Raw genomic sequence first — 144,179 nt, forward strand, 5'->3', positions numbered from 1 at the left:
CAGCGCTCCTGCCGAAAGCAGTTTTAACCCTGTGGATGCCGGGGATGTGACAGACATCAGAATGTGAGTATGTACTGTTTTTTTTTTAACTTTTACAATGGTAACCAGGGTAAATATCGGGTTACTAAGCGCAACCCTGCACTTAGTAACCCGATGTTTACCCTGGTTACCCGGGTGCTGCAGGGGGACTTCGGCATCATTGAAGACAGTTTCAACAATGCCGAAGTCGTTCCTCTGATCGTTGGTTGCTGGAGAGAGCTGTCTGTGTGACAGCTCCCCAGCGACCACACAACGACTTACCAACGATCACGGCCAGGTCGTATCGCTGGTCGTGATCGTTGGTAAGTCGTATAGTGTAACGGTACCTTTATGCCTCTGTGTAAACAAATTTTCATTGTGTTATCTGGTTTGCAGGTTTGTTTTAATTAACTGGTCACTTTAATCAGAAAAAGCTTATGTCTCTTCATAAATGAATCTCAGCTGTGGGGCCTTCTTCCCAGCATACCTCCCTGCTTTAACTACACTGCAGGAAGGGTTCTACTTCAATTGAAATGGAGGTGTTAGCTCTCTATCCCTTTTCCCCTGTTATAATTAGTTTTACTTACTTCCCCATATGTTCATAGTGAGGGTAATATGTCCCCTTCTCTGGAGATGTGTGAATAGATTAAAATTTTTCTCTGACACCTGTTCCTTTTTGAGGTGGCATGGGAGACTCAATTACAGATCATCTCCCAAACTCACCTGATGGCACAACCTCCTTGGAGCCCAAAATAGCCTTTGCTTCTTGTACATGGAGATGGGATTCTCGATAAAATCACTCAGAGCCCCAAGTCTGGCATCAATGAGTATTGCATTCTCAAACTCCTGGCTGGAGATAGCCAGTAACAAGTTATGCCTTCAACCTTACAGGAAAACTCTGGCACCTGTTTTGGATCAGTAATTGGTCCTATTATCTCGCTGGATGATGAGGGTCCAAAAAGTAGTGTGTTACCCGCATTCTGGGCACTCATTCTGACTGTGGGTTACAGCGGTTATACAGGCTGTCTCCCTGGGGGATAGCAACACTTTCCCATCAGCCCAAGAAGGTGTGAGTAACCCTTTTCCTTCACTCTGACAGACTGAGTATACTACTTTCCTTCAACCCTGATTTAAAACACGTGCTGGATGTAGCAGTAGATATATGTACACTAAAACAGTGTGGTACATAACATTTCATATATGGTAGGTGATATATATCTGCAAAGAGTATGAATGGCAGACCATTCAGAGAAATTGTAAGGACCAAAAGGAAGAAGCCAAACATGTGGTCAGGGAAGAAAATAGGACCAGTTGTATAAAGATAAAATACCTTTATTGGGACAAGAAATTGGTAAGTGGCAACACCACAAGAAAAAGATGCCCGCACAATTAATAAAAGGATAACATGATTAAAGACAGTAAAATTTGTAAGAGTAAAAACCAAAGAACACCAGGTAAAGAATATACCATATACATATAAGTATATGTGCAGTATTATGTTATTCCACTATATATATATGCCGCGTGAAAAAAGTATATTATGGTATACCACAAAAGAGCTATGATATAGTATAAAGCCAAGGGGCCAAGGCACACTACCCAGGAACAGCAATGGTATTAGTCTCAAATGAGTATTCAGCGTAAGTGTTCCTGGAGGGAGGTGTCTGGTCACAAGACCTAGTAGCTGTGAGAAGGTACTTGGTACAGAGGAGTTAGGTCACAGCAAGATTGTGGGAGAGGTAAAAGATTAGAATGGGATTACCTGGTGGGTGGTAGGTAGATACTGGTGCTGCACACACCCCAATGCGCGTTTTGGATCTTTGTCCTACATCAGAGAGTGTCATCTGCATGAATACAGAGGGTTTAAATAGGGAGGACAGGGAGGCTGGCTGGTGGAGACCAGAGGGGATTTGACTCATACGTGCCAGAAGTATACGGAGGTCACCAGCACCCTCGTCATGTGACCGATGATGCCGGGTCACATGATCACGACTCGGCATCCCGGAGAAACGAAGATGCAGGAGGCAGGGACCGCCCGGAACACAGGCCAAATATGCATGCAGCCCCAGTCAAGACCTGGTGACTTGTGGTATAATGTCTAAGGCTACTTTCACACATTCGTCTGTCACTGTCAGGCATAATCTGGCGGCACGCCGGAGCGATGGTTCCGGCAAAATTTGTGAAAAACTGATGCGATGGATCCGTTTTTCTGCCAGATCCGCTAGTCATATCTGGCAAAAAAACAGATCCGTCACATCAGTTCTGCATTGGTTTTGTCCAGTTTTTTATCCGTTTAACGATGGATTGCAACAGATCCGGTTTTTAAATAAGCCCATGTGAGGCTCCCAAACGTGATTGGCTACTGAAAAACAATGTATACTGTATTCCTACAGCCTATCCTTGACAAGTTGGAGAGTAAGTGGTTGGAGAGCAAGATGGAAGGTGTTATTGCGAACATTCTGAAGATTACAGTGGATTTTACTGTGGAGGCGAATTGTTTGAAAGCGACCGTTCTGGAGACAGCAGCGCATAATGAGTCAGCGGCGATGGCATTTGCGGATCCACCCCTTCACAGCAAAGGAGTCTTTTCAACTTTATACATGGAGCTACGAGGAAACCCAGACAAGTTTTTCAGCTATGTGTGGATAAAAGCGGAGAACTTCGACGTGTTGGTGGAACGGATTATACACCTCATCGCAAGAAATGATACTTATTGCCGCTTATCCATTTCACCGACAGAGCGTCTGATGGTGACTCTTAGGTAAGCCATTTTTATTGTACAGTATCTCCTACTGTTAAACCACACTTATAACTGTAATGTTGTTTCTGGAATTTTTTAAATATTATTTTTATTGTATCTCCAACTGTTTAAGCTGACTTATAACTGTAATATTATTGCTGGTATTTTGTACAAATTTTCCCTTTTTTCACTGATTCCTTGCAATTGGAGAATCCCTTTCATCACTCCATTTTCAGTCCTGACTTGGGATTTCCACCATATCTGGAATTGTCAAGCACACATGCCGTGCATTGTGGGACTGTCTACATGCATAATTTCTACCACATCCCACAACAGAGAATTGGCTGGAGATTGCAGACAAATTCCTACAAATTTGTCAGTTTCCCAATTTCTTGGGAGCTGTGGACGGGAAACATGTACGCATTGTAAAACCAGCTGGATCTGGTTAGGAAAATTTTAGCTACAAGAAATATTTCTCCATCGTGCTCATGGCCATTGCAGGCGCTGATTACAAATTTATCACTGTCGATATTGGGGCCTATGGACGCTCCAATGATTCACAAGTGTTTAAAGTGTCTGCTATGGGGCATAATCTGTATGGAAACACTTTTGTATTTCCACCACCAAGACCGCTTCCTCAAACCTCTGGGCCACCAATGCCTTTTGTATGTGTTGGAGACTAAGCCTTTCAACTATTGGAGCACCTGCTGAAACCATACCCCAGTAGTGGATTGACGCCAAATAAACGCATTTTTAATTACCGCTTAACAAGAGCATGAAGAATGGTGGAGTGAACTTTTTGGGATTTTAACAGCAAAATGGAGAGTTCTCTTGACTGCTATGAACCTGAAGGCTGACACTGTTGACGAGGTGGTAAAAGCTTGTGTGGTCCTGCACAATTTTGCTATTTGCAAGGAACAGATTTCCATTGATGACCACTCTGAAGAAACCATTTTGCATGACTATCAGAACATTACTTTTAGAAGATCTGGGTCATTTTCAAGAATGAGGGACAAATTTGCTGAATACTTCATGTCAACTCAAGGAAGAGTAGACTGGCAGGATGAGAGAGTTGAAAATTGTGCTTTGGACCTTGTTCTCCACAGTATTTCACCTTGTGTTACCCAATGTATTGTACCAGGTTGGGATTTCCCAAAGTGTATTACTTTTTTCAACCAATATCAGCTTGTCTAGTACATTTTTTAAGCATTACCTTTTTAAACCAAAGTATAAAAGTATTGTACCTGTTTTACCCATACTAATAAACCTTATAATGTAATAAATGACACAATTTTTTTAAACCAACAAAAGGGCTTTATTTAAGAATTTTTTAACAAAACTTTTATAAATTTAAAAACTGTGAGTGGAGATAATACTTGGGGGGGCTGTCAGATTGGGACACTTCGACAGTGGGGGTGTGGAGAGAGGATGGTGGTGGAGAAGGATCAGGAGGAAAAACAGAAGGTGAAATGGTGGAGAAAGTAAGAGAATGGGTGGACATGAAACCTGGAGTAGTGGTGGGAATTTGGAAGGTTTAAGGGGTGGGGTGGAGGAATTGGGAGGCAGAAGAAGTGGTGGGTGGAGAAGTGTGTGGGTGTGTGGATGTGTTAGGGGCATGATGGGTGGTGTAGGAGACTGGTGATACTGGGCACAGAGTGCGGGTTGAGCAGGGAGTGTAGAAACAGATGTGGTAGGGAACTGGTATGGGGCAGGATGCTGGTGGTGAGCAGGAAGCTGACACTGGCCAGGATGGTACTGGCCAGGATGCTGGTATTGTAAAGGGGGTGGCTGAGGTACAGTGGCTGGGGGTAGGTGCAGTAGCAACTACCGGGGTGGGTGGAGGTGCTTGGGAGGTAACCTGTCCTAAAGGAAAACGACAGGCTTGCATTACATGCATTGGACAGTTAGGAGATAGCTTGTCTATGCGCTCAAAAACTGCCTGGAAAAATGAGTAGTGTCTGCAACTCAAGAATACTGTTGCTGAGCAAATTAAAGCCTGCAGACATTTGCTCAGACAACAGTTTCAGACAGTTCTGGAAGGATGCATTCAGATGCAAGAACTCGGGCGCATAGCTCTGTACCTGACCCCTCTGGTGCTGCAGCCCAGAGCTCACAAGTGTTCTAGAGGTGGCAGCATCAGACGGGTAGGTAAAAGAAACGCTATATCCTCACCAGCCGCTTCATGTATGGCAGTCTGCCATGATGATCCAGGTCTGGTGGATTGGACCGAGCGATCGCATGTGATGAAAGGCTGTGAAGGTGCAGAGGGGTCGGGTCTGTCGGAGTGTCACTTGGTGGCGGACTCCTGAGGGATCGCTCCAGAAGGGTTCAACTCGGCAGGCTCCTGAGTGCTGCAGATGGTGCTGTGGAAAAAAGAGAAAAAATTGAAATTAATATATTGTTATTGCTTGGCCCTGACTGAAACAAAAAAAAAGTTTGTACATGTAAACATGTTTAAATGGGAGAGTAATATTTACCTTCTGTGACAATCGTTGACCTGAGGAATGACAGGGCTCTCGCATATTTATACTTGCTCCTGCATCCTCCGGATCCACTCGGGGCCTGCATCACTTTGTTGAACTCCTTCTTGAAGTGATCTCTGATTGACCACCACCGCTTGACAATTCTTTCACCTGTAAAGTGAACACAAATTGGTTATTATACAACACATTACATCCAGCAACATAACTGAACTGTGAATACTTACGTGCTTGATTCTGGGCCCTAACATCAAGTTCCTCCCAATGGTCCACAAGCTGTTCGCAGACTTCCTCCCAGAGCCGTAGGGTAACACCAAGATCAGCGTGGCGGCGGTCCCCCATGTTCCACAGCGGCTCCCGCTCTCGAACTAGATCAATGAGGAGGTCGATCTTCAGATCAATCTCCTCACCGTCCAAGTCAGGAACCCACTGTGAAGCCTGTTAAAAAAGAAAAAAAAACAAAGACATTAGACTCAAATAATAAAAAAAATGAAAAAAAAAATACTTACTCGGTGGTGACTGCCACAACGCTCACGCCGACGACCCTGGGAGGCGCTTTGAGGACCCCTGGATCGAGCCCCAGAATAGGAAGACTAAAAGAAAAAAGAAAAGCAAAAAAAAAAAAGTGCTTGGATCTTGGCTTAGTGTGTTCAGTGATGTCTGTAATGATCTATTATGTGTTGTGTGTACTGTGATGTCGGTGATGATGTGCTTCTGTGATGCATTTAGATACTTACTACATGCGAGCCCGCCCCGGGTATCTCTCCACCCTTCTGTCTCCTACTGGAAGCACCTCTGACACTACAGGTTCCTGTTAAGAATTAAAGCATATTGTTAGTTGAACATCACCTAAAAGAAAAAACAAAAAGATATATATTTACCTCAAAGTGCTGACAATGCGTGGAAGGGCTCCCAGAAGAAGACATGGCTGTTGTAGCTGGCTGTGGCTGTAGCTGGCTGGGCTGGCTATGGCTGTAGCCGGCTGTGGCTGTATCTGGCTGTGGCTGTAGCTGGCAGTGGCTGGCTGTAGCTGTAGCTGGCTGTGGCTGGGCCGGCTGTGGCTGGAGCTGGCTGTGGCTGGAGCTGGCTGTGGCTGGAGCTGGTTGGCTGACTTGGCTGCTGCATCTCTGGTGGTGGGTCAAGCTCTGGATCCGGTGGAGGGTTCAGCTATGGTGGCAGATTCAGCTCTGGCTCCATTGGCAGGTTCAGCTCTTGCTCCTGAGGCAGGTCAGGTCTTCTGTTAATAGCAGGTAAATGGATGAGTGAAGACCTACTTGGCTGGCTTTATATATTTCCTACATATGCCGAGATAGGGTCAGAATAATGGTTTTTATAGTTAGTGTAGGTCTGCAACTGTTAAATTCACAACTCCTGAGAAGCCAACAGTCCTTTTGAGAGCTAATTCGTGGGTCCCGATATTGCAGCGCTAGGTAGGCAAGGCACAGCATATCCACATCAGTGCAAGGCCTGCAGGCACTGTATGTGCGTACATTGCTCCCACTGCATCCCTCCCAAAGCTCCATAACTGTCTGCTGCTGCTGCAGCTTCTTTAATATATACCTAGTTGCATTTTTTTCCCAAAAATTCACCTCCCCAAAAAATATACAGTCTTTTGTGTCAGACTGAGGCCTGTTTAAAAATCATAGTTTGTCAAGAATATGTAGCATAGTTGTGTGTGCTAGCCTTGTGGCACTGTTTTTTTTGTGTGTTTCAAATTCACCAAAAAAGGCCTCATATATCTGCTTGCTCCAAGTTTGGGCATTTTAGGCCATTTTGCCACTGTTTTTGCTGTCTGTTACTCTAATTATATACAGCACTATTTTGCATTAAAAAAAAAAACAGGAAACATATTTTGCAGTGTGGTATTTCCATGAAAGGTCTCATATATCTGTGTGCTCCAAGTTTGGGCAATGAAGGCCGGTTTCCCACTTTTTTTCCTGTCTGTTACTCTAATTATATACAGCACTATTTTGCATTTTAAAAAAAACAGGCCACCTATTTGGCAGTGTGGCATTTCTGTGACAGGCCTCCTATATCTACGTGCTCCAAGTTTGAACATTGTAGGCCGGTTTCCCACTTTTTTCCTGTCTATTACTCTAATTATTAACAGCACTATTTTGTCTTTAAAAAATAAAGGCCACATATTTGGCAGTGTGGTATTTCCGTGACAAGCCTCATGTATCTGCGTGCTCCAAGTTTGGGCATTGTTGGCCGGTTTACCACTTTTTTGCTGTTTGATACTGTAATTATATACAGCACTATTTTGAATAAAAAAAAAAAAAGCCACATATTTGGCAGAGTGGTATTTCCGTGACAGGCCTCATATATCTGCATGCCCAAGTTTGGGCATTGTAGGCCAGTTTCCCACTTTTTTTTCCTGTCTGTTACTCAACTGATATACAGCGCTATTTTGCATTAAAATAAAAATACAGGCCACATATTTGGCAGTGTGATATTTCCGTGACAGTCCTATATCTGTGTGCTCAAAGTTTTGGCATTTTAGGCCGTTTTGCCACTGTTTTTGCTGTCTGTTACTCTAATTACACACAGCAATATTTTGCATTTTAAAAAAAACAGGGCACATGTTTGGCAGCGTGGCATTTCCGTAACAGGCCTCATATATCTGCGTGCTCAAAGTTTGGGCATTGTAGGCCAGCTAACCACTTTTCTTCCTATCTGTTACTCAACTTATATACAGCACTACTTTGCATTTTTAAAACAACAGGCCACATATTTGTCAGTGTGGTATTTCCATGACAGGCCTCATATATCTGCGTGCTCCAAGTTTGGGCATTGGGAGACTGCAGCGGAGATGGTTCAAGATTCCCCCTGTGCAGAGGCTGGAACTCAACACCTAACAAACTGCGTATGGTCCTACTGCTGCAGTACATATGGTGGAAAGAATGCTGGTCATGTGAACTGAGGCATACCCAAAGTGTGCTACATGTCAGTGATTAAGCCTGCAACGCTACATTTTAAGCCAGCTGATAAAATGGAGGAGCTTTTGAAGCAGTTGGTCCTCTCTCAGCAGCAGCAAGAGGCTCTGCAGTTGCAGCAATGGCAGCAGCAGGAGGCGCTACAGTTACAGTGGCAACAGTTGGAGCAACAAAATCAGCAACAGCAGCAGACAACCAAATTGTTAATGCAGCAGTTCGCGACTATGCGAGAGGCAGGTTCACCAGGGACAGCATTCTGGTCTGAGGCTCGGTACAATGTCCGGTAAGTGCTGAGGAAAATGGAGCCTGAGGACGACATGGAGGCTTTTCTTACCATCTTTGAACGCACTGCGGAGCGGGAGAGCTTGCCGGTGGCTAGATGGGCTGAGATGGTGTTCAACTTCCTGACAGGAGATGCCCAGAACGACTTCATAGACCTCAATCAGGATGATTCCCTGGACTATGGGAAGCTGAAAGGTGAGATCATTTCCAGACTGGGGATTAATATGTATGTGCGGGCCCAACGGGTGTTCCACTGGTCCTTTTCTGAGACTCGCCCTGCCCCATCTCAGGCACATGACTTGCTGCAACTGGTTAAATAATGACTTCAGCCTGAGACATTAACCCCATTCCAGATGGTAGAGCAGGTGGTGGTCGACCGCCTGGTGAGGGCTCTGCCAGCTGCCATACAGCCTTGGGTGGGACAAGGGGACCCAGGCACTCTAGATGGGGTGTGGGACTGGTAGAGCGGTATACAGCTACTTATGACTTTATATGGGGCACTGCTCCATTTCGGCTGTCACATAAGGTTTCCCAAGCCCAGGAGCTGGGGAAAACTAAAACAGCTCCTGGGTACACTTGGGCCACAGCGATCAGGTGTTGGCATTCCCAAGGGCCCAACCATGTGGCTGCCAAATGCCCGCTGTTGTCTGAACCTATGGCTGCAGGTATGGTTGCTTTATTTCTATGTATGATCAGCCGGTCGGTACCAACACTCCGGACATGCAAACCCTAGCTGTGTCAGGTACTTGTGAACGGGTACCAAACAGAGGTCCTCCTGGACTCGGGGAGCATAATGACCTTGGTTCATGGGTCCCTTGTTGCCAGTGACAACCCCAAAGGAACGAAAGTGGAGGTGATGGGTATCCATGGGGAAATCCCGGAGTACCTTACCGTGGAGGTTAATTTTTCCACACGATATGGGGACATTAAAAATGTGGTGGTGGGAGTGGTGAAGACGCTTCCATATGGGGCGGTGTTGGGAAGAAACTTGCCCCTATTCTGGTCCCTGTGGGAGACCAGAGTTATTACTCTCACAGTAAAGGTTGTGCCTGACATAGAACCCGGAGATTTTGAGATAATTGCCATAGGGGTCACCAACCTAGGGACAGAGTGTAATCCTGATAGGCTCTCCTTAGAGGTGCTGGCAGGGAAGGACAAAGATGTTGTTTCGAGCACAGAACTCAAAGGTGTCAAGAGATATTTGCCACAGGGGTCACCAACTTAGGGACAGCTCAGGTCCAGAGTCCCAGACAGAAACGCAGGTATAAGAAGAGCCAGGAGAGTATGCTCGTGGAGGCAACTGAGGTCGTGTGCAAGAGGAACCCTCTGGCAACAGCTAAGGATGTGGCCAAGGGTCAGGGTAAATTAGATAAAATGCTCGCTAGACCGCAGTGTTGGGAGGCTCAGGTTCGGGTGTGACATAATACAAACATTTACTCAGAGTTGCCGGCGCGATACATGGCGTTTCAGCATGATGTAGTCACTGAGGCATGGGTAAGGGTACAGAGGAAACTACCATGGGACCGAAAGCAGATACTTAGGTGACAAGATGACCCACGGGGTTAGTCTATTCAAAATAAACAAAGTCAAGACTACCCAAAACTGGCCCAAATCTACGGTTAAACAGAAAACAGGGCTTGGTTTCTGCAATGGAGAATGGGGTGGGTGGTCCCGTAATGAAGTGTGGAGGAGAAATGCAAAGAGTAGGGATGCATGCACCGATCGAATGTTCCAGTCCCTACTTTGGATTCTTAGTGTAGTGTCAGGCGGGGATGTCCCAGGGTCATGCAGATGTCCTGCCTCACGCCCATATGGGGTAACAAATGTTCAACCCCACAGGTATGAACAGGGGAGAGGATATGTGACATAATGACCTCTGTTACAGCTAGGGGGCACTGTTTGTACTGTCCAGAATGTGGAGGCGTAGTGAGTAGGGTCGAGCGACTTTCACTTTTTTTGGATCGAGTTGGGTTTAGCGAAACCCGACTTTGTCAAAAGTTGAGTCGAGTGTAATTGTCCGATTATTGCCAAAAGTCGGGGATCGAAACACGAAACCCAATGCAAGTCAATGGGGAAGCATAGTCGGCAGTGAGTGGAGGCCAGGAAAACACCTACAGTGCCCATTGTAATGGTAAAAACATCCATTCTTGTTACTGAAGCTTGTCAATCTTAATTTACTTTATAATAATAGTTAGGCATTGGAAATTGGGGTCATTTGGCTACAGTTGTGGGGGGTAGGGCTGGTTCAAGTTTTTAGTGGGTCCAGGAAACGTGGACTACGTAACGGCGGTGGACCAGTGAAAGGTAAGTATTTCAAGTTTGCAAGTGCTGTGATCCTGAGCAAGCAGGGGGGGCCCACTCGTTCACATTGGCACTGGCACAGGGCCCCTCAAAGTACGGCGGTGTGTTTGCATGGCGGGGGGGCGCCTCCCACCGGCAGCGACACTTTTGCATACTCTGAGGGGCCCTGTGCCTGTGATGTCGCCAATGAGTATGCCCCCCACCTGATGAAGGAACCTGCACTTTCATCTGCACCTTCCTCTTTGTCCCTGTGTAAGGTGGTATAGTATGCGGGAAGGGGAACCTGACTTTCAGCAGGGTCAGATTGTGGCTGTGTAGCGTGCAAGGGGAATGTAGTGGTCTGGGTCAATGTACCACAAGACTCATCTAGCAGTGGCTAGGCAATGGGCAGGATGAGGAGGAAACACAGATATAGGCCCAAATAATAAAGTGGGCTAAATGCAGTTCAAAATTGGTAACAGGACTAACCAGGCGGCATTGCTTTGTTCAGTGGAGTAGAAAACCCAGGAGCGGCAGACACCATTTTAAGGGCCCAACCACACTAGTAGGCCCAATGCAGTTTAATATTACAAATATAGGCTGAAAGCCTGAAGATTGAAGCTCAGGAAAATAACACAGGACAACACCAAGATGCGGCAGACACCGTTACTAGGCCCAACCAAAGTAGTAGGCCAAATGCAGTTTAATATTTAAAATGTAGGCCGAAAGCCTGAACATTGAAGCTCGAGAAAACAAAACAGGAGAAAACCCAGGAGCGGCAGACACCGTTTTAAGGGCCCAACCACACTAGTAGGCCCAATGCAGTTTAATATTACAAATATAGGCTGAAAGCCTGAAGATTGAAGCTCAGGAAAATAACACAGGACAACACCAAGGTGCGGCAGACACCGTTACTAGGCCCAACCAAAGTAGTAGGCCAAATGCAGTGTTCTCTTACCAACTACTTAATGAGAGCCTGAAGATTGAAGCTCAGCTTTGTTCAGTGGAGGACAACACCAGGGAGCGGCAGACACCGTTAGTAGGCCCAATCCAACTAGTATCCCAAATACAGTTTCATATTTCAAATATAGGCTGAAAGCCTGAAGATTGAAGCTCTGGCAAGTAAACCTGGAGAACACCTTGGAGCGGCAGACACCTTTAGTAGGCCCCAACCACACTAGTAGGCCAACTGCACTGTTATATTAACAACAACTACTTAATGAGAGCCTGAAGATTGAAGCTCAGGCAAGTAAACCTGGAGAACACCTTGGAGCGGCAGACACCGTTAGTAGGCCCCAACCAAAATAGTAGGCCAACTGCAGTGTTATATTAACAACAACTACTTAATGAGAGCCTGAAGATTGAAGCTCAAGCAAGTAAACCTGGAGAACACCTTGGAGTGGCAGACACCGTTAGTAGGCCCCAACCAAAATAGTAGGCCAACTGCAGTGTTATATTAACAACAACTACTTAATGAGAGCCTGAAGATTGAAGCTCAGGCAAGTAAACCTGGAGAACACCTTGGAGTGGCAGACACCGTTAGTAGGCCCCAACCAAAATAGTAGGCCAACTGCACTGTTATATTAACAACAACTACTTAATGTGAGCCTGAAGATTGAAGCTCAGGCAAGTGAACCTGGAGAACACCATGGAGTGGCAGACATCGTTAGTAGGCCCCAACCAAAATAGGCCAACTGCAGTGTTATATTAACAACAACTACTTAATGAGAGCCTGAAGATTGAAGCTCAGGCAAGTAAACCTGGAGAACACCTTGGAGCGGCAGACACCGTTAGTAGGCCCCAACCAAAATAGTAGGCCAACTGCACTGTTATGTTAACAACAACTACTTAATGAGAGCCTGAAGATTGAAGCTCAGGCAAGTAAGCCTGGAGAACACCTTGGAGCTGCAGACACCGTTAGTAGGCCCCAACCACACTGGTAGGCCAACTGCAGTGTTATATTAACAACAACTACTTAATGAGAGCCTGAAGATTGAAGCTCAGCTTTATTCAGTGGAGGAGACAAGCGAGGGGCAGCAGACACCGTTACTAGGGCCCAACCAAACGAGTTGGCCAAATGCAGTTTAATATTTAAAATGTAGGCCGAAAGCCTGAAGATTGAAGCTCAGGAAAACCAACACAGGACAACACCAAGGTGCGGCAGACACCGTTAATAGGCCCACCCAAACTAGTAGCTCAAATGCAGTGCAATATTTAAAATGTAGGCCGAATGCCTGAAGATTGAAGCTCAGGAAAACCAAACAGGAGAAAACCCAGGAGCGGCAGACACCATTAGTAGGGCCCAACCAGACAAGTAGGCCAAATGAAGTTTAATATCTGATAATATAGGTCGAAAGCCTGAAGAGTGAAGCTCAGCTTTATTCAGTGGAGGACAACTGTCATGGGAGACAGAAACAATAAGTAGGCCTAAATAAGTAATTAGGCAAAATGCAGTTCAAAATTGGTAAGTGGAGTACACTTACGGCATTACGGCATAGCATGGTTCAGCGGAGGAGGGCATGTGTAATTAGTGGCTGACACACTAAGTAGGCCTAAAATAAAAAGGAAGGCTATATTCAGTTCAAAATTGGTAAAAGGAGTACACAGGTGGCATAGCTGGGTTCAGCGGTGGAGGACAACTGTTGTGAGAGTCTGACACAGTTACTAGGCCCAAATAAGTAAGTTGGCTAAATGATGTTCTAAATTGGTAAGAGGTGTACACAGACCACCTAGCTTTTTACAGCGGGGGACAGTTGTAAGTGTAATGTGTGGTGCAGACAGACAGACAGACAGAGGCCTACAATAAAAAGGTGGCTAAATGCTGTTCAAAACTGCTAGCAGGACAAACCAGGTGGCCTAGCTTGTTTCAGAGGGGGGCAGTTGTAATGTGTGGCACAGACAGACAGACAGACAGAGGCCTACAATAAAGAAAGGTGGCTAAATGCAGTTCAAAACTGCTAGCAGGACTAACCAGGTGACCTAGCTTGTTTCAGCATGGGAGAACAACTGTTATGAGAGGTTTACACAGTTACTATGCACAAATAAGTAAGTAGGATAAATGCAGTTCAAAATTGGTAACAGGAGTACACAGGCGGCATAGCTTTGTTCAGTGGAGGACAACTGTAAGAAATGGACTGGCTGAGACAGACACAGGTAGTAGGCCTACAATAGAAAGTAGCCTCTATGCAGTTTAAAATAGGTTACAGGGGTACACAGGCAGCATTGATGTGGTCAGCGGAGGACGATTGCAAGGAGGGAACGCAGACAGACTTCCTAGGCCTAAAATAAAAAAGCAGGCTCTATGCAGTTTAAATTAGGCTACAGGGGTACACAGGCAGCATTGGTGTGGTCAGCGGAGGACGATTGCAAGGAGGGAATGCAGACAGACTTCCTAGGCCTAAATTAAAAAAATCTGGCTCTATGCAGTTTAAATTAGGCTACAGTGGTACACAGCCAGCATTGGTGTGGTCAGCGGAGGACGATTGCACCGAGGGGCAGACACAGTTAGTAGGGCCAAAAAGGAATAGGCAAAATGCAGTTAAAAATCGGTTACAGGAGTACGCAGGCGGCCTAGCTTTGTTCAGTGGAGAACAACTGTAAGGAGTGTCTGACACAGTTAGTAGGCCAAAATAATAAAGTGAAGTTAATGTCTGGCCAAAAAAAATTTAACAAAAAAACTGGTGGCATACCTACGTACAGGGGTGGGCTCTTCTGCTGACTTGCAGACAGTGGTAGTTGGCGCAAAGTATTAACTGGTGTAAATGTAGGACAGGGCCCCTGAATATTTTAACTAGCATCAATCATGTCAAGAAATTGGTATTGGCAGTGCCATTGAAGGATTTAACAGCACAGACTAAACAGTGGTGGAGCATTGAGAGGTAATTTTGCAAGTGGTAGAGCACTGTTTGAGCTGTGGGGGGAACACTCTCTCGTGGGTGGCGGTACTGGCCCAGGGCCCCTTATGTTACGACGGTGTGTCTGACGTTGGGTGTGTACCACTACCGCCAGAGACACTTCATTGTACTATGAGGGACCCTGTGCCAGTGCCGTCGCCTAAAAGTGGGCACACCAACCTGTTCAGCCAAATGGCACTCGCATGGGTGCTTGCGCCAAGTGGTGCCCACGGCCCCGTGGGGGGAGTCAGCCCATTTAGGGAGGTGTAAAAATTGCCCATGCTGGACATACAGCAGCTGCAAATGGAGAAATTGGAGCAGTCATTAAGACGAGTCCAAAAGCAAGATATTTTTACAGGAAAGCTAGGTGTCAGCAGGGGAAGGTTGGGCAAAATAATTAGAAATCCATGATTGGTTCATTTTAATGAAGGTTAGATCATCAACATTTTGGGTAGCCAGACGAGTCCTTTTTTCTGTCAGTATTGAACCTGCAGCACTGAATAGTCTTTCTGATAGCACACTATCAGCTGGGCAAGCGAGCTCCTGTAATGCATATTCTGACAATTCAGGCCAGGTGTCTATTTTGGATGCCCAGTAATCAAATGGGAATGACGTGTGAGGGAGAACATCGATAAGGGAGGAAAAATAGTTGGTAACCATACTGGACAAATGTTGTCTCCTGTCACTTTGAATTGATGCTGCAGTACCTGTCGTGTCTGCGGTCATTGCGAAATCACTCCACAACCTGGTCATAAAACCCCTCTGTCCAACGCCACTTATGATTTGTGCCCCTCTAACACCTCTTGCATGTTGCCCCCTGCAGCTCGTGTGAGAACCATCACCGCCACCGTGTGCTGGGAATGCCTGAACCAAACGGTCTACAAGAGTTGCATGTTTGGTAGCCAATATTTGCTCAAGGTTCTCATGTGGCATGATATTTTGCAATCTCCCTTTATAGCGTGGATCCAGGAGGCAGGCCAACCAGTAATCATCATCGGTCATCATTTTGATAATGTGGGGGTCCCTTTTTAGGATACGCAAGGCATAATCCGCCATGTAGGCCAATGTTCCAGGTGTCAAATCAATGCTTGTGCTGGGTTGAGGAGCACTTTCTGGCAAATCCCCATCACTTGTCTCCCACAAAAAACCTGTACCTGACCTTGCACCACCAACATTTTCTATTCCACCCTGAGAAGCTTCCTCCTCCCATACATAATCATCCCCATCTTCCTCCTCCTCCTCTTCGTCCGCAAACTCGTCCCGAGACTTCCCTGAGCAGACAATGGCTGACTGTTATCAAGGCTTCCCTCCTCCTCGGCTGCAGACGCCTGCTCCTTAATGTGCGTCAAACTTTGCATCAGCAAACGCATTAGTGGAATGCTCATGCTTATGATGGCGACGTCCACACTGACCAGCCGTGTGCATTCCTCAAAACACTGAAGGACTTGACAGAGGTCTTGGAGCTTCGACCATTGCACAGCAGACAACTCCATGTCTGCCATCCAACTGCCTGCCCGTGTATGTGTATCCTCCCACAAATACATGACAGCACGCCTCTGTTCGCACAGCCTCTGAAGCATGTGCAGTGTAGAGTTCCACCTTGTTGCAAGGTTGATTATTAGGCGGTGCTGGGGAAGCCTCAATGATCGCTGATGGTTCTGCATACAGCTGGAGTGTACGGGCGACCAGCGGATGTGCGAGCAAAGTCTTCGCACCTTCAGGAGCAGGTCTGGTAACCCCAGATAACTTTTCAGGAACCACTGCACCACCATGTTCAAAGTGTGAGCCAAGCAAGAAATGTGTTTCAGTTCTGAAAGGGCTATGGCAGCCATAAAATTACTTCCGTTATCACTGACTACCTTGCCTGCCTCAAGATGTACACTGCCCAGCCATGACTGAGTTTCTTGCTGCAAAAACTTGGAAAGAACTTCCGCGGTGTGTCTGTTGTCGCCCAAACACTTAATTTCCAACACAGTCTGCTTATGCTTACCACTAGCTTTTCCATAATGGGACACCTTGTGTGCAACACTGGCAGCTGCGGATGGAGCGGTAGGGCAACTGCGCTCTGTGGTCGAGGTTTTGCTTCTGGAGGAGGAGGAGGAGGAGGGGTGTCGAGCGCCTACTGCCAACTGTTTCCTAGACCGTGGGCTAGGCAGAACTGTCCCACTATTGCTGTCCCCTGTGGACCCTGCATCCACCACATTAACCCAGTGTGCCGTGATGGACACATAACGTCCCTGACCATGCCTACTGGTCCATGCATCAGTTGTGAGGTGCACCTTTCTACTGACTGATTGCCTCAGTGCATGGAGAATGCGGTCTTTGACATGCTGGTGGAGGGCTGGGATGGCTTTTCTTGAAAAGAAGTGTCGACTGGGTAGCTCATAGCGTGGTACTGCGTAGGCCATCAAGGCTTTGAAAGCTTCACTTTCAACCAAGTTGTAGGGCATCATCTCTAACGATATAAGTCTAGCAATGTGGGCTTTCAAACCCTGTGTATGCGGATGAGAGGGTGAGTACTTTCTTTTCCTAATGAGAGTCTCTTGGAGGGTGAGCTGGACTGGCGAGGTGCATATGGCGGGACTTGTGGTGGTGGTGGTGGTGGACATGGCGGATTGAGATAGGGGTGGTGATGGTATTCTCGATGTAGGCCTACATGCTGTGTTTCCTACCAATAAACTTGCAATTCCCTGACTGCTGTTCCCTAGCGACGACACCTCCACATTTGCTGCTGTTGTTGTTCTAACCGGTGGGATTACAGTGAGGGAAGGAATGTAGCGTTGCTGACTAGCTTCATTGTGAGTGGGTGCAACAACGTTATGGGACGTTTGGCAGCTAGTCCAGGCTTGCAAGTGCATGGTGGTTAAATGTCGATGCATGCAAGTTGTATTTAAACTTTTGACATTCTGACCTCTGCTAAATGTCCTTGAGCATTTCTTACAGATCACTTTGCACTGATCATTCGGATCTTGGTAAAAAAATTGCCAGACTGCACTCTTCCTACTATTGAATACCTTTTCAGGCATTGCACACTGTGCTACTTTAACTGGATGGCCACGCTGTCCGAAAAATGGTTTTGGTCTTACCAAACTTTTTTGGCCAGAGACGGGCCTGCCAGATGAATGCATATGTGATGTAGATGGCTGCTGCCGATCCTCCTCCTCCGCTTTCTTAGCTACTGCCAGCGGCACCCTCTTCCTCCAATGGCTGCCAATCTGGGTCAACAACTGGGTCATCTATCACCTCCTCTTCAATCTCATGTTCAGCTATCTCTGTGTCACCGTGTAAGGTGCTATAACGTTCGGGAATGGGCACCATCGTCTCATCAGGGTCAGTTTCTGGCTCAGTAAACTGGGAGGGCAATGTAGTGATGTGAGTCAATGGAATAGCATGACAATCTAGCTGTGGCTGTGCATCAGTGCACTCCATGTCCGAATCATCTTCTAGTGGGCTGTTAACTATTTCCCTTTCTAACCCAGTCACGGTATGTGTAAAGAGCTCAATGGAGTAAACTGTTGTGTCACCTGACGCATCCTTCACTGTTGTTTTGAGGGAAGGACACAAGGAATCAATTTGTTCCTGACCGGGAGCATCCTCTGACGACTGGCTACTTTTCAATTTTGAACTATCCGAAGAGGAGGCGAAAGAGCTAGAGGCAGAGTCAGCAAGGAAAGCCAAAACTTTTTCCTGCTGCTCTGGCTTTAACAGTGGTTTTCCAACTCCCAGAAAAGATTCGAGGCCTTGTGTAGCCGGACGATGACACTGGCTCAACAACTTGAGACTTAGGTGCTATTTTTATTTTCCCTCTACCACCCGCCACCACCATCAGCATTACCACATGGCAATGACCGCCCACGGCCACGACCTCTTCCACCAGCCTTCCTCATTCTTGGGAAAATGTAACCAAACTAACAACCGTTATATGGTACAGAAAAACAAGGTAGAAGGTGTATGTTAACTTGATGTGCATATAAATCTACCTTTTCATGTGTGGGTGAGTGCTGAATAAATCAGGCCCACTGTATGACAGTATAGTTTCTGTGGCTGAAAATGACTGACAGAGATACCACAGGCAGGACTGATGCAGATGCACAGATTTGGCAATATTATTCTCCCTTTATTTTTATTTTTTTATATGGGAGACTAGTGATTAAATCAGGCCCACTAGATCACAGTATAGTTTCTGTGGCACAAAATAACTGACAGAGAAACCACAGACACGACTGGCACAGATGCACAGATTTGGCAATGTTATTCTCCCTTTATTTTTATTTTTTTATATGGGAGACTAGTGATTAAATCAGGTCCACTAGATCACAGTATAGTTTCTGTGGCACAAAATGACTGACAGAGAAACCACAGACACGACTGGCACAAATGCACAGATTTGGCAATATTATTCTCCCTTTATTTTTATTTTTTTATATTGGAGACTAGTGATTAAATCAGGCCCACTAGATCACAGTATAGTTTCTGTGGCACAAAATGACTGACAGAGAAACCACAGACACGACTGGCACAGATGCACAGATTTGGCAATATTATTCTCCCTTTATTTTTATTTTTTTATATGGGAGACTAGTGATTAAATCAGGCCCACTAGATCACAGTATATTTTCTGTGGCACAAAATGACTGACAGAGAAACCACAGACACGATTGGCACAGATGCACAGATTTGGCAATGTTATTCTCCCTTTATTTTTATTTTTTTATATGGGAGACTAGTGACTAAATCAGGCCCACTAGATCACAGTACAGTTTCTGTGGCACAAAATGACTGACAGAGAAACCACGGACACGACTGGCACAGATGCACAGATTTGGCAATATTATTCTCCCTTTATTTTTAGTTTTTTATATGGGAGACTAGTGATTAAATCAGGCCCACTAGATCACAGTATAGTTTCTGTGGCACAAAATGACTGACAGAGAAACCACAGACATGACTGGCATAGATGCGCAGATTTGGCAATATTGTTCTCCCTTTATTTTTATCTTTTTATATGGGAGACTAGTGATTAAATCAGGCCCACTAGATCACAGTATAGTTTCTGTGGCACAAAATGACTGACAGAGAAACCACAGACACGACTGGCACAGATGCACAGATTTGGCAATATTATTCTCCCTTTATTTTTATTTTTTTTATATGGGAGACTAGTGATTAAATCAGGCCCACTAGATCACAGTATAGTTTCTGTGGCACAAAATGACTGAAAGAGAAACCACAGACACGACTGGCACAGATGCACAGATTTGGCAATTTTATTCTCCCTTTATTTTTATTTTTTTATATGGGAGACTAGTGATTAAATCAGGCCCACTAGATCACAGTATAGTTTCTGTTGCACAAAATGACTGACAGAGAAACCACAGACATGACTGGCACAGATGCACAGATTTGGCAATATTATTCTCCCTTTATTTTTATTTTTTTTATATGGAGACTAGTGATTAAATCAGGCCCACTATATCACAGTATAGTTTCTGTGGCACAAAATGACTGACAGAGATACCACAGACACGACTGGCACAGATGCACAGATTTGGCAATATTATTCTCCCTTTATTTTAATTATTTTTTGGGAGGAGACTAGTGAATAAATGAGGCCCACTATATTACAGTATAGTTTCTGTGGCACAAAATGACTGACAGAGATACCACAGACAGCGCAGATGCACTGATTGGCAAAATAAATCTCCCTTTTCAGGTGTGGGGCAGTGCAGAAAAATACAGGCCCACTGTTTTACACTACACAGTTTCAGGGGCAGAAAGTGGCTTGAAGATATATATATATATATATATATATATATATATATATATATATATATAAAAAAAAATACTACAATTACTATCTCCCAACAATAATCTCAGAAAAGTATGGCAGGCAGCAATAAAAGTGACTGCTGCACACAAAAAGTGTGGACAAACAAACAAGATAGCTGTGCAGAAAGGAAGGAGCAGCAGGATTTGTGCTTTGAAAAAAGCAGTTGGTTTGCACAGCGGCGTACACACAGTAACGCAGCTATCAGGGAGCCTTCTAGGGCAGCCCTATAAGCTACAGAGCTGATGAAGAAAATTCTAGCCTCCACTGTCCCTGCAAAGAAAAGGTGGTGTTGGACAGTGGAAATCGCTACAGCACAAGCGGTTTTGGGGGTTAATTTACCCTGCCTAACGCTATCCCTGCTTCTGACGAAGCGGCAGCAACCTCTCCCTATGCTCAGATTGCAGCAGTAAGATGGCGGTTGGCGGGAACGCCCCTTTATAGCCCCTGTGACGCCGCAGAAAGCAAGTCAATCACTGCCATGCTCTTCTCTAAGATGGTGGGGACTGAGACCTATGTCATCACGCTGCCCACACTCTGCGGCCACCTTCATTGGCTGAGAAAATGTGCTGAAAGCGTCGTATGAAACGCGACTTTGGCGCGAAGGTCACCGACCGCGTGACCGATCCCACGCTGGGATCGGGTCTGGTTTCACGAAACCCGACTTTACCAAAAGTCTGCGACTTTTGAAATTGTTCGATCCGTTTCGCTCAACCCTAGTAGTGAGGCCATGAGGGCATATGGCAGTCACAGGTTTGGCTGTGATTAGAATGGTGAAGCAGTGACTAATTAAAAGCCCTGTAGTAGAGGGGGAGGTGTGTCAGTGTTGAGCTTGGAAGCAGACAGACCAGTTGTCTGCAGAGCTCTTTCTGTGTGGAGCAACACAGGGGAAAAAGTAACCAAAGGGACTGAGCCTTGGGCTGTCTTATGATTACCTGGCTGCAATCCAGAGGATAAAGAGTGCAGTGCACAGCGTGAGTACAGAGACTTGGTACCGGCATGCGGTCGCCCAGGGAAACTGGACAGAGGAAAGTCTAACCTGTTTATTGACTGCAAAATAAAGCCATGTATTTCCAATGGACTGTATGAAGAAGCCGTGTATTGTATGGACTGTGCGAAGTAACACAATAAAGAAACGTTTTGTTTGAACTTGCTTGGGGTCACTGCCATTTCACTGCGTATGGTCCTACCTCTGCATTACAATATATATATATATATTTATATATATATATATATATATATATATATATATATATATATATATATACTGTATATATATATATATTTCAGAGTTAAAACAAAGAGGAAGAGATTCAAAATAGTGCTCAAGCGCTTAATAACCTTTCTATATTGAGTGAAGAGCATAACAAAAGCTTGAATTTGAAGGACTAGGAAGAAAAACAGGTACCTGATTTGTTACATGTCATCATTAAGCATCCTTCTTACTACTGGCAAGAATGTAAAAAATAAAAAAAAAGTCAACTGGCAAGTAAGATCATGCAAATAGAAGGCATCCATTCTGAAAAAAAATTGTGGTTTGATAATTTGGAACAAAGGCACCTTTAAATTAATGAAAGTTAAAAGTACAGTATAAATGTCTCTTGGATCAATACAAAAAATAGTTTAATAGGCTGCTGTGATGTTGTACTGCACAGGTAACAAGATGTCATCCAGAAGAAAATCATTTACTACTCAATACAGCATTGCATTAAGATCCCATTGTAATGATGACCTGGCACTGTTAGTACATTAAGGATCGCTAAATCTAACCCAAGAATAGATAACTAGGATGTCTGCAGTACTTTATCAAAATGCATAAAGAAAAACTCCTTAATAAATTGGGTGATCCATTAGAAATATTTATTAGGAAATACTTCAGATGTCCTGACATATACTAGGCTGTGCCTAGATTTGTAATTGATAGACATTAACAATAGGTAGGCAATGAGCCAAGTAACCTTTGTACTACACTCTGTATAAGTGCTGATGTTGAAATTTTAATCATAATTCAACATTATGTCCTTTTCTATAATTTCTCATTAAACAATAGGTGCTACCCACTGGAGGAGTTGGTTTTAATAAATGTTTACAATTCACCAGTTATTTGCACTGGATGAATCCAAGAATTTTAAATGAGCATAAAATAAAATAACTTTTCAAAAAGTTGGAATTAAAACAAATTATACAAACGCTCCAGAGCAGACCTAAAGACCCAGCCTTTAGGATAACAGACAAAAGCTGTGACGTTGGATTCTGCAGTCTTACTCTATCTCTAGTTTTCTTTTTGCTAAGCTATTAAACAACAATTTGAATGCCCAATCATGCCTCCAAGACTTTTACCATTTCATCCTCTATTGATTAGACTGTTATAAAAGTAAACAGATGCTTTGAAATTTGATTACTCTGACTTTGTAGAATTTTCTCCCAAATATTTTATTTGCAGCAGGGAGATTAGCATGGCCACGCAAAATGATAATAAACTGTTTTCTCATGCTTTAGCAGTGTGGTCAGTGATGCCAGGCAAGGTTTTTTTAATATTACTCAAAGTGAACTCAAACTTTATTCTCCATTGATTAGTCCGCTCATCTCTAGACAAGAAATATGGAAAGTTGGAAAAAATTAATTTGCATGTCCAATTCTATTTGACACAAAAATTGTCTGTGATCATATAAAAATGGGTGACTTATTGATTAATTCCTGGCATTTCGACTTATTGATTACTTCATGGCATTTGTGGTTCTTCTTTTGATTAGCCAGCATTTTGTGACATCAGTATTGTGGTGTAAAGCACATGTAATATCATGCCAGCAAATTAAATGAAGAGCTGTGGCTGATGACAGGTAAAAGGTAGGACTGTTTTAGTAGGATCTATTTTAAGAGATCTTGGGGTGATTACATTCAATACACTGATATTTATCAGCTTTCTTGCCCCTGAGAAGCAAAATACCTGGAGAGCTATATTCAGGAGGTTACACAAAACCTGAAGATATAAATACTTCCACAGAAATTGGACTTTTAAATTATGGCCTCCTCACTGCTTTGAGGCCATTACGCAAATTTGAAGGTGCAGCTGAAGCTTCCATCTAAGGCTGAAGAAGGCACTTTTGGAAAAGAAGTAGGGATGAGCAAACATTCTTGGTGATACTCAGGTATGAGTATTTGGTTGCTTGGATATGCTCGGCACTCAACATGCATTGGCTGGTGCTTAGATTTAAAACTTGAATCCCCACCCTGCAGGTTTGGCTCCTGCTGAACAGCCAATAAGCATTAATGGTAATTAAAATTTACACACAGATATTTATGATTAATACCTCTCCATAAATAGAAGAAACATTAATTTGTGGTGTTTCTCTTAACAACGTGTTGTGAACTCTGTGTTCAGGCTCCCTCTTGTGGTCACTGGTGGTATGGTGTGACTTTTGCTTTGGGCTCCCCCTGGTGGCTTTGCCTGTTATCCTGCTGGTCTCTGGCTATCAGCTGGTTCGTTATCCTCTGGGAGGTTCCTATATAGCTCTGTTTTACTTCCACTTGTTGCCGGCTGTCGATGTAATCAGTGCTACTCAGATTCCTTCTGACTACCTTGCTCCCAGTCCATCCAGGATAAGCTAAGTTTTGTTTGCTCATTTTTTGATCAGCAGTGTTTATCATGTTTTCTGTTCCAGCTTGCTAAAATGTAATTCCTTTGCTTGCTGGTTGCTCTAGTGGGCTGAGTTCCTCCCCACACACCGTTAGTTGGTGTGTGGGTTCTTGAAATCTCAGGATGGATATTTTGGAAGGGTTTTTTATTGATCGCATAGACCCCTGCTCTATTTTCTGCTTTCTAGTACTAGTGGGCCTCTTTTGCTGAATCTGATTTCATCCCTATGTATGTGCCTTCTTCTTACTTCACCGTTAATATTTGTTGGGGGCTTCTATATCTTTGGGGATTATTTCTCTGGAGGCAAGCGAGGTCTTTCTTTCTCTTTAGGGGTAGCTAGTTCCTCAGGCTGGCTCGAGACGTCTAGGAATTTTTTAGGCACGTTCACCGGCTACCTCTAGTTGTTTTGGATAGGTTCAGATTTGCGATCAGTCCAGTTACCATCTCCCTAGAGCTCGTCCTTAGTTTAATCACTTGCTGATCTATTTGTGATCCTCAGCCACTAGGGATCATAACACAACGCAAATCAAGTGTTTGTGCTATATATCTTACACATAGAGAATAAATAACTCACTAATATCTTTCTATTAAACAGTGTCAGTTTATAATGCTGCAAATATTTACCATGGTCGGCCATCTTGTGGTGAGTGCTTGGGTTCGGATGTATTGGTGCGAGGGCCTAAAAAGTGTGATGCTGGAGGGGTCTTCTGAATGTCACAGCTCCTGAGTATTAATGCTGCAGAGAGAGCTGCACACAGCAGCCACGGAGCTGAGCCAAATGCCGGGTACTTACCTGGTCTCCCACAGGACTTTAGACATGTGATAGAGTGACCAGTAATCACTGAGATGCTAAAAAATAAGTTTGAGAAGTGGTCCCAACTTCCACTTTCTGTAGCGGGAAGAATTATTCTTCTTAAAATGAAAAATATTTAGACGTGAGAGTCTTCGTGGTTGATACCTTTTAATGGCTAACTGAAAAGATGGTAAAAAATTGCAAGCTTTCGAAACTACGCAAGTCTTTTCATCAGGCAAAGACTAATGCAAAATCTGAAGAATCACATACTAATACACAACACAGCACAGAGAGAAAGAAGGCAACAAATAAGTCAAGTGACGTGAAGCAGAGTTATCATGTGAGAGGGATAGACATAGATATTGGAATAGTTCATAGATAAGCAAGTCTTAATGTTTTATGGTGCTCTGAATGGGTCTGGTTCTGTGTTCTGATGACCCCAGGAGGTCTGAAGAGCAAATTCCTTAATAAATCCATATTGACACATTCATTCCTGCACTGAGTGTGTCAAAAGTAGTCATGACTTTATACTCACAGACTCATCTGTCTTCCTGAGATTTGAAACTACCTTTTAAAACAAGTAATTTCATGTCCATGATGCCATGAGCGGGAAAAAAAATGTCTTATTGTGTGGCGATGAGAATTCTTCCTCGTTCTAAGTTTTTGCAGTGTCTTCCCTACATACAGACCCCCAGATGAACATTTAATACAAATAATTAGGTACAGAACATTAGATGTGATGCAGCTGAAAGTACCTGGTATCTTGTAGTCCTGATGTAGTCCTGATGTGAATTGGGGATCTTTATTTTGTTCATGGTCATTATAAATGGACAGGTTTTCCATGTTTTCTTGCTGCAGGACCATAAAACATTAAGACTTCCTTATCTATGAACTGTTCCAATATCTATGTCTATCCCTCTCACATGATAATTCTGCTTCACGTCACCTGTCTTATCTATTGCCTTCTTTCTCTCTGTGCTGTGTTGTGTATTAGTATGTGATTCTTCAGATTTTGCATCGAATCACGTCTCGAATGCTTGCAATTTGTTACCAATTTTTCAGTTAGCCAGTAAAAGGTATCAACCTATGAGGACTCTCAAGTCTAAATATTTTTCTATCTACTGGCTAACACGGTACAAAGATAAATATATATTTTCTCTTCTTAAAGTGGCTATTCTTACCTGTCCCTATATATTGAAACACTCCTCAAATAGGATCCCCAATATATTCTAAAAGAGAATACATGGTTTGATGGTGGCCTTCACATGGGGCTCATTAAGGCCCAAAATTAGCATTGTTACCCTGCAGAGGTCTAATTGCCAGGGAAGCTATGCAGTAAATGACATATTTTTATATTTTCTGGCCAGTTGTGCTATTTATAAAGTTGGTTGAGAGAGACAAACCTCAGTACTGGAGGGGTCCTGTAAACCACCATAGGGCTTTTTATTTGTGCATTAATCAGCTATGCAGATTTGGAAGGAACGTAAGCATATTTTGAAATTCACTGATCAAGTGGGTAAGACCCAGTTATGAAACAACCCAGAGTTTCCACACCATAAGAAATTAAAAGATCCAATATTCTGGCAACAATATGGAATAACAGCACTGGATAGGGTCTTTGAAACTGAAGTTTTCAACAAAATACTTGCAAAATATGGTGTTCCTCACAGGGAATTTTATAGATACCTGCAAATAAGACATGCCATCATGCACCAGTTCCTACATCCTAGGATGAAGATATCGAGATATCCGCTAACAGGTATACTTACTACCAAAGGTTCCACAGTATACGGTAATTTCCACACTATATCCTGTTCTGCTTAACTGCAAAATTGCATTTACTCAACTTCCTGTGGAGGACAAATGGTGAGAATTGATGACTTCAATAACTGAAGAGCAATGGAGTGATGCTTTAGAAGCCCACACAATAGTATCACCAGCTGCAAATAATAAATTAATAAAATTATATATTTTGCATCAATCTTACCTAACCCCATCCAAACTATATAGGTTCGGTAGATTAAACTCTGATGGTTATTATAGATGTAGGGAGTTGGGGATAGATTCTTGGCATCTAATCTGGAATTGTGCAGTGGTGAGGAGGTACAGGAGTGAAATGGTCTTTACATTATCAAGAATAATAGGGGTACTGTTTGTGTGCCGTAACTGTGTGTTCTGGGAAATATGGATGAGGAGATTTGGTCACACCACAATAGAATTCTTCTCTGTGAGTCTCTGTTCCTTGCCAGTAAAGTGATAGCATTAAGGTGGATGGGGGAAAGGGCACCAATGGTCAATCAATGGAATAGGCTAGTGAATAATATACAGTGGGTACGGAAAGTGATCAGACCCTTTTACATTTTTCACAATTTGCTTCATTGCAGCCATTTGGTAAATTCAAAAAAGTTCCTTTTTTCTCAATAATGTACACTCTGCACCGCATCGTGACTGAAAAAAAAACAGAAATGTAGTCATTTTTGCTAATTTATTAAAAAAGAAAAACTGAAATATCACATGGTCATAAGTAGGGTTGAGCGAAACAGATCGGCCAATTTCAAAAGTCGCTGACTTTTGAGAAAGTCGGGTTTCGTGAAACCCGACCCGATCTCACTGTGGGATCGGGTCGGCCATCGGCGATCTTCGCTCCAATATATATATATATATCATTGAGACATATATATATATATATTTATATTTATATTTACTTCAGCGCGATATATGTGAAAAGCCGGTAATTCAATTGCTGGCTTTTAATTTTCCTGCCTAAACCCGACATGATATGAGACATGGTTTACATACAGTAAACCATGTCATATCCCCCTTTTTTTGCATATTCCACACTACTAATGTTAGTAGTGTGTATGTACAAAATTTCGGCGCTGTAGCTATTAAATTTAAGGGTTAAATCGTGGAAAAAATTGGCGTGGGCTCCCGTGCAATTTTCTCCGCCAGAGTGGTAAAGCCAGTGACTGAGGGCAGATATTAATAGCCTAGAGAGGGTCCATGGTTATTGCCCCCCCCCGGCTACAAACATCTGCCCCCAGCCACCTCAGAAAAGGCACATCTGGAAAATGCGCCAATTCTGGCACTTGGCCACTCTCTTCCCATTCCCGTGTAGCGGTGGGATATGGGGTAATGAAGGGTTAATGCCACCTTGCTATTGTAAGGTGACATTAAGCCAGATTAATAATGGAGAGGCGTCAATTATGACACCTATCCATTATTAATCCAATTGTATGAAAGGGTTAAAAAAAACACACACACATTACTAAAAATTATTTTAATGAAATAAACACACCGGTTGTTTTAATATTTTATTGCTATCTCAATCCACCTGAAGACCCTCGCTTTGCAAAATAATAAACCAACAATATACATACCTTCAGATGATCTGTCACGTCCCACGAGGTAAATCCATCTGAAGGGGTTAAAATATTTTACAGGCAGGAGCTCTGCTAATGCAGCTGTGCTCGTGCCTGTAAACCCCGGGGAATGAAGGTAATGTAGGTCAATGACCTATAGTTACCTTCAGTCGCGGTGATGCGCCCTCTGCTGGATGTCCTCATGGACTGCAGCCTGGGGACTTTTTCCCATGCTCGATGTCATATGAGGACATCCAGCAGAGGGCGCATCACCGCGACTGAAGGCAACTATAGGTCATTGACCTACATTACCTTCATTCCTGGGGTTTACAGGCACGAGCACAGCTGCATTAGCAGAGCTCCTGACTGTAAAATATTTTAACCCCTTCAGATGGATTTACCTCGTGGAACGTTACAGATCTACGGATGGTATGTATATTGTTGGTTTATTATGTTTCCTTTGTTACAGAGCGAGGGTCTTCAGGTGGATTGAGAGAACAATAAAATATTACAACAACCGGTGTGTTTATTTCATTAAAATACTTTGCAATATTCTGTGTGTGTTTTTTTTAACCATTTCATACAATTGGATTAATAATGAATAGGTGTCATAATTGACACCTCTCCATTATTAATCTGGCTTAATGTCACCTTACAATAGCAAGGTGGCATTAACCCTTCATTACCCCATATCCCACCGCTACACGGGAGTGGGAAGAGAGTGGCCAAGTGCCAGAATAGGCGCATCTTCCAGATGTGCCTTTTCTGGGGTGGCTGGGGGCAGATGTTTGTAGCCAGGGGGGGCCAATAACCATGGACCCTCTCTAGGCTATTAATATCTGCCCTCAGTCACTGGCTTTACCACTCTGGTGGAGAAAATTGCACGGGAGCCCACACCAATTTTTTCCGCGATTTAACCCTTAAATTTAATAGCTACAGCGCCGAAATTTTGCACATACACACTACTAACATTAGTAGTGTGGAATATGCAAAAAAAAGGGGGATATGACATGGTTTACTGTATGTAAACCATGTCTCATATCATGTCGGGTTTAGGCAGGAGAAATGAAAAGCCGGCAATTGAATTACCGGCTTTTCACATATATCGCGCTGAAGTAAATATAAAAATATATAGATTTTCCATTACCTTGCATTGGGTTTCATGTTTCGGCCGATCCCCGACCCCGACTTTTCAAGAAGATCGGCCGATTTCACTCGACTCGACTTTTGAGAAAGTCGGGTTTCGTGAAACCCGACTCGACCTCAAAAAAGGAAAAGTCGCTCAACCCTAGTCATAAGTATTCAGACTCTTTGCTCAGACATTCATATTTAAGTCACATGCTTTCCATTTCTTTGTGAACCTCCTTGACATTGTTCTACTCCTTCAATGGAGTCCAGCTGTGTTTAATTAAACTGATAGGACTTTATTTGGAAAGGCACACACCTGTCTATAAAAGACCTCACATCTCACAGTGCATGTCAGACCAAATGAGAATCATGAGGTCAAAGGAACTGGCCCAGGAGCTCAGAGACAGAATTTTGGCAAGGTACAGATCTGGCCAAGGTTACAACAGAATTTCTGCATTACTCAAGGTTCCTACGAGCACAGTGGCCACCGTAATCCTTAAATTTGCAAAAATATCTACATTTCTGTTTTTTTCACTCAAGATGGAGTGCAGAGTGTACATTAATGTCAATCAAGAAGATATATAGAGTTTTTCTCGATAAATAGGGTTAACAGGTGATTTGAGCTGCAATAGAATGAAAGCAGCCTTACAGTGACCAACTACTTTCTCAAAATATCAAACAAAGTTTTTGTTAACATATATGTTTGGCGCTGGGATTCTTCCTCTGCACAGGATGGATCCCAAGCTTTGTCTTCTCCTGCGGTCCACAATTCAGTTTCGACTGCAGTGAATGCTGCTGAGCAAAGACATCGGTCTCAGCATCTTGCTCAGACTCGGACTGTGCTCTGGGTTACAGCTGCTTCTCCAGGTTCAGCTATAGTAACTGGCAAAAATCAGCGGCGAGCAGTCACTCCTGAGACTAAGTCCAGGTTTTGCTCTACTGAGCACGCTCATGGGTCGAATTCTTGTTGGTGGTCGTCCGTCACACGCTCAGGTCCTGGTCCGGCTCTGAATTGGCCAGTGAGCAAGACCCTGTCAGAGTGACAAAAACTATAAAAGGATCATTGGCACGCCCATCGGTGCACTAAGATCATTTATGTTTTGCGTGTGTGAGAAATCTAATGGTACTGTGGACTCGGCTGAATGTGCTCAGGGTAGGCCTAGCGTCTTTAGAATTCTGGCACCTCCAGAGAGGAGATTGTGTGTATGGGTAAAGGGCAGGCATTGAGCCTTTAGAATTCCAGCTTCTCCGAAGAGGAGTTTTGTGTATGCTCGCACTGTGTTGGAGTCCACTACCGATTCCCTTGCCCCAGTGGGGCTTGCATACACCTGTGTCACTAGCAGGGTACTCATTTAGCACCTTATTCACTCTGTGGCTGTATGCCAATAAACACAGTCCTGTTACAGAGTTTCTTTTCTGTCACTGTGTGCCATTTGCACAGCCATGTGCTTCTCCACTGAGTGACAATAACTCAGTGCGAGTCACTTTTGCTCGCTGCTAGTCTCGCCATTGTACTCTAGCTGCAGGTTGCCTTCTCTGCATGGTGTACCCCGGGTGGTGAACGCACTCTACTGTCATATTTTATTTAGTGCATTCTGCCAACCCTAACAGTATCTTAGTGCCAGGGTCTGGTTAGCAATGACGAATGAGCAGCGTTTACCGTGGTACATCCAGCAGCTGGAGGGCAAGTTGTCTGTTCTTGAGTGCATGACCGCAGCTGTGGATGTTACCGTGGGAGCGGCTCAGGCAGCCTCAGAAGCTGCGACTCCTGTGTCCGCAGCCACATCTGTTCCGTTTCTCTTGTCTCCCTCTGCCCAATAAGTTTTCAGGTGACAGTAAAACATATAGGGGATTTGTGAACCAGTGTGCTATTCATATGGAGCTCCTGGCATCACATTTCCCATCTGAACATGCTAAGGTGGGATTTGTGATCTCTCTGTTGACGGACAGAGTGCTGGAGTGGGCTACAACACTGTGGGAGTTCAATGATCTGGTGATGCAGAGTGTCTTGCATTTTTTGAGCTCTTTGAAGCAGGTCAATTTAGAACCTTGCATCACCCATGATACCATGCTCCAATTTTTGGCTTTAGCTCAGGGCTCCTTCATGGTAAGACATTTTGCCATCCGTTTCTGGACTTTAGCTTCTGAGATGGAGTGGCCAGATAAAGTCATTTTGGAAAGGACTGGCTGGCTATGTAAAGGATGCTCTTTGACCACTAGGGAGATTTCGGCCACAATGGAGAGATTGATATCGGTATCCACTCGCATTGACCTTCAGCATTCAGAGCGTGGGTTGGAGTGAGTCCAGTGTTGGCAGAGGTTTCGGCTGGCTACAAATTTTGGCCAAGCCTCAGGAATTTCTGGCCCAGGTTTCTGAACCTCAGAATGCCAATGGAGGTTTCTCGAGCAGGATCTAAGTCTTGGTCCGCTCGTACACTCCGATCTACCATGTTTGTAGGCTGGTCATTTTGCCAACTAGTGTGCCCAACGGCAGGGAAACAATCAAGTCTAATGGCTGTAGGAGGAGGCTCGCTAGACACAGCGGAATTTTCCTCTAAGTTAACCTTCAGGGTGACACTTTCTTTTGGCTTGACCACCTGTTCGGCAGAGATTTGTGTGGACTACGGGGCTGAGGGCAATTTTATGTCCTCTGCCTTGGCTGATTGGCACACAATACCCCTGGTAATGCTCTCCAAACCAGTTACCATCCGGGTGGTAAATGGGTCGGCATTGCCATCACAAATTACACATCAGACCATTCCATTCTCTCTGGTCATGTCTCCAGAACATCAGGAGATAATTTTGTTGTTGGTCATTCCCAAGGGTATTGATGAGGTAATATTAGGGATACCCTGGTTGCGCTATCACTCTCCTCATATTGACTGTTCTACTGGGAGCATATTTGCTTGGAGTGGGTCATGTAAGGGAAGATGTTTGAGGGCTCAGGATCAGGTTGCTACGTCAGAGGTCACCGCAGATCTAACCCCTCTCCCAAAACATTATTGGCAGTACGCAGACGTGTTCTCCAAAAAGGCAGCAGAGACTTTTCCACCTCACCGCCCCTATGAATATCCTATAGATCTCTTGCCAGGTGCTGAGCCTCCCCGGGGACGTGTTTATCCTCTATCCCTTCCAGAAACCGAGGCAATGCCCCAATATATTAAAGAGAATCTGCCGAGAGGGTTTATCAGGAAGTCAATGTCTCATGCCAGGGCTGGGTTCTTCTTTGTTCAGAAGAAGAATGGAGAACTATGTCTGTGCATAGATTACAGGGGTCTGAAAGCCGTTACTATCAAGAATAAATACCCTATAGCACTCATCTCGGAGCTTTTTCATAGGCTACTAGGAGCGAGGTTATTTACTTAGTTACATCTGAGTGGCGCATATAATTTGGTACGGATTTGTGAGGGAGATGAATGGAACACTGCACTTAACACATAGGACAGTCACTACGAGAATCTGGTGATGCCATTCGGCTTGTGTAGCGCTACTGCCATCTTACAAGTCTTTGTTAATGACATCTTTCTAGAGATGTTATCCACCTCTTAAAGCCGGCATCACACTAGAAAGAACTAAGGATGAGGGAGAAGTGCAAAAACAAAACATTGCACACGGATCAATGTATCTCTATGGGGCAGCTTCCATCAGCTGTATATTTCTCGGCCATATTTTATAGGCTGAGAAAATCTCAGCATGCTGCAACTGTCAGCATATTCAACAAAAAATATGCCAATGAAAGTCTATGGGAGCGAGAAAAATACGGATTACACAAGGACCATATGTGTGACTTACGAGAAATACGCAAGACTTTTTCAGGTGAGAGGAAGTGGGCTAAGCCATTATCAGGAAGCTTAGACATGCTAATTAGCTCAAAAATGCTTCAGATATCCCGGAAGAATGCCTCCATGGAGTCCTGCAGCATGTCTTCCTTAATCAATGTGGAGATGCTTCTTGTTCTGGTCCAAGAAAGGCCAGAGCTATGGGATCAAAGGGATGCACACTACTCAAACTGGGCCAGAAAAGAGGTGGCATGGAGGAGGATATGTGGGCTACTTTTTCCTGATTTTGCAGACTGTTCACGTGAGGGACAGCAACAAATAAGTAAGTTCACTCATGTTTTAAAAATATCATGAAATGCACAAAATAACAGGTTTTCACACAATCCCCTTAAATCCTAGTATGATGTTTTTTATCATATTATTATTAATTAACATTATGTTTTAAAAATACAGCTTACTAGGCCACATGACTATGTAAAATCTCAATAAGCTTGTTGATCCACTGTGTGCAATGTCCTTATACATTATTTTATTGTCTGTCATTGCAGTGGAAGATGTTATGAGACGCTGGTGCAGCATCCGCTATCAATATAGGCGGGAACGTCAGCAGCGGGTCAGGAGGGGTGCTTCCGCACCAACAAAGCGGAAGTACATTTATTATGATTGCCTTGCTTTTCTGCATCCCAGTATGGATCTCGTACCGTAAGCTCATACATCACATCACACTACACATATGTATTTTATGGTCATATGTCTTATAATTTTTTTTTTTTAAACTTTCTTAACAGAACTCAGTCCAACCTCAATGAGAGGGACAAAGGGTCGAATTCTGAGGCCATTATCGATCCGATAAGGGAAGATGAAGAGATAGCTGGCCCATCTTCTCAGCCTGGAAGATCCAGGAAATAGCAGCAGCCCTACTGTTCCTCTGGAGGCCTCCCCACAGCCTGGTGTGGGTGACGAAGGAGAGAACCCTGCCTCAGATACCAGGAGGCATGTTGATACAGGCGTTCTGAATTATCTGGCCAGGGCTGCCCAGGATGAGGGTGAGGAGGCATACTCCCGCAGTCTGACCCGGTACCTTTGTCCCCTACCCCATGAGGTGAGGCTACGTGTGAGAGGGTGCAATCAGATACTTATTGATGCACGCACACCACCCAATACTCCATATAAGGTCTTTGAATTCTTGGAAAGGTGGAAGCTGTCACCCCGTAACCTGATGAGACTTCAAACAAACCCACAAGTGCATGGTCAACAGGGATCTGATGCACCTCCTCCACGGGTGCCTACATCTCAACCCATTCCCCCCCAAAACCAACCATGGCCACAACAGGCATAAATGGCATCCTATAACCAACCTGCCCAATATGGCCACTTGTACAGACCCAGTGTTGGAGGCTGGTCCCAATTTGGGTTTGGAAGACATGGCCATATTGGGGAGTATGAGTCACGTGGGTTCCACAATCCCCAGGAGTCTCATCTCCAATTTCAATATGGTCAATTTGCTACTCACAATCTGACCATGGCCAAAACATACAGCAAGGCCAAGATTATGCAAACACACAGGGTGAAGGACAGTTTGGCCAAAAAAGCCAGCCGGAGAGATAGTCTGGTCTGCCGCCATCACCTCCACTAAGTTATCAAAATCTTTAATTTTGTTTTTCTATTGGATTTTGCTGTTGCAAAATAAGATGTTTTTCTGCTTGTTATGTTTAAGTACATTTTAAAAATGGGTATATATGGCCACAAAAGTCATATAAGTTTAATATGGTTTGGCTTTCTAAAAATTCTGTTTTGGCGTTATAAAAAAAGTTAAGAAGCCAATTTTTGTCTCTTCTTACAATAATTAATACAACATACCAAATTTAATTAAAAAAATCTATTAAATAAATAAAATGAACACACACAACAATATAACTGAAAAAAGGATATTTATATACACAGCAAATTGAAACTTATAACATAGAGACAGCATGCTCTTGCCAGGGAGTAGCATCATGAGGTGTCACAAAATAATTAGTCAAGATATCACGTACTTTCAGTCCTGAAAGCGGACAACACTGAGGGATGACATGTGGTCTAAGCCTACGCACATTGCCAAACACACCTTCAGCACCATCAGATGAGGAGCATTCATGAAGTCGGGTGAAGTTATGTAGGAACACACAAGCTTTGGTGACCTCATTTTTGTTGCCTTCACTCAGCTGAATGGCTGACAGGAGAACCCGCCATTTGGCACAAAGAATGCGAAAGGCGCAATCCACCAGTCACCATGCGCGTGAGAGACGCAAGTTAAATATCCTATGCCGTGGTCCAGGTTTTGACAGGGATATGTCCTCATTACATGCCCGGTTAACTAAAAAGCCTGCAACAAGGACATACTGCACAGATTCTTGATTGGAGCCTGGAAGCTGATGTGGTGGTGGTAGGTCCAACTGGTTATTGCACCGCTGCCGACCCATAATGGAAGAATTGAAGACTCTAGAGTCTCCAGTTCTCCCAAAGGCCCCAATGTCTACAATTATAAACCTGTAGTGACTGTCAACCACAGCTAACAACACTACCAAAAAATATTGTTTATAATTATAGAATTGGGACCCTGAGTTTTGTGTCTTACGCACACGGGTGTGTTTGCTATCAAGGGCTCCAATACAATTTGGAAATTTGCAATGCTCCTCAAAACCACAGGCAATCCTCAACCAATCTTCCATTTTGGGCACAGGCATGACCAGTTGATGTAGTCTGCACCAGATTTCAGAACAGGTAGACTGGACTATACCTGAGATTGTAAACCTCCCAATCAAAAATTCAAGATGCAGTGCAGCATGTGAAAGTCCAGTTGTCAGGAAGCTGAAAGCAGAAAAAAACTAAAATTAAAATGTTTGAATGATTTAGAACATTCCTATAGACTACAAGTACTGTGTGGAACTAACAAGCCAGGCTAGCGGTACCTTGAAAAATTAACACTGACTATGTGAATTTAACATTAATAACATATTCTTAGTACTAATTAGTAGAGTTTTGACACATATTAATAATAAATTAACCTCAGCTGCTAAGCATAAATAAATAACACATTTATTAGAGACACATCATCAATAAAGAGTATGTGAGTAGGAGGAATACATACCACAAAGTAAGGAGAAGATGCTCCTCTGCATATATTTCCGCATCCTGGTGTCCTGAAAGATTATCCCAGGGCACACTGTCTCCAACAAAATATCAAAGGTGGCAAGGCTCATGCGACAATATTGGAAAAACGTGTCGGGATGTGTCTGCAGAGATGCATAGAGCTGGTGGAAATGGCTTTTAGTGACACGTTTCCTCAAAAGCGGATGGACCCACATTCATCTCCTCCTCCTCGGATCCACTATCACTGGGTATGGCTGGCCAAAGCGGCGTGACAAAACCCAGTTGTATAAGACACGCTCAGCTGAAGTAAAATGAAGTAGGTCTGACATGTTGCCAGCAAACCACCAATACACCAACACAAGCACAGCAACAAAATGGCCAGATTGGAGGCTGCCACCTGTTGTAGAGGCAATAAATAGGGTTGATGATTGAAATTAATTTCAGGCCTCAAAACAGTTAAATGTCCATTTTGCAAGGTTGCGAGAAAAAAATGCTCTTCGGATGCCATACGGATGACATACGGAGGTTTACATGCGCAAAATACGCAGCTACACAGTGCCTACGGATGACTTACGTATCACTGTTCAAGAAACATTTCTGCATATTTGGTCCATAACAAATGTCCCCGTATTTTTATATATTAAGTCTGACCCCGGCCTAAGTCATCTATCTGGATGACATACTTATTTATTCTCCAGATATCGATTCCCATCGAAAGGATGTCTGTAAAGTATTTGAGCTCCTTTGCACCAAGTCCCTGTTCTCTAAGTTAGAGAAGTGTGTGTTTGAGCAGGAGTCTTTGCCATTCCTTTGCTATATCATCTCGGCCAAGGGATTGGCCATGGATCCTGCCAAACTAGAGTCTGTAATGATCTGGCAGGAGCCACACTCTCTGAAAGTGGTGCAGTGCTTCATGGGGTTCATTAATTACTATGGCCAGTTCATCCAGCACGTCTCTACTCTAGTAGCTCCGCTGGTAGCCCTCACCAAAAAAGGAGCTAACCCCAAGTTGTGGTCGGAGGAGGTCTCCAAGGCCTTTAGCTCTGTAAAGTCTCATTTCGCTAGGGCTCCCATGTTATACCATATTGATGAATATAAACCTTTCTTATTGGAGGTGGATGCCCCTTCTATTGGTGCTGGGGCAGTCCTGTACCAGAAGGATGCTCAAGGTCGTAAACATCTGTGTTTTTTTCTTTTCCAAGACCTTCACACCAGCAGAGAGAAATTATTTCAGAGGGGATAGGGAGTTACTAGCCATGAAACTGGCTTTCTCAGAGTGGAGACACCTCTTAAAAGGGGCACATTTCCTCTTCCAAGTCTTCACCGACCACAAAAATCTACTGTACTTTAAGACTGCACAGCAGTTGAATTCTTGCCAGGCCAGATGGTCCTTATTCTTCTCCAGTTTTAATTTCACGCTTCATTTTCTGTCTGGGGAGAAGAATGTAAGCACCAATGCTCTATCCCATTCTGTTGTCTCTTCTGAGGAGGAGGACGAGCCTCAGCTTATTGTCCCATCTGAGAGTCTGCGAATGGTAGCCCTGGTTTTACTTGTGTCGGTGCCTCCGGGCAAGACTCTGGTACCTCCAAATCTGCTGCCGGAGGTTCACTTGTCTAGGTTGGGTGGATACTTTGGGACCAAAAGGATATCTGAGCTCTTGGCGAGGTCATATTGGTGGCTGCCAATGGCACATGACATTAGGGACTATGTCCTGGCATGCTTCTCCTGTGCCAAGAATCTGCCATCCCGGCAGAGGCTCGCATGCTTGTTACATCCCTTGCTGGTGGCAGATAGGCCCTGGAAGATAGTCAGGAGGGACTTTGTTGTGGGTTTGCCCAAATCTCGTAACAATACTGTCATCTGGGTAGTCATTGACCATTTCTCCAAGATGGTACACTTAGTTCCTCTTCCGTGAGTTCTGTCAGCACGCGCCTTGGCTGCGCTTTTTGTGAAGCATGTCTTTCATCTTCATGGCATACATGACAAGATAGTCAGTGACTGGGGTCCCCAGTTTGTTTCTCGGATCTGGAGAGAGCTCTGTTGTCTCCTCAGTATTGAGCTTAATCTCTCTTCAGCATACCATCCCGAGAGGAATGAGTTGGTGGGGAGGACCAATCAGACTCTGGTCACATACCTACGGCACTTTGTCTCTTCCAGGCATGATGATTAAGCATCTTTGCTGCCTTGGCAGAGTTTGCTCTTAACAATATGGTCGCCGATTCAACAGGGCAGACTCCTTTTCTCCTTAATTACGGTCAGCATCCGCGTGTTCCCGTTCCCATGCCCATCTCATCTTCCGACTCTAGGGTGGTAGACTGGGCTATGGAGGCTCATGACATCTGGGACCACACACAGGATGCCATCAGGGCCTTTAAGGAGAGAATGAGAGTCTCTGCTGATGCAGATCGCCACCACACTCCTGTCTTCACTCCCGGCGACTTGGTGTGGCTCTCAGCTCATAATATCAATCTGTGCATAGAGTCCACTAAGTTTGTTCCCAGTTATCTAGGTCCTTTTAAAGTCCAGGAGCAGGTTAATCCAGTGGTGAATCACCTGTCCCTTCCACTAACCTGAATATCACCATGACCTCTCACGTGTCCCTCTTGAAACCCGTTCACATGTCCTAGTTTACTGAGTCATCTGATGAGATGTCGAGTTCATCCTCGATGACTTGAAGTGAATGTGATTGTCGGCTCCAAGGTGGAAAACATTCGCCAATCTCAAATTTGGCATGAATGTAACACATTTAGCATTTTTCCTCAAAGTCGACAAAATTCAGTCACAGTTCGGTAAATGATCTTGTTTCCATTAATTGCTTTTGATAGGACTTTGAATAGGATAGTGGTTCTGTATAAAGAGCAGGAGGGGGGTGGTGTGTTTTATGAAGGGAGGGGGTATGTATAGGTCAGAGTGTAATGTTTTTTAATGAACATTCCAGCAGCCAATTAGGGAGCAGAAACCATCGACACAATCATGACACAAGGGCTTTGGTGATTGGCTGCTGTAATCACATGTCCCTCTCCATATAAAAATCAGACTTATTGTTGTGCTGGCGCCATTTTATCAGTGTAACAGCATAGAGATTCTGCTCCTGCTGCTGCAAGTTGTCATATTAATTATATAGGATCCTGTCTTGTGAGAAATCGACCTTCCAGTATCTAACTAGTTTGTGCTAATAATGTTGTGCAGGCAGGAGTCCACATTTCCTTCTCAAAATCATTTGAGCTAATACTGTGCTGCTCCAGGGACTCATTTGCTAATCAAAATATTTAGGACTAATATTGGGGTGCAGCCAGGAGGACCCATTTGCTAATCAAAATCATTAGGGCTAATAATTAGTGATGAGCGGATATACTCGTTACTCGAGATTTCCCTAGCACGCTCGGTTGATCTCCGAGTATTCATGACTGCTCAGAGATTAAGTTTTCCTTGCCTCAGCTGAATGATTTACAGCTATTAGCCAGCTTGATTACATGTGGGGATTCCCTAGCAACCAGGCTAACAGATGTAAATCATTCAGCTGCGGCGATGAAAACTAAATCTCCGAGCACTAAAAAATACTTTGAGTTCACCTGAGCGTGCTCGGGAAATCTCGAGTAACAAGTATATTCGCTCATCACTACTAATAATGTGTGCAGACAGGAGGCCTCATTTGCTAATCAAAATACTTTGAGTTCACCCGAGCGTGCTCGGGAAATCTCGAGTAACAAGTATATTCGCTCATCACTACTAATAATGTGTGCAGACAGGAGGCCTCATTTGCTAATCAAAATTGTTAGAACTAATATTGATGTGCGAGACCATTAAGTCTTCTGGGTAATTTCGCATTGCATCTCTGGGAACGGAAGATGGCGGGAGCCGCGCGTGCCTCGGCGGACTACGGAGGGAGAGAATAGCAAGTTTTTTGTTTTTCAATTATTTTTAACATTACATCTTTTCACTATTGATGCTGCATAAGCAGCATCAATAGTAAAAAGTTGGGGACACACAGGGTTAATAGCAGCGATAACGGAGTGCGTTACTCGCGGCATAACGCGGTTAATTACCTCTGGCATTAACCCTGTGTTAGCGGTGACCGGAGGGGAGTGTGCGGGCACCGGGCACAGACTGCAGGGGATTAGGGAGGGACTAATTGGACTGTACCCGTCGCTGATTGGTCGCAGCAGCCATGACAGACAGCTGGGGAGACCAATCAGCGACGCGGGATTTCCGTTACGGAAGTTGAGGACAGAAAGACGGAAGTACCCCTTGGACAATTATATATATAGATCACCTGATGAATTAATAATGATCTCATATGTAATAAACAGCTGATTCGCGCACAAACATAATGTATACGCCTACTCAAAAGTGTATAAAACTGACTGCACATAACCAGTAAACTTTATGGCGTCTGAAACAGATCACCTCTGTCTCTGTCCCATCATTGCTCAACCATCCTCATATCTGGCAACCATCCAATATCCCTGAGGGTCTGACTTGCAGACCACCCCAACAATACAGACTATAATGGCAGGAGATACAAAATCTGTGGGCCAACCAAAAGTTGGGAGACAGTGAGTACTGCCTGGTGCCGGGCAGTGGGATTATCGGCACTGAGGAAGGGATCTTGTGGACTGAGATCATTGTATTTTTGCCATCTACCTAGATTTGCTGTACAACCATGGATAAATGAAATTATTATTATTATTATTATTATTATAGCACCATTTATTCCATTGCACTTTACATGATAAAAGGGGTATACATAAAAGAAACAAGTACAGTCATCTTAAACAATACAAATCATGACTGGTACAAAAAGAGCAATGACCCTGCCTGCGAGGGCTCACAATGTACAAGGGATGGGTGAGGACACAATAGGCAAGGGCAGAGCTGGGTAATAGCGGGGGACAGGTGGATTAGTCAGGCAGTACAGTTTAGTATAGAGTGGAGGGGAGCGAGAGTGTTAGAATAAAAAATAGTTGCATCGTTGACTTGCCTAGGTGATTATTACAACCCACAACCTCAGATCTTCACAGCTTCCAATGACACTTGGTCACTAGTGTTTATTAATGTGACAGAAGTCAAAAGTAGTAGGATAAATTCTGAAGTGTACAGGACAATGCTTTCGACTCAGACTCAACCAAGGCTGATTGGATGACATTTCACAGTACAGATAGATAAAGATGAGCAAACCTTTCAAGTATTGGTACGCTGAACGTACTGAACGTCAATAGATTAAATGGGAGGCCAAACGTATACACAACACATTAAGGGGTGTCAAAAAGCTACCCAAACATCTAACATAAGGGGCAGACACCATGAAGGGTGGCATCTATTGACCCACAGTAGAAATTTGCAAATGGCACAGCAGAAGTCAGCCATGGGCCATGCATGAGGTGACAGGGTCTCGGCTAGCATCAAGTTGGGAGACCTGATACCTCATACAACAACTCCAATTTTATTTTCTGTATTCCAGCTACACTCAGATGGCACAAACATCAGTTATATGCAGTACTATTGGTAGAAAAATGTAATTAAAGTAACACAGGTAGTTGACAGAAAGTAAGTACAGGCCTGCCTGTCTGGGAACCATAATTACAGAGGCAACCCACCAGATGGAGACCCAACTTGGAGTCTCCACATTTAAAAAAATAATTTTCAGACCCTACTAAAGTGGCAATGATTTCCACAGAATAAAAACAGTATAATAGACCTCTGACACACCTTCTGCTATAGTTAACTCACCAGATGGAGACCCAACTTGTAGTATCCACATTTCAAAAAATAATTGGCATACACCACTAAAGTGACATCAATTTCAACAGAGTAGAAACAGTATAATAAGCCACTGACACACCTTCCACCACAACCAACCAGATGTAGAACCAACTTGGAATCTCTACATTTAAAAAATAATTATCACATGCCACTAAAGTAGCATCAATTTCCACAGGGTAGAAGTAGTATAATAGGCCTGTGACACACCTTCCATCTCAGGCAATCCACCAGATGTAGACCCAACTTGAATTTTCCACATTTCAAGAAATTGTTTGTAACACCAGCAGCAGTATCAACAGTAGGTACAGAAACAACTGGGAGAAAAAGAAAAGTGCGTACAACGTGGCGAGGATCACAAGTATGAACAAAATAAGATTAATTTATTGAAATATAAATATACAAGCAAGGCAAAACACATTAAAAACAATCAAAAAATCCAAAAAGGCTAAAGTGAATAACTGGAGGACCATGTAAGGACCAACTGCTGTCCGTACCAGGTGTGTGCTAGGAATAATGCACACTCAAGCTATCCTGGAAAATAAACCGTTCAAACAGTTTCTCATTTCAACAGCAGGCACAGAAGACACCCGAACTATGGCACAGACTGCAATGACACAAGATCGATGCTTGATGCTAAACTTTTAAACATTTAGGGGAAAGTCAGATGTGCTTATTAGGGTTGAGGGACTTTTATTTTTATAGGATCGGGTCGGGTTTCACGAAACCCGACATTCTCAAAAGTCGGGTCGAGTGAAATCGGCCGATCCTATAAAAAAGTCGGGGTCGGGGTCGGCCGAAACACGAAACCCAATGCAGTGCAATGGGATTCTATGGTTCCCAGGGTCTGAAGGAGAGGAAACTCTCCTTCAGGCCCTGGGATCCATATTTAAGTGTAAAATAAAGAATTAAAATAAAAAATATTGATATACTCACCTCTCCGACGCAGCCTGGACATCGCCGCTGGTAACCGGCATCTTCCGTTCCTAAGAATGGCGCTTGAAAGACCTTTCGATGACGTCACGGCTTGTGATTGGTCGCGGCGGCCCACGTGACCGCTCAGCGACCAATCACAAAGCCGTGACGTAATTTTCAGGTCCTAAATTCCTCATTCTAGGAATTTAGGACATGAGAATTACGTCACGGCTTTTGATTGGTCGCTGAGCGGTCACGTGGGCCGCCGCGACCAATCACAAGTTGTGACGTCATCGAAAGGTCCTTCACGCACTCATTCTTAAGAAGGAATGCTGCCAGAAAGAAGCCGAGGGTGAGTATATTCCTATTAGGTATATACTCACCCTCGGACGCGCCCTGCTTCTTTCCGGCAGCCTTCCTTCTTAAGAATGAGTGCGTGAAGGACCTTTTGATGACGTCATGGCTTGTGATTGGTCGCGGCGGCCCACGTGACCGCTCAGCGACCAATCAAAAGCCGTGACGTAATTCTCATGTCCTAAATTCCTAGAATGAGGAATTTAGGACCTGAAAATTACGTCACGGCTTTGTGATTGGTCGCTGAGCGGTCACGTGGGCGGCCGCGACCAATCACAAGCCGTGATGTCATCGAAAGGTCTTTCAAGCGCCATTCTTAGGAACGGAAGATGCCGGTTACCAACGGCGATGTCCAGGCTGCGTCGGAGAGGTGAGTATATCAATATTTTTTATTTTAATTCTTTATTTTACACTTAAATGTGGATTCCGATACCGATTTCCGATATCGCAAACATATCGGAACTCGGTATCGGAATTCCGATACCAGATTCAGAAGATCGCCGACCTCATGGCCGACCCCACACAGGGGTCGGGTCGGGTTTCATGAAACCCGACTTTGCCAAAAGTCGGCGACTTCTGAAAATGGCCGACCCGTTTCACTCAACCCTAGTGCTTATCTGTCAGGACACCATCAGCAGTGCTGAAGACAAGTTCTGAGAGCGCTGGCTGCTGGGCATGACAAATCCTCCAAGGCATGACACGCGAGCTCAGCCACTTTTACATTTTTGAAGACAAAAATGCTAAAGGGTCCAAACCCCCATGATGGCATTGATACTGAGCTCCAGATACTCCTGCACCATCCTCTCCAGTCATTCACAACATGTCAGTCTTGTATTGTGGTCTGCTGGTTAACGGGCTGGTCTAAAAAATGTGTGAAACGACACACAGAAATTGCTTATGCCACTTTCACTGCTGCTGCTGCTAATGTTTTTGCGATGATGCCTTGTTTCCATGGTTGGATTTCTAGAACTGGGATGCACACTGTGTGCCTTACTGCTGTATTTGTGAAAACCACTCTTAAAATTGTCTACAAACATGTTTTGATACTCCAGCATGTGCAAATCCCTTTCCAGGGGTGGAAGCATCTGGCTAAATTTACTCTTATACCGTGGATCGGAATGAGTGGCAACCCAGTAGTCAGCACTATTTCCATACCCCCACCTGTGAGATGACAGTCTCTAAATTTGAGATATTGTTATTCCTTCTGCACCTACCTCTGCTTCCACCTTCTCCTCTGAGACCTCCACCTCCTCACGCAGACTGTGAGCACCACGTAGATGACCGGAATAATGATACTGATGATGGCATTTTCAGCGCTATCATACAAGCTATTTCAAAACTATGCAGAAGGATGCAGAGGTCCTTCATTTGTGCCCACTCTGCAACTGTGATTTGCACCAAGTCTGAAAAGCATTGGCCTAGGCTATGCAAAATAACATACTGCACCAGGACTCATCACTGCTGCAACATGTGCAGATAGGAATTAAACAGTGTCAGAACATCACAAGTCAACCAGTATGCGAAATACATCTGTAGTGATGCAAGTCAATGACCTGTGGGGTGCGATTGTCGAAAGTGAGCACACAGCAACCATGCTTTCTGCATCAGGTCATCCAGGCCAGGATAGTGGCAGATAAATTGCTGTACTACCATGTTAAGGATGAGAGCAATGCAAGGCACGTGTATGAGGTTGCCCCAGCGCAAAGCCACCACGAGGTTTGAACAGTTATCGCACACGGACTTCCCTGGCTACAAGCTTAGTGGAGACAGCCATTGCTCCAACTCAGCCTCGATAACCATCCACAATTCTTGAGCTGTATGACTGCAATTACTAAGGCATATTGACTTGAACACTGGCTGATTGTGGTGAGCCATGAATGCGCAGTACGTAGGTGGGGGAATTCTATCTGCACTGTTGGACAGTGTATATTATTGAGGGAGAGGTTGAGGGCATAGTTGAAGGCCCTAGAGGAGGTGGAGGAGCCAGAAGCAGTGGAAGAAGTATAAGATACAAAGGATTGTCCCGCAAGACTTGGGGATTCAAAGAATTGTGGATAAGCCCCTTGACCACCTGCCCCTACAGCCACCAGCGCTTTTCCTCCTGCGAATCCAGTCACCATCCATGTGTGATGACATGCTCAGGAACTCACACGGCATCCAGGCTTTTTGAACACCCTGTTGGAACCAATATTGACAGGATATATGCATATAACATCATTTCAGTATATTGTTCTGATGAAGATCTGGATAGGACCGAAAAGATTCAACTCTTTGCTTTATGGATGCACATGTAATAAATATCATTTCACACCAAGGTTCATTTTGAGTGCCAAGTTTTCTTCTGATTACAGCCACCAGAGTCACCCAGTACCAAATAAGTGAGATGTAACGTCCATGCCCATGTTTGCACAATCCAGTTGTCAGTGATGAAATACACTCTGGCAGACATTGATTTTTTCAGGAAATGGGTGATGTAGTTCGCGACATGCGGGTGTAGCACAGGCAAAATTTTCTTAGAGAAGTAATGGCAATTGGGCAACTGGTACTGAGGGACTGTGATGGCCATAAACCTTGTGGAATCCGTCTTTATTCACAAGGCAAAAAGGCAGCATTTTCATGGCCCACAGAAGCATTCTTTTACTTGACCGCAACTGCAGAACTGAGGGCTGGCTGCTCTGTTTAGAGCGGGTGCAGTATGGAGAGAAGGACAAACTGATGGACTGTGAGTAAGGTGCAGTCGGAAATGTTATGATGGAATGAGAAATATATGTTGTGCAAGGTGTCACAAAAGCTGCAATTATGTCTACTTCCATAACATCTGATGGGCTCTCACTCACCCTGACCTTAGGGGATAAACGAGTAGTTTTTACTACCGGAGACTTGTATGAGAAGATTTGGCATGGTGATGGAGGAGGTATAAGCAGCAGATAGGTTTGAATGAATGGATGGTAGTTAGCGAGGCCCGTTAGTCCATATTTTAGCTCAGTGAGATTCTCACACTATGGCATATTGATCACGCATATGCCGGCTCATGCATGTAGTTGTGAACCTATTGCAATTTTTCCATGTAATGAGTTTTTTTTGTAAATTTGACAGATAACTTGGGGTGGATCATACTATGTGGTCTCAAAAAAGGGCCCGGCAACCCTTGCCTCCGTGCGAACTACACACTCACGACCAGTGCTGGCAACAGCCAGAATTAGGGCTGAGGATGCAGTTGCATCACTCCGTGTCTGTGTGGGAAGCTGAAACATAACTTCCTCATTTTTTTCCTCCTTCTACTCCTCTGCTGAGCTACTCAGCTGCTTACCCCTGGATTCACACCATGTGGGATCTACAACCTCATTGTCATCCTCAATGTTCTCAAGCTCCTCACCCTGAGAGTCACCCTCTTCCTCTTCCTGCCCTGACACCACAGTACAGTCCGCGTGAGCCGCTGGTATCTGAGTCTAAACAGGATCATCTCCACCCCTGGTGGCTAACATCTGGTGATGATGGTCTGGATTCTGCTTGGACCTTACTTTGTCCGGCCACAAATTCAACAAGAAAAGTTTGGGTCATGTCTGCAGATGCTTTCCTTCTCTGGATTCAGTGATTCTTTGGAGCAGACCTCTGATGCCCATGGAATGCAATGTGTGAACAGCTCTGCAGAAGGGACCATTTGTGGTTCCCCACAGACAGTTGAGTTGTGTGTTTGGAAATTTTTAATGCCGGGGGTTAAAACAAGGTTGATTGGGGTGCCACCTCTGAGTATTGTACTGTGTGTGATGTTAAGGTAGAGGTAGAGGATGAGGGGCCACTTGATGCAGCGCTTGCCATCCACTGGAGCACATGCTCTTTCTGAGCCTCATCTACAAGGTGCACTGATGTCAAGCAAATGGGCCAGCAGCAGATGTTGTCAGTGGTCTTTGGACAGACAATGATTGTTCAGTTGAGCTTTCAATCACATTAACACCTGGCTCACGTACACATCAAATACCAAGCCAATTCCCCCTTCCACCACAATCTTGATTATTCCCACTCGTGTTGTAAGTAGCCTTCCCCTCTTGTAACCTGCTGTTTCACAACCTTAGGTCAATATCTGTCAGTCACCTGTCACTAAATGAACAATCACTATTTATTTTCTTAGATAGGAATAGCAGTGTGTTGTTCAGGCACACTAACGATTTTTAAGTGGATATCTGGCCATCTGATTTACCACTGAAACACATTTTTATCACAAACAATTTGGAGTATCTAGTTGACCCTCCAGGCTGCACCCCAATATAAGGCATAACAAATTTAAGTGGAAATCTGACCTTCTGATTTGCCACTGAAACACAGTTTTATCTCAAGCGATTTGTAGTAGCAAATGGGACTGACTGAGACTGCCACATAGTTTTTGCACATCTAGTTTGATGCTGGAAGATAGATTTCACACAAAACAGGATCCTATCTACTTAACTGACAAGTTCAATTTCAGCAGCAGCACTAGCGCAGGAGCGACGTCTCTGCACTGTGATACTGAAACAATAGCACCAGCAAAACAAGATGTCCACTTTTTATATGGCCAGAGACATGTGACTTTGGTGGCTAATCACAGAACACCTTGTGTCATGACTTTGTGGATGGTTTCTGAGCCCTGATTAGCTGCCAGAATCAACACACTCAAAGTTAAGGAGAAAGAAAAGAAAAAAAAAAGAACGTGCTGTTCCTCTAACCTCTCCACAGCCCATTCCCTTATCAAGCACATCCCCTTGTCTCTCCGCTCATCATACAGCACCACTATCCTAGCAAAAGTATTAACAAAATCATTAGTGGAAACACAATGATTTACCGAACTGTGACCGAATTTTGACAACTTTGAATAAAAATGTTTGTGAAAGCGAATACAAACCCGAATTTGCTGCATTCGTGCCGAATTTCAAATTGGCCACCATTTTACAAACAAGTTCTCTCATCTCTACAGATAGACAATGACACCTACTAAGAAAGTAACTCAGGTGTTTCGTTTTTAAGGAAAATAAGTAGAATATTCTGAAATGGCTGAGTGGGTCATCCATCAGATCTCAACCCCATCAAACATGTATTTCACATGCTTAAGATAAAGCTCAAAATGCCTGGCAAAGCATCATAAAGGAGGTAACGCAGCTACAAAACTTCAGACAGTCATCACCTGCAAAGAAGTCTCTAGAAAATAGTACAAATGAACATTTTAATTATGGTAAAGCTAATTTATACAATTACTTTTAAGCCCCTGAAATGAGGAGTGTTTGTAGAAAAACGGTTACAATTCCTAAACATTTAACAGAATATTTTTGTTTAGTCTCTTTAATTAAACCTGAAAGTCTAAACTTTAATTGCATCTCAGTTGTTTCACTGTAAATAAAAATTGTGGCATGCAGATACCAAATCACGAATACTCGGTCTGTGTACAAATATTTCTGGACCTAACTTTATGTATGAGATTGCTTGTGTGATTGTGTTTGGTGAGCTCTCAGGAGTCAGGAGCTCAGCTCCTTTCATACTCTGAAGATACAGTACCTACTACATAACCAGCATCTGTCTTTATCAACTGCAGCCGGAGCTATTCTCCCACTATAGCTGTTAAGTCTTTTGGTTTAAACAGTGGTGTTTAAATGGAGCGGTTGTCAATGTTAGTGCATACCAGCTTCCATCAAAACCCTGTGACAGGATTGTGGGAAACTGATGGTTTACTGCAACTGCCAGGGGCTTGGTCATCCTTTGAAAATGAGCTATACGATAAAATGATTTATACTATATACTGGAATAACCCTGTGCTTTAGTAAAAATAATTATACAATTGCGGGTTCAAGTATTCTGAGGAAGATAAAAAATAAAGTAAAAATCGTTAAAGAAAAAAAAAATTATAAAAATTGAATTGCCAATATTGTGGTTTTTAAATCCAAAAAGTTTGCATTTCCTATAAACTGTTTTTGAAATTCCTATATTATACAGAGTCATTACAAACAAACTGATCTATTTCAAGTTTTTATTTCTGTTAATGTTGATGATTATGGCTTACAGTCAGTGAAAATCCAAAAGCCATTATCTCAATAAATTAGAATACTTTATAACATCAGCTTGAAAAAATGATTTTAAAATGTGAAATGTTGTCCTACTGAAATGTATGTTCAGTAAATGCACTCAATACTTGGTCGGGGTGCCTTTGGCATCAGTTACTGCATCAAAGCTGCGTGCCAAGGAGGCTATCAGCCTGTGGCAATGCTAAGGTGTTTTAGAAGCCCAGGTTGCTTTCATAGCAGCCTTCAGCTCGTCTGCATTGTTGGGTCTGGTGTCTCTCATCTTCCTCTTGACATTACCCCATAGATTCTCTATGGGGTTAAGGTCAGGTGAATTTGGTGGCCAATCAAGCACAGTAATACTGTTGTTTTTAAACGAGGTTTTGGTACTTTTGGCAGTGTGGACAGGTGCCTAGTCCAGCTGGAGAATGACATTTCGCAACATTAACAGAAACAAACACTTGAAGTACGTCACTCTGTTTGTAATGAGTCTATCTAATATATGAGTTTCACTTTTTGTATTGAAGAAGTGAAATAAATTAACTTTTTGTTGATATTCTAATTTTGTGACATGCACCTGTACCTGTCAATATATTACTTATCACACCAAGCTGTACAGATGGAAAAAAAATGCATTGGCTATGATGACAATAAAGTAAAACAGTTATGGCTCTTGGAATAAGGGTAGGAAAAACCAAAAGCACAAAAGCAAAAATTGGCTATGGAGAGAAGTGGATAAAGATACACAAGACAGCTGCAAATTGAAGTAAACATGAGTTAACACGTAATGACGAAAAATAAAATGAGCCAGCAAAGTTTACATTTACTTGAAATTATGCAAACTCTTCATGAATAGAAAGGAATTAACTAGGACTGGCAACAGGAATGTTTTATTTCAAGCATTTGATTTAATTTGCAGTATTTGTGCATAGATGTTTCCTCATTATGAGGCTGCAAAGAAACATTAAAATAATCCATCATTCAAGGGCTTCCTCCAGTGTTATAACGGTCTGTAACTGATTAGTAATAGACTATTAATGCATAGAATTCACAGCTGCAACACTACAAGAAAATCACTTGCATAGAATTTGAAATAATATTTACAGAGTGGATGTATGTTGTTCATAAATATTTGCTTTAATTTCTTTTTGCATAAAAGATCCATGTTGGACATTCCACTAAATCCACAGTGAGGAAGAGAAAATAGTATGGATGCAAAATAGGGCTTATTTACTAAAATAACAGTGATAGCCACAATTATTTTCACAGCAAGAAATAAACCGTATGAAAGAGTGCAGAAATGGACAACCAGTTACTTCAGTGTCATTTTGTAGCTCATTTTTTTAATTTTAGAGAATATATCCCAATTTGTGACAGTAAGGTTTCTAAAAAATATTTGTAATTATCAATATGCCTTTCCTTAAGGCCTCATTCAGACGCCAGTGCTCCACGTATGTGTTGTATCCGTTTTTTTCACAGATCCAAGATGTATTACCATTAATACTTCTTTAAACATGTACTTGTGAATGAGGTCTATGTAGAATACTGCAAAACAGTTAATGCCACACCTATAGCATAACACAGCTGAAAAAAAAACACATTGTGTGTGGTACCATCTTTACGGTATGTGCACACAATGCCTTTTCTGAAGCCTTTTTTTGTTTTGCATTTTGCAAAAACTTTGTCACTGGAATTTTTTTAATTTTTTAACTCCATAAATAACATAATGGCTCCTCCCAATTGGAAGCCACCAGAAGAATGGTTCAGTTACTTCTTTTATTTACTTCATTGCTTTTGAGTCTAGGGTGTCATAACAAAATCTCTGAAATACAGTATATGCATAGCAAGTCATTTTAATGTTTCTGTGATTATGTTCATTCTTCTTAAAATTTTTCAGGCAAGTTCCAAGACTCTGCTTCAAAAATACATTATGTGTATATACTGTATAAGGGTTTAAGGATTTCCAGAATACCACACATGTGGCCAGAAACCTCTGTTTGAAAAAATGTCAGGGCTCGGAAGGCAAGGAGCTCAATTTAAACTTTGGAACACAAATTTGACTGAAATACATTGCTGGTGACCTGTTGAATTTGCACATCCCTTTGGGTACCCAAACAGGAGTAAACCTCACAGGTGACCCCAATTTGGAAACAAGACCCCTCAAGTATTTTATTTAGGTGTATAGTGAGCATTTTGAATTCACATGTACTATACAGAATTTTATAACATTAGGTCATTGTATTGAAAATTTTGATTTTTTTCTACAAAAATGTTACTTTAGCTCAAACTATTTCGCTTTTGAAAGAGGTAACATGAAAAAGTTGACAGCAAGGTTTGTTACCCACTTTATTCTGAGTGTGGTGATACCACAAATACAGTCAAAAGGTTCTGTTTCAACACATGGAAGAGCTCAGAAGGGAAGGAATATCAATTGAATTTTGAAACACAAATTTGGCTTAAAAAGATTGCAGACTCCATGTTGCATTTGCACTGCCCCAAATAGCAGAAAACCCTCACAAGTTATCACATTGTGGAAACTACACCTCTCAAGGATTGTATCCATTGGTACAGAGAGAACTTTTAGCTTACATGTAGTACACAGAATTCTATAACAGTAGGTTGTCATCTTGAAAATTGTGTAACATACTTTCGTCTAAATGTGGCGATGTCCCATGTGTAGTCAAAAGGTTCTGTGTGGACACATGGCAGGACTTGGAAGGGAAGAAGTGACATTTGATATTTAGAATGTAAATTTGGCTGGAGCAGATTGCAGACTGCATGTCTCATTTGCAGATTGGCTTAGGTGACATAACAGCAGAATCTCCCACAGATGACCCCATTTTGTTAACTAAACCCATGAAGGAATTTATCTAGAGTGGTGTTGAGTTTGTGAACCCTGGTTGCTTTACAGAACATTTTAAAATGTGGATGTAAACAAGAAAATTATGTTTTTTTCTACTAAAATGTTGTTTTAGCCCCAAAATTGTAATTTTCAAAATGCATAATAAGAAACAATGGACCCCATGATTTCTTATGTGATTTCTTCGAAACGTGATAACTAAAGATGAGCAAACCTTTCAAGATTCTGTTAGATTCACCAAACGTTTAGATCAGTATTTCCCAAACTCCAGTCCTCACGGACCCCACTGGTCATGTTTTCAGGATTTCCATAGTGTTGCACAGGTGAGACAATTCCTAATGCCTTCATGATGCTTCCACTACCTCCACAATACTAAGGAAATCCTGAAAACATTACATTGTGGGGTCCATGAGGACTGGAGTTTAGGAAACACTGGTTTAGATGTTCGCCAAACGTATTCGAACCCCTTAAAATTAAATGGGAGGCCAAACCAGATGCATACACAACACCTTAAGGGGTGGCAAAATCTTCCCAAACAGCTAAAATTAGGAGCAGACACCAAGAAAAGTGACATCAGCCATGGGCCAAGAATCAGGGTTTTTCCCAGCATTTACAGCTTGGAAATTACCGTATTTTCCGGCGTATAAGACGACTGGGCGTATAAGACGACCCCCCAACTTTACCAGTTAAAAAATAAAATCTTCTTAAAAGTTGGGGGTCTTCTTATACACCGTATGTCGTCTTATAGGGCCGGTGAATATGTGCCTTTTGGGGGGGGGGGGAGTGATCCTGATGAGGACGAGGGGGCGTCTCACAGGAAAGTGAGTATCCCCCATTACCTTATCATAGCGCTGCAGCGTGGGGTCTCTGTGCTGGGAGCGGCGGCTGCTGTGCTGTGGCGGCTCCTCTTCTGCAGTGTGGGGCCTCTGGTGCTGTGGGGCAGTGGCGGCGGCGTATCTTCATGCAGTCGGGGCTCCTCCGGCATCTCAGCCTGGAAGCCCCGCCGGCAACTCCATCGGTACAATGCGGTCAGGTGGCCTCCGGGAAAATGGCCGCTGCTCAGATTCAGATCTCGTCCCGAGATCTCGGGAGACGAGATCTGAATCTGAGCAGCGGCCATTTTCCCGGAGGCAGCTCAATAGGTGCGATGCGGTGGCCCGGCCGCTGGGGGCTGTGCATGCTCAGATTCAGATCTCGTCCCGAAATCTCGGGACACGAGATCTGAATCTAAGCAGCGGCCATTTTCCCGGAGGCCAGCGCATTACACCGATGGAGTTGCCGGCGGGGCTTCTAGGCTTTGAGATGCCGGAGGAGCCCCGACTGCATGAAGATACGCCACCGCCGCCACCGCCCCACAGCACCAGAGGCCCCACACTGCAGAAGAGGAGCCGCCACAGCACAGCACAGCAGCCGCCGCTCCCAGCACAGAGACCCCACGCTGCAGCGCTATGATAAGGTAATGGGGGATACTCACTTTCCTGTGAGACGCCCCCTCGTCGTCATCAGGATCACTCCCCCCCCCACCCACCATATACACCCGGCGTACAAGGCGATTCCCGGCGTACAAGACGACCCCCGACTTTTAAGAAGATTTTCAGGGGTTAAAAAGTCGTCTTGTACGCCGGAAAATACGGTAAGTTTCAATGAGGACCTTGTGGTTAAGTAAAAAGTGTAATCCTTCTTAGATTGGAAACCTGATACCTCATGCAACACCTCCAATTTTTTTTTCATTCTAGCAACACTCAGATGGCATAAAAATCAGTTTCATTCAGTAACACTGGAAGAAAAATGTAAGGAAAGCAATACCGGTAGTTAACTGAAAGTAAGCGCAGGCCTGCCTGTCCGGGAGCACTACTTACACAGGCAACCCACTAGATGGAGACCATACTTCGAGTCTCCAAATTTAAAAAACTAAATATCAGACACAACTAAATTGGCATCAATTTTCACAAAGAAGAAACAACATAATAGGCCTCTGACACACCTTCTACTACAGGCAACCCACCAGATGAAGACCAACTTGGAGACTCCATATTTCAAATAATTGTCACAAACCACTAAAGTGGCATCAATTTCTATAGAGTAGAAACCATATAATAGGTCTCTGACTAGTGTTGAGCCACCCCCCCTAGTGTTCCAATTCGGTTCGGTTCGTCGAATTGGGGCATGTTCAACGAATGTTCATCGAACGTTCGACGAACACCGTCGAACCCCATTAAAACCAATGGCAGGCAAACACAAACACATACAAACACATAGAAAACACCTTAAAAGGTGTCCAAAAGCAGACAAACTGCTCAGAAGACACAACAAACACATAGAAAAGTCACAAGAACATATAGTCATGCGGAAAAAGAGGTGGAGGAGTAAAAGGAGGAGGAGGCACAGATATAGGCATGTCATGCCCTTCTAAAATCACAAAAGGCTGGAGTAAAAATCTAAAATCAGCCTACCAACACCCAGACGTCGTGACAAAAAATTTTAAAGAAATATCTTTAGGTAGAATGGCAGGTCCATTCAGAACACTTTCCTTATAAGACATAGTGGTATCCCCGCTGGGAGTCGTGCCAAAAAAGGAACCCAATACATTCAGACTAATCCACCATTTGTCATATCCAAGGGTCAGGTCAGTAAATGACAACATCGATGCGGAACCAAGTACAGTCAAGAAGTTGGGAAGGGGCACCCTAATGGCCAAAACAGACATTGAGGGGGCGTTCCGGTTACTACCTGTGCCTCCGAATAGTTTCTGCCTATTGGGCTGCTTCTGTGAAGGAGCATACTACTTAGATCGCTGTTTGCCCATGGGGTGCTCCATATCCTGGTCACTATTTGAGGCATTTAGTTGCTTCCCCGAATGAGTCGTCATGGACGTTTCTAAGGGGGCACATATTATCCATTACCTCGACGACTTCTTATGCCTGGGCCCAAAAGATTTGCCACAGTGTGAATACACGCGGTAGTCCACCTGTAAGAAGGAGAGAGCTGGAGGGAGAGCGGACACTCCAGAGCTGAGGAGTTAGAATGAGAAAGGAAGAAGGTGGTGTAGCTTGCTTCATGGGTGGGGTACTCTGCTGAGTAGCAGACACTGCTACTAGGCCCAAAGTATTGCCTGGGCTAGATGCAGTTAAAAATTAGTATTTAGATAAACAGGCGGTGTAGCTTGCTTCATGGGTGGGCTACTCTGCTGATGCTGACTTTCAGACACTGAAGCTTTGAAGCAGACCTCTGAATCCCAGGCCATAGTATGTGTAAACAGCTCTGCAGACTCAACCATCTGTATTACCCCAAGCCATAGTGTATGTAGTTTCTAAAGGTTAAAAGGGGGGGAGTGACCCCACCCACCTGGATTTGACGATGCCAATGTCATGTAAACACAGCAGGGGTAGGGTTGAGCGAAACGGGTTGGCCATTTTCAGAAGTCGCCGACTTTTGGCAAAGTCGGGTTTCATGAAACCCGACCCGACCCCTGTGTGGGGTCGGCCATGAGGTCGGCTATCTTCTGAATCTGGTATCGGAATTCCGATACCGAGTTCCGATATGTTTGCGATATCGGGAATCGGTATCAGAATCCATATTTAAGTGTAAAATAAAGAATCAAAATAAAAAATATTGATATACTCACCCTCGGACGCGCCCTGGTACTAATCTGCAGGCTTTGTTTCTAAGAATGAGCACGTGAATGACCTGCGGTGACGTCGCGGCTTGTGGTTGGTCGTGAGCGGTCACATGAACAAGCCGCGACGTCATCTAAGGTCCTTCACGCGCTCATTCTTAGGAAGGAAGCCTGCCGGAAAGAAGCAGGGCGCGTCCGAGGGTGAGTATATACCTAATAGGAATATACTCACCCTCGGACGCGCCCTGCTTCTTTCCGGCAGCCTTCCTTCCTAAGAATGAGCGCGTGAAGGACCTTAGATGACGTCGCGGCTGGTCCATGTGACCGCTCGTGACCAATCACAAGCCGCGACATCACCGCAGGTCATTCACGCGCTCATTCTTAGGAAGGAAGCCTGCCGATTAGTACCAGGGCGCGTCCGAGGGTGAGTATATCAATATTTTTTATTTTGATTCTTTATTTTACACATTAATATGGATCCCAGGGCCTCAAGGAGAGTTTCCTCTCCTTCAGACCCTGGGAACCATAGTATCCCATTGCACTGCATTGGGTCTCCTGTTTCGGCCGACCCCGACCCCGACTTTTTTATAGGATCGGCCGATTTCACTTGACCCGACTTTTGAGAAAGTCGGGTTTCGTGAAACCCGACCCGATCCTATAAAAATAAAAGTCGCTCAACCCTAAGCAGGGGGACTCCAAAAAGAGTCTCCATTTTTTCCAAAAATTGGGCCACAGACACCACTTAAGTGGCATCAATTTCCCCAGAGTTTCTTAAAATGGTTGGTGAGGTGATTTAAAAAAATCATCAAGCTTTTAGTCTCCTCAGGATGACACAGGGGTAGAAAAGTCTTTGCGTATCCAGGATTTGTTCATCTTGATGAACATTAGTCTGCCTGCTTTCTCACTGACAGCCGCGTGCGCTTATCTGTCAGCAGACCACGAGCAGCGCTGAACACACGTTCAGAGAGAACGCTGGCTGTGGGGCACAACAAGATCTCCAAGGTGTGAGTGGCGAGCTCAGGCAATTTTCCACATTGGAAGCCCCAAATTAAGCAAGGGTCCAGTTCCACAGTCATGGCATCGATGTTAACTTGGAGATACTCCTGTACCATCCTCTCTAGTGTTGGCTATGCATAAGACTTCTTGTCTCCTGTGGCCTTGCAAAGGATGGCCTAAAAAAATTCTTGAAATGATTGGAAAAAATTGCTGTTACCACCAGATACGATGTTACTGTTACGGTTTGAGTGATGACTCGACAGTCCCACGGTTGGCAAGTTAGAACCACGTGCACCACTGGTGTTTTGTGGAAAAGCAGATGTAAGATTCAATAACAGTCTCTGCTGATGCGTCAATCCCTTTCTGTGGCAGGAATTATTTTGCCAAATTTACTTTTGTACAAGGGATCTAAGAGTGTGGCAACCCAGTAGTCGGCATTACTTCGGATTCTGACAATCCGAGGGTCATGTTGCAGGTAGTGCAGCAAGAAGGCACTCATGTGTCTTGCGCATCCAGGAGGAACAAGTCCTTGTTGTCTTGGTGGTGGCGAGGTGAGAATCATGCTTCCTTCCTCTGCCCTCTCCCCCAGCTCGCACAACAGAAATTTGATCAAGGTCTCCGTCATCTGATGAGTCTTCCATGACCAGCGCCAGTTCATCCTCCAATTCTTCCTCAGCTCCTGCACCTTCCTCAACAGTTTGGCTGCTACCATGCGCCCTCGGTAATCCCTCTCTCCCACCATCCAATGCCAGCTGCCTTGGTGCTGCCGACCATCTGGACCTTGGACATATTATCCCTTCTGCTTACGACTCCTCCTGTTCCTCTTCCTCCTCCTCTTGTCCCACCACCTGACTCCGAATACTGCTTAAGGTGTGCTCCAGCATGAAAATGACCGGAATAGTCTTGCTGATCATGGCATCGTCAGCACTAAACATCTTTGTCGCTATTTCAAAACTGTGCAGAAGGGTGCATAGGTCCCTGATCTGAGACCACTCCTGCAGCGTGTTTTGCCCCACCTCTGGATCTCGTTGGCCCAGGCTATACATCATAATGTATGCTGCTGCAGTCGCTGCAACATGTGCAGAGTTGAATTCCACCGTGTAGGCACATCGCATTTCAGCCGGTGAGCTGGCAGGCCCAACTACTTCTGTAGAGATGTAAGTTGTTGAGCTGTGGGATGTGAATGGCAGAAGTGAGCACACAGTGACAGTGCCCTCTGCAGAAGCCCATCTAGTCCGGGATAGTGGGATAAAAATTTCTGGACAAATCAGGTTCAAAATGTGAGCCATACAAGGTACGTGTGTGACATTGCCCCAGCGAAGGGCCACACCCAGGTTTGCAGCATTGTCACACATGGCCTTCCCTGGCTGCAGATTCAGTGGAGACAGCCATTGATGGAACTTGGTCTCCAGAGCTGACCACAACTCCTCAGCTGTGTGACTCACATTTCCCAGACATTTCAAGGTAATCACCACCTGATGCCGTTGAGTCCTGGTGACAGCATAGTAAGGAGGTGTGCAGGATTCCTTCTGCGCAGTTAGAACGCTGGTGGCATTACCAAACAGGCTTTGGGTGCAGGTGGAGGACCGAGAGGAGGTTGAGAAGGCAAAAGCAGTGGAGGACCTCATAGATACAGAGGATCGACTTGAAACTCTTGGGGATGGCAAGACTTGGACAGCAGCCCCTTCTCCTGCTGTCACCATTGTTACCCAGTGCCCAGTCACCGACATGTAACACCCCTGTCCGTGTCTACTCGTCCAAGTGTCTGTGGTGAAATCCACCCTGTCACACACAGAGTTTCTCAAGGAAGCGGTGATGATGTGTGTGACATGCTGGTGTAGCCCAGGCACTGCTTTCTTTGAGAAGTAGTGGCGACTGGGCATCTTGCACTGGGGCACTGCGACGGGTATAAGGTCTTCAAAATCCTCTGTGTCCATCAGGCAGAAAGGCAGCATTTCTGTAGCCAACAGCTTGCAGATGGTGAAATTCAACTTCTTAGCTTTGTCATGGCTGGGAGGAAATTATCTTTTACTTGTCCACATCTGAGGGACCCAGGCATGGCTGCCATGCTTAGACGGGTTGAGTAGGGTGTCCCCGGCAAACTGCTGGTCTGTGAGGAAGGTGCAGGTGGAGATATTATGTTGCCTAGATCAAAATGTGGTGGTCTCGATGTCGGAGGGCGCTCAACACCAGGTGCTTCCACTTGCAAATGTACTGATGACCTGCCAATCACACTGGCAGCTGCGGGTAAAGAGGTGGAAGGTCTGCATCCAAAACCATGTGCGACTGTTGTCCCCACAGTCACAGAGGATGAAGAGGCCACGGATGCACTTGATGGGGCAGACGGTAGTTGGCCCGGCACACTAGGCCGCATTGTAGCACAGTGAGCTTCCCACTGCAACTTATGCCTCATATACATGTGACGGTTCATGCATGAAGTACTCAAACTATTCATTTTTTGGCCTCTACTGAGATTTTGGTGACAAATCTTACAGACAACATGAGTTGGGTCATCCTTTGCAATCTCAAAAAATGCCCAGGCTATGCAAGGCTTAGAGCCCATGTGACCTGAAGAGCCACAACGACTTGTGCTCAGAGGCACAGTTGCGGTTGAGGATGCAGTTGTTGATGTGCTTCCAGTAGTCCGTCTCTGTCCAGGATGGCACAACCTAACCTCGTCGTCACTAGCATCCTCCTCCACCTCCTCTGAGGACCTCATGGACTGGCAGACTGTGGGTTGACAGTAAGTTGGGTCTCCAACCTCGTCATCAGCATCCTGTGTGTTCTCACAACCGTCGTCCTCAGAGCCAACCTCTTCTTGCACTGACTGAAAAGTCAAGTTTTTGTTCCAATCAGGTATCTCAGTCTCATCATCATCTTCCTCATTGTCTCCGCCAACAGGAATTACAGTTTCATAACGAGGGTCTACATTATGCTCAGAAACTTCTTCATCTGGGCCTGGATCCGACTCAAAAAGATTCTGGGCATCAGTGCAAATCATTTCCTCATCTGGATTCACAGAAGCTCTGGAGCAGACCTCTGATTCCCAGCCTATAGTATGAGTAAACAGCTCTGCAGACTCAACCATCTGTGTTACCCAATACTCAGATGGGCAGCTGGAGACTTGGGAGCTGTGAGGAAGCAAGTGTGATTGAGGTGACACCTCTGAGGACTGGAGTATTTGTGATGTTGAAGTTGAGGTGGAGGAGAGCCCACTTGAAGGAGCACTTGATATCCGTTCAAGCACCTGCTCTTTTTGTGCCTCATCTGGAATTTGTAGCGATACTCGTAGCGATGGTCGTAAGAAAGGGATCATATCAGATTGTCCACGAAAAGAAGTAGACATCTTACTTTGACTGGAAGATGGTCTTTCTTCTGCATATGTTACTGTTGCTTTACCACCTACCCCACGGACACAACCTTTTTTTCCCTTTCCAACACCCCTATTCCCCTTTCCACCAGCAGCAGGCCTTTTGCCACTCATTTTGGTGCTTAACTAATTGGCAACTCTGTAGTTGTTGGCACAAAAAACAATGGATGGAAAATGAGCAGAGCTGAGTGGCCAAACTTTGGTACCAGCCCAAAATGATTTACTGGATTAGATGCAGTAAAAAATTATTAGATACACAGGAGGTGTAGCTAGCTTCACAGGCAGGCTACTCCGCTGACGTGCAGACACTGATACTAAGCCCAAAAAAATTTACTGGGTTAGATGCAGTAAAAAATTACTAGATACACAGGCAGTGTAGCTAGCTTCACAGGCGGGCTACTCCGCTGACGTGCAGACACTGCTACTAAGCCCAAAGCGATTTACTGGGTTAGATGCAGTAAAAAATTACTAGATACACAGGCGGTGTAGCTTGCTTCACTGGCGGGCTACTCAGATGACTACCAGATAATGCTACTAGCCCAAAAGGATGGGCTGAGATAGATTACACCAAATGCTGTGACAAACACTTGCACAGCACTGGCACAGACCTGCCTGGCAAAAAGTGCTATGAACTGCTGTAACCTACCCTGAAAAGGGCTGATATTACAACTAGTCCCCACTCCCTATCTCTCTCTATCTAACTGCAAATTTGCTCACAATTCACACTCTTATACTGTATAGCGTCCACAGCAGCAGCGGTGCCGTCTAACACTAAGCTGCAGCAGTGAGGAAATGGTGGTGATGGGGAAAATGGCTGGTTCTTATAGGGCAAGGACATGTGACATACACAGCCAATGAAACATGCCCTTGCTTGTATGCATTGATAAACAGTTTTAATGTGAAAATCAAGTTAGGCTTTTGGTGAACGAACAGTTATTGAACAGAAACTCGAACAGCCGGATTTTAAGCAAATTGTTCGAGTTCATCGAACGACTCGAACACCGCCCAAAACGGCTCGAATTTGAAGTTGACGAACAGTTTGACTCGAACACCTCTGACACACCTACTACGGGCAAACCTCCTGATGAAAACCCAACATGGAGTCTCCACATGTCAAGAAATAAATGTCACACTCCACTAAAGTGTCATCAATTTCCACAGAGTAGAAATAATAAAATAGGCCTCTGACACACCTTCCACTACAGGCAAACCACCAGATGAAGACTCAACTTGGTGTCTCCACATTTCAAAAAATAAATGTCACACATAAATAATATGGCATCAATTTCCACAGAGAAGAAATAATATAATTGGCCTCTGACACACCTTCCACTAGAGGCAACCCACCAGATGGAGACCCACCTTGAGGCCTCCACTTTTCAAAAAATAATTGTCACACCCCGCTAAAGTGGTATTAATTTCCACAGAGTAGAAACAAAATAATAAGTCTCTGACACACCTTCCACTAGAAGCAACCCACCAGATGGAGACCCAACTTAGAGTCTCCACTTTAAAAAAAATAATTGTCACACACCGCTAAAGAGGTATTAATTTCCACAGAGTAGAAACAAAATAATAAGCCTCTGACACACCTTCTACTAAAGCCAACCCACCAGATGGGGACCCAACTTGGAGTCTCCACATTTAGAGATGGGCGAACCCGAACTGTAAAATTTGGTGTCCGTACCGAACACCTACTTTTTGGGCATGGACACCAAGCACGGACTTCATCAGGAAGTCCGTGTTACTATTCTGGTTCGGCTTCCTGAACACTGGGTGTTTGCATGACAGCACAGCAAACACCACTTCTGATCGGCGGTGAAATCATCCAGCCAGTCAGACAGTGTCAGCTTGCAGATGTGATCAGAGGTATAAAGTTCACCTCCCGTCACTGATGTCAGATGATGGGACTACCGTTCTCATCAGCCGATGCCTGCTGCCGCTAATAAGAGTGAGAACAGGAGCGGCTGATGGGAGTATTCATCAGCTGACTTTTGGCCTGTAAAAAAAATATATATATATATATTGTATATACTCGAGTATAATCCGACCCGAGTATAAGCCGACCCCCCTAATTTTGCCACAAAAAACTGGGAAAACTTATTGACTCGAGTATAAGCCTAGGGTGGAAAATGCAGCAGCTACCGGTGAATTTCAAAATTAAAAATAGATGCTCCATACCGTTCATTATGGCCCCATAGATGCTTGACATAAAGCTGTGCCACATATAATGCTCTGCACCGTTCATTATGGCCCCATAGATGCTCCACATAAAGCTGTGCCATATATAATGCTCTGCACAGTTCACTATGGCCCCATAGATGCTCCATAGAAAGCTGTGCCATATACAATGCTCTGCACCTTTGATTATGGCCCCATAGATAGCTGTGCCATATACAATGCTCTGCACCTTTGATTATGGCCCCATAGATAGCTGTGCCATATATAATGCTCTGCACCTTTGATTATGGCCCCATAGATAGCTGTGCCATATATAATGCTCTGCACCTTTGATTATGGCCCCATAGATGCTCCACATAAAGCTGTGCCTTATATATAGTGCTCTGCACCGTTGCCCCATAGATGCTCCACATAAAGCTGTGCCTTATATATAGTGCTCTGCACCGTTGCCCCATAGATACTCCACATAAATCTGTGCCATTGCTGCTGCTGCTGCAATTAAAAAAAAACACATACTCACCTCTCTTGCTTGCAGCTCCTCAGCGTCCCGTCCTGGCGTCTCTCCGCACTGACTGATCAGGCAGAGGGCGGCGCGCACACTATATGCGTCATCGCGCCCTCTGACCTGCACAGTCAGAACAAGAGGATGCGAAGACTGAGCGGCGCCCGGCGGGTGGAACGAGGGAAGGTAAATATGCGATACTTACCTGCTCCCGGCGTCCCGCTCCTTCCCCTGGACAGCTGGTCTTCGGTGCCGCAGCCTCTTCCTCTGTCAGCGGTCACCGGCACCGCTGATTAGAGAAATGAATTATGCGGCTCCGCCCCTATGGGAGGTGGAGCAGCCTATTCATTTCTCTAATGAGCGGTCCCATGTGACCGCTGAACAGGGGAAGAGCTGCGGCACCGAAGACCGTGGGACGGGCAGGGGGAGCGCCAGGAGCCCCGGAAGCAGGTAAGTATGCCTCAGCGCCCTCTCCCCCTCACCCGCCGACCGTGACTCGAGTATAAGCCGAGGGGGCACTTTCAGCCCAAAAATTTGGGCTGAAAATCTCGGCTTATACTCGAGTATATACGGTATATAAAAAAAGGCGTGGGTTTGGGTTTATCCCATATTTTTTATAACCAGCAAGCAAAACTTACAGCTGGGGGCTATAACCCTCAGCTGTCAGCTTCAGGAGAGCTGGTTATCAAGAATAGAGAGGTCCCCATGCCGTATTTTTTAATTATTCAAGTGGGGTTAAGAGTGGGGTCCCCTCCATTTTGACAACTAGCCTTTCCAAAGCAGACAGCTTGTGGCTGGTATTCTCAGGCTGGTAAGGGGCCATGGATATAGTCCCAACTAGCCTAATAATAGCAGCCTGCAGCCACCCAGAAAAGGCGCATCTAATAGATATCAAGCCCACGGATTAATAATGGAGAGGCGTCTATAAGACACCTTTCCATTCATAATCCAATAGTTGTATGGTAAATAAAGATGCACCCAGAATAAAGTCTTTTATTTGGAATTAAACAAAACACACTTTTTCTTTTTTTTAGTTAAAAATGACACAGTTATACTTATCTAACGCCTAATTCCATTGAATCCCTCATTTTCTGTAATAAAACAAAATAAAAACAAAAATAAAAAAATAACAATATTATTCACCTGTCCGTTGTTTTGTTCCACATCGTATCCATGTTTGGGAGATAAATAGTTTTCAACTTGGATGGTGCCAAGATGCAACCGCCCAGGCTGAGAAGCACTGGTGACTGAACTGCTGCGAGTGCAGACTCAGTGACAAGCGGTGACGTCATTGACTGAGGATGAATTCCCAGTCAGGCTGAACTGCATTGACCTCGGTGAGATTCCTGCTAGCACCGTGAGACTTTTTGCCATGCAACACTAAAGTGGCATCAATTTCCACAGGGAAGAAACAATTTGAAAGGCTTCTGACACACCTCCCACTAGGGGCAACCCACCAGATGGAGACCCAACTTGAAGTCTCCACATTTCAAAAAATAAATGTCACATATCGCTAAAAAAGCATACATTTCCACAGATTAGAAACAGTATAATAGGCCTCTGACACACCTTCCACTACAGGCAACCCATCTTGGAGTCTCCAAATTCCCCAAAAATTGTTTGTAACATCAGAAGCAGTAGCTACCATAGAAGACACCACAAAAATCACACAAACTGCAAAAACGCAAGATTAATGCATGACACTAAAACAACACCTTCGCCTAGTCTGCCCAATCTTCAACCGGGGTGCAAAAGTCATTGGAGAGTCATGACGTGTTCATTTTGTTAGGAAGTCTACACATTCACGAGACAATTGGAGGAGCTTATCATCATAACAACACCAGCAGAGCTGAATGCATGGTCTGAGGGAAAGCTGGCTGCCAGACATGACAAAACCTCTAAGGCGTGACAGGCGAGCTCCCGATAGCATTGATATTGTGCTTAAGATACTCCTGCACCATCCTCTCCAGTCGTTCTCAATGTGTCAGACTTGTACTGTGTTCTGCTTTTGCATGAGATTGTATAAAAAATGTGTGAGATGACTCACAGAAATTGCTTATGCCAGTAACACTGCTGCTGCTCCTTCAGGATTGTGAAGGAGAAATTGCTGTACAACCAAGTTGAGGACGTGAGCCATGCAAGGAACATGTCTTAGGTTGCATCGGTATATGGCTAACACAAGGTTTTCACCGTTATCATACATGGACTTTCCTGACTCCAGGTTCAGTGTAAACAATAGAGAACCTTTGCACTCAAAAAGAACTTTAGCGTTGATAGGTATTTATTCAATGTGCATCCATAGAGACAAAAGTTGAACATTTTCGGTCTACATCTGGACCTTCATCAGAACAATTATACTGGTATACTGGGAAATACGTATATCCTGTCAATACTGGTTCCAAAAGAGTTTTCAAAATAGTCTGGATGCAAAGAGGAATCCTGAGTGTGTCTGCGCACATGAAGGGCGACAAGAGTCACGTGGTGAGGTTCGGATGTGGACCGAAAACATTCAACTTTTGTCTCTATGGATGCACATTGAATAAATATCTATCCACTCTAAAGTTCTTTTGGAGTGCCCAGTTTCTCTATTGTTTGGATTGCTTTGGGCTTGATGCCCTACTTGAGCAACTAACTTGCATGATAGTACGAGTGCCGTGTCGTACCGCTCCAGGTTCAGTGTATACAGCCATTTGCTAAAACTCGGTCTGAATAGCTGACCACAACTCTTGACCTGTGTGACTGCAATCTCCAAGGTATATTCACTTGAACACTGGGATAGTGGTGAGACATGGCTGCGCAGTACGGAGGTGGGAGAATCTATCTATCTGCACTGTTGGAATACATGTCTAATTAAAAGAGAGGTTGAGGGCACAGGTGGAGGCCCTAAAGGAGGTTAAGGAGTCTGAAGCAGTGGAGGAAATGTTAAATACAGAGGTTTGTCCTGCAATCCTTGGGGATTAAAAGACTTTTGAAGCAGCCCCTTGACCGTCTGCCCACACAGCCATCAGAGTCACATAGTGCCCAGGCAGTGAGATGTTATGCCCCTGCCCATGTTTGGTTGTCCAGGTTTCATTGCTGAAATGCTCCCTGGCAGACATAGATTTTTTTAGGGAAAGGGTGATGTTGTGTGTGACATGCTGGTGTAGCGCAGGCACAGCTTTCTTAGAGATGTAACGGCAACTGGGCAACTTGTACTGGGGGACTGCAATGGCCATTAACATTGTGAAACTGTTTGTATCCACCAGGAGATGGTGGAACTCAAGCTCTTAGCTTTGGCATGTGTAGGAAGAAACATTATTTTACGTGACCACAACTGCGGGACTGAGGGTGGGCTGCTGCACTGTTAAAGGATGGAGTATGGAAAACAGGACAAACGGCTGGACTGTGAGTGAGATGTAGGCAGAGATGTTATGGTGGATTGAGAAAGATATGTTGTGCTACTTGACACAAAAGCAGCAGCCATGTCTATTTTCCTAACAGCTGACAGGCTCTCACTCACCCCAACTGTAGGGGGTAAATAGGAGTTTCAGAGGCCAGAAACCTGTGTGAGAAGACATGGCATGGTGAAGAAGGAGGAAGAAGCAGCAGATGGAGTTGATATGCATGACCCATGGTTGGTGAGGCCCACTAGTCCACATTTTAGCACAGTCAGTTTCCAACACTAAATATAAATGAAAAACGTGTGCACTGCTCAATAGGATGGTGCCCAGGTAGGTTCCAAAACCATAGTGATACATACAGTGGGGCAAAAAAGTATTTTGTCGGTCAGCAATAGTGCAAGTTCCACCACTTAAAAAGATGAGAGGCGTCTGTAATTTACATCATAGGTAGACCTCAACTATGGGAGACAAACTGAGAAAAAAAAATCCAGAAAATCACATTGTCTGTTTTTTTATCATTTTATTTGCATATTATGGTGGAAAATAAGTATTTGGCCAGAAACAAACAATCAAGATTTCTGGCTCTCACAGACCTGTAACTTCTTCTTTAAGAGTCTCCTCTTTCCTCCACTCATTACCTGTAGTAATGGCACCTGTTTAAACTTGTTATCAGTATAAAAAGACACCTGTGCACACCCTCAAACAGTCTGACTCCAAACTCCACTATGGTGAAGACCAAAGAGCTGTCAAAGGACACCAGAAAAAAAATTGTAGCCCTGCACCAGGCTGGGAAGACTGAATCTGCAATAGCCAACCAGCTTGGAGTGAAGAAATCAACAGTGGGAGCAATAATTAGAAAATGGAAGACATTCAAGACCACTGATAATCTCCCTCGATCTGGGGCTCCACGAAAAATCCCACCCCTTGGGGTCAGAATGATCACAAGAACGGTGAGCAAAAATCCCAGAACCACACGGGGGGACCTAGTGAATGAACTGCAGAGAGCTGGGACCAATGTAACAAGGCCTACCATAAGTAACACACTACGCCACCATGGACTCAGATCCTGCAGTGCCAGACGTGTCCCACTGCTTAAGCCAGTACATGTCCGGGCCCGTCTGAAGTTTGCTAGAGAGCATTTGGATGATCCAGAGGAGTTTTGGGAGAATGTCCTATGGTCTGATGAAACCAAACTGGAACTGTTTGGTAGAAACACAACTTGTCGTGTTTGGAGGAAAAAGAATACTGAGTTGCATCCATCAAACACCATACCTACTGTAAAGCATGGTGGTGGAAACATCATGCTTTGGGGCTGTTTCTCTGCAAAGGGGCCAGGACGACTGATCCGGGTACATAAAAGAATGAATGGGGCCATGTATCATGAGATTTTGAGTGCAAACCTCCTTCCATCAGCAAGGGCATTGAAGATGAAACGTGGCTGGGTCTTTCAACATGACAATGATCCAAAGCACACCGCCAGGGCAACGAAGAAGTGGCTTTGTAAGAAGAATTTCAAGGTCCTGGAGTGGCCTAGCCAGTCTCCAGATCTCAACCCTATAGAAAACTTTTGGAGGGAGTTGAAAGTCTGTGTTGCCAAGCGAAAAGCCAAAAACATCACTGCTCTAGAGGAGATCTGCATGGAGGAATGGGCCAACATATCAACAACAGTGTGTGGCAACCTTGTGAACACTTACAGAAAACGTTTGACCTCTGTCATTGCCAACAAAGGATATATTACAAAGTATTGAGATGAAATTTTGTTTCTGACCAAATACTTATTTTCCACCATAATATGCAAATAAAATGCTAAAAAAACAGACAATGTGATTTTCTGGATTTTTTTTTCTCAGTTTGTCTCCCATAGTTGAGGTCTACCTATGATGTAAATTACAGACGCCTCTCATCTTTTTAAGTGGTGGAACTTGCACTATTGCTGACTGACTAAATACTTTTTTGCCCCACTGTATAAGAAAAATAGTTCCAAGTTACAAGATACAGTTTGTACAGTTGTATCTCCGCTTGGAACTATTAAAAAGCATCTTCATGCAAGTTGAGTGCCAGGTTTTTCTTATAAGTTTCCAACACTAAGGCATGTTGATTTTGCATTTTTTGGTTCATGCAGGCAGTAGTCAAATTATTGCAACTTTTGCCTTTGAGCTTTTTTGCAAATTTGGCAGATAACGTGTGTTGGTTCATTCTTTGCAGTCTCAAAAAAGGCCCAGGCTAAACAACCCTTGCCTCCTCTGTGAACCGCACACTCGCAACCAATGCGGGCAATAGCCAGCGTTAGGGCTGAGAATGCAGTGCTTGTCATTGTTGCATCACTTTGTGTCTGTGTGTAAAGCTGCAGCATAACCTCCTCGTCTTCCTCCTCCATCTTGTCTGCTGGGATCTACAACCTCATCATTCATTATAATCATCTCTGTTCTTGCACTCCTCAACTTGAGCGTCACCATCCTCCTCTTCCTGCCTTAACATCACAGTACATTCTGTGTTTGCCTCTGGTATCTGAGTCATCAGGATCACCTCCACCATTGATGGTTAGCGTCTCGTGGCGAGGGTCTGGATTCTGCTTGGACCCTACTTTGCCAGGCCCCCGATCCAACATGAAAACATTTTGGGCATCGCTACAGACGCTTTCCTGCTCTGGATTCCGTGTTTCTTGGCAGCAGACCTCTGATACCCATGGAATAGAATCTGTGAACAGCTCTTCAGAATGGACCAACTGTGACTCCCCACAGTCAGTTGGGCATTTGGAAATGTTTGACCCAGGAGGAAACATGGGTGATTGGAGTGCCACCTCTAAGGATTTTACTGTGTGTGATGTTAAGGTGGAGGAAGAGGCCATTTGATGCAGCGCTTGACATCCACTAGACCACATACTCTTTTTGAGCCATATCTACCACTGTGCAGCTTCCAAAGAAAGGGAGGCGAGTAGCCTGTCCAGTTACAGATGTTGTCAGTGGTCTTTGGATAGGACGAGATGGTGTTTGTTTAATTAATTTTTCATTAACACCTAACCCACGTACATGTCGAACACCAAACCTCTTCCCACTTCCACCATGACCTTGCTTTTTCACACTCATGTTGCTTTCACTTGCTTTCACACACTCACTCATGGACCCTTCACTTCTTTTAGCCTGCTGCTTCACAACCCTAGGCCCAGAGCTCTCAGTTACATGTGACTAAATTATTAATCAGTATTTATCAGTATTTAGCACAAAAGATTTTGATTATGAAATGAGGTCTGATGCCTGCACCAGACTATGATCCCAAACTATTTAGATTACGAAATGAGGTCTGGTGCCTGCACCAGACTATTATCCCACATAATTTTGATTATGAAATGAGGCCTGGTGCCTGCACCAGACTATTATACCAAACGTTTTGGATTATGAAATAAGGTCTGGTGCCTGCACCTGACAATTATCCCAAATGATTTGGATTATGAAATGAGGCTTGGTGTCTGCACCAGACTATTATACCAAACAATTTTGTTTATGAAATGAGGTATGCTGCCTGCACAAGACTACTATCCCTAAATAATTGGATTATGAAATGAGGTATGGTGCCTGCACCAGACTACTATCCCCAAATATTTGGAATATGAAATGAGGTCTGGTGCCTGCACCAGACTAGTTTTCCAAAAGAAATGGATTATGAAATGAGGTATGGTGCCTGCTCCAGACTATTATGCCAAATTATTTGGATTATGAAATGAGGCTTGGTGTCTGCACTAGACTAGAATGCAAAATGATTTTGATTATGAAATTAGGTCTTGTGTCTGCACTAGACTAGTACCAAAAAAAAATAAATTACAAATTATGTCTGGTTCCTGCATTAGACTAGTATCCCAAAATATTTGAATTATGAAATTAGTCCTGGTGACTGCACCAGACTCATATCCCAAATGATTTGGATTATGAAATGAGGCCTGGTGCCTGCAGCACATAATTAGTACAAATGATTTATATTATGAAATGTGGGCTGGTGATGGAAACACAGAATTAGCACAAAAGATTTTGATTATGAAATGAGGTCTGGTGTCTGCACTAGGCAAGCATCTCAAATGATTTGATTATAAAATGAGATGTGGTGCCTGCACCAGACTATTATCCCACATAATTTTGATTATGAAATGAGGCCTGGTGCCTGCACCAGACTATTATATCAAACGTTTTGGATTATGAAATAAGGTCTGGTGCCTGCACCTGACAATTATCCCAAATGATTTGGATTATCATATGAGTTCTTGTGCCTGCACCATAGTATTAGCCCAAACGATTTTGATTAGGTAATGTGGCCTTTTTATTCCTCACTGCTACACAGTTTTATCACAAACAATTTAGATTAGTTAATTAGGCCTCGTGACTGCACTCCAATATTAGGCCTAACAATTTTTAAGTGGAAATCTGGCCTTCTGATTTCTCTCTGAAACAAAGTTTTATCACAAACAATATGAATTAGCTAATTGGGCCTCATAGCTGCACCCAAATATTAGGCCTGTCAATTTAAAGTGAAATCTTACATAGTTACATAGTTATTAAGGTTGAAGGAAGACTTTAAGTCCATCTAGTTCAACCCATAGCCTAACCTAACATGCCCTAACATGTTGATCCAGGGGAAGGCAAAAAAAACCCATGTGGTAAGAGTAAGCTCCACCATGGGGACAAAAATTCCTTCCCGACCCCACATACGGCAATCAGACTAGTTCCCTGGATCAACGCCTTATCAAGGAATCTAGTGTATATACCCTGTAACATTATACTTTTCCAGAAAGGCATCCAGTCCCCTCTTAAATTTAAGTAATGAATCACTCATTACTAGGGTTGAGCGACTTTTATTTTTATAGGATCGGGTCGAGTTTCACGAAACCCGACTTTCTCAAAAGTCGGGTTGAGTGAAATCGGACGATCCTATAAAAAAGTCGGGGTCGGGGTCAGCCGAAACACGAGACCCAATGCAGTGCAATGGGATACTATGGTTCCCAGGGTCTGAAGGAGAGGAAACTCTCCTTCAAGCCCTGGGATCCATATTTAAGTGTAAAATAAAGAATTAGAATAAAAATATTGATATACTCACCTCTCCGATGCAGCCTGGACATCGTCGCTGGTAACCGGCATCTTCCGTTCCTAAGAATGGCGCTTGAAAGACCTTTCGATGACGTCACGGCTTGTGATTGGTCGCGGCGGCCCACGTGACCGCTCAGCGACCAATCACAAAGCCGTGACGTAATTTTCAGGTCCTAAATTCCTCATTCTAGGAATTTAGGACATGAGAAGTACGTCACGGCTTTTGATTGGTCGCTGAGCGGTCATGTGGGCGGCCGCGACCAATCACAAGCCGTGACGTCATCGAAAGGTCCTTCATGCACTCATTCTTAAGAAGGAAGGCTGCCGGAAAGAAGCCGAGGGTGAGTATATTCCTATTAGGTATATACTCACCCTCGGACGCGCCCTGCTTTTTTCCGGCAGCCTTCCTTCTTAAGAATGAGCGCATGAAGGACCTTTCGATGACGTCACGGCTTGTGATTGGTCGCGGCGGCCCACGTGACCGCTCAGCGACCAATCAAAAGCCGTGACGTAATTCTCATGTCCTAAATTCCTAGAATGAGGAATTTAGGACCTGAAAATTACGTCACGGCTTTGTGATTGGTCGCTGAGCGGTCACGTGGGAGGCCGCGACCAATCACAAGCCGTGACGTCATCGAAAGGTCTTTCAAGCACCATTCTTAAGAACGGAAGATGCCGGTTACCAGCGGCGATGTCCAGGCTGCGTCGGAGAGGTGAGTATATCAATATTTTTTATTTTAATTCTTTATTTTACACTTATATGTGGATTCCGATACCGATTTCCGATATCACAAACATATCGGAACTTGGTATCGGAATTCCGATACCAGATTCAGAAGATCGCCGACCTCATGGCCGACCCCACACAGGGGTCGGGTCGGGTTTCATGAAACCCGACTTTGCCAAAAGTCGGCGACTTCTGAAAATGGCCGACCCGTTTCGCTCAACCCTACTCATTACAACATCATACGGCAGAGAGTTCCATAGTCTCACTGCTCTTACAGTAAAGAATCTGCGTCTGTTATTATGCTTAAACCTTTTTTCCTCCAGACTTAGAGGATGCCCCCTTGTCCCTGTCACCGGTCTATGATTAAAAAGATCATCAGAAAGGTCTTTGTACTGTCCCCTCATATATTTATACATTAACATAAGATCACCCCTTAGCCTTCGTTTTTCCAAACTAAATAGCCCCAAGTGTAATAACCTATCTTGGTATTGCAGACCCCCCAGTCCTCTAATAACCTTGGTCGCTCTTCTCTGCACCCGCTCTAGTTCAGCTATGTCTTTCTTGTACACCGGAGACCAGAACTGTGCACAGTATTCTAAGTGTGGTCGCACTAGTGACTTGTATAGAGGTAAAATTATGTTCTCCTCATGAGCATCTATGCCTCTTTTAATGCATCCCATTATTTTATTTGCCTTTGTAGCAGCTGCCTGACACTGGCCACTGAATATGAGTTTGTCATCCACCCATACATCCAGGTCCTTTTCATTGACAGTTTTACCCAGAGTTTTAGAATTAAGCACATAGTTATACATCTTATTACTTCTACCCAATTGCATGACCTTACATTTATCCCCATTAAAACTCATTTGCCATTTATCAGCCCAAGCTTCTAGTTTACATAAATCATCCTGCAATATAAAATTGTCCTCCTCTGTATTGATTACCCTGCAGAGTTTAGTGTCATCTGCAAATATTGAAATTCTACTCTGAAAGCCCCCTACAAGGTTATTAATAAATATGTTAAAAAGAAGAGGGCCCAATACTGACCCCTGTGGTACCCCACTACTAACCGCGACCCAGTCCGAGTGTGCTCCATTAATAACCACCCTTTGTTTCCTATCCCTGAGCCAGCTCTCAACCCACTTGCACATATTTTCCCCTATCCCCATTATTCTCATTTTATGTATCAACCTTTTGTGTGGCACCGTATCAAAAGCTTTTGAAATGTCCATATACACTACATCCACTGGGCTCCCTTGGTCCAGTCCGGAACTTACCTCTTCATAGAAGCTGATCAAATTAGTCTGACATGAACGGTCCCTTGTAAACCCATGCTGATACTGGGTCATGAGGTTATTCCTCTTCTGATACTCCAGTATAGCATCCCTTAGAATGCCCTCCAGGATTTTACCCACAGTAGAGGTTAAGCTTACTGGCTTATAATTTCCGAGTTCAGTTTTTGTCCCCTTTTTAAATATTGGCACCACATTTGCTATACGCCAGTCCTGTGGTACAGACCCTGTTATTATGGACTCTTTAAAGATTAAAAATAACGGTCTATCAATGACTGTACTTAGTTCCTGCAGTACTCGGGGGTGTATCCCATCCGGGCCCGGAGATTTGTCAATTTTTGTGATTTTTAGACGCCGCTGTACTTCCTGCTGGGTTAAGCAGGTAACATTTAATTGGGAATTTTTATCACTAGTCATATTGGCTGCCATGGGATTTTCTTTTGTAAATACTGATGAAAAAAAGTCATTTAGCATATTGGCTTTTTCCTCATCCTCATCCACCATTTCACCCAGACTATTTTTAAGGGGGCCAACACTATCATTTTTTAGTTTCTTACTATTTATGTAGTTAAAGAATATTTTGGGGTTATTTTTGCTCTCTCTGGCAATGAGTCTCTCTGTCTCAATCTTTGCTACCTTGATTTGCTTTTTACAGAATTTATTTAATTTTCTATATTTATTTAATGCCTCATCACTACCTACTTCCTTTAATTCTCTAAATGCTTTCTTTTTGTCACTTATTGCGCCCCTTACAGCTCTATTTAGCCATATTGGTTTCCTCCTATTTCTAGTATGTTTATTCCCATACGGTATATACTGTGCACAGGTCCTATCCAGGATGCTAATAAACGTCTCCCATTTTCTTTGTGTACTTTTATGTCTCAGGATATAGTTCCAGTTAATTGCACCAAGATCCTCTCTCATCCGTTGGAAATTTGCCCTCCTGAAGTTTAGTGTCCTTGTCACCCCTCTACTACACATCTTATTAAAGGAGACCTGAAAACTTATTATTTTGTGATCACTATTCCCCAAGTGAACCCCAACCCTTATATTTGATATGCGGTCTGGCCTGTTGGTTAATCTGGCCTTCTGATTTGTCAATGAAACACAGTTTTATGAGAAACAATTTGAATTAGCTAATTTGCGAAAGGATGCACTCCAATATTAGGCCTGACCATTTTTAAGTGGAAATCTGGCCTTCTGATTTCACACTGAAACACAGTTTTATCACAAACGATTTGCATTATTTAGCTGAGCCTCGTGGCTGCACCCCATTATTAGGTCTAACAATTTTTAAGTGGAATTCTGGCCTTCTGATTTGTCTCTGAAACACAGTTTTATGACAAGCAATGATAAGCTTATGATAAGCAATTTGAAGTAGGAAATGGAGCCTCTGGTACTGCCAATCTAGTTAGATGCTAGAAGGATGCTATCTAGCTAACTGACAAGTTTACTTACAGCAATATCAGGAGCAGCTTCTCAGCACTGTAACACTGAGAAAATGGCACCAGCAAAATAAAATGTCCGCTTTTTATATGGCCAGGGACATGTGACTTCGGCAGCCAATCACAGAAGACCTTGTGTCATGATGTTGTGGGTTATTTCTGAGCCCTGATTGCCTGTCGGAATCAACACACATAAAGTTAAGGGAAAAAAGATCCCCTCCTCCCCTTACTAAACATGTCACCTTGTCCCCTTGCACATCATACAGCACCACTATCCTAGCCAAAGTAATAACAAAAGTACTAGTGGAAATGTGATAATTTACTGAACTGTGACCAAATTTTGCCAACTTTTGGGTAAAAATGCTAGGAAAATCGAACGTGAATATGAATGTGCTACATTCGTGCCAAATGTGAAGTTGGCTAACATTTTCTGAAAAAGTTCCCTTATTTCTAGTGATGATACATGATATGTGGTAAAAACTGCTGTTTGGGCAGAAGCAGGGCAAGGAAAGGAAAGAGTAATATTTGATTTTTGGAGCATAAATTTATCTGGAATAGATTGTGAGTGCCATGTTGCATTTGCAGAGCCACTGACATGCCAAAGTAGCAGAAATCCCCCACACATGACCCATTTTGAACACTAGATCCCTCAAGGAATTCATATAAGGGTATACTTAGATGTGAAAGCCAAAAACTAAACATTTTTCTACTAAAATATGGTTGTAGCACCAAATTTTTAATTTCCAATTTTGGTAATAGGAGAAAATGGACCCCATAATTCGTTATGCAATTTTACTGAACGTGGTAGTACCAGATATGCGGCTGAACACTATTGTTTGAACATGCGACAGAAGCCCCCCCCCTTCCACAGTTGAAATCATATTGGAAACTTCACTGTTAAATATGTCATCTGAGTGTGTAATTATTTATTAATTAGTGTTTTGAACCCACTTTTGCATCAAAGAATTTTACAACATTGGAACGTGGCAATTTAAGATTTTAGCATGTTATTTTTGTATTTTCTTCAAATTTGTCAGCTACACAAGGGTTAATAGATAAAACTGTATCTTATAATTTATTGTCCAATCTCTACTGAACACAGTCATGCCCCATATGACATCAGAAACTACTGTTAGGCCACACATAGGGGCTTTTGGAGCTTAGATTTATCTTGAATAGTTTTTGGGTGACATTTGCTGTGCCCCTGAAGTGCCAGAACAGTAGAAATAACCTAAAATTGACCCCAGTCTAGAAATTGAACCTCACAAAATTGTCACTGCAGCTGTAGGTGAATTCAGTGAAAAATTCACGCCATGCTTTAGTCTGAAAAATTTCAAATATGAAAGTTTAATGCCCGTATATTGTTCCCCCAAACAGTTAGGGCTCAATATATTGTAGCATCCCCATACATTGTGCCTGACCTGTTCTTCTGGCTATACATACCCACATTGGCAATTGGCTTCTCCCTGATACAATAATGACAAACGTGGCCACTTAACTGCATGTTAGGCAAAGTGGGGCTGAGAAGGAGGGTGCATTTGAATTTTGGAGCTCAGATTTCACTTTTATTTTATTTAGATTTTATGTGAGAGGGAGGGAGCCATTTCACTTTTCCAGAGTCTTTCTTCTATTAGTAACATGGGTGCCCCTATATTTCCAGTGACATCTAGTGGATCTAAGTAGGGGATGGTTTTGTGTAGCACAAATTAAGGTTTTTATTGGTAACATTTTGGGGTACATAACTAGAGATGAGTGAATATTTCAATGTTCAGTTTGATTATGATAGCCGAATTTACAATATTCACCGATAGTGTTGAGCGATACTTTCCGATATCGGAAAGTATCGCTATCGGAAAGTATCGGCCGATACCGTCACAGTATCGGAATCCAATCCGATACCGATACCCGATCCCAATGCAAGTCAATGGGATGAAAATATCGGAATTAAAATAAACCCTTTCTTTCCTTGTAGGTTAATTCTACATGAAGGAAAACAACTAAGAATAATGTAGGATGTATTGGGGGAGGTGGCGGAGACATTAAAGGCACAGGGGTTTATCCCAATCAAATAGAATAGCAGTATTTTTAATTTTTTTATGACGTTCGGCGTTAGAAAGAATTTGACTATGTTAATTTTTTATTTATTTTGTCAGATATTGATGTTTCACTACTTCCACGCCCTTCACCCTATTTTTTACTTCTCCCACACTTTCTTCTTCATTATCCTCATCATCAGCTTCTGTGACATCAACTTCTTCACCTTATTCATCTTCTTCTTTTCTACGTATATATATATTTTTTTTTTTACATTGTTCATATTCTTTTTATTTAACTATTATCTTTTTTATATTCAACTTCTTCATCATATTCTTATTTGTGACAGGCATTCCCGTAGTTGTTATCTATAAAAGTTTGAAGATTACACCTTCCGTTCTGCCTGTCACAAAACAGTTACATTTGTCCGCGTTCAGTTTGGCCTGCAGCATCAGGCTTTATCCAGGGGCACCACGAGGAGGAACGGACTCACCCCCATACACTGCTTAGTCTTCTTCTGCTTATAATTTAGATAATATCTTTTGCTCTGATATTTAGTCTTATGCTTAATGTTCTTCTGCTCTTTGTTCTGCAGCCTCTTGTTCTTCTGCTTCTCGGTCTTCCAGGTTGTCGTCGTCATCTCCAGGGTCGTCATCTCCAGGGTCGTCGTCATCGGGGTCGTCGTCATCGGGGTCGTCGTCATCGGGGTCGTCTTCAGGGTCATCGTCTCCAGGGTCGTCGTCATCTCGGTGGTTGTCGTCTCTGGTGTCGTCATCATCTTAGGGGTGGTCTTCCGGGTCATCGTCTTTCGGGTCTTGAACTTGGAAATGTAGCAGAAGGTACAAGAATGCTGAGAAAATGCCGAGAAACAGCTGATGGAACTGGAACTCGGATGGCTACCCGAAGGTCCAAGAGCCAATGGAACTACCGAGGACCAGCTGACGTTACTGGAACCCGGTTACTAAGCAGGAGGTACCCGTGCCTGAAAGCACTACCAAGGACCACCTGACGTTGGTGGAACTCGGATACCCAGAGGGAGGCACCTAAGCCAAAGGCTCTGCCCGGAACCAGCTGACGGTACTGGAACCAGGATGGGGAGCAGAAGGTACAAGAGCAAAAGACACTGCCGAGAACCAGCTGACGGTACTGGAACCCGGATGGGTAGCCGAAGGTCCAAGAGCCAATGGAACTACCGAGGACCAGCTGACGTTACTGGAACCCGGTTACTAAGCAGGAGGTACCCGTGCCTGAAAGCACTACCAAGGACCACCTGACGTTGGTGGAACTCGGATACCCAGAGGGAGGCACCTAAGCCAAAGGCTCTGCCCGGAACCAGCTGACGGTACTGGAACCAGGATGGGGAGCAGAAGGTACAAGAGCAAAAGACACTGCCGAGAACCAGCTGACGGTACTGGAACCCGGATGGGGACCTATTCAAGCTTGTCTTCCTAGGGCCCCAACTGGCGGTGTGTTAGAGCCCAGGGACAGCAGGAGGAGGAGCAGGAGGAGGAGGAGCAGGGGGAGGGGAGTGTAGGCCGAAGCCTGCACAGGCGGCAGCTTTGGGTGTGTTGTGTCTGCGTGGCTTTTGCAGGACACGTTGCCGGCTACACAGCAGGGGAACAGCTGGCGGTGCTGGACCCCACTGACACATTGGCGAGGTGTTTGGCTCTGTGCAGCCAGCACTTCCGGACAGCAACTAGCGTTGTTGGAGCCCGGGCTCTGCAGGTGGAGCAGAGTGTAGGCCGAAGCCTAATTGAACCGATTTCAAAAGTCACCTTTAACCCCCCCTCAGGGGTTACAAAGTAGAAGAGCCACAGCTTATGCAGCAGCAGTGCTGCACAAGTCAAAGGTTGCTCTTGTAATTTTTCTCCTTGCACACGCTGAATGGAACACGTATAACATTTAGCCCTTTATACAGTCAAACTGTGTAATGGAGGCGAGAGTTCCCTTTGTAATGAGACGCAGCACAGGTGTCAAGAATCCCACCTTGGTGCTGGGTGCAGCCTCCCGAGCGTTGTTATTTGCTGTACAGGAGTCTGCGCTGTCGTGTTATCCCCTGGCCTAGCGCCGTTAGCGCTGCCCATCTCCTGGCATCATGTAATGTCGGCCGGTGCGGTTCGCGATGCCCATGAATCCCAGCCCCGCAGTGTCTTAACATTGTTAAAACACTGCGGGGCTGGGATTCAGGGCCTGGCGCAGCACATATGTTCGCCTCTCACACTCGGGTCCTTACACCCGCTTCAGACTGTGCGGCGTCATCTGATCCCTTATCGCATGCCACGGCCATGAAGCCGCACAGTCCGAAGAAGGCGGAAGGAGAGGAGGGACAGGCGAACTGATGCACTGATCCTGCCCATCAATCACACCCTCGCAGTCCCATTAAATAAGACAACGAGGGCTGTTGTGTGGGTCAGGGCGGCCGCAGAGGCGCAGCCAGCCAAACAATGATGCCAGAAGACGGGCAGCGTTACCAAGGAGCTTGTTGCGTGTGTCAATACAAAGTCAAATCACACCTGAGGGACGTTTTAATGGTCACAGAGGACACATTTTAGACGTGTTCACTTCAACATGGGCAAGGAGAATAAGTTTCTGAGCCACCTTGAACACATGCAGCATTGCTGCTGTTCAAGGTAGCTGTAAAACATAGAAACACCTGGGGGAGGGGGGACAGGTTCCCTTCAATTTCAGTTCTTGTGTCTGCGTGGCGGTCGCAGGACACGTTGCCGGCTACACAGCAGGGGAACAGCTGGCGGTGCTGAACCCCACTGACACATTGGCTGGTGTTTTTCTCTGTGCAGCTAGCACATCTGGGCAAAAACTGGCGGTGTTAGAGCCCAGGGTCAGCAGGAGGAGCAGGGGGAGCGGAGTGTAGGCCGAAGCCTGCACTCGAGCAAGTTGAAAGGAAACCTTTAACCCCCCCCCCCCCCAGGCGTTTGTAGCTGAAAGAGCCATTGTGTACAGCACTAATGCTGGAAAAGGTAAACTTAGCTTTTTTAATTATGGTCCTTGTACATGCGGAACCTAACATTTATGAAATGTGTCTCCTCACAGCGTTAAACCGTCCGGTAGGTGGAACTTTCCTTTGTCGTGTGACGCAGCACAGCCATCATTTTTACCCCCTTGGCGCCGTGTGCCGCCTCCTCAGCGTTGTTTGAATCTGTCCCGGAGCCTGCGCTGTTAGGTTAGCCCTTGGCCATGCACACATGTTGCGCTGCCCGTCTTCTGACCTCATTTGGTGTCAGGCTGGCTGCGCCTGTGCGGGTGCGCTGGCCGAGATCCCGCCTCGCAGTGTCGTCTAATGTAATCCCACCGCGGGCCTGTGATCCGTGCCCGTGCACAGTGCATATCCTCTCCTCTCACTCCCCTCCCTACGGCTTTTTCAGACTGTGCGGTGTCACGGCCGTGGCATGCTATTAGGGACCAGCTGACATCGCACAGTCTGAAGAAGCCGTAGGGAGGGGAGTGAGAGGAGAGGATATGCACTGCGCACGGGCACGGATCACAGGCCCGCGGTGGGATTACATTAGACGACACTGCGAGGCGGGATCTCGGCCAGCGCACCCGCACAGGCGCAGCCAGCCTGACACCAAATGAGGTCAGAAGACGGGCAGCGCAACATGTGTGCATTGGCCAAGGGGTAACCTAACAGCGCAGGCTCCGGGACAGATTCAAACAACGCTGAGGAGGGGGCGCACGGCGCCAAGGGGGTAAAAATGATGGCTGTGCTGCGTCACACGACAAAGGAAAGTTCCACCTACCGGACGGTTTAACGCTGTGTGGGGACACATTTCATAAGTGTTTGGTTCAGCATGTGCAAGGAGCATCACGAAAAGAGGCACTTTTTCCCTTTGCATCATTACTGCTGCACAAGGTGGCTCCTTCAGTAACAAACACCTGGGGGGGGGGGGGTCAGGTTCCCTTACATTTAACTTGTTGTGCCTGCGTGGCGGTCGCAGTACACGTTGCCGTATACACAGCAGGGGAACAGCTGGCGGTGCTGAACCCCACTAACACATTGGCGAGGTGTTTGGCTCTGTGCGTACAGCACTTCTGGACGGCAACTAGCGGTGTTGGAGCCCAGGGACAGGTGGAGGAGGAGGAGGTTGGAGGAGGTTGGAGGGATTGCCACACACACAGCAGGGGAACAGCTGACGTTACTGAACCCCAATAACAGAGGAGGGACTGTTGACTGTGCGTACAGCACTTCTGGACGGCAACTGGCGGTGTTGGAGCCCAGGGACAGGTGGAGGAGGAGGAGGTTGGAGGAGGTAGGAGGGATTGCCACACACACAGCAGGGGAACAGCTGACGTTACTGAACCCCAATAACAGAGGAGGGACTGTTGACTGTGCGTACAGCACTTCTGGACGGCAACTGGCGGTGTTGGAGCCCAGGGACAGGTGGAGGAGGAGGAGGTTGGAGGAGGTTGGAGGAGGTAGGAGGGATTGCCACACACACAGCAGGGGAACAGCTGACGTTACTGAACCCCAATAACAGAGGAGGGACTGTTGACTGTGCGTACAGCACTTCTGGACGGCAACTGGCGGTGTTGGAGCCCAGGGACAGGTGGAGGAGGAGGAGGTTGGAGGAGGTAGGAGGGATTGCCACACACACAGCAGGGGAACAGCTGACGTTACTGAACCCCAATAACAGAGGAGGGACTGTTGACTGTGCGTACAGCACTTCTGGACGGCAACTGGCGGTGTTGGAGCCCAGGGACAGGTGGAGGAGGAGGAGGTTGGAGGAGGTTGGAGGAGGTAGGAGGGATTGCCACACACACAGCAGGGGAACAGCTGACGTTACTGAACCCCAATAACAGAGGAGGGACTGTTGACTGTGCGTACAGCACTTCTGGACGGCAACTGGCGGTGTTGGAGCCCAGGGACAGGTGGAGGAGGAGGAGGTTGGAGGAGGTAGGAGGGATTGCCACACACACAGCAGGGGAACAGCTGACGTTACTGAACCCCAATAACAGAGGAGGGACTGTTGACTGTGCGTACAGCACTTCTGGACGGCAACTGGCGGTGTTGGAGCCCAGGGACAGGTGGAGGAGGAGGAGGTTGGAGGAGGTTGGAGGAGGTAGGAGGGATTGCCACACACACAGCAGGGGAACAGCTGACGTTACTGAACCCCAATAACAGAGGAGGGACTGTTGACTGTGCGTACAGCACTTCTGGACGGCAACTGGCGGTGTTGGAGCCCAGGGACAGGTGGAGGAGGAGGAGGTTGGAGGAGGTTGGAGGAGGTAGGAGGGATTGCCACACACACAGCAGGGGAACAGCTGACGTTACTGAACCCCAATAACAGAGGAGGGACTGTTGACTGTGCGTACAGCACTTCTGGACGGCAACTGGCGGTGTTGGAGCCCAGGGACAGGTGGAGGAGGAGGAGGTTGGAGGAGGTAGGAGGGATTGCCACACACACAGCAGGGGAACAGCTGACGTTACTGAACCCCAATAACAGAGGAGGGACTGTTGACTGTGCGTACAGCACTTCTGGACGGCAACTGGCGGTGTTGGAGCCCAGGGACAGGTGGAGGAGGAGGAGGTTGGAGGAGGTTGGAGGAGGTAGGAGGGATTGCCACACACACAGCAGGGGAACAGCTGACGTTACTGAACCCCAATAATAGAGGAGGGACTGTTGACTGTGCGTACAGCACTTCTGGACGGCAACTGGCGGTGTTGGAGCCCAGGGACAGGTGGAGGAGGAGGAGGTTGGAGGAGGTTTGAGGAGGTAGGAGGGATTGCCACACACACAGCAGGGGAACAGCTGACGTTACTGAACCCCAATAACAGAGGAGGGACTGTTGACTGTGCGTACAGCACTTCTGGACGGCAACTGGCGGTGTTGGAGCCCAGGGACAGGTGGAGGAGGAGGAGGTTGGAGGAGGTTGGAGGAGGTAGGAGGGATTGCCACACACACAGCAGGGGAACAGCTGACGTTACTGAACCCCAATAACAGAGGAGGGACTGTTGACTGTGCGTACAGCACTTCTGGACGGCAACTGGCGGTGTTGGAGCCCAGGGACAGGTGGAGGAGGAGGAGGTTGGAGGAGGTTGGAGGAGGTAGGAGGGATTGCCACACACACAGCAGGGGAACAGCTGACGTTACTGAACCCCAATAACAGAGGAGGGACTGTTGACTGTGCGTACAGCACTTCTGGACGGCAACTGGCGGTGTTGGAGCCCAGGGACAGGTGGAGGAGGAGGAGGTTGGAGGAGGTTGGAGGAGGTAGGAGGGATTGCCACACACACAGCAGGGGAACAGCTGATGTTACTGAACCCCAATAACAGAGGAGGGACTGTTGACTGTGCGTACAGCACTTCTGGACGGCAACTGGCGGTGTTGGAGCCCAGGGACAGGTGGAGGAGGAGGAGGTTGGAGGAGGTTGGAGGAGGTAGGAGGGATTGCCACACACACAGCAGGGGAACAGCTGACGTTACTGAACCCCAATAACAGAGGAGGGACTGTTGACTGTGCGTACAGCACTTCTGGACGGCAACTGGCGGTGTTGGAGCCCAGGGACAGGTGGAGGAGGAGGAGGTTGGAGGAGGTTGGAGGAGGTAGGAGGGATTGCCACACACACAGCAGGGGAACAGCTGACGTTACTGAACCCCAATAACAGAGGAGGGACTGTTGACTGTGCGTACAGCACTTCTGGACGGCAACTGGCGGTGTTGGAGCCCAGGGACAGGTGGAGGAGGAGGAGGTTGGAGGAGGTTGGAGGAGGTAGGAGGGATTGCCACACACACAGCAGGGGAACAGCTGACGTTACTGAACCCCAATAACAGAGGAGGGACTGTTGACTGTGCGTACAGCACTTCTGGACGGCAACTGGCGGTGTTGGAGCCCAGGGACAGGTGGAGGAGGAGGAGGTTGGAGGAGGTTGGAGGAGGTAGGAGGGATTGCCACACACACAGCAGGGGAACAGCTGACGTTACTGAACCCCAATAACAGAGGAGCGACTGTTGACTGTGCGTACAGCACTTCTGGACGGCAACTAGCGGTGTTGGAGCCCAGGGGCAGGTGGAAAAGCAGAGGAACACAATGTAGGCCGAAGCCTGAGAAAGTCGAAAGGGAACCTTTAACCCCCCCCCAAGGCGTTTGTAGCTGAAAGAGCCAGCTTGTGCAGCACAAAAGATGCAAAAGGAAAAGGTGGCTCTTTTCATCATGCTCCTTGCAAACACAGAACTAAACACTTTTAAAATGTGTCCCCTGAAGCCGTGAAACCGTCCCGGAGGTGGGACTTTCCTTCGTAATATGACGCAGCACAGCCGTCATTCCTACCCCCCCGGCGCCGCGCCCCGGCTCCTCAGCGTTGTTTGATTCCGTCCCGGAGCCTGCGCTGTTATGTTATCCCGTGGCCAGGCACACTTAGCGCTGCCCATCTTCTGACATCATTTGGTGTCAGGCTGGCTGCGCCTGTGCGGCCGCGCTGGCCGAGAGCCCGCCTTGCAGTGTCTTCTGATGTAATCCCACTGGGGGCCTGGGATCCATGGCCATGCGCAGTGCATATCCTCGCCTCTCACTCCCCTCCCTACGGCTTCTTTTTCAGACTGTGCGGTGTCACGGCCGTGGCATGCTATTAGGGACCAGCTGACACCGAACAGTCTGAAGAAGCCATAGGGAGATGAGTGAGAGGTGGAGGTTCAGATATGCACTGCGCATGTCCATAGATCCCAGGCCCCCAGTGGGATTAAATCAGAAGACACTGCGAGGCGGGCTCTCGGCCAGCGTGGCCGCACAGGCGCAGCCAGCCTGACACCAAATGATGCCAGAAGACGGGCAGCGCTAAGTGTGCCTGGCCACGGGATAACATAACAGCGCAGGCTCCGGGACGGAATCAAACAACGCTGAGGAGCCGGGGCGCGGCGCCGGGGGGGTAGGAATGACGGCTGTGCTGCGTCATATTACGAAGGAAAGTCCCACCTCCGGGACGGTTTTACGGTATCAGTGGACACATTTTATAAGTGTTAAGTTTTGCGTGTGCAAGGAGCAAAACCAAAATAGCTACCTTTTTCCTTGTGCAGCATTACTGCTGCACAAGGTGGCTCTTTCAGTAACAAACGCCTTGGGGGGGGGGGGACAGATTCCCTTACATTTCAGTTGTTGTGTCAGCGTGGCGGTCGCATGACACATTGCCGGCTACACAGCTGGGGATCAGCTGACGTTACTGAAACCCAATAACACTGGGTCGTATGTTTTGACTGTGCAGACGGCACATCTGAGCCTCAACTGGCGGTGTTGGAGCCCAGGAATTTAAGTTCAGGTGGTAGAAAGATGAACACAACAGGAGACCTGGATAACGTATACAGTGACCTAATTATTTAATCAGGAGGAGGAGTGGCAAATTCCTGCGAGATCCAGGCCTTGTTCATTTTCAGGAAAGTAAGCCGGTCAACGTTATCGGAGGATAGTCGCATGCGACGGTCAGTTAGTACACCACCTGCAGCACTAAAGACACGTTCCGATAATACACTGGCCGCAGGGCAAGACAGCACCTCCAATGCATACTGGCTTAGCTCTGGCCATGTATCCAGCTTTGAGACCCAAAACTTGAAAGGGGAAGAGCCGTCTGGGAGTACAGCAAGAGGGCAAGACATGTAGTCTGTCACCATCTGACGGAACCGTTGCCTCCTGCTGACTGGAGCCGTCTGTGATGGTGTAGACTTTTGTGGTGGGCACAGAAAACTGTGCCACAGTTCGGCCATACTGGTCTTGCCTTGGGCAGAGGCACTGCTTCTGCTCCCTCTTTGTGCAGAGCCTCCACCACTGCCTGGACGCACTGAGCTGCTTTGGAATGCACTAGCAGCACTTCTCTCAGTTGGAATGGAGAAGATGATGGAACTGACCAGTGTGTCTTGGTACTCCCGCATTTTTCGCTCCCGGTTCAACGGTGTGATGAGGCTTTCTACGTTGTCCCGGTAGCGAGGATCGAGGAGGGTGAACTGTTGTGAATTTGGATTCTGGGCTCCCCCGGTGGCTACTGGTGGAATTGAACTTGTGACATCATCTTCCCTGTTCACCTGTTCTGATTAGATCTGGGTGTCGCTATATAACCTGGCTTCTCTGTTAGATGCTTGCCGGTCAACAATGTTATCAGAAGCCTCTCTGTGCTTGTTCCTGCTCCCAGACATCTACTAGATAAGTTGGACATTCGTCCATGTTTTGTTTTTGTATTTTGGTTCCAGTTCACAGCTGCAGTTTCGTTACTGTGTCTGGAAAGCTCTTGTTGATCAGGAATTGCCACTCTGGTATTATGAGTTAATGCCAGAGTCCTAAAGTAATTTCTGGATGTGTTTTGTTAGGGTTTTCTACTGACCATGAAAGTATGCTTTCTGTCTTCTGCTATCTAGAAAGCGGACCTCAAATTTGCTAAAACTATTTTCCTGCTGCGTTTGTTGTTTCATCTCATATCACCGCCAATATATGTGGGGGGCTTCTGTCTCCTTTTTGGGCATTTCTCTAGAGGTGAGTCAGGTCTTATATTTCCCTCTGCTAGCATTATTTAGTTCTCCGGCCGGCGCTGGGCATATAGGGATAAAAAGTAGGACATGCTACCTGGCTACTTCTAGATGATGCGGTAGGTTTAGTTCATGGTCAGTACAGTTACATCTTCCAAGAGCTTGTTCCTATTGAGGCTTATGCTAGTTCTCTGGCCATGGAGATCATGACAGTTTGACCGGCCCCCTAAAGGGTTAAAATCCTTGGCTGAGAAAGGAGAGAAATAAGAAGTCTGCTGAAAATTTTTTTTTTTTTTTTTTTTTTTTTTCTCTAGTAGTTAGTGTGCTCTTAATTGGATCACTTGCCAGTCTGTCTATGCTGCAGTCTTTCTTTTTTTTCTCTCTCCTTCTAATCTTTGAATGGCTCTATGTTCACCTGTCTATAATGGATCTACAGAGTGTAACTGCAGGTTTGAATAATCTCGCCACGAAAGTACAAAGTTTGCAAGATTTTGTTGTTCATGCTCCGGTATCAGAGCCGAGAATTCCTTTGCCGGAATTCTTCTCAGGGAATAGATCTAGCTTTCAGAATTTTAGAAATAATTGTAAGTTATTTTTGTCCCTGAAATCTCGTTCTGCTGGAGACCCTGCACAGCAGGTTGGGATTGTGATTTCCTTGCTCCGCGGCGACCCTCAGGATTGGGCTTTTGCATTGGCACCAGGGGATCCTGCGTTGCGCAATGTGGATGCGTTTTTTCTGGCCTTGGGCTTGCTTTATGAGGAACCTCATTTGGAACTTCAGGCAGAAAAAACTTTGATGTCCCTATCGCAGGGGCAAGATGAAGCTGAAATTTACTGCCAAAGATTCCGTAAATGGTCTGTGCTTACTCAGTGGAATAAGTGTGCCTTGGCGGCTACTTTCAGAGAGGGTCTTTCTGATGCCATTAAGGATGTTATGGTGGGGTTCCCTGTGCCTGCAAGTCTGAATGAGTCCATGACAATGGCCATTCAGATCGATAGGCGTCTGCGGGAGCGCAAACCAGTGCACCATCTGGCGGTGTCCACTGAGAAGACGCCAGAAAACATGCAGTGTGATAGAATTCTGTCCAGAAGCGAGCGGCAGAATTTTAGACGGAAAAATGGGTTGTGTTTCTATTGTGGGGATTCTACTCATGTTATATCAGCATGCTCTAAGCGTACTAAAAAGCTTGATAAATCCGTTCCCATTGGCACTTTACAGTCTAAATTTATTTTGTCTGTGACCCTGATTTGCTCTTTGTCATCTATTACTACGGACGCCTATATCGACTCTGGCGCCGCTTTGAGTCTTATGGATTGGTCCTTTGCCAATCGTTGTGGGTATGATTTAGAGCCTTTGGAGACTCTTATTCCTCTGAAGGGGATTGACTCCACCCCATTGGCTAATAATAAACCACAATACTGGACACAAGTGACTATGTGTATTAATCCGGATCACCAGGAGACTATTCGTTTTCTGGTGCTGTATAATCTACATGATGATTTGGTGCTAGGATTGCCATGGCTGCAGTCTCACAACCCAGTCCTTGACTGGAGAGCTATATCTGTGTTGAGCTGGGGATGTAAGGGGACTCATGGGGACGTACCTTTGGTGTCCATTTCATCATCTATTCCCTCTGAAATCCCTGAGTTCCTGTCTGATTATCGTGACGTCTTTGAAGAACCCAAGCTGGGTTCGCTACCTCCGCACCGTGAGTGCGATTGTGCTATAGATTTAATTCCGGGTAGTAAATACCCAAAGGGTCGTTTATTCATACTGCTATGCGAGAATATATAAAGGAGTCCTTGGAAAAGGGACATATTCGTCCATCGTCATCTCCCTTAGGAGCCGGTTTTTTCTTTGTGTCAAAAAAAGACGGCTCTTTGAGACCATGTATTGATTATCGGCTTTTGAATAAAATCACGGTTAAATATCAATACCCATTGCCGTTGCTGACTGATTTGTTTGCTCGCATAAAGGGGGCCAAGTGGTTCTCTAAGATTGATCTCCGTGGGGCGTATAATTTGGTGCGGATCAGGCAGGGGGATGAGTGGAAAACCGCATTTAATACGCCCGAGGGCCACTTTGAGTATTTGGTGATGCCTTTTGGTCTTTCTAATGCCCCTTCAGTCTTCCAGTCCTTTATGCATGATATTTTCCGCGATTTTTTGGATAAATTTATGATAGTGTATCTGGATGATATTCTGATTTTTTCGGATGATTGGGACTCTCATGTCCGGCAAGTTAAGAGGGTTTTTCAGGTTTTGCGGTCTAATTCTCTGTGTGTCAAGGGTTCTAAGTGCGTTTTTGGGGTTCAGAGAATTTCCTTTTTGGGATATATTTTTTCTCCCTCTTCCATTGAGATGGATCCTGTCAAGGTTCAAGCTATTTGTGATTGGACGCAGCCCTCTTCTCTTAAAAGTCTTCAGAAATTTTTGGGCTTTGCCAACTTTTATCGTCGATTTATTTCTGGTTTTTCGGATGTCGTTAAGCCATTGACCGATTTGACTAGACAGGGTGCTGATGTTGCTAATTGGTCCCCTGATGCTGTGGAGGCCTTTCAGGAGCTTAAGCGCCGTTTTTCTTCTGCCCCTGTGTTGCGTCAGCCTGATGTGACTCTTCCTTTTCAGGTTGAGGTCGACGCTTCTGAGATCGGGGCTGGGGCAGTGTTGTCGCAGAAAAGTTCTGACTGCGCCGTGATGAGGCCTTGTGCCTTCTTTTCCCGTAAATTTTCGCCCGCTGAGCGGAATTATGATGTTGGGAATCGGGAGCTTTTGGCCATGAAGTGGGCGTTTGAGGAGTGGCGCCATTGGCTCGAGGGGGCCAGACATCAGGTGGTGGTATTGACTGACCACAAAAATTTGATCTATCTTGAGACCGCCAGGCGCCTGAATCCTAGACAGGCGCGCTGGTCATTATTTTTCTCTCGGTTTAATTTTGTGGTATCGTACCTACCGGGTTCTAAGAATGTTAAGGCGGATGCCCTTTCTAGGAGTTTTGAGCCTGATTCACCCGGCAACTCTGACCCCACAGGTATTCTTAAGGAGGGAGTTATCTTGTCAGCCGTTTCTCCAGACCTGCGGCGGGCCTTGCAGGAGTTTCAGGCGGATAGACCGGATCGTTGTCCGCCTGATAGGTTGTTTGTTCCTGATGATTGGACCAGTAGAGTCATCTCTGAGGTACATTCTTCTGCATTGGCAGGTCATCCTGGAATTTTTGGTACCAGGGATTTGGTGGCAAGATCCTTCTGGTGGCCTTCCCTGTCACGAGATGTGCGAGGCTTTGTGCAGTCTTGTGACGTTTGTGCTCGGGCCAAGCCTTGTTGTTCTCGGGCTAGTGGATTATTGTTGCCCTTGCCTATTCCTAAGAGGCCTTGGACACACATCTCGATGGATTTTATTTCAGATCTGCCTGTTTCTCAGAAGATGTCTGTCATCTGGGTGGTGTGTGACCGTTTTTCTAAGATGGTCCATTTGGTTCCCCTGCCCAAATTGCCTTCTTCTTCCGAGTTGGTGCCCCTGTTTTTTCAAAATGTTGTTCGTTTGCATGGTATTCCTGAGAATATCGTTTCTGACAGAGGAACCCAATTTGTGTCTAGATTTTGGCGGGCATTCTGTGCTAGGATGGGCATAGATTTGTCTTTTTCGTCTGCTTTTCACCCTCAGACTAATGGCCAGACCGAGCGGACTAATCAGACCCTGGAGACATATCTGAGGTGTTTTGTGTCTGCTGACCAGGATGATTGGGTTGCTTTTTTGCCATTGGCGGAGTTCGCCCTCAATAATCGGGCCAGCTCTGCCACTTTGGTGTCCCCGTTTTTCTGTAATTCGGGGTTCCACCCTCGATTTTCCTCCGGTCAGATGGAATCCTCGGATTGTCCTGGAGTGGATGCGGTGGTGGAGAGATTGCATCATATCTGGGGGCAGGTGATGGACAATTTAAAGTTGTCCCAGGAGAAGACTCAGCTTTTTGCCAACCGTCACCGTCGTGTTGGTCCTCGGCTTTGTGTTGGAGATTTGGTGTGGTTGTCTTCTCGTTTTGTCCCTATGAGGGTCTCATCTCCTAAGTTTAAGCCTCGGTTCATCGGTCCGTATAAAATATTGGAGATTCTTAACCCTGTTTCCTTCCGTTTGGACCTCCCTGCATCCTTTTCTATTCATAACGTTTTTCATCGGTCGTTATTGCGCAGGTATGAGGCACCGGTTGTGCCTTCCGTTGAGCCTCCTGCTCCGGTGTTGGTTGAGGGTGAGTTGGAGTACGTTGTGGAAAAAATCCTAGACTCCCGTGTTTCCAGACGGAGACTCCAGTATCTGGTCAAGTGGAAGGGATACGGCCAGGAGGATAATTCTTGGGTCACTGCATCTGATGTTCATGCCTCTGATCTGGTTCGTGCCTTTCATAGGGCCCATCCTGATCGCCCTGGTGGTTCTGGTGAGGGTTCGGTGCCCCCTCCTTGAGGGGGGGGTACTGTTGTGAATTTGGATTCTGGGCTCCCCCGGTGGCTACTGGTGGAATTGAACTTGTGACATCATCTTCCCTGTTCACCTGTTCTGATTAGATCTGGGTGTCGCTATATAACCTGGCTTCTCTGTTAGATGCTTGCCGGTCAACAATGTTATCAGAAGCCTCTCTGTGCTTGTTCCTGCTCCCAGACATCTACTAGATAAGTTGGACATTCGTCCATGTTTTGTTTTTGTATTTTGGTTCCAGTTCACAGCTGCAGTTTCGTTACTGTGTCTGGAAAGCTCTTGTTGATCAGGAATTGCCACTCTGGTATTATGAGTTAATGCCAGAGTCCTAAAGTAATTTCTGGATGTGTTTTGTTAGGGTTTTCTACTGACCATGAAAGTATGCTTTCTGTCTTCTGCTATCTAGAAAGCGGACCTCAAATTTGCTAAAACTATTTTCCTGCTGCGTTTGTTGTTTCATCTCATATCACCGCCAATATATGTGGGGGGCTTCTGTCTCCTTTTTGGGCATTTCTCTAGAGGTGAGTCAGGTCTTATATTTCCCTCTGCTAGCATTATTTAGTTCTCCGGCCGGCGCTGGGCATATAGGGATAAAAAGTAGGACATGCTACCTGGCTACTTCTAGATGATGCGGTAGGTTTAGTTCATGGTCAGTACAGTTACATCTTCCAAGAGCTTGTTCCTATTGAGGCTTATGCTAGTTCTCTGGCCATGGAGATCATGACAGTGAACACCCAATAATCAGACATGTTGAGAATGTGGTCGATGCGGCGGTCGTTTCTCAGGCACTGCAGCATGTAATCCACCATGTGCTGCAGACTGCCAACTGCCCAAGAAACGCTGTCCCCAGCTGGAGGCGTGATCTCTGCCCGCTCGTCATCACCCCACCCTCGCTGTACACACTGAGTACTGGACAATTCGGGAACTCCCTCCTCTGGACGGATGTCTTCCTCCTCCATTGACTCCTCCTCATCCTCCTCACAAACTGTCCCCTGCCTACGCGTTTGTGAGGAACCACGTGGCGCTGACTGTCCAGAAGATGATGGAAGTGGTGAATCCTCATCCTCCACCTCTTCCACAACATCATCCCTTAGCGCTTGCAGTGATTTTTCAAGCAGGCAGATAAGGGGGACAGTCATGCTGACTAGTGCATCATCTGCACTCGCCATCCGCGTGGAATAATCAAAGGGACGCAAAACCTGGCAGACATCCTTCATAGTGGCCCACTCTGTGGTTGTGAAGTCTGTACGGCGCTGACTGCGACTTTTTTGCGCCTGATACAGCTGGTACTCCATTACAGCTTGCTGCTGCTCACACAACCGCTCCAACATATGTAACGTGGAATTCCACCTGGTAGGTAGGTCACATATGATGCGATGTTCCGGCAGGCGGTGTCGGCGCTGCAGAGCCGCAATGCGCGCTTTTGCCGTGCTGGAACGCTGCAAGTGAGCACACTCTAGGCGGACCTTGTGCAGCAGTGCATCAAGATCCGGATAGTCCCTCAAAAAACTCTGCACGACCAAATTGAGCACATGTGCCAGACATGGGATGTGAGTGAGGTTGCCGAGGCCCAGGGCTGCCACCAGATTTCTGCCATTATCACACACTACCATGCCTGGCTGGAGATTCGCTGGCTCAAACCACACATCGCTCTCCTGCTTGATGGCATTCCAGAGCTCCTGCGCTGTGTGGCTACGATTCCCCAAAAAAATTAATTTCAAGACGGCCTGTTGACGTTTGGCCACGGCTGTGCTCATGTCGGTCGTAACAGGTACACGTTCATCACGGGTCCATGTGGAGGTGGACTGTGACGGCTCCTGCAGCGATGATTCTGAGGAACTGGTGTAAGAGGAGGAGTCAATGTGTACAGAATGGATTCCTGCAATCCTTGGAGTGGGCAGGACACGTCCTGCGCCACTCGCACGGTCTGTACCCGGCTCAACGACATTAACCCAATGGGCAGTGAGGGAAAGGTATCGCCCCTGTCCATGTTGACTGGTCCACGCATCGGTGGTGAGGTGGACCTTGCTACTGACGGCGTTCAGTAGCGCGTGTTTTATGTGTCCCTCCACATGCTTGTGCAGGGCAGGGACGGCTTGCCTGCTGAAGTAAAAGCGGCTGGGCACACTGTACTGTGGGACTGCCAATGACATCAAGTCACGGAAGCTGTCAGTCTCCACCAGCCTGAATGACAGCATTTCCAGTGACAGAAGTTTGGCAATGCCTGCAGTCAGAGCCTGTGCTCGTGGGTGGTTTGACGAGAAAGGCCGCCTTTTCTCCCATGCCTGTACTACCGATGGCTGTAGACTGGGCTGGGAGTGTGTGGTTGACTGGGAAAGTGGTGCTGCGGGTGGAATGACAGCGGGTCTCTGGACAACAGGGCCAGAGGTTCTTCCACGGCGATCCTGGGAGGAAGCCGAACCAGCTGCGTGTGAGCTAGAGGAAGAGGCAACACGAGCTGAAGAGGTGGTAGCTGCCGCTGTTGGTTGGCCTAGCTCTTCAGTGTGTTTGTCTAACTCCGCCGGGTGCCTGTTGCGCACATGTTTCCACATGTTGGAGGTATTGAGGTTGGCGACTTTTTGACCTCTTTTGATTTTTTGATGACACACCTTGCATCTGACATAGCAAATGTCATCTGCAACTGTGTCAAAAAAGGACCAGGCACTGCAAGTCTTGGGAGCCCCCCTTTTGACTTTTGGAAGAGACATGCTCCTTACGGGTGCCAAAGCGGAGGCTGCAGGATCCGCAGTCTTCCCCCTCCCTCTCCCTCTTTGGGCCGTACGGGGAATCTCTTCCTCAGAGCTGCTCCCACCACCTTCCTGTCCCTGACGCCAAGATGGGTCAAGGACCTCATCATCTACACTACCCTCTGCCCCCAACTGCTCCTCCTGGGTAGTCTCAGCAGCAGAGCACGCACCAGTAAGTGGCACCTGAGTGTCATCATCAGCTGATGCGGCCTGCGAGGTGGTGACCGGAGCCACTGGCCCACCCGCCTCTTCAGAGGAAGACAGAAAAAGCTGTTGGGCATCACTGCACCCTGCCTCTTCTTCCATTTCTCCAATGCTGCTTGGCTGGCCCCCTGTTTCCAAGCCAAGAGATGATTCAGAGAACAGAAGTAGAGACTGCTCCTGTCCTGGGATCTCTGTCTGCCTGGGCAATTTTGCAGGTGGTGAAGAGACAGATGGCTGCTCTCCAGTGCTCTGTGTCTGAGAGGATGTGGCACTAATGGAAGTTGATGCATTAGCTGCCATCCATCCCACAACGGCTTCAATTTGGTCTTCACGCAGCAGCGGTGTACGGCGCTCGGCGACAAAGCTGCGCATGAACGACTGTTCCCTTGTGAAAGTGGGTGCTGATGACTCACCGGTGCCCGCAGCAGGCACAGAATCCCCACGTCCCCTCCCTGCTCCGCGCCCACGCCCACGCCCACGTGCCTTACTCACTGCCTTCTTCATCTTGGTTGACTGATAAAGATAAGCAGAAAAGTACTAACGGCTTTGTGTGCTTATTCCTGAGCAACTCCTCCTAACAGGTATAAGACACACTAATTTTCTAAAGTGTGGACTAGACTTGAATATGAGCTAATGTGGCCTACACAAATGTAAAGTGGTGTAACTGGTGTGTTTGGTGAACTTTATTATTTATTTATTTTTTTGGGGCTGAACTGACAACGGATAGAGCTGCAATCACACGGAGACCGTGCAGACAGCCGTAAACGGCGCTGCAAGGCCCAAAAACCCTCCTCTACTTTATCCTATGTAGTGTTTTTCCACAAATTAGCTGGAGACGGGTGGAAAGACACTAATAGGATTTTTTTAAATAAATTAGCAGCAGACTACACTACTTTGAAAAAAAAGAAAATTGATTTGGCGGTATGACGCAGTGAAAAACCCTGAGCTGCAGACAACCAGGCTACGGCTGCTCACAGACTACAGGGCGAGCTGCAGTCACACGGAGACCGTGCAGACAGCCGTAAACGGCGCTGCAAGGCCCAAAAACCCTCCTCTACGTTATCCTATGTAGTGTTTTTCCACAAGTTAGCTGGAGACGGGTGGAAAGACACTAATAGGATTTTTTAAAATAAATTAGCAGCAGACTACACTACTTTGAAAAAAAAGAAAATTGATTTGGCGGTATGACGCAGTGAAAAACCCTGAGCTGGAGACAACCAGGCTATAGCTGCTCACAGATTACAGGGCGAGCTGCAGTCACACGGAGACCGTGCAGACAGCCGTAAACGGCGCTGCAAGGCCCAAAAACCCTCCTCTACTTTATCCTATGTAGTGTTTTTCCACAAATTAGCTGGAGACGGGTGGAAAGACACTAATAGGAATTTTTGGAAAAAATGTGCAGCAGCCTGCACTACTTCAAAAAAAAAAAAAAAAAGGACAGTATGAGGCAATGAACCACCCTCCCTGAACTGAATACAACCAGCTATGGATGGCCTATGTGGCTGCACTCAGACTAGAGAGTGGGCTGCACTCACACACACACACAGAGAGACCTTGCAGATCGCTGTGAAAACAGCGCTACAAGGCAAAAGGAAGGTGAATAGTAGGTGAACACAGCGGTTGCTAAATTAGCCTTTGGAAAGCACAAAGAAGCAAATCGCTATCTCTAAACTGTCCCTCAGTCAGCAAACAGCGTCCTGTCACTAACTGAATTCACAGCAGAGTGATCGCAAAATGGCGCCAGCGACTTTTAAACTGCATCATGACATCATTTCAGCAGCCAATCACAGCCTTGCCAGTAGTTTCATGCCCTCCATGCTAAACAGGATGTGCCCACACTTGGAATCTTTCTCATTGGCTGAATTTCTGAATTTTGAATCATTGAACTTCCGATTCCGGTATCCGATACGCGCCAAGTATCGGAATCCCGGTATCGGAATTCCGATACCGCTAGTATCGGCCGATACCCGATACTTGCGGTATCGGAATGCTCAACACTATTCACCGACTTATTCATTGAACACTCGCTGAACACAGCCGAACACCATTCAAGTCAATGAGAGGCAAAAACAAACACATGCACAACACCTTCTAATGGACTCCAAAGCTACCAAAACACTTCAAATGAGGGACAGACACCAGGAAAGTGGCCTCAATTCACCCACAGCTCACCTTGTAGCATGGCCCTGCAGCAATCAGCCATGCATAAATAATCAATCTCTTGGCCAGCATTTACAGCTTTCAATTGAACGTCAAAGTAAGATGAGGTGGGTGAGGGATTGGTGTAGGCCTGTTGTGCTGGGAGCCCTGATACCACATGCAACAGTTTAACCTGCTTTCATGCTCAGTCACACTCAGGTGGAACAAATATTTGTTTCCTAGGCTGCTATTATCAGAAAAATATAAGGATAGTAACTCAGGTAGTTGACTCCAAGGATGTGGAGGCCTGACAGTCTCAGAAGCGTACTGCAACAGGCAACACACATAAAGGAGACTGAACCAGGAGTCTACACATTTATAAAATTAGTGGCAGACACCAACAAAGTGGCATCAACTGCAATAGACTAAAACTAGTATAGCGGGGAACAACATCTTTTCTTCTGCAGCCAATCAAGCAGATGTAGACTGTAATAGGCAAGATGGTGGAACCACCTTGCTGTACCCCTCTGAAAGCCTGGAGAGGTGTAACTAGGTGACCTACCAAATTCCAAGTGGCAGAAGGTGAAAACTGGGAAACAAGGACAGACAAAGAGTTGGCACAAGGTGCTACTCCATGACTGAGCTACAGAGGGTGGCAGCTGACCCTCTACAGCAGGCAGGCTGCTACGTTTCAAAGGAAGGTTGCAGGCAGGCACTGTAGGGTTTATGGAACCATGCGTAAAGATGGGACTGGCTGAGGAACAGAAAAGCAGTGGCAGGTGTGATCTGGACCGGCTGATGGACAGAAGAGCAAAGACAAGTGCAAACAGACGGGCACAGACAGGTAAGAGCAGGTGGGTACAAGGTAGACAAGCAGATGGGTGGACCTGGGGAACCTGACAACTAGCAAGCATGTAAGGCAAACTAACAGCACTGCTCAGGCATCGCCATATTGGAGGAGAAACCGTACATAGAAGGTGCTGCTTAGCTGTAGACTGGGAATACCTTACTTTGATGTGGGTGGTCCCTTACAGAGGGAGGCAGTGTGCACAGGCACCCTCTAAGCATAGTTCCTGGTCCTACAACTGAACGTTGGTGGACACCGACACATAGGGGGCGAGATGAGGAGGAGGTGTGTGAGTGGGAGACACTGAACGTCCTGTCTGTTAGGCACAAGGGATCCAACAAAGGGCCAAGCCTGCAATGTCAACAGATCAGAAAGTCTGTAGTAAGAGGGAATGTGTTATGGACCTGGTGGTTAGGAGCACCCAAAATGACCTGATGGTTAAAACAGAAAACCTGGGACAAGCTCTGAGGAGGTGGTAACTCTACTGACCGCAATCCCTAATCCTATCACACACACTAGAAATAGCCGTGGAGCGTACCTAACTCTCCCTAGACGCCTCTTCACAGCTTAAGAGCTAACTACCCCTAAAGATAGAAATAGCAGCCTACCTTGCCTCAGAGAAATTCCCCAAAGTAAAGGTAGCCCCCCACAAATATTAACTGTGAGTTAAGAGGGAAGTGACAAACACAGGAATGAAACAGATTTTTGCAAAGGAGGCCGAATCTTCTCTAGATAGACAGAGGATAGGAAAGCGAACTATGCGGTCAGTATTAAAAACTACAAAAACCAAGCAGAGTGTGCAAAAAGACCTCCACACCAACTCACGGTGTGGAGGTGCAGCTCTGCACCCCCAGAGCTTCCAGCTAGCAAGGAAATATCATAATAGCAAGCTGGACTAGAAACATAGCATGTACTGAAAAATATATTCAAAAACCGATGAACAGCAAATGAATAGCAAGGACTTAGCTTCTGCTGGAGTAGACAGGTCATCTGAGAAATCCAAGAGAGATCTGAACCAGTACTGAAACATTGACAGCTGGCATGGACTAACGACCTGGGCAGAGTTAAATAGGGAAGCCAGCAGAAGCAATAAACGAGGGCAGCTGAGAAAGCCAACCTCAAAGATCAGCAGTTCCACTCAAAGCCACCAGAAGGTGTCCAAGGACAGAACTCACCAAAGTACCATTCACGACCACAGGAGGGAGCCCGAGAATGGAATTCACAACAGGAATGGTCCACTGTGCAAAGTGCAGATGCCAGGTCCAGGAGAAGGAGAAGTACAAACTCAATTTGCTTTCATTTGTCAGTTAGTAGGTCATTGTTAGAGCAGTCTCAGTGAAATGGTGTGATCTGAAGCCAGATTGTAAGCATTCAAAGAGGGAGCAAGAGGAGAGGTGGGAGGACAGTTCAAAATGGACGTGTTGTTCTAGTACTTTGGAGGCATAGGGGAGAAATGATAGGAGCAGATAGCTAAACACAGAGGTTGGGTCAAGAATGGGGTCAAGGGTTTTGAGAATCGGTGTGATCGAGGTATGTTTCAATCTGGAGGGAAGGCACCAGTTCTTAGTGACAGGTTGAAGACTGTGGTAAGAATTGGAATGTGGTGGGATGCTATTGTGTCTAGTTCACAGGTGATGAGGCAAAGTCTTTAGCTGACATGAGAGGAAAGAGAGGGGGAGCTGATGGATGCTGGAGACAATTGAAAGTACTGAATAGCTGATTAAGGTTGTGAGACAGGTATGATATGAGGAAGGAGAAGTCAGTTTGTTTTGCTGCAGTCAGCAATTGCACAGCATTTTTACAACTTCTGCTACTGGACGGGCTACTCCACTCCCTCTCTTTGGCAGCCATACAGCAGCACGCCTTGTAGATGAAGGCCAGAAAGAATATGCACTCCAGTAGATGGCAAGCGCTGCATCATGTGGCCTCCGCTCCTCTTCCTCCACCTTAATATCACACACAGTACAGTCCTCAGTGGTGGCACCCCAATTACCCTTGTTTTCCCCCACATCACAACTCTCAAACCGACCAACTGACTGATGGGATCCACAGATTGCACAGTCTGCAGATCTCTTCACACATTGTGTGCCATGGGCATCAGAAGTGTACTCCAAAGATTCACAGACTCAAGAGATGGAAATCATCCGCACAAATAGCCAAATGTTTTCTCAGTTTGATCCATGGCCAGACGAAGTTGGGTCTGAGCATAATCCAAACCCTCATTAAACAGATGTTAACCCAGTTGGGTGAAAGTGATCCATTCGTTGCGAGACTCAGATACTTGAGGCTCCTGCAGACTGTACTGTGCTGTCAGGGCAGGAAGAGGAGGAGGGTGACTTCCAGGGTAAGGAGTGGTAGAAAAGAGAGGATAACATTGAGGTAATTGATCACACTTGGTGTAAACCCAGAGGCATGCATCTGAGTAGCTCAGCAGAGGAGAAGGAGAAAGGCAAGGAGGCTATGTAGACACAGAGTTATGCAATAACTACAACCAATGCATCCTGAACCCCAACTCTGACAGTGGACAGAAACGTGCATAGTTCTAAAGTTACCTAGCTTGGTTCTTTTTTCCGACCAGAAAAAAATCTAAAAAAATCACATTATCTGTCAACTTTTTAAAAAACGACATAGTAGAGTAAAAAAAAAAAAATAAGTTCAGAACTACATGCATGAACTGGCACATGCTCAATCAACATGCGTTAATCTGGGAATGTCACTGTGTTAAAATGCCCCCCTTCAAGCGCATCTTGTGATTTTTCCTCCTCTCTCACTGTGGCAAGTGTTGTCACACAGGTCTCTGGCGCAGAACCTCCACTTGTTTACCCCTACAGTTGGGATGACTGAGAGGCTGTCAGCTGATAAGTAGTGTTGAGCGATACCGTCCGATACTTGAAAGTATCGGTATCGGAAAGTATCGGCCGATACCGGCAAAGTATCGGATCCAATCCGATACCGATACCCGATACCAATACAAGTCAATGGGACTCAAGTATCGGACGGTATTCCTGATGGTTCCCAGGGTCTGAAGGAGAGGAAACTCTCCTTCAGGCCCTGGGATCCATATAAATGTGTAAAAGAAAGAATTAAAATAAAAAATATCGCTATACTCACCTCTCCGACGCAGCCTGGACCTCAGCGAGGGAACCGGCAGCGTTGTTTGTTTAAAATTTGCGCTTTTACTTGGTTACGTGAAGTCCCGGCTTATGATTGGTCACGGCGCCATGTTGCCGGGACGCGGACCAATCACAGCAAGCCGTGACGAAATTACGTCACGGCTTGCTGTGATTGGTCCGCGTCCCGGCAACATGGCCGCCATTAACCAATCACAAGCCGTGACGTCACGGGAGGCTGGACACGCGCGCTTTTTAAAATGGGCGCGTGTCCAGCCTCCCGTGACATCCCGGCTTGTGATTGGTTGCGCCGCGATCAACCAATCACAAGCCGGGAGGCTGGACACGTGCGCATTTTAAAATTTTAAAATGGGCGCGTGTCCAGCCTCCCGTGACGTCCCGGCTTGTGATTGGTTGCGCCGCGGTCAACCAATCACAAGCCGGGAGGCTGGACACGCGCGCATTTTAAAATTTTAAAATGCGCGCGTGTCCAGCCTCCCGGCTTGTGATTGGTTGATCGCGGCGCAACCAATCACAAGCCGGGACGTCACGGGAGGCTGGACACGCGCCCATTTTAAAATGCGCGCGTGTCCAGCCTCCCGTGACGTCACGGCTTGTGATTGGTTGCGTCTCCCATGTGACTGCGACGCAACCAATCACAAAGCCGGGACGTAATTTTAAAATCCTTAAGGACCTGAAATTACGTCACGGCTTGCTGTGATTGGTTGCGTCTCCCATGTGACTGCGACGCAACCAATCACAACGCCGGAACGTAATTTTAAAATCCTGAAGGACCTGAAATTACGTCACGGCTTGCTGTGATTGGTTGCGTCCCGGTCACATGGGCGGCACGCAACCAATCACAAGCCGGGACTCACGTAAAGGAAAGAAAAGCGCAAATTTTAAACAAAGAACGCTGCCGCTTCCCTCGGTAAGGTGCAGGCTGCGTCGGAGAGGTGAGTATAGCAATATTTTTTATTTTAATTCTCTCTTTTACACATTTTTACATTAATGTTGTTTCGATACCGATACCCGATATCACAAAAATATCGGATCTCGGTATCGGAATTCCGATACAGCAAGTATCGGCCGATACCCGATACTTGCAGTATCGGAATGCTCAACACTACTGATAAGTAGTGTTGAGCATTCCGATACTGCAAGAATCGGGTATCGGCCGATATTTGCTGTATCGGAATTCCAATACCGAGTTCCGATATTTTTGTGAAATCGGAATCGGAAGTGTGCGGTGCGTATGGTTCCCAGGGTCTGGAGGAGAGGAGACTCTCCTTCAGGCCCTGGGATCCATATTCATGTAAAAAATAAATAATAAAAATAAAAAATATTGATATACTCACCCCTCCGGCGACCCTGGCTCTTAGCGGTGCCTCCGTTCCTAAGAATGCAGGGAGTGAATGACCTTCGATGACGTCACGGCTTGTGATTGGTCGCGTGAGCGGTCACATGAGCGGTCACGCGACCCATCACAAGCCGCGACATCATCGAAGGTCCTTCACTCTGCATTCTTAGGGAACGGAGGCAGACGCTTGGACCGGTGAGAGCCGGGGCCGTCAGAGGGGTGAGTATATCAATATTTTTTTATTTTTATTCTTTATTTTATACATGAATATGGATTCCATGGCCTGAAGGAGAATTTCCTCTCCTTCAGACCCTGGGAACCATTCCGATATTTTGTGTCCCATTGATATGCATTGGTATCGGGTATCGGTATCGGCGATATCCGATATTTTTGGGGTATCGGCCGATCCAATCCGATACCGATACCTTTGCATATCGGAAGGAATTGCTCAACACTACTGATAAGGAATTGGCCTGCTGTTTTTGACTGATCTTACATACCAAGCACACCCATATTTCTCAATCCACCATAACATCTCCACCTGCACCTCTCAGTCCAGCAGCTTGTCATGTTCATGCTACTCCACCCTGGGTCAGCACAGTAGCGAGTCTTCGTTTGTGCAATTGTGCTCACGTAAAGGATTCTTTCATCCTACATATGGCAAAGCTAACAGGTTGAACTTGAACACCATCTTCAATCTACTAATTATATTAACCTTTTTATGTATCTCAGACATATTCACCATAACGTTACAAGTCAGCAGTTCATATAAAACAGTCAGAAGTTACCAAGTTTAAGATAGTCAAACAATTAAAGTAAAAATAATGATGACCCTGCTCTTCAGAGCTTACAATTTACAATGAGGTTTGGGTGACACAAATTATAGTTGCTTATTTACAATGATGGTATAACCATCTTGAGGAAAAAGGCTGGATGAGCCTTTTGGGTATGGTTGAGATTGATGGTGAATTATGTTCAGAGAAGTTGAAAATAGGCTATATATGTATATATATATATATATATATACACTCACCGGCCACTTTATTAGGTACACCATGCTAGTAACGGGTTGGACCCCCTTTTGCCTTCAGAACTGCCTCAATTCTTCGTGGCATAGATTCAACAAGGTGCTGGAAGCATTCCTCAGAGATTTTGGTCCATATTGACATGATGGCATCACACAGTTGCCGCAGATTTGTCGGCTGCACATCCCAAAGATGCTTCATACAAGGCAGGATGGATCCATGCTTTCATGTTGTTTATGCCAAATTCTGACCCTACCATCCGAATGTCGCAGCAGAAATCGAGACTCATCAGACCAAGCAACGTTTTTCCAATCTTCTACTGTCCAATTTCGATGAGCTTGTACAAATTGTAGCCTCAGTTTCCTGTTCTTAGCTGAAAGGAGTGGTACCCGGTGTGGTCTTCTGCTGCTGTAGCCCATCTGCCTCAAAGTTCGACGCACTGTGCGTTCAGAGATGCTCTTAGGCCTACCTTGGTTGTAACGGGTGGCGATTTGAGTCACTGTTGCCTTTCTATCAGCTCGAACCAGTCTGCCCATTCTCCTCTGACCTCTGGCATCAACAAGGCATTTCCGCCCACAGAACTGCCGCTCACTGGATTTTTTTTCTTTTTCGGACCATTCTCTGTAAACCCTAGAGATGGTTGTGCGTGAAAATCCCAGTAGATCAGCAGTTTCTGAAATACTCAGACCAGCCCTTCTGGCACCAACAACCATGCCACGTTCAAAGGCACTCAAATCACCTTTCTTCCCCATACTGATGCTCGGTTTGAACTGCAGGAGATTGTCTTGACCATGTCTACATGCCTAAATGCACTGAGTTGCCGCCATGTGATTGGCTGATTAGAAATTAAGTGTTAACAAGAAGTTGGACAGGTGTACCTAATAAAGTGGCCGGTGAGTGTATATATATATATATATATATATATATATATATATATATATATATATATATATATATATATATATATAAATGACTTTGATTAGGGAACGTGATAGGTCACCCTAAAGAGATGTGTTTTTAGGGAGCACCTAAAAATGTCTAAGTTGTGGTTGAGGTACATTATCTAGGTAGGAGATTGTACTGAGCTGGACAATGTCCAGATCAGGGGTGTTACTGTTTTTGTGTGTCTCAGAGTTTGAAAGTTGTGATAGGCCATGAGAAGTGGCTAGAGATCGAAGCTGGGATGCAGTTGGGGAGGTGGGCTGTTGAAGTCTCGCAGGATAAGGGTTAGCAATTCTGAGGACATGAAGTTTGGCAGCAACACATAATAGAGGGTGGATGAGCCTTGGGGTCGGTATATGACTGCTACTCTGAGGGAGAGGGGATGGAACACCCTGGTGGTGTGAACATCAAAAGAAGAATGGCAACCAATTTGCCTGTATTTATTTATTTGATTAAAAACAGAATTGTTGCTGGCAACAAGGAGTGTAGGGTTATTGTGGAGTTTGCAGTGATCATATGGCAAAAATCACTTCACTTGTTTCTGCATGACTCACGGCCTGTGATCTCTGTGATTATTGCATGGCCTCTCCAATCTGTTTGTCACAGAAATGTAGCCTTTCCCCTTGTAAATACAGACAGTTTGTGAAAGCTGATAGCTGTCACAGTGCCACAATACCAGTTGCCCAGTCACGATTACTTCTCCAAGAAAGATGTGCCTGTGCTGCAGCAGCAAGTCGCAGACAACATCACCCGTTCCCTGAAATATTCTATGTCTGCCAAAATGCATTTAATCACTGACACCTGGACGAGCAAACATGGACAGGGGCATTACACCTCACTGACTGGGTACTGGGTGACTCTGGTGGCTATAGGGGCAGGTGGTTAAGGCTGTTCCACAAGGCTTGCTGGGCGCTTGGGGATGGAGAAATAAACCACTACACACTGTAAAATGGCTAACTAAACCCCTAGACAACAGGGGTTGGAGAACTAAACTACTAAAAAGCTAGGGTTGTAGAACTAAACCACTACACACCATAAGATGGATAATTAAACTACTAGACAACAAGGCTTGGAGACCTAAGCTACAAAACAGCTATAATTGCATAACGAAACAAATTAATACCAGAACCTGGAGAAATAAACTAATAGACAATAGGGTTTGGAGAGCTAAACTGCTAAACAGCAATTATTGAAAACATACTGGAACCAATATGACACAACAAAATACATATTTTAAATCAGGGTACCTCTTAAATATCATTGAAAACTCATAAGAACAATAGAGAGTTTTTAATATCCTAATTAGTAGTATGGATTTACCAAAAAAGCACATTCAATGGTAGGTTCAACAAAGACAGACTATATATAATTTACAAAGTGTCTTTATTGATGCAAGATACTAAACAATCACATTACATATACAAAAATTAAATCCATACTGAATGATCAATTCATATGGAAAAGAACAGGCGGGCAGCAATTTAACCATGAAAGCAATGGAGGGCATGCTATATGGACTATGGGAAACAGGAAAAACACCCAGGTATGAATAAATTCATTTCCTTAATAAAGTGCATAGTGCATAATATACAGTATATTGCCTGGATGCATGCAAAGGGATTACTCCATAAGTCATAAGGGCAGAGGATGGTAATTATATGGTAATTGGCAGGTGCTTAATTGATTTAATAATACAATCTAAAGAAACAAAAATAACCACAGCTACCTCAGATAAAAAGTAGTTGCCACCAATACATAAAAAACAGTAACATCAAAGCCTTTTACCCATATTGATGCCCGAACCAATGCACATGGGCCCCGACACGCGTTTTGCAGTTGCTTCCTCGGGGGGCGGTGCATTTATGTCAAAAACGCAGTCATAAATATCCCCCTATAATCCACCATAGCCAATCAATGTCATAAAGAGAGATATATCCGGTCACATTATGTGAAGATGTGGAGGCAGAGCCAATGAATTCAAGGGGGATGATGATGCATCTTGTCGTGTCATGTGAGCATGTGAGGGTGGAGCCTACCACAGCATCAATACGTCACATTTGGCATCACGGGGTTGTGAGTAAGGAACAAGTGTTCCATTTAATGTCAGTGAAACGCACAGCCTTGTTTAGATGCCATCTGAGACATTGAGGGAAGTCATGTCGGCACACATTACTCATGACTGGGTGAAAGTCATACTATTTAAGGGCAACCCAAGGGGCAAAAGAGTATTGCTCAAAAACATAATATAAATCTCCCAATTCATTGTAATTCACAATAAAATCATGATACTTACAGACAACAAATAGTTTTTAATAAAAATAAATCAGAGCACAGAGACATGTATCATATGTATCATATGTATCATAGTACACCAGTTAGTCGCTACTACACAAGATGTATTCCTTAATCCCAAAAACCTGTTTTCCATCAGACGAGGAAAAGTTATTGGCCTGTTCCACATTCCAACACTCCAGACAGGATCTACATGGGAAACAACCCTGATGTGGTTTTTCAGTATAAAAAGGTAGAGATGATTTGGCCACATAGTCGCTCTTGACTAAAAGATCTCTCAAATTATTACTGCTTCTGGCCGTCATCAGTGGTCTCTCGGGGAGTGATTTACCCAAAACAGGTTCAGTTGTCAAAATTGACCAATGTTTATTAAGAATGTTACATATTGTATTCCACCTGTTATATGTGGAAATAAATCTAATTTAATGGGGCTCATCCAAAACCCTTTTAGAGCCGAACAGAAGCCGAACACGGCTGCATGCCCTAGCCCTCTGATAACCTTGCTTAAATCAGCATTTACTGTATCCTCATGTAAGAAATCTGTCCCGAAGGTCCAGAGCCTGCACCTCAAACCGCTCGTCGGTGGAATATAAGTGTCTGAGCCACATGAACTGACCAATCGGGACAGCCTGCACGGTGGAAGGAGTGTGGGCCGATGAGGTGTGCAACAGGGCATTCACCGTCATCTCCTTCCTGAAAATGTCAGTTTGAACCCTGTCATCATCACCAACAAGAATCTGGATGTCCAAAAAATCAATTTGTTGTTTATGAAATTTGTACGTAAGTTTGATGTTATAATCATTCATGCTAAGCTGAGAAACAAAAAACACAAAATCATCACTAGAACCTTGCCAAATAATCAATAAATCATCAATATAGCGCTACCAGCCTTGTACCGGGGTAGCGGCGCATGCGCTGTTTGCCGAAAACCTCCCTCCCCAAAATCCAAGAAAGAGGTTAGCGTATAATGCGCACACGCCACGCTCATCGCGGTACTGCGCTTCTTGTTGTGAATTCTGCTCTTGGGTTCCCTCCGGTGGTTGTTGGTAGTAATGCAGTTGTCCCTGGGTTGCAATCCTGGGCAGGTGTCCCTGCTGATTGCAGCTCTGACTGGGAAATTTAGGTGTGCAGGATTCATTAGCCCTTGCCAGTTGTCCATTGTTCTTGGAGGTTTTGCATCTCTGTCTGGTTCCTCCAGCCCTGCTGCCAAATCAGCAAAGATAAGTGTCTGGTTTTGTTTCTACAGCACACATGCTGTGTGCTTTACAATTCAGTACTATTCAATGTTTTTTCTTGTCCAGCTTAGACTGTGTTTGGATATTTCAGTCTAGTTGGATTCTCAGGAGATGCAGATTTACATTCCATGTCTTTAGTTAGATGGTGGAATTTTTGTATTATCTGCTGTGGATATTTTTAGGGTTTTAATACTGACCGCTTAGTATTCTGTCCTATCCTTTCTTATTTAGCTAGCGTGGCCTCTTTTGCTAAATCCTGATTTCTGCCTGCGTGTGTCTCTCCTCTAATACTCACAGTCAATATTTGTGGGGGGCTGCCTATCCTTTGGGGTTCTGCTCTGAGGCAAGATAGACTTCCCATTTCCATCTATAGGGGTATCTAGTCCTCCGGCTGTGTCGAGGTGTCTAGGATGTGTTAGTTACACCCCACGGCTACTTCTAGTTGTGGTGACAGTTTAGGGTTTGCGGTCAGTACAGGTTCCACCTACTCCTGAGAAAGTCTCATGCGGCTCCAAGGTCACCGGATCATAACAGTACAACTGGCCAACAATGAGTTAAATGCATCTCGGAAGAAGGGAAGAAAGAGACATTTTTTTTCTGTAGCCTGCTTTGTCTTTTCTTCCCTCTTTTTCTCTGGGTGGCTGAGGAGTCTTGTGCTAGCATGGATGTTCAGGAATTAGCTTCTCGTGTAGAACAGCTTGCTGCTAGGGTACAGGGTATTTCTGATTATATTGTTCAGACTCCAGTTTTAGAGCATAAGATTCCTACTCCTGATTTGTTTTTTGGGGACAGGTCCAAATTTTTGAGTTTTAAAAACAACTGTAAACTGTTTTTTGCTCTGAGACCTCGATCCTCTGGTGATTCCATTCAGCAGGTTAAAATTGTCATCTCCCTGCTGCATGGTGATCCTCAGGATTGGGCATTTTCCCTGGAATCTGGGAATCCGGCCTTGCTTAATGTAGACGCCTTTTTTCAGGCTTTAGGATTATTATATGGTGAACCAAATTCTGTGGATCAAGCGGAGAAGACCTTGTTGGTCCTGTCTCAGGGTCATGAAGCGGCAGAATTGTATTGTCAGAAATTTAGAAAATGGTCTGTGTTGACTAAATGGAATGATGATGCTTTGGCGGCAATTTTCAGAAAGGGTCTTTCTGAATCCGTTAAAGATGTTATGGTGGGGTTTCCCACGCCTTTCGGTCTGAGTGATTCTATGTCTCTTGCCATTCAGATTGATCGGCGTTTGCGGGAGCGCAGAACTGTGCGCGCTGTGGCGTTGTCCTCAGGGCAGATGCAGTGTGATAGTATTCTGTCTAGAACGGAACAACAGGGATTCAGATGTCAGAATAGAATGTGTTTTTATTGTGGCGATGCTTCTCATGTCATTTCAGTCTGCCCCAGGCGTACAAAGAGGATCGCTAGTTGATTTACCATCAGTACTGTACAACCTAAATTTTTATTATCTGTGTCCTTGATCTGCTCATTATCATCATTTTCTGTCATGGTGTTTGTGGATTCAGGTGCCGCCTTGAACTTAATGGACTTTGAGTTTGCCAGGCGTTGTGGTTTTCCCTTGCAGTCTTTGCAGAACCCTATTCCTTTAAGGGGCATTGATGCTACACCTTTGGCTAAAAATAAGCCCCAGTTCTGGACACAGGTGACCATGTGCATGGCGCCAGCCCATCAGGAAGATTGTCGATTTCTGGTGTTGCATAATTTGCATGATGCTATCGTGCTGGGTTTTCCGTGGTTGCAGGCACATAATCCTGTGTTGGATTGGAAGTCTATGTCTGTGACTAGTTGGGGATGTCAGGGGGTTCATAATGATGTTCCTTTGATGTCAATCTCCTCTTCTTCCACTTCTGAAATTCCAGAGTTTTTGTCTGATTTTCAGGATGTATTCGATGAGCCCAAGTCCAGTTCCCTTCCACCTCATAGGGACTGTGATTGTGCAATTGACTTGATTCCAGGCTGTAAGTTTCCTAAGGGCCGACTTTTCAACCTGTCTGTGCCTGAACATACCGCCATGCGGAGTTATGTTAAGGAGTCTTTGGAGAAAGGACATATTCGGCTATCTTCTTCACCGTTGGGAGCAGGATTTTTTTTGTTGCTAAGAAGGATGGCTCCTTGAGACCCTGTATTGATTATCGCCTCTTGAATAAGATCACGGTCAAGTTTCAATACCCTTTACCTCTGCTTTACGATTTGTTTGCTAGGATTAAGGGGGCTAGTTGGTTTACTAAGATTGACCTTCGGGAGGCATATAATCTTGTTCGTATTAAGCAGGGTGATGAATGGAAAACTGCGTTTAATACGCCCGAAGGCTATTTTGAATACCTTTTGATGCCATTCGGGCTCTATAATGCTCCATCTGTTTTTCAGTCCTTCATGCACGATATCTTCCGGACTTATCTTGATAAATTCATGATTGTATATTTGGATGACATTTTAATTTTTTCTGATGATTGGGAGTCTCATGTGAAACAGGTCAGGATGATATTTCAGATCCTAGGTGATAATGTTTTGTTTGTGAAGGGGTCTAAATGTCTCTTTGGAGGGCAGAAGGTTTCTTTTTTGGGCTTTATTTTTTCTCCCTCATCTATAGAGATGGATCCGGTTAAGGTTCAGGCCATTCATGATTGGATTCAACCCACATCTGTGAAGAGCCTTCAGAAATTTTTGGGCTTTGCTAATTTTTATCGCTGTTTCATTGCTAACTTCTCCAGTGTGGTTAAACCCTTGACCGATTTGACGAAGAAAGGCGCTGATGTGATGAATTGGTCCTCTGCGGCTGTCTCTGCCTTTCAGGAGCTTAAACGCTGATTTACTTCTGCCCCAGTGTTGCATCAACCAGATGTTTCTCATCCATTTCAGGTTGAGGTTGACGCTTCTGAGATTGGGGCAGGGGCCGTTTTTTCTCAGAGGGATCCTGTTGGTTCCTTGATGAAACCGTGTGCCTTCTTTTCCCGTAAGTTTTCGCCCGCTGAACGCAATTATGATGTCGGCAATCGGGAGTTGTTGGCTATGAAGTGGGCGTTTGAGGAGTGGCGACATTGGCTCGAGGGAGCTAAGCACCGTATTGTGGTCTTGACCGATCATAAAAATCTAATTTACCTCGAGTCTGCCAGGCGGCTGAATCCTAGACAGGCTCGATGGTCCTTGTTTTTTTCCCGTTTTGATTTTGTGGTCTCGTATCTTCCGGGTTCTAAGAATATTAAGGCTGATGCCCTCTCTAGGAGTTTTTTGCCTGATTCTCCTGAGGTCCTTGAACCGGTCGGCATTCTGAAAGAAGGGGTGGTCCTTTCTGCCATTTCCCCTGATTTACGACGGGTTCTTCAGGAATTTCAGGCTGACAAACCTGACCGCTGTCCAGTGGGGAAACTGTTTGTTCCTGATAGATGGACTAGTAGAGTGATTTCAGAGGTTCATTGTTCTGTGTTGGCTGGCCATCCTGGTATTTTTGGTACCAGAGATTTGGTTGGTAGGTCCTTTTGGTGGCCTCCTTTGTCACGTGATGTGCGTTCTTTTGTGCAGTCCTGTGGGACTTGTGCGCGGGCCAAGCCTTGTTGTTCCCATGCTAGTGGGTTGCTTTTGCCTTTGCCGGTCCCTGAGAGGCCCTGGACGCATATTTCTATGGATTTTATTTCTGATCTTCCGGTTTCCCAGAAGATGTCTGTCATCTGAGTTGTTTGTGACCGGTTCTCTAAGATGGTCCATTTGGTGCCTTTGCCTAAATTGCCTTCCTCTTCTGATTTGGTTCCGTTGTTTTTTCAGCATGTGGTTCGTTTGCATGGTATTCCGGAGAATATTGTGTCCGACAGAGGGTCCCAGTTTGTTTCTCGGTTTTGGCGGGTCTTTTGTGCTAAGCTGGGCATTGATTTGTCTTTTTCTTCCGCATTTCATCCTCAGACAAATGGCCAGACCGAGCGAACTAATCTGACTTTAGAAACTTATCTGAGATGCTTTGTGTCTGCTGATCAGGATGATTGGGTGGCTTTCTTGCCATTGGCCGAGTTTGCCCTTAATAATCGGGCTAGTTTGGCTACTTTGGTTTCGCCCTTCTTTTGTAATTTTGGTTTTCATCCTCGTTTTTCTTCGGGGCAGGTTGAGCCTTCTGACTGTCCTGGTGTGGATTCTGTGGTTGGCAGGTTGCAGCAGATTTGTGCTCATGTGGTGGACAATTTGGTATTGTCTCAGGAGGAGGCTCAACGTTTTGCTAACCTTCGTCGGTGTGTTGGTTCCCGGCTTTGGGTTGGGGATCTGGTCTGATTGTCTTCCCGTCATGTTCCTATGAAGGTTTCTTCCCCTAAGTTTAAGTCTCGCTTTATTGGTCCTTTTAGGATTTCTGAGTTTATTAATCCGGTGTCTTTTCGATTGGCCCTTCCGGCTTCTTTTGCTATCCATAATGTCTTCCATAGATCTTTATTGCGGAAATATGTGGTGCCCGTTGTTCCCTCTGTTGATCCTCCGGCCCCTGTGTTGGTTGATGGGGAGTTGGAGTATGTGGTTGAGAAGATTTTGGATTCTCGCTTTTTGAGGCGGAGGCTTCAGTACCTTGTTAAATGGAAGGGTTATGGCCAGGAGGATAATTCTTGGGTTTTTGCCTCTGATGTCCATGCTGCTGATTTGGTCCGTGCCTTTCATCTGGCTTGTCCTGATTGGCCTTGGGGCTCTGGTGAGGGTTCGGTGACCCCTCTTCAAGGGGGGGTACTGTTGTGAATTCTGCTCTTGGGTTCCCTCCGGTGGTTGTTGGTAGTAATGCAGTTGTCCCTGGGTTGCAATCCTGGGCAGGTGTCCCTGCTGATTGCAGCTCTGACTGGGATATTTAGGTGTGCAGGATTCATTAGCCCTTGCCAGTTGCCATTGTTCTTGGAGGTTTTGCATCTCTGTCTGGTTCCTCCAGCCCTGCTGCCAAATCAGCAAAGATAAGTGTCTGGTTTTGTTTCTACAGCACACATGCTGTGTGCTTTACAATTCAGTACTATTCAATGTTTTTTCTTGTCCAGCTTAGACTGTGTTTGGATATTTCAGTCTAGTTAGATTCTCAGGAGATGCAGATTTACATTCCATGTCTTTAGTTAGATGGTGGAATTTTTGTATTATCTGCTGTGGATATTTTTAGGGTTTTAATACTGACCACTTAGTATTCTGTCCTATCCTTTCCTATTTAGCTAGCGTGGCCTCCTTTGCTAAATCCTGATTTCTGCCTGCATGTGTCTCTCCTCTAATACTCACAGTCAGTATTTATGGGGGGCTGCCTATCCTTTGCTATCTGCTCTGAGGCAAGATAGAATTCCCATTTTCATCTATAGGGGTATTTAGTCCTCCGGCTGTGTCGAGGTGTCTAGGATGTGTTAGATACACCACACGGCTACTTCTAGTTGTGGTGACAGTTTAGGGTTTGTGGTCAGTACAGGTTCCACCTACTCCTGAGAAAGTCTCATGCGGCTCCAAGGTCACCAGATCATAACAGCTTCTGTAGAAAAAAATGATCTTTAAAAGTTAAAAAATTGTGAGTCAAAATAAAATTAAGTAATTCAAGAACCAAAGATTGAAGTGTGATATCCAGATCATTTGTACCTAAATAAAACTCAGCAGCCCTCAGACCATCCTGATGTGCAATACAAGTGAAAAAAGATTTGACATCCGCCGTGACCAGCCACATGTCCTGCTCCAGAACATTACCGTAAAGTCTCTGAAGGATGTCAGTAGTGTCTCTGATGTAGGAGGGGAGCGTCTCAACCAAGGGATGCAAATAATGTTCAATGAGCTTTCAAACTGGATTGCATTAGGGTACCGTCTCACATAACGATTTACCAACGATCACGACCAGCGATACGACCTGGCCGTGATCGTTGGTAACTGGTTGTGTGGTCGCTGGGGAGCTGTCACACAGACCGCTCTTGTTGTGAATTAGACTTTTTGGCTCCCAATTGTGGTTACTAGTTATATGACTCTGGGATTGTCTTTCCTCAGTTTGGCACCCACCTGGGTCATTAGTCCAGGGGTGTCGCTATATAAACTTCCTGGATCCTTAGTCCAGTGCCTGGCATCGTTGTAATCAGATCCTTTCTGTTTGCTCCTGTCTGCTGGTCCTGGTTCGTGCAAAATTAAGCTAAGTCTTGCTTCTTTGTTTCTTGGTTATTTGCTTTGCTCTTTTTTTGTCCAGCTTGTACTAAATGTGATCCCTGACTTTGCTGGAAGCTCTAGGGGGCTGGTGTTCTCCCCCCGGGCCGTTAGACGGTTCGGGGGTTCTTGAATATCCAGCGTGGATATTTTGATAGGGTTTTTGCTGACCATATAAGTCATCTTACTATATTCTGCTATTAGCTAGTGGGCCTCTCTTTGCTAAATACCTAGCTCATTCTTACGTTTGTCTTTTCCTCTTACCTCACCGTTATTATTTGTTGGGGGCTTGTATCCAACTTTTGGGGGTCTTTTCTCTGGAGGCAAGAAAGATCTTTCTTTTCCCTTCTAGGGTTAGTTAGTTCTCCGGCTGGCGCGAGACTTCTAGAACCAACGTAGGCACGTTCCCCGGCTGCTGCTATTTGTGGTGCTAGGATTAGATATATGGTCAGCTCAGTTACCACTGCCCTATGAGCTGGTTTTTTGTGTTTGCAGACTTAGTAATTATTTCTGAGACCCTCTGCCATTGGGGTCATAACAGCTCTCCAGCGACCAACGATGCCGAAGTCCCCGGGTAACCAGGGTAAACATCGGGTTACTAAGCGCAGGGCCGCTCTTAGTAACCCGATGTTTACCGTGGTTACCAGCGTAAAAGTAAAAAAAAACAAACAGTACATACTTACATTCCGGTGTCTGTCCCCCGGCGTTCTACTTCTCTCCACTGTGTCTGTGCCAGCCGGAAAGCACAGCGGTGACGTCACCGCTGTGCTCGCTTTCCTGCTGGCCAGCGCTCACAGTGCAGAGAAGCAGAACACCGGGGGACAGACACCGGAAAGTAAGTATGTACTGTTTGTTTTTTTTTACTTTTACGCTGGTAACCACGGTAAACATCGGGTTACTAAGCGCGGCCCTGCGCTTAGTAACCCGATGTTTACCCTGGTTACAAGCGAACGCATCGCTGGATCGCTGTCACACACAACGATCCAGCGATGACAGCGGGAGATCCAGCGACGAAAGAAAGTTCCAAACGATCTGCTACGACGTACGATTCTCAGCAGGGTCCCTTATCGCTGCTTCGTGTCATATATAGTATGGATATCGCTGGAACGTCATGGATCGTACCGTCGTAGCGACAAAAGTGCCACTGTGAGATGGTACCCTTACCCTCCCACGCCAGAGACAATCAAACGCCCAGGGGGGACCATCAGATCCTTGTGAATCTTAGGTAATAAATAAAGGGTAGGTATTACTTGCTGGAAACTGGATGAGTAAACCCTCAAATACCTTTTTAGTAATCACTCCCTGAGAGAGTGCCACGTCAAGAATTTGAAACAATTCCCTCTGAAAGAAAGAAACAGGATTGTGGGTAAGTATTGAATATGCTTCCTTATTTTTGAGTTGATTGAAGGCCTCACGTTCATACATTTTGGTAGGCCAAACCACCACGCTCCCCCCTTTATCAGCAGGTCCAAAAACCACATCAGTTAATGATCTGAGTTCAGATAAAGCCTTTCTCTGGGTCCCACTTAAATTATCATATACTCTGCTAGCTTGGAATAGTTTTTAGATCTTGCATTACTAATTTACAGAATATCTCAACTTGGGGACACAGATAAAGGGGGGGACTGTGGTGGACCTAGGGAGGATTGACATAGGGAAATTACCTGCAGAGGTCTCAGAATTTTCTCTCACTAATTCCTCAACAATATGCAATGCTTCTTGTTCCGCCCTGCTATGAAAATCCACTATATAAAATAATGACAAAGAAAAAGCTTACAAGGTAGCAGGGAAATAAATGTGATGTACACTAAATAATTATGGATAAAAGTAATAACCCTGAAACCGAGAAGCCGGACAAAAGTGATGACAAAAGGACAATCGGAATAAAGAAGCAAGAAAAAATCGCAGAATAACTGCAAAAGAAACCGATCATAAAGCCCAATGAATTATAGTATAAAATCACAATGGTTTATTAAATAACTCAGGTATAACAATGGAAAATATATAAAACAATGTGTTACAATAATTAAAAACAACAAGCTCGCACCCAGGAAAAATACTGAAAAAAATTGCTGCAGATATATGCATAAAATATACAAAAGTTATATGAAGAATAGAAATATGAATGCAATATATAATGGAAAAAATACAATGACAGAGGGAGCTCTGAATCATAAAATATGTGTATATGTCAGTGCATAATGTATGTATAAACAATTACAAAATGTGCCCATTATGTACGTATGTGAAAGATAATCATGTGCAAAGTACGGCACAGTGTGTAATATACATAGCTGCACAACAATGTAGTGATACAGTAAAGAATGCAGAAATCAAAAGTGCATACAATTATAAAATAACTTACACAAGTAGTGAGACTCCCAGGTACCTGGGATGCGCATTGGGGAGGACGCTATACAGGTACCTGGGCATCTCCCTACTTGTGTAAGTTATTTTATAATTGTATGCACTTTTCTGCATACTTTACTGTATGACTACATTGTTGTGCAGCTATGGATATTGCACACTGTGCCACACTTTGCACATGATTATCTTTCACATACATAATGGGCACGCTTTGTAATTGTTTATACATACATTATGCACTGACATATACATATTTGTTTTCAATTATTGTAACACATTGTTTATATATTTTCCATTGTTATACCTGATTTATTTAATAAGCTACTGTGATTTTATACTATAATTCATTGACTTTATGATAGGATTATTTTGCAGTTATTCTGCGATTTTTTCTTGCTATGAAAATCCAGTGTAGAATCATTCTTAGAATGAAATTTTTTAGAATTAAATTTCTTGAAAAAAGAAAGAGATGCTTCACTGTAGTAAAAAAAAATCTAAATTGTTATTAAGGACAAATGTCAAACCCAGCTGTAGAACCTCACATTGAGATTCCGATAAATTGTGCGAGGATAAGTTTATTGCTTCAAGATTATTTTTACTCTTCTTCTCTATGGACTGTAGTAGCGTGATCTTACGTTTATTATTGAATTTTCAAAAACCTTTTCTCCATCAGACGAGGAAAAGTTATTGGCCCATTCCACATTCCAACATGACAGACAGGATGAGCCCCATCACATTAGATTTACAGTATTTCCACATATAATAACAGACATTGGTCAATTTTGACAACTAAACCGGTTTTGGGTAAATCACTCCTAGAGAGACCACTGATGATGGCCAGAAGGAGTAATAATTTGAGAGATTTTTTAGTTAAGAGCCACTATGTGGCAAAACCACCTTCCCTTTTTATACTGGAAAACCACATCAGGGTTGTTTCCCATGTGTATCCTGTCTAGTGTGTTGGAATGTGGAACAGGCCAATAACTTTTCCTCGTCTGATGGAAAACAGGTTTTTGGGATTAAGGAATACATTTTGTGTAGTAGCGACTACGTGGTGTACTATGCTACATGTCCCTGTGCTCTGATCTATGTCAGATTAACATCTAGAGAATTACGGGTCAGAGCCAGGGAACATGTTAGAGATATTAAAGCAACACAAACTAGTAGTGATGTGGTGACTTTAAAGACTATTCCTTGCCATTTCAGGATGCACCATGCTTGCAACCCGGATCTATTAAAAATACATGGTATTGATCGAGTACATGGTAGTACCAGAGGGGGAAACTTGAGACGCAGGCTGGCACAACTTGAGTGCCGATGGATTATTAAATTGGGGATGATGACCCCTTTGGGTCTTAATGAAAAATTTACTTTAACATCTTTTTTGTAATCTAGATGGACTTCCTGTTATTTAGTGCCATGTGGTGATGTTTATCTAATTAATGCCCTTGGAATATTTTTAATGTTTTATCTGTGTTTTTGTGTTTTATTCTTTCTCATTAGCGGATGTAATCTCAGCATCTAAACTTGCTGTCACGGTACACACTGTGCTGCCAACACTATCTCACGGATCCCAGCAGTATTTCAGGGATCAAAGGGAGGATATCTTTATTGTTCCCATCGCTCACACCAATTTGTAATGAGCCGGGGTTTTTTTGGTTGCCCCTGGTTCCTTCTGAAAGGGATATATCTAAATCCCTCTTCCCAGTTCCGGTTTGGAACTTGCAGCTCTCTGGCACCCCCTTACCCTTAGGTCTGACTAGGTACCGCACCTAGGGTAATTAGTCATCGAAAGGCTGACTGCTGTGTACTGGCTATTGGGCACACTGCAGCGAGGGCAATATAACTACTCCCACACAGGCAGGAACAATAATTATCAATGCCACCGTCGCTGCAAAGAATCCCAATCACACAGACAAAGTATGCTGCCACCAGCTCCGATTAACGGGTCCGGAGCCAACCCAAATCAGTAGCGCAATTCACTTCAGAGGATGCACAGTCGTATAGAGCAGAAGGACAAGCTAGCAATTAAATATTTTACTCCATGGAAAATTAGGCAGTGTTTACAAAGTATAAAAAGATATTAGAAAGGAGACAATTCGTATATACATTACAGATTACAAAATAAAATAGGATTAACGTTGAAAAGAGCACACTTACAGGTTATATCATGGTATCATCTTGGCTGGCCTGTGGCTTAGGAAGATAAATACATCCAGATGCATGGAACAGCTTTGCCAAGTTGGTGTTAGATCACTTCCCAGGCCAAGACTGAAGGCTGGGCTAAGAGTATAGTGACTTATATATCTGAGCTTGTGACATCACTAAAGGGCTGGTTAATGATATGCACTGATCTGATAGTTATTTACGTTTTTCCAAAGTATCAGACAAAGGCATTCCTGAGTGAGAGGGGAGGGACAATGGGTGGCTTTGAAGGACTGGTCACCTGTAGTTTAAAGCCACACCCTGCTCACACACTAGTTTCAAGTTACCCAGTGTTGCTGCTCTAGGCTTTGGCTTTGGGTGGAGAAATGCAGAGGGGGGAGAAAGAGGGGTCGCAGCTGCATTGTGTGTGTTTAGAAAGCCATGTCCTTCTGAAACTAAACTCACAATATAATATGGAATTTTTGGCATTATCGTGACACTTGCACTTTGGTTTCTTGTATTCCACTGAATATCCCTTGTGATGATACCTATCAGGCAGTTAAGGATATAACGAGTGATTCCACATGTAATTTTAACATCAATTGGACACGGTATGCAGATAGTGATGTCTCATGTACTAATCCTTTGACTTATTCTTCACTTGTTAATGCCATTTTTATTAACAACTATTTGTTGTCTATAAGCATCATGATTTTATTGTGATTCGCAATGAATTGGGAGATTTATATTATGTTTTTGAGCGATACTTTATTGCCATGATTAAGGGAGCTTAGTCTCCAGAAACGCGTTGAGATTCTTACCCATATGGTTCGTGCTGAAATCTGTATCCTCTATGTTTAAAGCTTGTGAATAAAGAAAACTCTTATTTATGGATTCGGTGAAGCTGGACATTCTCTTCTTTTTTGATACTCTATTGCCCCTTGTGTTATCCTTCAGTAGTGTGACTTTCACCCAGTAGTGAGTAGTGTGTGCCAATATGACTTCCCTCAGCTTGCTTCTCAGATGGCATCTAAATGAGGCTGTGCGTTTCACTGACGTGAAATGGAACACTTGTTCCTTACTCACCACCCCGTGATGCCGGATGTGATGTATTGATGCTGTGGTAGGCTCCGCCTCCACATCTTCACATAATGTGACCATATGTATCTCTGTTTACGGCATTCATTGGCTATGGTGGATTATAGTGGGATATTTAATACTGTGTTTTGGACAGAAATGCACTGCCCTCTGAGGAAGCAACTGTGAAACGCGCGTCGGGGTTCCTGTGCATTGATTTGGGCATCAGTATGGGTAAGAGGCTTTGATGTTACTGTTTTTAATGTATTGGTGGCAACTACTGGTTATCTGAGGTAGCTAGGGTTATTTTTGTTACTTTATATTGTATTGTTAAATCTATTAAGCACCTGCCAATTACTATATTATTACCGTTCTCTGCCCTTATGACTATGGAGTAATCCCTTTGTATGCATCCAAGCAATATATATTATGCACTATGCACTTTATTAAGGAAATGAATTTATGCGTGCCTGGGTGTTTTTCCTGTTTTCCATAGTCTCATAGAGCATGCCCTCCATTGCTTTCATGGTTAAATTGCTTCCCGTCTGTTCTTTTCCATATGAATTGATCATTCAGTATAGATTTAATATTTGTATATGTAATGTGGTTGTTTAGTATCTTGCATGAATAAAGACACTTTGTAATTTATATAGTCTGTCTTTGGTGGTATGACATTTTTCAAATCCTGGCACAATGCAGTATGGACGTGGTGCAATTCCCACTTGTGCAGTGGACACAGATGAAGGACCTTTGCACCCTTCTGCATGTTTTCCTAATGGCTACTGCAATGATTAGTGGTGACCATGTCATCATCAGCATCACTATTACTGTCATCTAAATGCTGAAGCACACTTTAAATAGTCTGAGTGAGGAGGTGGCGGTCTTGGAATAGAAGAAAGCAGAGGAGGATTCTTTTAGGGTTAACAGTATCTATAAGTTCAGGTCTCTCTTCTCACAGGCGGTTGCCATGAGAGGAAGAAATGGAGAAAGACCATGAAAAAGAATGAGAAGGAAGATGTGATTGACGCGCACCGGTTAGGAGATGAATACAATAATGATTCCCTCTATGTTGTCCTTGGTGGTCAGGAGGGGTTGGAGGAAGAAAGCTTGAGTGTTGACCTGCCACCAACACACTGTGAAGTTTGACCTCTTCAAAGAGACCGACTCATGAGCTCCTTCCTGCAGCACCATTTGAAATAGTGCTGACTACTCGGTTAGCAGTGTGTTCTATCCACCATTGAAAAGTACATTTTGCCAGTTGCATCCCCCCTTAGAAAGGGACGTGCCCATGCTGCAGTATCAAAACATGCTGGAAGACAGTCTTGACAGTGGTTTTCACCTAGACAGCAGTGAGGCACACAGTTTGCATCACAGTGATAGCCTTCAAACCATAGAAACGTTCAGTCGTCAATGCAAAAAAAAAACACCTTGCAGTGCTGGAGTCCTGTGTTCCAACCCCACCGAGAACAATATCTGCAAAAATTTGTATGTTCTGCAAATGATTGCGAGGGTTTACTCTCAGTAATTATTTTACTCCCCACACTTTAATGACACACAGATAGTAAATTCAGATTGTGAGTCCCAATGGTGACAGTGCCAGTAATATCTGTAAAACAAATGTTGAATTATTGCTGCTTTATAAGTGATAAAACAAAAAAAAATGAAATTGATGCACAGCCACATTCAGGTGGCACACATACCAGTTTCGTAGATTACTATTGTCAGAAAAATGTAAGGATAGTAAAACGTGTAGTTGATAGTGTTGAGCATTCCGATACCGCAAGTATCGGGTATCGGCCGATATTTGCGGTATCGGAATTCCGATACCGAGTTCCGATATTTTTGTGATATCAGAAATCGGAATCGGAAGTTCCCAGTGTATGGTTCCCAGGGTCTGGAGGAGAGGAAACTCTCCTTCAGGCCCTGGGATCCATATTCATGTGTAAAATAAAGAATCAAAATAAAAAATAGGGATATACTCACCCTCTGACGCGCCCTGGTTGTAACCGCTGCAACCGGCAGCCTCCGTTCCTAAGAATGAGCGCGTGAAGGACCTGCGATGACATCGCGGCTTGTGATTGGTAGCGTGAGCGGTCACATGAGCGGTCATGCGACCAATCACAAGCCGCGACGTCATCGAAGGTCCTTCACTCACTGCATTCTTAGCAACGGAGGCTGCCGGTTGCAGCGGTTACATTCAGGGCGCGTCAGAGGGTGAGTATATCCCTATTTTTTTTACACATGAATATGGATCCCAGGGCCTGAAGGAGAGTTTCCTCTCCCTCAGACCCTGGGAACCATCCAGGAGCACTTCCGATATTTGTGTCCCATTGACTTGTATTGGTATCGGGTATCGGTATCGGCGATATCCGATATTTTTCGGATATCGGCCGATACAATCCGATACCGATACTTTCAAATATAGGAAGGTATCGCTCAACACTAGTAGTTGACTAAAAGAGTGTGGAAGACTGCCATTACCCCTACAGACAACACACATGAAGACCCAACCAGGAGTGTTCATATTTACAAAAAATTATTGACAGACACCAACAAAGTGACATCAATTTTACCAGAGTAGAAATATTATAAAAAGGACTGACAGGTATTCCAATAAATGCAACTCATCAGATGGACATCTGAATAGGACTGTTCACATTTACACAAATTAGTTAACAGTTCCAGCAGTAGCAACAGCAGGCAAAGAAGCCCCACTAAAGATATTAGAGACTGCAATTAAGCAAGAACAATGCAGCATGTCTTTTGATAAGTCATCACATTGTTGGCTCACTAGTGCATTCAGAAACATTAACACCTACCCCACATACACCTCAAACACATAACCACCCTGATCTCACTTTTTCCCAGTCACGTTGCTCAGATAGTGTGCTAAGAGCACACTATTAACAACTAAAAATTAAATTTTTCACTCTGCACAACCTCTGCACACAGCGGAATTTCAGCGGAACGAAATGAGGTGAAATATGGTGTGATGAATCACGTATCTCAAAGAAGAAAGAATTGTTTCAGTGTGGATGAGGGCTGGATGACAAAGAAGATATGCTCCCAACAATTTTTTTAATTAGATGTCCCCTCCTTTTTGACTTTAGTAAAAAACTAAATATTGAGGGGCCTCTGGATGAGGCCTTTATAACAATGCCTAGATGCAACAAACAATTTCAAAGTGAAATGTTCCCTACTGTATTATGTTAATAGCAGAATAATTTTTCGGGGCCTGTCAATGAGGCCTGTATAACATTGACTAGATGCTGCAAACTATTTCAAAGTGAGATGTCACCTTCTGTATTACGCTAGCAATAGTGATGAGTGAACGTGCTCGCCACTACTCGGTACTCGCCCGAGTATCACTATACTTGGTGTATTCGGCGAACACTGAGCATTTCCTGGGAATATTCGGCAGGAGCTCGGGTCCCCTCCTTTTAATTTTGGTGCTTTTTAGAGCACCAATCAGTATGCAGGGATTGTTTGCCATGCGCTGTAATACCGCAACAATCTTTGTTGTGGTGTTACAGTGATTGGGTAGCCGCAAAGCGTCATCAGGTCTATAAGAGACCTGGTGCCGCCCTGCTCGCTGCATTCTGCTCAGGACTCAGCTAGTGTAGGGAGAGCTCCTACTAAGATAGGGTCATATTCTTACATTTATTAGTTAGTGTGGGTCTACTAGTGTTCAATCTACAAATTCTGATAAACCAACAGTCCTTTTTAGGGCTAATTCGGGGGGGGTATATAGATTGCAGCGCTAGGTAGGCAGAAGAATCTATGTGCACATATCCACATCAGTGAAAGGCCTGCAGGTACTGCATGTGAGTATATAGATCTCACTGCACACCTCAAAAAACTTACTTCCTGTCTGCTGCTGCGCATTTTATATATACGTAACTGCAGGTATCCGTGGCAATTTTTTTTTTTTTTGCAGCTTATAGCTGCTAATTTTATTAGAAATCAATCCATAGCCCCCTTTTTTTCTACATTTAGTTGCTTGGTCACACTGCAGACAACCGCCAGGTCATTTGGATACAAGAGCGTGAAAATCTAACAATTTACTTTTTTTTGTCCCAGGCATCAAATGTGAGTCCACAGAAAAATCTGGCATTTTTTTGGTACTATATTATTTTTTGGAGTGTATTAAGTTACAGTTCCTATATTTATCACTGTGATTTGTACACCACACGCATCGCATATGATTGCGCTAAATATTTAACAATTTTTGTACTCCAGTTTGTTTTTTAGTGTCATAGCCTACTTAGTGACACAATTTTGGTGGGCCCAAAAAAATCAAGCCACATTTTTATCAGCTGTTTTCTCCGTCTGGCGCCTAATCTTTCTGTCATCTCCAAATTCATGCCTTGCAGGCATACATTGCATTGTTTTGTCTGCTATCCTTGGTCTACTCAGTATTTTGTGGAGTATTTTTTTTTGTAAATGCCGCATATTTAAACAGTCTGTTATCTCCATCAGACACCCAGTGTGTCTGTGTTGTCAAAATCCTCGCTTTGCAGTCATTCATTGTATTTATTTGTCTGCTAGGCTTGGTCTACTCAGTATTTAGTGGTTTATTTTTTTTTTTAAAAGCCCACATATTTAAACAGTATGTTATCTCCATCAGACGCCCCGTGTATCTGTGGTGTCAAAATCCTCACTTTGCAGGCATAGATTGCATTGTTTTGTCTGCTAGCCCTGGTCTGCTCATTCTTTAGTGGTTTAGTTTTTTTTAAAAAAAAGGCAACATATTTAAAAAGTGTATTATCTCCGTCAGACGCCTGATGTATCTGCAGTGTCAAAATCCTCACTTGGCAGGCATTCCTTGCATTGTTTTGTTTGCTAGCCTTGGTCTACTCAGTATTTATTGGATTAAAAATTTACAAAAAAGGCCACATATTTAAACAGTCTGTTATCTCCGTCAGTCGCCCGGTGTATCTGTGGTGTCAAAATCGTCACTTTGCAGGCATTCATTGTATTTTTTTGTCTGCTAGCCCTGGTCTACTCAGTATTTAGTGGTTTAATTTTTCTTTTTAAAAAAAGGCCAAATATTTAAACAATCTGTTATCTCCGTCAGATGCCTGGTGTATCTATGGTGTCAAAATCCTCACTATGAATGCATACATTGCATTGTTTTGTCTGCTATCCTTGGTCTACTCATTATTTAGTGGTTAAAAAAGGTTTTCTTTAAAAAAGGCCACATATTTAAACAGTCTGTTATCTCCGTCAGACACCAGGTGTATCTATGGTGTCAAAATCCTCGCTTTGCAGGCGTTCATTGTATTTTTTGTCTGCTACCCTTGGTCTACTCAGTATTTAATGGTTTAAAAAAAGACCATATATTTAAACAGTCTAGCCTTTGTCTACTCATTATTTTGTGGTGTAATTTTTTTTAAAGGCCTCATATTTAAACTGTCTGCTATCTTTGTTAGACACCTGGTCTATCTGTGATCTCCAAATCCTTGCTTTTCAGGCATACTGATCACATATAAATTAATCAATTTGTTTTGAACTTTTCAAATATTTCAGTAGTCCATTTAAAATGGGCAAGGCAAGGGGCAAGGGATGGTGAAGGGGACGTGATGCTGATGGTGCATTCAGAGGAAGAGGCCGTGGCCAAGCTGAAAGTGGGCCACTGCAAAGACCCACATCTTCTAGCTTGACCTTCCTGTCCCAGTTTCTAGGGGACCACAGCACACAACTATAGAAGCCAGAGCAGTGTGAAACGGTTGTTGGTTGGATAGTGGATAATGCTTCCAGTCACTTAGCCACCACCACCACGCTTTTCACACGGTAAAGTCTGAGCAGCTGTGAGTGTGGACTGCATATTACTCACCCAGGAACTCCTTCCTCCCACCATGCCAAGTGCCTTGAGACAACTGATCCCATACTTGGACACTGCGAAGAGCTGTTCAGTTTTCCCTTTAAAGATTTTGGACTCTTGGCCGGTCAACTTGAAGTGGGGCCAGTTGAGATCGCATGTAGCAATGCCCAAAGATTTGACCATCCACGGTCACACGAAGACGATGGTGGAAAAGTGTCACAAGAGGTGGACGATAATGAGACGCAGTTGTCAGAAAGTCAGGAGGAGGAGCAGGGTGCGGATGTTGAAGACGAGGTGGTGGATGACATAGTAACTAACCCAACCTGGCAGGAAGACATGCAGAGCGAGAACAGCAGCACACATGGGGAAGGAGGCATATCACCCCAACAGGCAGGAAGAAGCAGTGTGGTGGCCACAGACAGAAGGCTTGCATCTGTTCCCCATAACACCAACATGAGTGAAGTTGCCATTCTAACTGTTAGATCTTCCCTAGTCTGGCTATTTTTCAAAGACTCTGCCGATAACCCCAAACAGGCCATTTGCAGCACCTGCCATGCCAGCATCAGCAGGGGTAGCAAAACTACCAGCCTAACCACCACCAGCATGATCAGGCACATGGCAGCAGAGCACCTGACATTGTGGGCCAAACCCCAAGGCTCCAGAAACATTGTCTGCAGGTGACACCACTGACTCTCCCACTGTTTTGCATAGAAGCCAATCCCCAGTCCACCGTGCATGTGAAGATGACTCTAGCCCTGCACCTGTTGTTGCCCACAGTCAAGCAGCACATCATCTAGCCTGTCCACGTCCTAGTCCCAGCATAGCCTTCAGTTGCCTATACCCGAGTCATTGGAATGCAAGCAGAAATACCCAGTCAGCCCCCAAAGGCCACAGTCCTAAATTCTAACATTTCTCTTCTGCTTGCACTCAAAATGTTGCCTTTTAGGCTTGTTGAGATGGAAGCTTTCTGCAACCTGATGGCGCGGCCATCCAAAGGTACTCGGGCCTCAGTCGCCACTATTTCGCCCGGTGTGCCGTACCGGCATTACACTAGCATGTGTCCCACAACATTACCCGTGCCCTCAACAATGCGGGGTGGTTCGGTGTCCCCTACGCTGGTCCTTGGTACTATATCAGGTAATATGTAATTACACCTACTTATGTGTTTGCTGTTTAACTGTTATAGTTTATACAGATGGGCTATAGAGATATGTGCTGGTGTCACTGTTATTTTTATACTTTTCTATTAGCTCTGTGATTAGATTTATTGATTGTCTTTTCTATATCTACGAGTTGTACCAATAGTACCAGCGGGGTCTACCGTCCCTTGGGCTGTCTTTTGATATGCTGCGGTTGGCATCTTTAACAGCTGCTAGCCCTACCGTACACTGCTCGTCTGGTTGTTTTTTCTGTTACTATGTATTTTAATCTACTGTTAATAAAAGTGGTGTTTAATGGATTCTAAGACTGCATTGTTTCTTTTCTTTCGTATTATGTGTTGGCAGTTGTCCTCATTGTCCATGCATGGGTGGTGCATGGTTGTGATTCGACATTAAGATATTTTTACACGCACCACCAATAATGCTTTTTGGAATTTTCTTTCCACTGTTTTGCATAGAAGCCAATCCCCAGTCCACCGTGCATGTGAAGGTGACTCTAGCCCTGCACCTGTTGTTGCCCACAGTCAAGCAGCACATCATCTAGCCTGTCCACGTCCTTGTCCCAGCATAGCCTTCAGTTGCCTATACCCGAGTCATTGGAATGCAAGCAGATATACCCAGTCAGCCCCCAAAGGCCACAGTCCTAAATTCTAACATTTCTCTTCTGCTTGCACTCAAAATGTTGCCTTTTAGGCTTGTTGAGATGGAAGCTTTCAGCAACCTGATGGCGCGGCCATCCAAAGGTACTCGGGCCTCAGTCGCCACTATTTCGCCTGGTGTGCCGTACCGGTATTACACTAGCATGTGTCCCACAACATTACCCGTGCCCTCAACAATGCTGTTACTAGGAAAGTCCACCTAGCCATGGACACATGGACAAGTGCTTGTGACCAGGGATGTACATCTCACTGACAGCACACTGGGTTAACATAGTGGAAGCCGGGACCCAGTCGGACCTTAGGATGGAACACATCCTCCCCATGCCGAGGATTGCGGGCCTTACATCAATCAGGGTTGCCCTCACAGTCTACAGCTCCTGTACCTCCTCCTCCTCTTCAGCCTCCATCTCTGAAATCAACGCATCAATCAGAAGCTGGAAGCACTGCAGCATTGCCTCAGCCAAGCAGCAACAGGCTGTTCTAAAGCTAATCTGCATAGATGACAAACTGCACAATGCAGAAGAGATGTGGACTGCGTGGAAAGAGCAGTCAGATTTTTGGATGTCACCGCTGAACCTACAGCCAGGCATGGTTGTGTGTGACAATGGCCGAAAACTGGTGGAGGCTCTGAAGCATGGTGAGCTCACACACGTACCTTGCCTTTCTCATGTGCATAACCTCGTCGTTGAATGTTTTCTAAAAAGCTACTCGAAGCTTCCGGATCTGCTTGTGAAAATATGCCACCTGTCTGCACATTTTAGATGGTCAGCTATAGCTTCAGCCGCCCTTGCCGTGCTTCAGCAGCATTTGCAGCTTCTGGCTCACCGACTGGTGTGTGATGTCCCCACGGGCTGGAACTCTACGCTGCATATGTTGGAAAGGATTTGTGACCAGAAGAGGGCAGTAGTTGACTACCAACATCAACAAGGCCATAGATATTCAGTTCAGACTCCACACATAAAACCTCAGGAGTGGACATCGATGTTAGACATATGTACCATCCTACAAAACTTTTAGGATTGCAATAAGATGGTGAGCGGCAATGACGCCATAATTAGCATCACCATCTCACTTCTCAGCATTCTGAAAACCTCTCTGCTCACAATTAAAGAGGATGCATTGCAGGCCATGGAGGACATGGAGCAAGGAACCATACAAGGTGATTACACTCAACCCAGCCTCATGTCGTCCCAATGTGGATTGGTAGACAATGAGGAAGAGGAGGAGGAGGAAGATCAGGAGCTTCTTTCATGCGCTATAGACGGTACTACAAGCACAGCTTTCATACCGTCTGTCCAGCGGGGATGGCCTGAGGACAGGGAGGAGGAGGATAGTATCTCAGTCATCCTGTTGGTGAGGACACAGAAGTCTTGCTTGTTACCAGTCTGGCACGCATGGCTGACTTTATGTTGCGATGCATTTCACGTGACTCTAGCATTATAAAAATTTTTGGTGACACTCATTACTGTTTGGTGACACTTCTATACCCACGCTACAAGGAGAACTTTCAATCTCTTCTGCCAGAGGCAGAGAGGTGTACTAAAATTTTGCAGTACCAGAGGGCCCTTGTAGTGGAATTCCCATGTGAGAAAACTGGCAGCAGACGTCAGAGTTTGTTGTATAACCAAGGAGTCCAAGTGGGAGAGACACAAGTACAATCCAGCTCAGGCAGAGGAACAATGTCAAAGTTCTGGGACAGTTTTCTCAGACCTTCCCATCGTGCCGGCACAGAGGCAAGGGGTACTGTCACAAGAAGTGCAATGTTTGGGAAGATGCTGAGGGAGTACCTTGCAGATCGTAGAAACATCCTCTTGGATTCCTCTGTGCCTTTTAATTATTGGATATCCAAGCTGGACATGTGGCATGAATTGTCTCTCTACGCCTTGGAGGTCCTGGCATGCCGTGCTGCTAGCGTTCTGTCAGAGCAGGTTTTTAGTGCCACTGGTGGAATTATAACAGATAAGCGCATCCACCGGTCAACTGAAAATGCTGACAGGCTGTCTCTTATAAAAATGAACAAGGGCTGGATTGGGAAGGACTTCTGTACACCACCAAATGAAAACAGCAAAACATAACCTCTAATACATTCTCTTTTTTGGGGAGGTGTATTCTCATACACCTCTTCACACCCACACATAGGTATTCGCATCCAGATTTAGTCTGTTTGTTGTTATCCTTCTCCTTAGCCTCATCCTCATCATCCATAACCAGTAGAACACCAGGGTAAATGGATTCCGTGATGCCACAGTCACAATTTGTTTTTGTGCAAGGGTGTTTTTATGATGCCAGTTACTAATTGGAAACCAAAACAAATCTTACTCCCACAGGGGAAAATGTCATAAAAAAGAGATGTACGTCTGTTATGCCCATTTATTCTTATATTTTCCATTTTCCCTATCTCTGGACAGTCCTCTAATGAGGTAGTGTATACCTCTGCAATAGAAAATTATTCAAAGACTTTTATATTACATTTTTATTTATAGCCCTGTCTCTGAGCTGTTGCTATGGACAAACATATTTCGCTGGACACATTCTGGCTTCAAATCTATAAACCCGTGTTCGCCCCTCCCTTTTGTTATTTACTTTCATCGGTGGATTCACATTTTTTATTTATTTGTTTGATTTCATTATGATTTATCTCTATGTCTCCTCATTCACCACCACTAGATCACCAGGCTTAACGTCATCTGTACTGCTAAAGACAGTCCATTATTTGTCAAGGGTGTCTATGATGCCCATAGTATATTTAAAAAAAATGTATCCCCCTTGGGGAAATGTTTGTCAGCCCATGCACTGCTTGGATGGGCATTTCAAGTCTAGGAGACACAATAAAAATAAAAATACTCGTGTTTCCCATAGACTTACTTTGGGCTCGTTGCTCGGGTCGACTACCCGAGTATTCTAATTTGCTCGACCCGAGCAACGAGCACCCGAGCATTTTAGTGCTCGCTCATCACTAGTTAAGATCCCTTTCTCGTCTGTCTGTGAACCTGTAGCTTGAGTACTCAGCTGCAGCACCTTGTGATCACTCCGCTCCACTATCTAAAGTCACTGCTAGCTTCATTCCTTGCTGGTTACAGTTCTTCTTTACTCATCTCTTCGAAGGAATCTGTCTCTGAATAAGCAGAGGTGTTCTTTCTGTTACAGCAGTGGAGTTTCCTTTTGGAGAAGCTGATGAGTGTTATTTTTGTCTTTTGCCATAAATTTGTCTTACATTCCTCTTTTTTTCTTATTGTAGTAGAGGGACTAGTGTTTCACTGGCCTGTGCACTAGACAGGGTAAGTTCAGAGCCATGGGGGGAAGGACCAGTCTAGGGATGATAGGGAGTGCAGAGATCTGACTCATGTTTACACTGTGTGCAGAATTATTAGGCAAGTTGTATTTTGATCACATGATACTTTTTATACATGTTGCCCTACTCCAAGCTGTTCAGGCTTGAGAGCCAACTACCAATTAAGTAAATCAGGTGATGTGCATCTCTGTAATGAGGAGAGGTGTGTCTAATAGCATCAAACCCTTATATAAGGTGTGCTTAATTATTGGGCAACTTCCTTTCCTTTGGCAAAATGCGTCAGAGGAGAGATTTGACGAGCTCTGAAAAGTCAAAAATTGTGAGATGTCTTGCAGAGGGATTCAGCAGTCTTGAAATTGCCAAACTTTTGAAGCGTGATCACCAAACAATCAAGTGTTTCATGGCAAATAGCCAACAGGGTCGCAAGAAACGTGTTGGGCAAAAAAGGAGCAAAATAACTGCCCATGAATTGAGGAAAATCAAGCGTGAAGCTGCCAAGATGCCATTTGCCACCAGTTTTGCCATATTTCAGAGCTGCAACGTTACTGGAGTAACAAAAAGCACAAGGTCTGCGTTACTCAGGGACATGGCCAATGTAAGGAAGGCTGGAAAACGACCACCTTTGAACAAGAAACATAAGATAAAATGTCAAGACTGGGCCAAGAAATAGCATAAGACAAACTTTTCAAAGGTTTTATGGACTGATGAAATGAGAGTGACTCTTGATGGGCCAGATGGATGGGCCAGAGGCTGGATCAGTAAAGGGCAGAGAGCTCCACTCCGAGTCAGATGCCAGCAAGGTGGAGGTGGGGTACTGGTATGGGCTGGTATCATCAAAGATGAACTTGTGGGACCTTTTTGGGTTGAGGATGGAGTTAAGCTCAACTCCCAGACCTACTGCCAGTTTCTGGAAGACAACTTCTTCAAGCAGTGGTACAGGAAGAAGTCTGTATCGTTCAAGAAAAACATGATTTTCATGCAGGACAATGCTCCATTACATGCCTCCAACTACTCCACAGCGTGGCTGGCCAGTAAAGGTCTCAAAGAAGAAAAAATAATGACATGGCCCCCTTGCTCACCTGATCTGAACCCCATAGAGAACCTGTTGTCCATCATAAAATGTGAGCTCTACGGGGGGGGGGAACAGTTCACCTCTCGGAACAGTGTCTGGGAGGCTGTGGTGGCTGCTGCATGCAATGTTGATCGTAAACAGATCAAGCAACTGACAGAATCTATGGATGGAAGGCTGTTGAGTGTCAGCATAAAGAAAGGTGGCTATATTGGTCACTAATTTTTGGGGGGTTTGTTTTTGCATGTCAGAAATGTTTATTTCCAAATTTTGTGCAGTTATATTGGTTTACCTGGTGAAAATAAACAAGTGAGATGGGAATATATTTGGTTTTTATTAAGTTGCCTAATAATTCTGCACAAACAGATATCCTCCTAAGATAGCGAAATCTTAAAAAAACCACTCCAACTTCCAAAAATATTAAGCTTTGATATTTATGAGTCTTTTGAGTTGATTGAGAACATCGCTGTTGATCAATAATAAAAATAATCCTCTAAAATACAACTTACCTAATAATTCTGCACACAGTGTATATTAGGAGGTGACCCCTCTCCCTTTTCCATATTTCAAGAGCCTTCTTTGTACATCTTCCCAGGTGCTCCCCATAGTGACACTCATGGCTGCCCGAACTGCCATTAAAAGGCCTTCGTGATGACATTAGAGAAATGGAACTGCAAAACATCTTTAAGTGTAAAGATGGACTCCAACATTGATACCTGATGGGTCTTAAAGTTTACTCTGCTCTATAACAAAACAACAGTGTTAGATTGTAAATCACACATTCTATGAGGGGACTTTTTGAGATCCAGGAGCTTAAGGTGATTCCTTTTACCAATATACAGCTCTGGCAAAAATTAAGAGACCACCACATCAAAACCCTGTCATGGGCAGCCCATTCTCCAGACTTGCACCCCACTGAAAGCCTCTAGAATGTACTCAAGAAAATGATGGATAGTCACAAGCCATCAAGCAAAGAAGAACTGCTTAAATTTGCATGAAAGCTGTGATTAAAAATCATGGTTATTCCACATAATATTGATTTCTGAACACTTCCTGAGTTAAAACATTAGTATTGTTGTTTCTAAGTGATTATGAACTTATTTTCATTGCATTATTTGAGGTGTGAAAGCCCTATTTTTTTTTTTTATTTTGACCATTTCTCCTTTTCAGAAAAAAAACCCCAAATTTATTGCTTGGAAATTCGGAAACATGCTGTCAGAAGTTTATAGACTAATATAACAATTTACATTTTACTCAAAAACATACCTATAAAGAGATAAATCAGACATACTGAACATTTTGCAGTGGTCTCTTAATTTTTGCCAGAGCTGCATAATATATTGATAATTGCAAAATTCAATATCTGATTGCTTTGACGGTCACAGTTTTTTCAACAAACTTTTGAATCATTTTATACCATTTTCACAAATTAGCTCAAAATCAAAATTTTCTTATTTGTCTGACCGATTCCATATTTCTTATAGGCATTTATCATGATGGATATTAATAATGTTAAACATGTTGCTAAATGTAGCAATATATGTATTTATTGTAAAAGTATGTCATTATTTCTTTTCAGTAGTGTATAAAAAGATTAAAGTAGGCATGACTGTTAGTGATGAGCGAGTGTACTCGTTGCTTGGGTTTTCCCGAGCACGCTTGGGTGATCTCCAAGTATTTGTTAGTGTTCGGAGATTAAGTTTTGATCACCGCAGCTGAATGATTTACAGCTACTAGCCTGCTTGATTACATGTGAGGATTCCCTATCAACCAGGCAACCCCCACATGTACTCAGCCTAGCTAATAGCTGTAAATCATTGAGCTGAGGATGATGAAAACTTAATCTTCGAACACTAAGAAATACTCAGAGATCACCCGAGCGTGCTGGGGAAAACCCAAGCAACGAGTACACTCGCTCATCACTAATGACTGTCATTAAAGGATGTCTTTTGTGTAAAGATATCTACCATATATACTGTATCACTAAATCCATATATGTCATATGGTAATTACTAAGCTTGCAGTCAACATGAGGTCAGTGATACATAATTAATTCAAAAAGCTTTACCCATTTCACATGGGAAAAAAATAAGTCTTAGTGATTCTACAAGATTTAACTTACTGTACATTTATTGATTTCTTTATCTGCCTAGTTAAGTTTTAAATGTATCATAATTAAGAGGGCTAAAAAGAAGTGGATGTTAATTTTATTTAAATGTCATATTTAATTACCTTTAACAAGGATATTTACTTTGGGAGAGACATAATAATCCTGGTTAATAAAATTAAGAAATGTGCCAAGGGCTAAATCAAATAGTAAACATATAGATTATAGAATAATATAGTTTGAACCAAAGTTCATACAAAAACATGTATTAATTACATAAAATAAAGCTTTTTTGGGGGGAGGGGGGTTGTGATTTGATTTTAATGTACATCAATGAGTAATTTTATACTGGTGTATTACGATATTGCATTTCAAAGCACAAACTTGCAACATTTTCATGAAGCTATAAAAAAGCAGCTGCAGCCATCACACAATCTAGAGTCAACCATAGGGCTATATAATTACAGTCGGTGAAATAGATATTAAACATGCCACCAATTATCTAAGTAAATATGTTTCTAAAGGTACTATTGGCATGAAATTCCCACCAGATGTCGGTAACAACCCATCCAATCCTCACAGACAAATATATCAAATATTAAACCATAGCTGTCCATAAATTAAGTGATGTGAAATAATGAGAAATTACAAAAAAGTGAAAAAGTATTGGACATGTTTACTGGAATTTAATTAATATTTTGTACAAAAACCTTTGTTGGTGATGACAACTTCAAGACGACTCCAGTATGGAGAAAAAAGTTGCATGCATTACTTAGGTGTAATTTTGGCCCATTCTTCCACACAAACACTCTTCAAATGCTGAAGGTTCCATAAACTCCTTCTATGAACTCTGAGCTTTTGTTCCTGCCATGAAATTGATATTAGATTCAGGACAGATGACTGTCTGGGCCATTCTAGCAGCATTTTTTTTCTTTCTCTGAAAGCAATTGAGAGTTTCCTTGGCTGTGTGTTTGGGGGTCATTGTTTTGTTGAAATGTCCACCCTTGTTTCATCATCATCAACATCCTAGTGGATGGCACAAGATTTCTATTAACAATGTCTTGTTACATTTGTACATTCATTCTTTCTTCAATTATATGAAACTTGCCAGTGCCATATACTGAAAAACAGCCAAACACCATGATGTTCCCATCTCCAAACATCACTCTTGGTATAGTGTTTTCAGAGTGGTAAGTAATACCTTTTGGCCTCCAAACATGGTGTGTAATATGGCATAGTTCAATTTTGGTCTCATCTTATCAGAATATAATCCTTCAGTATTTCACAGGTTTGTCTAACTGTTGTTGAGCAAATTTTAAATGCGCTTGAACATGCTTTTAGATCAGCAATGGAATTTTGCTTGGTGAGCATGCATACAGGCCATGGAGGTTGAGTGCATTACTTATTGTTTTATTTGAAACAATCGTAAGTGCTGATTTCAGGCCTTTAAACAACTCTTCTGATAATTTGTTTCACTCTTCTATCTGAAATCTTGCAGGATGCACATGGTCATGGATGATTTATGATGAAATTATGTTCTTTCCACTTCTGGAATATGGCACCAATAGTGCTCGCTGGAACCTTCAGTAGTTTAGACATTTTTCTGTATCAATGCCATCAGTATGCTTTGCAACAATAAGTTTGCGGTAAACACAAAGGATGCTGCCCAGAGGTATTAAATAACAGAATAAAAAAAATCACTATTTCTAAATTATAATAAATAGTCAATTAAATACCATAGAGCCACCTTATGTGTCAGGAGGTAAGTGGAACCCACTCATATAGAAGAACTTATCTGTGCTCCTAACAGGGTAAAAGGCTAAAGACCACCAAAACAGAGGATATGATAAAAGATATATCTTTATTTATAATTACTTTGACAATAGAACAAGATATAATTGATTTAATGTGCACGTATCAAGATATAAAATACAAGGGAAAATATAAAAATATATAAAAAATAACATTGTATATAAAAAAGATCAACTTGCATTTAGCGGTATTAATATTGAAGCTGGCAATGGTTCCTGTGAATAGCAGTGTGGTTTCGAACAGCCAGACTTTCATGTTGGCACAGGCGTTCCACAGCCTGTGTGAATATATACATATTCACACAGGCTGTGGAACGCCTGTGCCAACATGAAATATGATATATATATATATATATATATATATATATATATATATATATATATATATATATATATATATATATATATATATATATCTCAGTACCCTTGGGGATTTAAAGCACCAAAAAATAAAAAAACATATCTATGCATTGTGACAAAAAACAATTGGAATCTTCTGTGCGTTGTAATATTGTAATAATCACTATACACACATAGGTATGAAGGAAATAAATTATATTATATACTTAGTGTACTGTACTAGCTGCTGTGTACAGAAGGCACAGAATATAAAGTGCAAGTGCTAAGAGAAACTACAGTGTGTATTTGAAAGTGACGTGCTCAAAGTTCTCTAAATAGAGTAAAGAGTAAAAAGTGCATGGCGTTCAGGATTCTCCAAGGAGCAAAATTTGGGTAACTGTACCTTTAAACACCGCCAGGTCTTGATAACGTGCACCCCAAGTCATGTCACACAAAATAGTTAATAAATAACATTTCCCACATGTCTACTTTACACAGCACAATTTATGAAACATAATTCATTTTTCTTAGGAAGTTATAAGGTTTAAAAGTTGACCAGCAATTTCTCATTTTTACAAAAAAAATTTGTAAAACCATTTTTTTATGGACTACCTCACATTTGAAGTGACTTTGAAAAGCTTATATGACACAAAATCCCCAAAAGTGACACCATTCTAAAAACTTTACCCCTCAAGGTACTCGAAACCACATTCAAGAAGTTTATCAACCTTTCAGTGGAATGTGGAAGGAAAAAATAAACATTTACGGTAACTTTCTTTCATAAAAAATTTCCTTTAGACCTATTTTTTTTTTACTTTTGCAAGGGTAACAGGAGAAAATGGACCATACAATTTATTGTGTAATTTCTCCTGAGTACACCAATACCCAATATGAGGGAGAAAACTACTGTTTGGGTGTACGGCAGAGCTCAGAAGTGAAGGAGCAACATTTGACTTTTTAAATGTAAAGTTTCCTGGAATCAGTAGCGGATGTCATGTCCCATTTGGAGAGCCCCTGATGTGACTAAACAGTGGAAACCCCTCACAAATGACCCAATTTTGGAAACTAGACCCCTCCAGGAATATATTTAGATGTGTGTTAAGCACCTTGAACCCTCAGGTGCTTCACAGAAGTTTATAACGTTGAGCCGTGAAAATAATAAAATCACATTTTCCTCACAAAAATGTTGGTTTAGCCATAAGATTTTAATTTTTCTAAGCGCTAATAGGATTTTTTTTTTACAATGGAATGAGGTCCATTTTTTCCTTAGTGCGCCAATACCCTACATGTATTTGTGAAATATTTTTCAGGCACAGTGCAAAGTATGCTGAACAAACTGTCAGCTTTGCACTGAAAGAGAAAGTTGCTGAACATGCACTGTGCATGATCAGCAACTTTCCTAGCTCTGGTGATACAGATTATAATGTCCAATGTCAGAAAGTGGTTAAAAAACAATTATTTTTCACATTAACACTTAAAATTACGTACTATTCTATTGCTAGTCACACATCTGTTTTTCTTTCTTTTCACTCTAAACAGTTGTTCAGTAGGAGAGACGAATGAACTAGGACCATCACAATATCTTTCTGTTTCAAGAAAGAAGGATAATTGAAACAAGCAGAAGAAATGTATGGCATAGTGCAGGAACAGTCCAAATGGTGAACATCAGTTATGGCATTCCATTTGAGAGTCTCCTATACTTGCTGAGAGTTTTAAGAAAATATCAAAGGAAATTAAAAAAAAACAATGAACCCCTTTACCCCCAAGGGTGGTTTGCACATTAATGACCGGGCCAATTTTTACAATTCCGACCACTCTCTCTTTATGAGGTTATAACTCCGAAATGCTTCAACGGATCTTGGCGATTGGAGATTTTTTTCTTGTGACATATTGTACTTCATGACAGTGGTAAAATTTCTTCGATATAACTTGCGTTTATTTGAGAAAAAAACGGAAATTTGGCGAAAATTTTGAAAATTTCACAATTTTAAAATTTTTAATTTTTATTCTCTTAAACCAGAGAGTTATGAGACACAAAATAGTTAGTATCATGAACACACTTTTGGAAACAATTTTTTTTTTATTAGGAAGTCATAAGGGTTCAAATTTGACAAGCAATTTCTCATTTTTACAACAAAATTTACAAAACCATTTTTTCTAGGGACCACCTCACATTTGAAATCACTTTGAGGGGTTTATATGGCAGAAAATACCCAAAAGTGACACCATTCTGAAAACTGCACCCCTCAAGGTGCTCAAAACCACATTCAAGAAGTTTATTAACCCTTCAGGTGTTTCACAGCAGCAGAAGCAACATGGAAGTAAAAAATTAACATTTTACTTTTCAGTCACAAAAATGATTTTTCAGCAATATTTTTTTTTATTTTCCCAAGGGTAAAAAGAGAAAATGGACCTCCAAAGCTGTTTTCCAATTTGTCCTGAGTATGCTGATACCCCACATGTGAGGGGGAACAACTTTTTGGGCACATGGCAGGGCTCAGAAGGAAAGGAGCGCCGTTTGACATTTTCAAGCTAAAATTGGCTGGAATTGAGATCGGATTGCCTAAACAGTGGAAACCGCCCAAAAGTGACCCAATTTTGGAAACTAGACCCCCTAATTAACTTATCTAGGTGTGCGTTGAGCACTTTAAACCTCCAAGTGCTTCATAAAAGTTTATAACGCCCGGACATGAAAATAAAATATCCTATTTTTTCTAAAAACATGATGGTTTAGTCCCCAATTTTTTATTTTCCCAAGGGTAACAGGAGAAATTGGACCCCAAAAGTTGTTGCACAATTTGTCCTGAGTACGATGATACCCCATATATGGGGGTAACCACTGTTTGTGCGCATGACAGGGCTCAGAAGGAAAGGAGTGCCGTTTGATATTTTCAAGCTAAAATTGGCTGGAATTGAGATCAGACGCCATGTCGCGTTTGGCGAGCCTCTAATGTGCCTAAACAGTGGAAACCCCCCACAATTGACCTCATTTTGGAAACTAGACCCCCTAGGGAACTTATCTAGGTGTTTGATGAGCACGTTGAACCCCCAAGTGCTTCGCAGAAGTTTATAACGCCCGGGAGTGAAAGTGAAAAATCCTATTTTTTCCACAAACATGATTGTTTAGTCACCAATTTTTTATTTTCCCAAGGGTAACAGGAAAAATTGGAGCCCAAAGGATGTTGTCCAATTTGTCCTGAGTATGCAGATACCCCATATGTGGGGGGAACCATTGTTTGGGTGCATAGCAGGGCTCAGAAGAAAAGAAGCGCCGTTTGACATTTTCAAGCTAAAATTGTCTGGAATTGAGATTGGACCCCATGTCGTGTTTGGCGAGCCCCTGATGTGCCTAAACAGTGGAAATTCCCCACAAGTGACCCCATTTTGGAAACTAGACCCCCTAAGGAACTTATCTAGGTGTGCGTAGAGCACTTTAAGCCTCCAAGTGCTTCACAAAAGTTTATAACGCCCGGGCATGAAAATAGAAAATTCTATTTTTTTCCCACAAAAATGATCTTTCAGTCCCCAATTTTTTATTTTCCCAAGGGTAACAGGAGAAATTGCACCCCAAAAGTTATTGTCCAATTTGTCCTGAGTATGCTGGTATCCCACATGTGGGAGAAAACTACTGTTTTAGCACACTTCAGGGCTCGGAAGTGAAGTAGTGATGTTTTGGAATGCAGACTTTGATGGTATGGTCTGCGAGCATCATGTTCCATTTGGTGAGCACCTGATGTGCCTAAACAGTAGAAACTCCCCACAAGTGACCCCATTTTGGAAACGTGACCCCCTAAGGAACTTATCCAGGTGTGTGGTGAGAATTTTGAACCCCCAAGTGCTTCACTAAAGTTTATGATGCCCGTCGTGAAAATAAAAAATTCAATTTTTTTCCCACAAAAATTATTTTCAGTCCTCATTTTTTTTTATTTTCCCAAGGGTAACAGGAGAAATTGGACCCCAAAAGTTGTTTTCCAATTTGTCCTGAGTATGCTCATACCCCATATGTGGGAAAAAACTGTTTGGGCACTTCGAGACTAAGAAGGGAAGCAGTGACGATTTGGAATGCAGACTTTGATGGACTGGTCTGAGGGCATCATGTTCCGTTTGCAGAGCCCCTAATGTGCCTAAACAGTAAAATAAAACACAAGTGATATAATTTTGGAACCTAGACCCCCAGGGAAATTACTTAGATGTGCCCCCTCTTTGGAACTATTCTACTAGTTCCTGTTAAGTAATTTAGTAGTGCATGGAGGTGTGGTAAAATTTGAAGCAATCCTTCATACACAGGCCAGGTTTGTCGGGGCAGGTGTCGCATTGATAGATGTTGTCCCTGCGTATTCCTCTTTCATAGCACACTCGGCACCTTTTTTTGCGGCTTACCTTTTCTATCAGTTGGCGGGACCACCCCCAGAAAATGATGTATGATACAAGCACCCTCAGTTCCGGAAGTACTGGGGCCCGCTCCTTCCCTCGTGCCAAACATCAGGGCCTTAACCACTACCTCCTGGAACTGAAGGTACGACGTATCAATGTGTCGTGCGCATCGTGACAGCAGGAAAGCGTTGAGCATTGCCATTTTTATGATGTACACGGACAGCTTTTTGTACCACACCTTGGCCTTTTTTAAATCACTGTACGGTTGGAGGAGTTGATCGGAGAGATCAACACCCCCCATGTTTTTGTTGTACCCCAGTACACAGTCCGGTTTGCTGACCTGTGTAGAGGTACCCCGTACACTGCTAAGGGCACTGCCATCACCGTGTATGGTGGTCAAGAGAAGGACATCCCTCTTGTCCTTGTACTTGACCACCAGCAGGTGGTCGCTACATTGGGCTTTGCTTTCACCTTTTCTGAGCATCTGCCCAAGTAGCATCTTTGGGAGGCCTCACTGATTTTTGCGGACAGTACCGCAGGCTGCGGTACCTCGCGCAGAGAGGGATTTGTAGAGTGAAATGCTGGAATAAAAGTTATCGGTGTAGAGGTGATAACCTTTATCCAGCAGTGGGTGCACCAAATCCCACACAATTTTCCAACTCACTCCCAGGATAGAAGGACATTCAGGCGGTTCAATCCTGCTGTCCTTCCCTTTGTACACTCTAAAGCTGTAGGTGTACCCTGAGGTACTCTCACACAGCTTGTAGAGTTTGATTCCATACCTGGCCCTCTTGTTGGGCAGGTATTGACGGAATCTGAGCCCTTTGGGGCACGTACACTTCAGCAAACTTTTTGCTGAAGTGTTAGATGACCGGCCGAACTTTGAACAGACTGTCAAAATTGGGGTCATCTCGTGCGGGACACCGTGCATTATCATTGTAATGCAGGAACTTATGGATGGCCTCAAAACGCATCCGAACCATGACTATTCGGAACACTGGAGTGTTATATAAAATATCAACACTCCAATAGAGTATTGCCGAATTTCTGGCTTCTTCAGGATCCCCACGTGGAGGACCAGGCCTCAAAACTGCATCATTTCAAATGTGTCTACAGGAGACCAGTTAGAAAATTATGGGTTTTTCTCCAAAAATTGCCGAGCATGGAAATTAGTTTGCTCCACCATGAGGATAACAAAATCCTCAGAGAAAAAGACTTTAAAAAAATACCTGTGAAAGGAAAAGTCTAAAACTACAGGCCCTAGCTCTGATAAATGAACTGTGTCACTTATCAAAGTTCGGCAGCTGCTGGGTGTTTGAACAGGGATGTGAATAAAAAACGGCAGGCACGAGAGCTCTGATAAGTGAACCGTGACACTTATTAAAGTTCGGCGGTGGGGTGTGCGTGCGGGGATGTGGAGGAAAAAAGAAAAGAAAGGCACGAGTTTAGACGCAGCAGCTGGGTGCGCGCAAGGGGATGTGGAAAAAAAAAAGAAATGAAAGGCACGGGTTTAGACGCAGTGGCTGGGTGCACACAAGGGGTTGTGGAAAAGAAAAGTGAGCACAAGTGTTGATTAGTGAACTGCGTCACCAATCAACGCTCTGTGGAGCTAAAGGGGGTGAAAAAGAAAAGCGAGCACGAGTGTTGATCGGTGAACTGCGTCACCAATCAACGCTCGGCGGCTGCTAAATTTGGGCAAGGACGGACGTGGCGCAAAGTGGGGGTGAATGGGGAAGGGGAAGGGGGGGATGGGGGGTGAAGAAAGATCGGACCGGGATCGGGGATGAACACTTACGTTTGTAGTCTCTCTTCTTTCTTCTTTCTTCTGTCTTCTTTCTTATTTCTTTAGCAAGAATTGTGGTGTCACAGGCTACTGTGGCACCACAAGTCTCAGCACAGGAGGGGATCTGTCAGCATGACCGCTCTGCAGGAATCCTCACCAAGTGTGAGCATTCCTGCAGAGCAGTCAGACAGGTCAGGGACAGGTGAGACAGGTCACAGAGCGGTCATACCGCTGCTGTGGCCTGTCATTGGTGGGATCGAATGATCACATCGATCCCACCAATCAGAAGAGACCCTGGTGACGCCTGTGTTGCTAGGCACCAGCATATAATCGGAGATCACAGCTCCGATCATAGGCAGGTCACCGGCAGGTCACCATCAGGGCACAGCGCAGTCACACCGCTGCTGTGCCCTGCAATTGGCGATATAGATGATCACATCAATGGCACCAATCAGAGCTTCAGGTTCCGGAGCAGGGCACAGCAGGCAGGGCACAGGAGGCAGGTACTAAAGGCTCCCAAGCAGGTAGTTACAGGCAGGTCACAGCATGGTAACACAGCCACTGTGCCCTGCAATTGGCACGATCGATGTGATCGGCGATCATGCCAATCCGGGGGGTTTTGGCCGATGCCTGGCGCTGCCAGGCACTGGCCCCAGAATTGAGTACATCGGTACTCGATCCTAGGTTGGGACCTCACTGTTTCAGCCAATCTGATTGGCTGAAACAATGAGAAAGGCTGTGATTGGCTGTTCAGAATCGAACAGCCAATCACAGCGATCGGGAGTGCAGGGGGGCGGCGCCATACCTCAGGATGACGAGGCTATTTTCCCTAAGGTAAGATGGCGTCGGAATTTTAATGTGATCACCGTGACTTAAGTTGCGGTGTCGCATTAAAGGTCATGACGTACTATCCCATCCATGGTCATACGGGCCCACCCCACCTCGACGGGAAAGTACGTCCAATGTCAGAAAGGGGTTAAGTAGAAGTTGAAAGGGATTATTAAACAATTGTCAATTTGAAACATGCTTCATTTTAAAAGTAGTCAGAGACACAGATTAATGTATAGAATAACCCCTAAAAGACTGTTGCACATCCTTTCAGGTGATTCAGGCCTTTTTTATCCCCTTAGTGACAGAGCTAAATTTAAAAAATCAGACTAGTGTCACTTTTTGTGGTAATAACTCTGGAACACTGCAACAAATTCAAGTGATTTTGAGATTGTTATTTTGCGACACATTATAATTTATGATAATGGTAAATATAGGTTGATATGCTTTGTGTTTATTTATAAAAAATATCAGAAATTTGACAAAAATGTAAAAAAAATTGCAATTTTCAAACTTTGAATGATTATCACTTTAATTCAAATAGTCATACCATAGCAAAACATTAATAAATAATATATCCCTCATGTCTGCTTTACATCAGAACTAGTGAATAGTGAGCATGCTCGCAACTACTCAGTACTCACCCGAGTATCACGGTACTCCATGTACTCGGCGAGCACCGAGAATTTCTGGGATTATTTGGTAGGAGCTCGGGTCTCAGTCTTTAAATTGTGGCACTTTTTAGAGCACCAATGAACATGCAGGGATTGTCTGCCATGCACTGTAATACTGCAGCCATGTTTGTTGTGTTATTACAGTGATTGGCTGACTGCACAGTGTCATGAGATCTATAAGAGACCTGACGCCGCCCTGCTCGGGCGCATTCTCTCCGGACTCAGCTAGTGTAGGGAGAGCTGCTGCTGAGATATGGTCAGATTAATTCTTTTCTTAGTTAGTGTGGGTCTGCTAGTGTTCAATCCACAAATCCTGATAAACCAACAGTCCTTTTTAGTGCTAATTCAGAAGTATATAGATTGCAGTGCTAGGTAGGTAGGGGAGTCTGCGTGCGCATATCCACATCAGTGCAAGGCATACATCAAAAGGCTCCATTATTGTCTGGTGCTGCATATTTTATATATACCTAGCTACTGGCATCCCTGGTGGGCCCAAAAAAATCAAGGCCACATTTTGATCAGTCTGTTAACTCCGTCACATGCCCGGTCTATCTGTTGTCTCCAAATTCTTGCTTTTCAGGCATGCATTTCACTTTTTTGTCTGTCTGCTACTCTTGGTCTATACAATATTTTGGGGTTAACAAATTTTTAAAAGCTCCAGTCCACATATTGAAACAGTCTGTTATCTTAGTCAGATGCCCGGTCTATCTGTGGTCTCCAAATACTTGCTTTTCAGACATACATTCCAGTTTTTTGTCTGTCTGCTTCCCTAGGTGTATACAGTATTTTGGGATTAAATTGTTTTTAAAAAGTCCAGGCCATATATAGAAACAGTCTGTTATCTCAGTCAGACGCCCGTTGTATCTGAGAGCTACTTTTTTGGCGTTGTGTTAGCCTACTTCATGACAGTAATTTTCTTTTTTTTTTTTTTACAAAAAAGGCCACATATTGAGCATTGTGGTTTCTCTGTCAGATGCCTCCTCTATCTGTGGGTTAAGAATTGTTGCATTTGAGTGCTCCTTTGAACTGGTTTTGGTGTGTCTTGTCCTAGTTATTAATAAAATCTGAGTAGCTGTGAGTCTGGACCACATAGTACTCATCCAGATTCTCCTTCCTCCCACCATTGTTGTGAATTCCGTCTGGGCTCCCTCTGGTGGCCTTTAGCGATACTGCGGGTCTGGAGATGGGCTCAGCTGCCTCATTTCCTGCTTTGCTGGTTCCTATTTAACTCCACCTGCACCTTTGTTTGTTGCCTGCTGTCATTGTATTCAGTACTGGTTCTGATCTCTCTGGACTTCCTTGTGACCTGTCTCCATCCAGAAAAGCTAAGTCTTGCTATTTCATGTTTGCTCATTTTTCTCTTGAAAATATGTTTCATTATATGATGAGTTCAGTCCAGCTTGCTTATATGTGATTTTTTGCTTGCTGGAAGTTCTGGGGTGCAGAGTGCGCCCCTCACATCGTGAGTCAGTGTGGGGGTTCTTGTATTTTCTGCGTGGATAGTTTTTGATAGTTTTTGTACTGACCGCACAGATCCCTTGCTATCTTCAGTCTATTTAGCTTTAGCGGGCCTCATTTGCTTAAACCTGTTTTTCATTACTACGTTTGTATTTTCCCCTTAACTCACCGTTATTATTTCTGGGGGCTGTCTAAACTTTGGGATCATTTCTCTGAGGTAAGTGAGGCTTGGCTTTCTCTCTAGGGGTAGTTAGTTCCTCAGGCTGTGACGAGGCGTCTAGGTTTTTAGGTAACGCTCCACGGCTGCCTTTAGTGTGTATTGGATAGGTTCAGCGTTGCGGTCAGTATAGTTTCCACATCCCCAGAGCTCGTCCTAATATTCTGGTTTACCTATCAGGTCAGTTTGGTGATCCTACCACCGGATCATAACACACCATGCTGAG

Source organism: Ranitomeya variabilis, chromosome 4 (genome assembly GCF_051348905.1).
Source record: "Ranitomeya variabilis isolate aRanVar5 chromosome 4, aRanVar5.hap1, whole genome shotgun sequence".
NCBI lineage: Eukaryota > Metazoa > Chordata > Amphibia > Anura > Dendrobatidae > Ranitomeya > Ranitomeya variabilis.